General features: G+C 47.6%; 4 protein-coding genes and 2 long non-coding RNA genes across 7 annotated transcripts; 4 read left to right on the forward strand and 2 right to left on the reverse strand.

The window, feature by feature from the left end:
- Positions 1–1,014: 1,014 nt before the first annotated feature.
- Positions 1,015–93,303, forward strand: SIK3 (SIK family kinase 3). Of its 2 annotated transcripts, XM_083713930.1 has the most exons (25): positions 1,015–1,166; positions 55,122–55,238; positions 57,601–57,664; positions 66,585–66,746; positions 67,058–67,182; positions 67,498–67,621; positions 72,311–72,429; positions 72,679–72,789; positions 72,882–73,025; positions 73,599–73,676; positions 73,775–73,884; positions 74,178–74,331; positions 74,671–74,826; positions 75,575–75,645; positions 78,582–78,719; positions 82,150–82,300; positions 82,948–83,073; positions 84,144–84,229; positions 84,866–84,975; positions 85,243–85,567; positions 86,040–86,884; positions 89,626–89,789; positions 89,971–90,106; positions 90,530–90,705; positions 91,344–93,303. In XM_083713930.1, the coding sequence occupies exons 2-24, from the start codon at positions 55,197–55,199 to the stop codon at positions 90,685–90,687; spliced, it is 3,699 nt and encodes a 1,232-aa protein (XP_083570056.1). In that variant the 5' UTR covers positions 1,015–1,166; positions 55,122–55,196; the 3' UTR covers positions 90,688–90,705; positions 91,344–93,303. The 2 variants fall into 2 exon arrangements, with proteins under 2 accessions (XP_083570056.1, XP_083570057.1); XM_083713931.1 differs by lacking the exon at positions 78,582–78,719.
- LOC310832421 lies at positions 62,882–72,300 on the reverse strand. The gene is made up of 3 exons (XR_014558286.1): positions 70,187–72,300; positions 68,302–69,356; positions 62,882–67,994 (listed from the first exon to the last, which is right to left on the reverse strand). It is a non-coding gene; the product is annotated as an uncharacterized lncRNA (long non-coding RNA).
- Positions 86,900–88,447, forward strand: LOC310832426. The gene is made up of 2 exons (XR_014558291.1): positions 86,900–87,622; positions 87,684–88,447. It is a non-coding gene; the product is annotated as an uncharacterized lncRNA (long non-coding RNA).
- A 3,306-nt stretch (positions 93,304–96,609) lies between the features above and the next one.
- APOA1 (apolipoprotein A1) lies at positions 96,610–100,128 on the forward strand. Its single transcript, XM_083714129.1, has 4 exons — positions 96,610–96,803; positions 97,600–97,667; positions 97,915–98,071; positions 99,141–100,128. The coding sequence occupies exons 2-4, from the start codon at positions 97,625–97,627 to the stop codon at positions 99,772–99,774; spliced, it is 834 nt and encodes a 277-aa protein (XP_083570255.1). The 5' UTR covers positions 96,610–96,803; positions 97,600–97,624; the 3' UTR covers positions 99,775–100,128.
- A 991-nt stretch (positions 100,129–101,119) lies between these two features.
- APOC3 (apolipoprotein C3) lies at positions 101,120–107,748 on the reverse strand. The gene is made up of 4 exons (XM_083714183.1): positions 107,709–107,748; positions 104,089–104,164; positions 102,973–103,096; positions 101,120–101,770 (listed from the first exon to the last, which is right to left on the reverse strand). Exons 2-4 carry the CDS (start codon positions 104,144–104,146, stop codon positions 101,671–101,673), a joined length of 282 nt encoding a protein of 93 aa, XP_083570309.1. The 5' UTR covers positions 104,147–104,164; positions 107,709–107,748; the 3' UTR covers positions 101,120–101,670.
- A 7,628-nt stretch (positions 107,749–115,376) lies between these two features.
- Positions 115,377–119,052, forward strand: APOA4 (apolipoprotein A4). The gene is made up of 4 exons (XM_083715339.1): positions 115,377–115,491; positions 116,089–116,183; positions 117,143–117,269; positions 117,789–119,052. The coding sequence occupies exons 2-4, from the start codon at positions 116,135–116,137 to the stop codon at positions 118,744–118,746; spliced, it is 1,134 nt and encodes a 377-aa protein (XP_083571465.1). The 5' UTR covers positions 115,377–115,491; positions 116,089–116,134; the 3' UTR covers positions 118,747–119,052.
- Positions 119,053–122,947: the final 3,895 nt, after the last annotated feature.

Here is a 122,947-nt window from a genome sequence, read left to right on the forward strand (position 1 = left end):
TTATGGTGCTGGAGGAGACTCTTGAGAGTCCCATGGACTGCAAGAAGATCAAACCTCTCCATTCTGAAGGAAATCAGCCCTGAGTGCTCACTGGAAGGTCAGATCCTGAGGCTTAGGCTCCAATACTTTGGCCACCTCATGAGAAGAGAAGACTCCCTGGAAAAGGCCCTGATGTTGGGAAAGATGGAGGGCACAAGGAGAAGGGGACGACAGAGAACGAGATGGTTGGATAGTGTTCTCAAAGCTACTAACATGAGTTTGACCAAACTGCGGGAGGCAGTGGAAGACAGGAGGGCCTGGCGTGCTCTGGTCCACGGGGTCACGAAGAGTCGGACACGACTAAACAACAACAGCAACAACAAAAATAATCCCCAAGAGAAAGGCCAACCCACCCAAGTTTCTGATGCCAAGAGACCCCGGCTGGCTAGGAGGACTTCAGCCTTGGGCGACAGCCTCCCAGCCTCCCTCGGCAGCCGGCGCTCCTCTTCCTCATGTGGCGGTGCAGCCGCCCGGCTCTGCAAACGAACCGCGGGTCGCACGTGCGAAAGGCGGCGCGTCGTGTCGGGCGGCCCTCGTGCAAGCGAAGGCAAAGGCTCCTGGTCGGGCCCTGCTCTGGAGCGCGCGGGGACGAGACCACTTCATTGGTGGTCTCCCACACGGCTTGACCTGCAGCTGCCGCCGGAATTGCAACGAACGGGCAGTTTGTCCCTTCGCGCTCCCCGTAGCCGTCGCGCGCGCCGGCCGCCTGCCGTGCGCGCTGACGTCCCTCTCGCGTCAGAAGCCGCCGCGGCTGGACCCGCGCGCGGCTCCTCCTCCTCCACCACCTCCTCCTCCGCCGGTTGCCATGGCGGCGGCTGGGGCCCCGCCCCCGTGCGGATGAGCTCACGCGGTGCCGCAGCCCCGGGAGGAGGGGGGAGGGGCGGCTGCTCCCTCACAACAAGATGGCGGCGGCGGCTGCAGCGTCCGGTGGCGGCGGCGGCGGTGGAAGCGCCGGGGGCCCCCCGCTCCCGGCGCCCGGGACCCGCCTGCCTCCCCCGGCCCCGCCGCCCTCCGCGGCCCGCCCGCCGGGCCCCGCGCGCATCGGCTACTACGAAATCGAGCGCACCATCGGCAAGGGCAACTTCGCCGTCGTCAAGCTGGCCACGCACCTCGTCACTCGCGTCAAGGTGAGGCGGGCGCGACTCTGAGGGGCCTCGGACCCGCTGCTCCGTCGCCCGGTCGCCTGACAGCTCCGCTCCCCGAGGCTGGAGCGCGCCGCCCCCGAGGCCTTGCGGTGGGGGGTCGCGTCTGCTTCGTGCCCGGCAGCGACAAAGCGAGAGGGGAGACCAGACCAGACCGCCACCCCGGCACCGGCCACCCCGGCTCCTCTCCTTTCCCCTCCTCTTTTGCTGGGAATGCCGGCGGGAGCCTTCCGAGCCCCGCCACGCCGAGAATGTGCGTGGCGCGGCTCTGGGCATCCCCGGAGGCGTTGCAACGAGCTCCTTGGGCTTGCAGGAGACTGGCTTGGGAAGGTGGTCTTGCTCCTTTCCTCTTCGCTGTGAGGGATGCTGTTGCCGCCTCCCCGTCCAGTATTTGGTCCCCACAACCAGGCTGCCCTGCTTGTGCTCCCGCTTTCCGCGCTCCCGGAGAGGGGAGGCTTCTCCCGAGAGTGCCACTTTTCCCTGCCAGAGCAAACCTGGTCGTTTCTTTTGCCTGCTGACTCGTTGAAGTACCTGTGGTCCAGGCAGGCGCTGCTGCTGGGTTGCTGTGGACCAGCCACATGTGGCTAGGGATGCAGGCACCCTGGGTGCCTCCATGCAAAGTAGCCACGGTGGTAACTTTGAGAGCACCTTGCTTTCCGGCACTGATAAGGTTCATCAAAAAGCCGGGCACGGTCTTGCTGTCAGTTTGCACTGGGCCTCTGTTGATCTCCGACTAATAAAGAAAATTCCCCTCCTTTCTCTCTCTCTCTCTCTCTCTCTCTCTCTCTCTCTCTCTCTCTCTGTGTGTGTGTGTGTGCGCCTGTCTGTGGAAAGGAGGTCTTTAGGAGATGGTTCAGAAACTTCAGTTAGATTTTTGTTTCATTTAAATTTTGCTTAAACAGCAGAACCTTTTAAGGCTACTCATGACCTGTTTTTATTCAGTGAAGGAGGATTGGAATGCTTCTCTGCTGTTGAAAAGAGCAAGGGCAATGAGCGTTGCCTTTTGTGAGGCCTGGCACCTGTTAGCAGAGCTTAGTGCCTTTTTCTTTAGTCAATTTCTTTCATATGCTTTGGTGCATTAGCTGGCAATGCGTACCTGTGCTAGCTGCTTACGTTTGCCATGTTGGATGATGGCTTCATAGTGGCAGGGTCCCTTTCCATCAATTGGGATCTGATTTGGCATTTTTTCTGTCCAAGGTGTGATATTCTGAAACTGACCAGATTATTTCATTCATCATTTGATAAGAATCTAAACCAAAGCTGGTCACTTTCCAAGGATACTTCTGCTTGGGGCAGGACAGAATTTCCTGTCTGATCTGGTGGCAGCAGCCTTGGAATCTTACACCTTCTCTTAAAGCATGAAGCCTGACTACTGGCAGCAGTAGTCTCAAGATTTTTGCCCTGTAAGCATCTTCTGAGATGGCAATTATCATTCTGCATGTGGAAAGGAGTAGTCTGGCTTGTGATGGTTGATCCCGGGTGACTGATGGAAGGAGGGTGTCACCAGCTGCTCTGATGGTACTTTTGAATTCTGGGTCTGAGAGGAGAAAGCAACTTGATGAGATCAATAGTGGGAGAAAAGGGATTTTGGGTTGTTGGGGGGGGGGGTTTGGTTTCCTGCCATGTAATCTATTCCTTAATCACCAGTTACTGCTGCTAAGAGTGATCCTTGTGATTTTATTTTTTTTGCACATATGTAACTTCTAATTGAATTGTTAAATGGCATTGAAACTCAAGGACTACAATCTTTGACTCTATCTTTTACTTTCCCCTTTATGTACGTACATATATATCTGCCAACTGAGGACTACAGTTTATTCATTTGTTAAAGTGGACTCTTGTCCATGAAATAATAAATAAATAAATAAATAAATAAATAAATAAATAAATTTTATACCCCGCCCATCTGGCTGGGCTTCCCCAGCCACTCTGGGCAGCTTCCAACCAAATTAAAATACAGTAATACATCAAACATTAAAAGCTTCCCTAAAAAGGGCTGCCTTCAGAAACTTGCCATAACGAATTAGTTGGTCTTCAACATGCTACATTGAACCAAACACAGGTACTACTTGTATCCTCTGATCATGAAGCTGAATTTTGGGTTGTCATCTTAGCTGCTGGGCCTTTTAGATTGATGATGTGCTAAGCAGCTGTTTGTTCATCAAATGTTGCTGAATGCAGCTTGACAGCCAGTCTGACTAACCAACATATACAGTGGTACCTTGGGATAAGAACTTAATTTGTTCTGGAGGTCCGTTCTTAACCTGAAACTGTTCTTAACCTGAGTTACCAGGCCTCCCGCTGCTGCCGCGACACCATTTCTGTTCTCATCCTGAAGCAAAGTTCTTAACCCGAGGTTCTATTTCTGGGTTAGCGGAGTCTGTAACCTGAAGCGTCTGTAACCCGAGGTACCACTGTACATTATGAGAAATTCTCCTATTGTTGGAATAAGTCAGGTGAGAATAAGTCAGTGCTCCTGCTTTTTGCCTGCTCCCATCTACTGTTAATCTGGTGCCAGGGGCAGCAATGCAGAAATCTGCAGAAATCTGGAATAAAATCTTCATCTCTGTCTGCAGGCTAGTCCAGCAGAGCTTCTAGGTCAGCTCTGTTACTTGTGCTGATATTTTGTTTCTATATAGTGTAGAAAGCAGACAGGAAACAGTGGTCCTATGATGGTGAGTTTCTGATCTATGTAAGAAGCCCTTGGGTCCATCTAGGGCTGTGGTGTGCAACATCTGAGCTGGCACAGTGTTGCTGGTGCTATCGTTCAGTTTGTTGCAGAGCTTAATTGCTGCTTTCTCCATACCTGTGGCTTTCCAGTTGTTGTTGGACTACAACTCCCATCACCCCTGACCATGACTCATGCTGGCTGGGGTGATGGGAGTGGAGTCCAACAACAGCATATGGGTGCATGCACTCCAGGTAGTTTCCCAGGTAGAGCTATCCTCCACTGTTAAATTCATATTTAAAAAGCCTGACTCAACCAGGATTACTGACAGTGGTTGATGTTAAAGTCTATGAAAATATCAGGGTAAAAGCTGTGTTAATGAATAACAGAGGCTTAGTATGGGAACTGAAGTTTGAAGAACCTGCTTCTATGAGAGTTTTCCCTGCATATCTTATGATCTGGAGCCCATTCTGAATACAAAAACTTATTGACTGAGGAGCTCCTGGATTGCTAATCCAAGGGCACCTTCCACTTGCAGAAGGTACCAGCACCCAGAAGAGGGTTCTTGCTGGAAAGTGCGTGAGGCAGGAGGAAGTAACTTCTATTTCCCCAAGCCCCCAGAATCACTTCCCATGCTGTTCTGGAATCCCCTGGAGCAGCTTTTTAGGGGACTGTAAGAGAAAGGGGGAATTGATGAAAATTGCCACTCCAACCCCTTCTTATAATGTGAGCACCAAGTAGAGCTCTCTGTTCATTATGAGAATGGATTCAGCTCATTGCATCTGACACAAGAAATCTCAATTTAAAATAAATCTTACTTTCCTCCACCTTGTTTTGTTCAGAATGGGTCTTAGTTGCACAAAGACTTTTTCGTAGCTTCTTGGATCAAGAGACTGACTAGCATATATCTGAAATGCTTCTTGAACCTGTTGATTCACTTCTGCCAGTGGGTGGAGAAGAACTGCTGTTCCTTGGAAGTCAAGTCTCTGATCAGTTTGAGCAACTTGCATTCTGAGAATATTTAGCCTGACCCGAGTTTGTAATTCAATCAAGAGTTCAAAGTGAATTCTTGAAGGCCAAATATCTGACCTGTACTCTCAAAACATGTGTGGGTGGGTGGGGGCAGGTGAGAGAAGAAATGCAGACTTTGAAGAAGGGGCAGAGGATCCTTGTGCCTCTCAAAACCTTTTCATCTAAAGGTTCCTCAAGTTCATTTTGTTGTCTCCAGCAAGCAGAGTACATGACCAGCAGATGTCTGCTTATGCGGGGTTTCTCCAGTCCTTGTGTTTTTCTGTGGTCTCAATTGGAGGCAGTCACCGTAGTGATTCAGAGATGGCTGGCTGCAAACAGGCTTAGAAACAAATAGGTGATTGTTTACAAAGTCCACCAGAAAGCCTGAAGTGTTGAGCAAGGCACTAATACTGAAGTGGGAAAGTGTTGTGGGGAAATCCCCCCCCCATGCCCACCCCACCCGCCTGCATTCAAAAGCAGGCCAGTGTTTCTTAGTTAACAGGAATTCTGTCTGGGGCTTGACTTAAGTAGACTTTGGTTGGGACAGACAGATCCATGGAAAACTGGAGCCCTGGGGCAATATCCAAAGGTTTCACAGAGTTTTTGTGATAGTAATTGAAACATTGGGGGGAGGATGGATCTGACTGCAGGAGAGGTTACCCATCTATTTCCCCCCTGTCTGCTTATGGTGAAGCTGCAGAATCCAAGAGTCCTGTTTGTTAAGAGCTCTTGGAGAATGGAACTCCCAGTAAAATTGGCAAAGCCACAAGCATTGAAAAATATGGAACATGCTTCTGTTTTACAACTCTGAGGATCATTTTGGAAGGGCAAATAGGTGAGAGGAGCTGTTGTATTAGACCAATAACATTTCAAGGTTCACAGAACATGTCATTGTTTTTTAGATTCTGGGAGACTCAGTGTGGCTTGCTTCATACAAGTCTTAAGTTCTTGCTTGTTACAGCGGTAACTTTATTGCCTACTTGCCTTTCTTTATGGAAGATCCCTTGCTTCTCAGTAGAGACTTCTAGCTTTCCCAGTAGCCTTTCTCCAGTCTCCTTGTCTGTCAGAAATTCTTTTGAGCTTAGCGCTGGCAAGATTCCTTCTAAGCAGAAGGCCACAAACACTGTTGAAATGGACCCTTTCACTTAAAAGCGCAGATGGTCCATTTATTTACTGCGTTCTTGCTAACCTTGAAAATATGTTTGCTGAAATTCACTGTGATGGAACATTGTGGTAAGAGAGCATTGTTCACTTGAAAAATGCAGGCTATTTGGTTTCAGAGACAATGTTTAGATGCTGCTATCTGGGAAATAAACTTTGATGCATGCATGCGAAGCTAGGTTTAGAGGAGCTGATTTTAAATCCTGTTAACTTTTAGTGTATGGCAAGGATGCTGCTGTCAGCTAGACAGGAACCGACTTGCTTCTCTGGGGGTATTAACAGGACACCTGCAGGATATCTTACTGTGTTCCTCCCTCTCTGTTTCCTGTGTCCTTTCACCTCATTTCTCTTGCATTCTGATGTTGCACAAGGAGGAGGGAAAATGCTCTATGACCTCTCTACCAGGCTGTTGTGTACAAATCCTTCTAGTGGCCTTGTTGAGATACAGAGTAGAATTTGCTGCACTGTCAACCCAGTGGTGTCATTGCAGGCAGAGGGAGTTTGAAATTGCCCCATTACTGGGCAGTGCCATGTGTGTGGTGTCCGTTACTCAACTGTGGCGAGGCTTGGGCCCTAATCCGCTAATTTATTCTGGATGTAGTTTTGTTGGTGATCTTCTGATTCTCTCTCACAACATTATGCTGTGTACCTGTATTTGCGTACAATATAGTATTTTGTACAGAAACCTGATGTGCATCAATAGCGCATTGCATTTGGCAAATATGCAAGTGCTCGCTCAGTAATGCTGCAATCCCTCCATCTTGTGTCCTCAGGAGGGCCAGGTAGGCTTTGTCTGAGATGCATACTCACAGTCTCCATAGTTAGTTCTTGGTTTCCTGCCTTTTCCTTCTGGAAGCTCAACTTGCAAGGGCTGATTACCTTGTCATATGCTGGGGACAATCCTGACAAGTCTAAGGTGAAGCTGTTACTGATAGTGTAGCCTTTTCCTCACATATCACTCATGCCTGAGAACATGGGTAGGCAAACTAAGGCCCCCGGGGGCCAGATCTGGCTCAATCGCCTTCTAAATCTGGCCCGCAGATGGTCCAGGAATCAGTATGTTTTTACATGAGTAGAATGTGTCCTTTTATTTAAAATGCATCTCTGGGTTGTTTGTGGGGCCTGCCTGGTGTTTTTACATAAGCAGAATGTGTGCTTTTATTTAAAATGCATCTCTAGGTCATTTGTGGGGCATAGGAATTCGTTCATCCCCTCCAATATAGTCCGGCCCCCAAGGTATGAAGGACCGGCCCCCTGCTGAAAAAGTTTGCTGACCCCTGCCTGAGAAGTTGATTGTTTGTTGTCTAACTCCTCAGTCAATTTTAATTTAAGCTGCACTATAATCTGAAAGCAACTTAACTTGCCAAGTTGCCAGAGTTACCACCTCAATATTGGTATCTGCACTTGATTTCCCAGGCTGCTCTAGTTTACCCCCCAGTTTACCAATATTTTAACTAGGAAAGTGAAATTGCTTTTTTTGCTGACATTTCACATTTGGTGGCTTCTGGCAAATGTGGCTTCCTGGTTGACCTAACTTCTGAGTCTGAGGTGTAGGATGTTGAACAGCAACCACGATTCTGTTTGTTGAAATCCTCTGTAATCAGATCAGCAGAATGCATCATCATCATCATCATCATCATCATCAAGCGAAGCCCTACTACTAGCTGAGGTGGGGAAAAGCTTCTGTTCTTTGGGGAATCTGTAGGACTTCTTATATGGCATGTTTGGAAGGGCTAGTTGTTGAGAGCATTTGTGATTTGTTACTTGCCTGAATGCAGAAGAAGAAAAGGGTCATGTTCAGGGCTGTTCTCCTTCCCTGTCCAACTCTTCTGCTGTTCCTCATGCACATACCTCCCTCTGCCACACAAAGCAATGTATGTATACTAGGAGACTGCTGTCTTCTGATCATGGCATAGTGGTAGCTTGATGTGGCCTTCTTTTCTGGTTCAGATCTTTACTCACAGTGCACAGGGACTATGATTCCCCTTCCTCTCTATCAATTGAATCTTGTGAAATATGTCTGACATCTATTGGAAAGACACCTTTTCTAGAAGTACTCCTGGGGCTTGTGGTTTCTCAAAGAATCCTGATATGTTTGCTGTTGAATGAAGAAGGATGTGGAAAAGAGGCAGAGAACTGTTGCCAGCATATTCACTCTGTGATTCCCTTGACGCTCCTTAGAAGCAGAAGAACGCATTAATCGCCAACATGTATTTAACTGTGCTATCTGACTCTAAACAACTCTTAACTTCTAAAAGTATTTTAGTGTAGTCAGCAAAAGGACCACTATAAAATGTTCATCACCTCCAGCTCAGTTCTGTTGACAGGTGACATTTGTGTGTCTCAAAACACCTCCTTTTGTGAGGGCTGTAAAAACTGGAAAGTGTGTAGGTGTGTCAGGGGAGGGGGGATTAAGGTCTAGCTCTTGCCTAAAGGTAAAAGGTAAAGGTACCCCTGCCCGTACGGGCCAGTCTTGACAGACTCTGGGGTTGTGCGCCCATCTCACTTAAGAGGCCAGGGGCCAGCGCTGTCCGGAGACACTTCCGGGTCACGTGGCCAGCGTGACATCGCTGCTCTGGCGAGCCAGAGCCGCACACGGAAACGCCGTTTACCTTCCCGCTGGTAAGCGGTCCCTATTTATCTACTTGCACCCGGAGGTGCTTTCGAACTGCTAGGTTGGCAGGCGCTGGGACCGAGCAGCGGGAGCGCACCCCGCCGCAGGGATTCAAACCGCCGACCTTTCGATCGGCGATCGGCAAGTCCTAGGCACTGAGGCTTTAACCCACAGCGCCACCTGCTCTTGCCTAACCCTCCCCAAAGAAAAGAGCTCCACATGATCAAATCTGAGGAAACAAGACCAGAACTTTGGTGTTCTCTCAACCTCTTATCAGGTGGTGCTGGAGAGCTCTCTGCAATATTGAGATTTAAGGTAGATCAAAATCTTGTTCAGCATTTATTTCCATGGTTAGATAATGCCAAAAACGCGTTATGAAGAGTTCACTTGTTTGCTTCGTAAACAAACAGCACTTGCTCATCCCTCCCTCTCTTGTTGGTTGTACTGCAGCTTGTTTTCCAGTGACTGTCTGCTGGGGTGGGAGAAAGGCCAGAAAGAGGATCAAAGTTGGCTGACCGACTTTGGGACTAGTGTGTCCTGTGCTGCACCCCTTTTGGAAGGGAAATTGGTAATTGGCATACTGCAGGCACATGACTCCCTATGTCTGGTGGTAGGCACTGATGATTCCAGAGATCTACATGCAGTGGCTGTACACCATCCACAAGAGACAAAATTTCTGAAGTGCCCTGGATTTTGAGTCATTGTTGGAAAAGACTGGAAATTGCTCTAAGAAACAAATTGAATTAGTGACTTGTGGTCACGTTCATGTTGGGTGGGGACAAGAGAAGTGCATGTGTGCCCTTAAATGCCCTTTGCTTTCAAGATCTGTATTAACTGGTGAAGCTTTGCTCGAATCCATATTCTGTGGGTCACTTGGTTTTTTTAAAAGATCATATCTAAAGATCACTTTGAATCTATAGGTAATATAATTCCACATTTGCAAATTGGACTTCCAGGCTTCTGGAGCCCTGTTTGCTATTTATTCATATTGAAATACTAAATAAAATCAATATTACAAATAATAATAAAAAGAATCATAAAATTCAAAACAAATTCAGAACTCCAGTTACATAAAATGCCAGTGAATGGGACAAAAAAAAAAAAGGAAGTCCTGTCAAAACAAGCAAGTATTTTAAGGCCTTCTGAAAAGCCTGAAGTGTAGCCACCTGCCACAGCTCTATAGAGAAAGGCTTGGAGAAGCCCCAAGCATCAGTGGTACCCTCTTTTCAGTATGTATTGGGGACTTCTGCGTGGAGATGAGTCACTTGTTCTAAAAATGACTAATGACTGCGAATCATTCTGAAACAACTCTCTTTTGGTGTGTGTGTGTGTGTTAGGTAACGGAGGCTGCTGGGCTACAGAAAATCTCTCTATGCAACCAATAATATTTCTTCTACTGACGACTCTTGGGCCACTCTTAACAGGCTGTAGCTCATCCTTTTATTAGTGCTCCAGATGTGATATGAATTACCTGCTTCTGGAGATCACAGAGCATGAAAGTGTTCTCTGCTCCCACCACTGCTCTTCGGCATTTCAATCTGTCTGATCTTGTTTGGCCTAGGGGCACTGCATGGTATTATTATTATTATTAATAATAATTAAATTTGTATACTGCCCTCTACCCACAGGTCTCAGGGCGGTTCTCAATATAAAATCACAATATAAAAACACAAAACATAATAAAAACAAGAACAACCCAATAATCCCTCTCCTCCCCAACACATTTTAAAAGGGCATTGGATGTCAATAGCCAAAGGCCTGGTTAAGGAAGAACACTTTTTTATTCTAAATCTTTAAAAGTTTCTTTGGTATGTCTCTCTCAATATTTATTAAAATATTTGTATGGCATCTTATTCCTAGGAACAGCATTCAGGGTGGCCACTGACACGTTACTGTAGCAAAGCTGAAACAACTGCAAAAGTGAAAGCAGAGCTAAAGCTTTAGATGAAACAAGTTACACTGTTTCTGTATTTCTATATATAAATAAAATGTTTTCCAAGCCCTTCTTTGCTTTGTGTGTCCCCTCTCTCCCATGATGTCTGTAAATTGGCCCTGTCTGAAGAGATAGGCATGTTCTCTTTGCTTCTGAATCAATTCTATTATCAGTTTTGTCACATTATTTTACTGTCTCTTGAAAATGTCTGAAAGCTATACATGTTATGTATCGGTCTTGTTGGGCATGCAAAAGAAGGAGAGTGCTAACTGTGGAAACTTGCCCCCCCCCCAACTGGAATGGTATTGTGTGATTTTTATTTGGTCTCAGTAAAAAAACCATTTAGGACATTTTAATCTACATTTTGAGTGCCACATAACTCTTTTGCTTAATGTTAAAACATAAGAGTTTGGGGGGGGGGTTAAAATAGTTTGTTAATAGAGGGCAAGAGCATGGTGGGTGCTCTTATCTGCAGCAGAGGGTATCTTCGGATCCTTCTTGCAAAATGTCTGGGTTAGCTTGTGCCAATGTTACACTGAAGCAAAGAACACATAGTAGCAGTTCCCACTCTCTTTTTGCATGTATTATGGTAAATAAATGACAGCTACTCAAGTCTGTCCACACACATCCAAGAAAGTGTGTTTTTTTAAACTCTTGTCTTTTGAGTGGTTTTGTCAGGTTGGCCAAGCAAGTTCCTAGGGTGCTTGTTAATTCCCATGTGGGAATTAAAATATTGCAGTGTTTTTAACTGGGTCTTCCTGTTCACAGTTCAGCTCCAGTCAGGCCCTCTTCCAGGATACTCCATTCCATTCCATTTCATGCCACCTCCCAGCCTTGGAGCTGGGAAGGCATGGGGATGGATTTGCTGCTACAACAATGCCTGAAAGTTAGGGAGAAGGCTAATAGCATACCATGCTTTCCAGAAAGCAATGGCACAGTTTCCACGACAGAATGGGAAACAATTCACAGGATTGTTATAGGGATAACACAGATAATTGGTGTTCAATCTGCTTTGAACAGTCTCTTTTCTTTAAAAAAAAAATACAGTGAATGTTGATAGGAAAGGCAGGAACTTGATGAACAGTACCTTGTTGCCTGTTTGCCATACATCAAAATCTCCCTTTAGAATCTGGGGTTGAACAGTGCTTGTGTTTTATGTGATTGAGCCTGCAGTAGCAAACTGGACGAGAATCTGACATAGTGACCTTTCTCTGCTTTGGAAGTGCTTGGTTGTCAGTTTTGGTTAACTGTGAAATTCCAACCTGACATTGCAGAAGGCAAGGTAGTGTCTCCTGAGCTGGTATGTAGTTAATTGTCAGCCAACGCAGGGCTGGACATTCACACACCTCATATGTCAACTGTTTTGCTTATCTGAATGTTGCTATGAAAGAAGTTTGTAGAGGAGAGACTAATAAGCTTGGGAGGGGAAAATCTCTGTTGAGGTTATAAACTGATTAAAACCGGACTCCAAGATTATGAAGAGTGGTTAAAGAAATGTGGATTGCATCTTTCCCAGCTGTGAGGCAACATAGATATGCTGGAGTGATGGTAAGATCTACTTAAATTGCTAAATTGTCTTGGCCAGTGAGTTGGAATAGTCCTCATAATGACAACTGTGTACACAGAGTACCACTCCAATTTTTATTTAAAAAATCCTACCCAGAAAATCTCTGTCTTTCAAGCATCTAGAGAAGACAAACCAGTAGAGCCAGCACAATAATGCAGAGTTTGTAAATATACCCTGCCAAAATTGGTACCTCCAGCACTCGTGCACTAAAGCAGGCAAGTTGCTTGTTCATTGCTGTTTCTAGTGTCGTATTTGCCTCGGGAGAGGCTGGCTAGGCTTGGCCCTGCAGCAGCCTAAGCTTAATAGAAGAATGGAAGATTAAGAGACTTTCAGAAATGTAACTAATTTGTGTGTCCTTTTTTGAGAGAGAGAATGAAGCTACCAAAGTTAAGACAAATGTAGGATTCCCAACATTGTGCTCATGAAGTTAGTAGTGTTTAATTCAATGCTTATCCAATCTCAGCAAACTCTGCTGTTATCCCATCACTTCCACATCTAGACCTCAAGATTCAGATAGTTAAGCCCCCGTTTCCTGATTTGACTCTGACTTCCAAATGTGGACTCTCCCGGCCCCCATGAATTTGGTAACATGCTCTGAGCGGATTGTGTGTAGTTCTCCTCCCAGAATGACTACTAAAACCAAAGAATATATTTTAGCATGACAGGAGGAACATAGGGAACTGCCTTTATTGTTGTTTAGTCGTTTAGTCGTGTCCGACTCTTCGTGACCCCATGGACCAGAGAACGCCAGGCACCTCTGTCCTCCACTGCCTCCCGCAGTTTGGTCAAACAGGGAACTGCCTTACACAGAGTCAAACTATTGGTCCATCTAGCTCAGTATTGTCTACATTGACTGGCAGCTACTCTCCAGGGTTACCGACTATGATCTTTCTCAGCCCTACCTGGAGATTGAACCTAGGACCCTTTGCATGCAAAGCAGATGCTCTGTCCCTGAGCTATGGCCCTTCCCAGTAGCTGTCTTCTGGGTGTCATTGTGCTGGACTTGTGTGTCTAGCCTTTGGCCATTCACAACTATTACTGAGGCTTCTCTCTTGATGAGGGCATCTTGCATTGAAGTCCAGGCTATCGCAGCTCATTTTGACATGGTAAAAGGCAGCTTCATGCTTTCCTTTGTAAGAGGAAAGCATCTGTATGTAACTTCTGGGCAGTAGATTTTTATACTTGGCAGACAGACACCACCACTCTTTGATTTCTTCTCTTTTAATAATTTTTGTTAGTACTCCTAATTAACATCTACTCTGAAGTCCTGTTGAATTCAATGGGGCCTGCTCCCAGGGAAGTGGGAATAAGATTGTAGCCTTGGTATCTCAAGCTGTTCCAGTTAATTGCAGTCATTTAGTATTTAAATCCCAGATTAAAACTGGCCCTGGTTCACTGATGATGTGAACATCATGCCAAAACTTGGCACTCTTGAAGGATCTGCCAGCAAGTAAACCACAGAGGTCCTGGTATTTTGCTCCCTGCACCAGCATTGATGGATGATATTTCAGCAGTCGGTTTTCTTTCCATTCTGCATCATTTTGCCTTTCAGGGTAACTGCCGTGGATTTCTTTTCATAATAAAAGCACTGGCAGCTTAAGGTGATGACACTGCCTGTCAGTGGCTGCATTGACGTAGGTTTACCCAAGGAATGTATGGTGTGCATATGTTGAGATTTTGGATATGCTTTCTAAGGAGACTCTTGTTTTTCAGAGTGGAAAATGGATTGTGCAGTTATCTAGATCTTACTTGCTTAGTGCCAGTCTACAGAGTCATTTGCTCTACTGTCAGTATACCTTTTTAAACTTGCATCTCCTACGCCAGGCATAGGAATCCTGTGACACTTCAGATGTTGCTGGACTCTAGCTTCCATTGTCCCTGACCGTTAGCTATGTCTGTTAGGGAAAATGAGAGTTGGAGTCCAATAATGACTGGAGAGCCACAGTTTCCTTATTCCTGTCCTGCACTATTCACATCTCTCAGCCTTGTTTATGAAGTCATCTAGGGTTGCATCCAGTGTTAATTATACTTAGAGTTGGTTCTTTGAAATTAATAAACATGACTAAAAATATGGCATTCTAACAGTGAGAGGTTACTTGTGTAAGATCTCTTTTTTGCACTGAAACAAGTTAAATGTGATGGCACCAGGGAATGCTAATTCCTTTACCTGCACATTCTCCCCAACTGTGTTACTCCTAGTGTGGGTTGGTACAGCTTTGGAGACTGCAGCCACAATAAAAAATAGCTGACAAGCCGTGGCTTTGGGTTGGGAAGAGTGCAAGCTAAAGTTTTGAGTACTCCTTTCTGCCCTCCCCTATGCATTCTAAAATATTCACTTGGGGTACCTCTGATTGTCAACATTTTCTAGGAGGAATTCAAGGAATACTGTGAAATGTAGGTTTATTAAAGTGGATTAAAGTGCTCAATAAATCCAGGCCTTTTGTGGTTAGGAAAGTGGAGGAATGAATTGAAAAATGTGGAGTGAACTGATGGGAAGGTGTATAAGCACCTTGCAAACAAACTGGGGTGAGAGAAGAATGAACTTCCTGAAGACAAATAAGAAGGAATACACAATGAAGACCAGATTGAATCTAACCTTTGTAAACTTTGTGGCAGCAAACCTGGATGGATGCTCAATTAATAGGTCATTTGGAGAAGCTCTTAGTGGCATCTTGCATCATGTTGCCCCAGCCTGCTGCCGCTGAGTTTGGCTTGAGTTGAAGTGATTTTGCATAAGAGAGGTTGTCTCCTTCCATTCCTCAATACCTGTTCACCAAAGCTTTTTTCAATATGTAAATATGTATTTTTGTAGCCTTTGAATTTTTTCTGAATCTGCTAAACAGACTAAAACAGACCAAAGGACCCCCTAACTGGTTGGCAGCCCTAAGAGTGTCCTTAGAGTGAGATGAAGGTATAGAAAGATGGCAGGTCACAGAGCAGGGGAGAGTCTTGCCCATCCAGAACAAATGCCAACGAGGCAGGAAATCTGTGGGGAAAGCAAAGTAAATGTGTTGCAGCTTTTGCCATGGCAACAAACATACCCTGTTCCTGTCAGGGAGAGAAGAGAAAAACAAAGCAGGTCAGCCGCACGGAGGCCGAGGCAGGAGAATGACTCTGCCATAGCTTTGAAACTGTACTGGCAACCAGGGACCTTCACCCCCTTCTCCAAGAACAGAGTTGCTTCTGCTGGCTTAAGAACAGTGAAAAAGCAATAGGGGTCAGGGGGCGGTGGGCTAACTAAGAGTCCAGAGAGAGATCAGAGCTGCAGGGTGTGAATGCTTAGGAGACTGTCCTGTCCTAATAAATGTAGCGCAAGTGCTGCCGCCAAATTGCCAGTCGGTGCTCATGAACTTTCCATAACCTCCGAGTGGCACTTGTCTGGGCTCTGGAAACTGAAGCTGCAGCTGTATTTCACGTTGTCATTTGTGCAATACAGATCACAGAACTGAAGAGGCATTGCTTAAGTGTTAAGAATCTGAAAACTTCCCTTGGCTTCTGGAGTGCTTCAGATACCACCGTTGTGTGTGCGTGTGCGCATGTGTGCTCATATATTTATATATTTGTGTGGAACTACAACTGCTGCAAACGTTAGTGGGAAGTTCAGCTGTCTTGGTGCTGCATCTGTGCTGACCCGTAGATGGTTGTCTGCATTTGCACACCCTGCAGTTGGTGGCAAAACTACAAAGACGTTGGTCCGAAGGCAGCTTGTAGCTCTCGGAACATGCTCAAAAAGCCTTTGCCTACTCACATTGCAGAATTTTGCTTGTCTACATTTCCTAAAGCGTATTTCTCATCTACCCAGGTCTGATGCAGATGCCTCACGGTGGTGCTTGATGCTGTATAGAGGCATCATTTTTGACATACAAGCTCGCTTGAGGGCCAAGCAAGCTACACCAATGGGTTGCAGTTTAGAAAGGGAGCAGCTCTGTCAATGTTTAGGACAAAGGTGGGATCTGATATGGCAGTGGGTGCACTGCTTGTCACGGGCTGCGACTGCTTCCCAGGCTTGTGGAACAAAAGTGGAGCGTGCTGGAACAGATCCACAGGGAGGCTTCCCGGAAGCTTAGATAGGCTTATGGTCTGAAATGGATACTGTTGTAGTTCAGGAATAACAACCAGTGCCTGGGATTAAGAGGCCCAGGAGAGCTGCTCAGAGCTGAGGAACAAAGCAAAGTGAGTGTTCATCTATTCCCACCCCCCTTATTAAAGACTCCGTTCTGCTTCATGTAAAGAGAGATGCGCTTTACAGTACATTGTAGTTGTTCGTCTGTACGCTCTGCCCCAAGACTGACCTTGAAAACAAAGCTAAAGGGTATACTAGCCCACTTGCCTTCATGTAGAGGGGTGTGTGTGTGGGGGGGTCTTCATGAAACTAGAACTAATATTTTTAACTCTTCTGTGATGAGAACTGCTTCCAAGCAAGTGACTAAAAGGCCTAGCTTGCAGTCCTAGCATCCTGGATAGGTGGATTCACAGCTGTTTGGACAACCATGCTCTGCTCTAAATGCTCAGCAGTGGTTCCTCATCCTACCAGAGGGAGGTTTTGAGTGGAATGCTGCAGACATCTGCTGTGGTCTTGATTCTCTTCCAACATTTTTATCAGTGACTTTGATGAAGGTATGGAAGAAATCTTCTGAGTCTTTCTGTTTTGTGGATGACACAAAATGGGGAGGGACTGCTATAGCTAAGGCCTCTGAAGAGGGGAATAACATTTAGAATTACCTTGATAGAACAGAAAACAGAGCTGAACATGAAACTCAACAGAGAAAAATGCCATGTTCTGCATTTAGGCAGAAAGAAAAATAAAATGCACAGGTTAAAACATGGGGGTTACTTACCATGTTAAAAGGATTTTGGGATTGTAGTTGAACATGAGCCATCACTGTGCTATGGCTGCAGAAAAGGCTACCATGATTTATAGGCTGCATTAATGAAACCATAATTTCCAAGTCACAGGAAGTAACAGTTCTACTTTATTATGCTCTAATTCAACTTCTTCTAGAGAACTGTGTTTTATGTATGGGCCACTCTTTCAGAAAGTTATAGGCAAATTGTGATGCACTCACAGGAGGATGATGAAGATGGCTGTGCCCAAATTATTATGCAGTCAAATGATTTTGTACATTGGCTGGTCAAAATGGATGGCATAAGTCTGTATTTTTTGTTATTTTATTACCCCCTTATTCATTGACATTTTATGGAATTTTATTGATTGTGAACTGAACCATCAGATAGGAATAGTGGAAGCTGCCTTATATTGAGATAGACAATTGTTCTCTGCTCTCTCCCCCCCCCTCCCGGGTAGGTGTAGATGTAAGGGACTGAAGTTGTTGGAGAACATGTTACAGTTGAACGTTTAGGGAAGCCTCTTGCTGATGAAAGCAGTTGGAACAGTGGAAATAATGACCACAGGGCAGGCTCTGGAGGTTTTCAAGCAGAGGTTTGGCTGCCATCAGTTGGAGATACTCTAGCATTGGGTATTCTGCATTGGGGGCAAAGATTCCTGCTCAGCCTATAACCCTTTCCCTTGCAAACCTCAAATGGAATGTTTGACAGCTTCCCTTAAAAGCACTAGTCTTGTGCCAGGCTCCCACTTTGGCTAAAGAGCATGGAAAATCAGCTCTGTTTCTAATGGGGCCTGTTGTGGCTTGTTTGCAGCTGGGGTCCGCTCCACTGACCAAAAAACCTTGCTCGTGTGCAATGGCAGCATGCTATAGCTCCTGTAGGGCTTCTGGCTGCCTCCATCCCTCTTGGTAGTGGTTGGCTGCTCTCCTTCTATTCTGGGGTATGGTTCGAGCTCTCTCCTTCCCTGTGTGATCAAATCCTCCTTTCTTAGCAACAGTAACCACTGCTCCATTCAGGGGAATTGGAAACCCAGTCAATAAAAAAATATCACCATGTCTTCAGCTGCCCAAACTTCCCTTTTCCTTCTCCTACAGTGGTTGCTCACATAGTGCTAAGTGTGTTTCTTCACTTCAGCTCTCCCTGCATGGTTCTTCTCCCCCCCCCCCCCCATTTGGGTGATTTATTGCCTCTCCAGGAAGTCCTCTTCTTCTCCTTTTATTTCCTTGAATGTTGTTGAGACAGACATCTCCAGTCCACTGACCACCCCTAAAATGATGACCTACTTGTGCCCGAGTGACATTTTGGTAATCTACAGAGAGAAAGGAAAATATGGTGGAGGAGGCCTGCAGCAATGGAGCCCTTGTTGTCTGTATTAGCAGCTGAGGATAAACCGGGGTGGGGGCAGGGGAGAAGCCTGGCTTGCCTTGTTTGGGCTGTTCTCCTGCTTTATGTTTGCTTTACAGGTCATGGTGCAAGTTCAGCTGAATGACTCTTGGGCAGCATACAGGGAGACAAACTCACCCCACTTCTGTACTTGCTTGTCTCATTTTAACAGCTAAACTGGATGCAAATGTGTATCCACAGCAACACACCCAGAAGAGTTTCCTCAGACTTTGTGGGTGTGGTTCTCTTCCCACGCTGCCCCTAGGGATGTGTGGGCAAGGGCTTTGGAATGCCACTCTTTCCTATTGCCCTCTTCAACCACTAAAATGTGAATTTCTGTCACAGTGAGGCCGTGCAATTCCTTATACTCTCCAGCACATTAGTGCTGTAGATTTGTGCAATTGCTCAAACAATAAACACGAACATGAGAAAAATACTGTTCATTTCAAATACTTATCCATTTTAAGTTTTTTGTGTAAACAATAACGAACAATAATGAAATAAAAAAGACAGCACTGACCATCTCCTATTCAGAGTATTCTAAATTGAAGGGCTGAGCTCACATTTGTATTCTCACTAATGAAAAATACCCCATTCTGTCCTCGTTGCTTTAACTTAGGGGCTGGTGGAAAACATAATCACAATTGTGTTTGCCTAGGCAAGCCTTTTGCATGGGGCGGGGGCAGAGCAAAGAGAGCACAAGCAACAGTCAGGGTATGGGGGAAGAAGATGGATCTGTCCACCTGCGTTATCACGATGGCTGAGCTGGAAATCTGTTTCGAGGTTCGTTGTTAGCCTTCTTTTGTGGTCTGAGACCCACTTACAACCCTCATCCTTCTGCAATAAGTGTTTCACTTTGACTGTTATTTATTGCTTCTCAGCGCTCCCCCCCCCCATTTTTCACTTTCACTTAAAGAAAAGGGACAATAACAATGGGGGATGTGGATATCCCTGACCCACTGGTGTGTCTTGGCCCAGTAGCTGAAGACCAACACCTTTGATCTTTGTACATTTTTTGACTTGGGGAGAATACATAAAATGATGGGTAAATTTGCTCCAATAAAGAGAAGAACAACACCATGAATAACACAGATACAGACTCTAGTGGCACCCACACAACTTCCTTGGAGGGCTATAAGTCTCAATGGAGTTGATCCCACCAATTAAAGTGTTAATGCCTGATTTAAGCAGTGTGCTAGTTAATTGGAGAAAGTCACCGGCCCTGAAGAAATGGCTTTTCTTGTATTCCACAAAGATACTCTGTCTTGAGCAAAGAGCTCAGAGCAAATACTCCCCCCACGACTGCTCCCGCTCCCAGTTGGGGGAAAACTCCATAGATATAATGTGACTTTGCATGCTGAAGGGTCCAAGTTCACCCCTAGCATCTTCATTTGAAAGCACTCGCAAGTAACAGGGCTGCAAAGATTGCCTGAGACCTTGGAGAGTTCTTGCCACTCAGACAAAACTGGGCTGAATGAACCAATCATCTGACTTGGTAGAAGGTAGCATTATGTGTTTGTCTGGTATGTTCAAGGCCTTGTGAAAGAGTGCTGATGGCAGTGCTGATACTGTGAGCTATGTTGACAAACATGGCTGAAGAACACAAGCTGCCAGATAGAATGAAATGTCTAAAGCATAACATCCCAGAGCAGCCTGGCAATGAAGCTCTCCCATTTCTGACAAGTGCTGCTGATTGAGAGTGCTGCTACTGCAGAAACTGTTCAGGTCACCCAGAAGGATGACCTGCACTGGGAGAAGAACAGGGGAGTGCAATGGGGGAATATGTGTAAATGCCTTCTATACCAAATGGTATAGAAATGTTACAGAAAAATGCTTCTAATTCTCTTGGGTCTCTCAGGTCACTTACAGTACCTCTAACCATGGTATACTTATAGGGACTCATTGTTAAAACCGTGTTTATGGAAGACAATCTTACTCGGCTACGAGTGATCGCCAAAGAAGAAGAAGAACTTATAGGGAGGCCCACTGAGTTGGAGAGTCAGGGGTTTAGTGCTTCTACTTCTAAAGGAGCCCAATTCTAGAAGGTGGTGGTGGTGGGGACTTCTGCTCAATCCCATGACATCTATGACATTGGGTCCCACAGAGCTCCATCTTTTCCCCTGGGCTTCTCACCATCTACATGAAACTGGGGGATGAATTTTGGCTTTTGGCGCCATCAGTCTGCAGATGTCACTCAAAACAACTGAAGGGCCATCTTAGAAGATGGGATGGAGTGCTTGGTTTATCTGTCCAGAGACGTGGCATTCAGCATCTTGTGGGAGGGTTAGCTGTCCTGCCAAAGTAATCGGTTTGGAGTCTGGGTGCTTCCCATCCACCTCTTTCAGTAGAGGCCCAAGACTCTCATTGACACGAGAGTGTCTTTCACGAACTTAAGGATTGTATGCTGGCTGTAACCCCTCTCAGAAAGAAAGAGAGAGAATTGCTACACTTATCCGTGCTCTGGTAACTTCCATGTTAAAAAGGTAAAGATAAAGGGAACCCTGACCATTAGGTCCAGTCGTGACCGACTCTGGGGTTGCGGCGCTCATCTCGCTTTATTGGCGTACAGCTTCCGGGTCATGTGGCCAGCATGACTAAGCCGCTTCTAGTGAACCAGAGCAGCGCACAGAAATGCCGTTTACCTTCCCGCCGGAGTGGTACCTATTTATCTACTTGCACTTTAACGTGCTTTTGAACTGCTAGGTTGGCAGGAGCAGGGACCGAGCAACGGGAGCTCACCTTGTCGCAGGGATTCGAACCGCCAACCTTCTGATCGGCAAGTCCTAGGCTCTGTGGTTTAACCCACAGCGCCACCCGTGTCCCAACTTCCATGTTAGACTGCTGCAATGTGTTGTATGTGGGGCTGCCCTTTGAAGACGTTAATTCAGAACCTAGTTGATAGGCTATGAATCGGGGATGCATCTTGCCAGTGCTTCAAGACTTCCACGGGCTTCTGGTCTATTAACGAGCACAATTCAAAGTGCTCATGTTCGCTTTAAAGCCTTGTGTGGCTTGGGACTTGGGTACTTGTGGAAACCTCTCCTCTCACATCAGCCAGGGAAAGCACAAAGATATCTCTCAGAAGGCTGCCTTCCTCAGCTGATGTGAGGTACATTGCTCCGAGAAAAGGCATTTCTACTTTTATGGTGTTACTTTTTCTCTCTTGACTCACCTAGCACCTTCACTGCTCTCTCCTAGACAACAGGCAAATGCCTTTTTGATTTTATTGGTATTGAACACTCTGAGCTTCTCCTGCCCCCCAATTTTGCTGTGACTGGTCCTAGCACTGCTTTACTCTGTTCTTGGTGTGTTTTGTGTGTGTGTGTTGTAGAAAATTGCCCTGGGAAAGGTGAAACGTGTTAAATAAATAAAGCCTGTTTTCTTGGTATTCAGGAGGGGAACTATATCTTTCTGACTCTGAAGTCTGCACTTGAGGTACTCTAGGACACAAAACCTCAGGCTTGCGGGAGTGAGTCACACTTCATAGAGGCGCTGGAGCCAGATGGTCTAGTTGAAACAAGTGATATGGGGTGGGGGGAAGAGACACATCCAAACTATTATTTGCTTTCATTAACACAACTAAGGGGTGTGCACATGCACACCTATTCGATAAGTACTGTTTTACCTTGGGAGCTGTGTGTGATGGTTTGGGTTTGAAATTAAATCAGGAGTACTCTGCTGTTTAGAGAAACTTTCCACAACAGTTCCTTGTATTCAGTAGTTTAATTTAGCAATCTAGTACTTTGGGGAACATAAAAGCTGTGCAAGGATTGCCATCATGTTAGACAAGTGAGGTTATGCCTGGAGTTTGTGGTACTATTATTATTATTATTATTATTATTATTATTATTATTATGCTCTACCCATCTGGCTGGGTTTCCCCAGCCACTCTGGGCAGCTCCCAACAAAATATTTAAAACACAATAAAACATCACACATTAAAAACTTTCCTAGCCATTTGTACTCTTGGAAATCCTACTTTTATTCTAGTTTGACCTACAAATGTATTTAGAGCCCTGCTATTAATCACAAAGCTACTTTACAGACTGTATCTAGTTGAGCAGGTTAAGACTTTGGAACATCAAATGCTAGCTAATTAAGTTAACTAGAATAAGCTGTGTGGTGGCAAAGCCGTGCTGACTGGGATCTGGGAGAGCAGGCTTCAAATCTGCCTGAAGCTCACTGGGTGACCTTGGGCCAGTCACTGCCCAACCTACCTCATAGGGTTGTTGTGAGGATTAAATGAGGGCAGAGAAACCATGTATAACACCTTGAGTTCATTAGATGAAAAGGTGGGACACAAATGCAGTAAATTAATATGAATAAATACATTAAATAGGAATCCATGGATATTCCTTTTCATGAGGAAAAAAATATTACTCTAAACAGAAAACGGCATTTTAAAGAGCCATCAGACATGTTGATTCTGCTGTGAGTTCCAAATGTTTTGACTTGGGATGTAGGTAAAGAACACCTCACCTGAACTCTATGGCATGTCGGGAGCTATCATCTTAAAGCCTGTAAGCATTTCTAGGAAGCACTTGGAAGCTGACAGGTGAGATGGATAAATGTTAAATTTTATGCTGTTGTATAAATTTTTGTTGGCATCCGTCTGTCTTGACTTTTGAGAGACAATGGGAAGTGCTTCTGGGAGTGAAGTCAAACCACTGGAGAATCACAGCGCCTGTTGTGGCTGCAGAGACTGGTAACTGGTAACTGCTGCCTCTTGCATTGTTTTTAGCTGCGATAGCAGCACCAAAATGACCCCTTGGGGCGCAAGTCTGGGCAGTGTGTATGGAGGTCCTGGGCTGCCCAGACAACAAGACTCCACTTTCGGGAAATACATTTGGTAGCAGCTTGGCTTCAGGAGTTGCTGGAAGGAGCCATCCAACCATCTTAGGGACTCTGCTCCTTAGCCTTTTCTTCTCCCAAAGATGTCCCACAAAGCAGCAAGTATGAATTTTTCTTCGGGGTTTACTCCCAAAGCCCTTCTCACAAATTAGCAAGGCAGCAGAGGTTTAGGACCAGATTTTTCCTTCTCCTAGATGAGCTACCATCCCAGGTAGACAAGCCCCATCTGCCCCTCGTTTCACTCTACAGCACATGCAGTAACTGCTTCCTTGACTGTTGGACCCACTATTGGTCTTGTTCACTCAATCCGCCAGTCTGTTTCTGCATGCAGGGGAAGTCCCTAACGCATGGAGGATCTGAGACTCATTGGCTACCCTCACTCGGTTTAGCTGGCCCATTGAAGCTGTTTCCCCAGAAGTGGCTGCTGTTGCATGCTGACAGCTTCTAGAAGAACTGAGTGCATGATGGGGTCCAAAGGTGGACCGACTTCCCCAGGAGCATGGTATGCCACCCACCAGAGGTACTGCCATTCCCTTAACACTCCACACACCCCTGTATAAAATAGAAACTCAGTAAGCATTTGTGTTATGTTTTGTATATATTTTGACATAGTGTTGTCAACTGGTAAACAAAGAAAGCATTTGCAACTATTTGCTATATCCTCCATGCCCACTTTGGTAAAAATGTATGTAAATAATGTTTTATGCGTGCTTACATTTTGCTACATCTCTTTGTATGTTGTGCATGTCAAGTGATTTGCTGTGTGCTTTTAATCCTTTCTCAACACTAACCCAAGTTTTAAAGGATCTGTAACTGCATCTGGCATTTTCTTCCTCATCTTATTTTCTCTTTGCCTCAGTTGTTTCTCCTACCTACTGTTGCCTAAGGCGCAACTACAGGCGACACTGACTGGATCACCCAATATTCTTAAAAGTTTAATAACTGCAGTGGTTTGGATTGGGACTGGGGAAGGGAGATTAATGCGCAGTAAGGAAACAGTGTCACTGATTGGTCTGTATTCCAAGCACATTTCAAAATATCATCTTTTTCCAAGAGTGAGGGGATATTTTATTCCTAAAACATAAGAAATACTTTTTAAAAATCCTACCCCTATGGCAAATTTTGAGCAGTTTTTACTGTGTTTCCTAAAGGGGGGAAAAAGGACTCACATAGGTTTGGAATAAAGAACAGTCTGTCTATCTGCTTGTGTTAACTGTCTCTATCTCTGCAATCCCAACTCATACTCCTCCCCATCACCACCCCTGTTATTTAAGCAGAAGGATATGAGTAGGAACTCCTCTGTTATATTATTTTGGATAAGCTTCTTGTGGGCAGAAGCCAGCCTGTTTTGCAGTTGTAGTTTGGTAAGGTGCCATATATCCTGTTGACTTCTTCTTTTTTTGAGGGGGATGTACCCTGATAGAGCTAAACACTTTCTAAATTGGCAGCAACGGCTGCTAGTGCTGATGGCTGTATTACCTCTAGAAGCAGAAGCAATATGCTTCTGATAATGCCAGTTGCTGGGGATCACAGATAAGGAGAGTGCTGTTGCATTCCTGTCTCTGCTTGTGGTCTTCACATAGGCATCCCAAGGTGAACAGAATACTGTTTATAGATAGGCCTTTGGTGTGATCCAGCAGTGCTTTTCCTATGTTACATTTTCAGTAAGACTCAAGCTGTCACTTTTTCGAGAGTTGCCTCTAAATTGGCCAGACCTCTGTGATCTAACTTACCCCTGCTCTGTCAGCTGATGATAGTTCTACCCTTTGGAGAATTATGCCTTGACTCTCAGTGGTAGCTCTGTGATGTATCCGGCCTGCTCTCCAAATCAATATAGGCTGGAGCTCCTCTCTATTCACCCATAAGAATGCACTGAAACATTGGGAGACCTTCCCTCTTACAGCTCTTTACTACTTCGATTGGAAGTATGATAGGAAGCCTGGGGTGCTGAGAGTCATTATTCCTTGCACAGTAATCTTGACTGTTTGTGCTGGTGATTGCCCACTGCTGGCTTTACCATCCAAACTCAATGGACAGTAAGTCTGATTATTTTACACTCTGCTAAATAGATTGAGATGAAAGGCATATTACCAGAAATGCAGCACACGGAAGGATGGATAGATAGAAAGGAGCTGGCAAGTTGAGGGCTGCTGTAGCAGCTCTTCTACTTTCTTGGAACTTCCTTGTAATGTGTGAAGATTCTTACCGTGGGCATAGGCATGTTTGTCCATTCTTCTCCAGATAGGTGAACTCTTGAGTGGCTCAACCTTGGACTCTTTGTCTCCTTTCTTCAGGTGTGTGTGTGTGTGTGTGTGTGTGCACCTGTAGCTGCCATTTGCATCGTTGCCAGATGTTCTGACTGCAACTAGCTCTTGCCTGTTCAGGGCACGCTCTTGTGAGTGAAAGTGTGCAAGCTGTGGGGGGGGGGCACTCCTTTTATACTGTGAGGCAGGGAAAACAAGCCCTTGACTTCTTCATGAGTCAGTTGAATCATTGCCCAAAGTTGCAGGGTGGGTAACAAAGTTAACACCTGGTGTTTAATTCTACTGCAGAGGAGGCCATGAGAAGGAAAATTTCATATTCACAAATACACATTCTTAATGCTTTGGAGCAGTAAGCTTTGAGACTAAGGAGTTTCCTTTTGCTTCATCATGAGGTTGCCAAATCACTGCTGCTGCCTTGACAGCAGTCAAACTGAGATTTTTTTTTTTACATAGGATATGTTTGTTCCTAAGCTCTCACTGTGTGAATATAGGTACACTCTTTAAATCTGAGCAGCTCTCATCTTGGAGTGAGCTTGATGACAAAAGCTGCAGAGATGGCAAAACCAATGGAAGCAACACATTTCCATCTGGAAGGGACCTGAATGGCAGAGTTTTGGGCATCTATAACTCACATGTTTGCAACAGGCCAGGATGATGTGGGTGAAGTAGCTCAGCTCTGATCTGTTGCATCTTCCCTCAGCCTGTTGTTTGGTAACTATAATCAATGAGAGCTGCTAATACTACTTAGCTTAATTTTTCCACCTCTTCAGTGGAGTGTAGCTGGAGCAATGATGAGTAATAGAGTTTTTTTGTGTGTGTTCTTAAGAAATGCTGCTCTAACCTTTTTAAGCTTGGATGGGTAGATTGAGCATTTTAATCTCTAGATTTTTCCATTGCATTGGAGTGATGGAGCATTCTTCTCAAGTGAATCACTCTTAACACATAGAGCTTTTTTTTTTTTTTTGTAAACTGAAGTCTCTGTAGGAAAGTGACTTTTTACTGTGAATCTTGGTAGCTGTTTACGTCTCTTGGCTGCCTTTTTGGCATTGAGGACAAACCTGAGTGTTTTACTGGTCTCTCTCTCTCTCTCTCTCTCTCTCTCTCTCTCTGTCCTCATGCTATCTGAGTGCCCTTTATCATCCTGAACATTCCAGTGCTGAGATGTGATTCTCCCACACCCGCCTCCCCCAATTCCTTTCCTGCAGGCCTGAATAATTTTGCAAACTTTTGGTCACATAGAGACAGACAGACAGGCCTCCCTTAGACAGACAAAGCCAAGGGTTCTCAAATGAGAGGAGGACAGAAATGGGCATGAAACTGTGGCTGATACAGGGTTACTATAGAAACTGTTCTTAATAGCGTCCTGCTACTATTTTGTGGCTTGCTCCAGTGGCCTTGGTGTCTTCTGCAAGACCAATGAGGCAAGAACGTACGCACCCCTTTACAACCAAAAAGAATGGTGCAGTCTCTTTTTCTTTAACCTTGGGACTTTGTTCAGTTCTTCAGGTGCCTCAGCATTTGGCAGCTTGGCACTGAGTGGCACTGCCAACTGGTCTCTGGTATTCTCTGCCAAGCGCAGCACAGGAAGCACTGCTAAGCCTGTGTACAGTCCTGAAAATAAGTGTTCAGTAAACATATGGTTGAAAGGGAGACTCATGGAGCAGAAGAGCTGAAAATGCAGGGGTATCTAGCGCTCTTTTTGCCAGGCCTGGAAGTGTTTTGTGAGCCAAGGACCCTAATGCCTGGGAAGGCATACTCTTCCAGTTCTGGCTTTGGGTGCCTGTTTGCCAGTAATGCAACTTGATGCAGAAAACTGCCTTCTCCTTGACAATGTTTGTCCAGATATTTACCCTTCTTTCCACAGTCTGATCTAATCGTTGTATCATAAACCCCTTCATAACTGTGTGATGTTGGGTGTACTAAGCCTTCCGTTTTCAGGAGGTGTAAAGCAGAAGGAAAATAATAATGCTTTCCCCCCTTCTGCTTATTCATAACTGGTATGAAACATCTATCTGTGGGCTTGCAACAGCTGGCCCTGCTTTCCGTGACATCAGAGGACTTGATTCCTCTTCAAGCTTCTTTTGTTGGCTTTGGCGCTCTTACGTCACAAAAGGGTGGGGCAGCCAACGGCCATGCAGCTGAACTTGAAGCATGTTAGGGATCCCTTAAAACCAAAATCCCAATTTCAAGGAGTAACCTTTGCTCTCATTGTAGAAGATAACACACCTTGGTGCAAATCAGCTGTTAGTTTTTGGAGGCCTTTGGTGGCAAAGCCTGTTAGCCATGGGTAGATGCTGCTGCCTATGGTTGTGATTATGTTCATTTTGCTGCTTTCCGTAAAAAGCAGTTTAGAAAAAGTAACTTCGATTAAAGCCAGTGTGTGCTTCCCTCATTCCTATCCCTGTTTCCTCCTTGCTTTCTCATAGGAGGGACTCTAGCTCAGTGGTAGAGACATGCTGCTTTGCATGCAGAAAGTTTCAAGTGCAGAATCTCTCCATATTCAGTCTTGGTTAACTTGGCTTGAAAGGCTATTTCTTTGCCTAAGAGCAATGGAGAGAGTTTCTTTGTCAGTCAGTAATATTTGGCCAGAGCAGGGGTAGGGGATCTGTGCCCCTCCAGATGTTGCCATGTTACAACTCCCACCATCTCTGTCCCTTGACTGTGCTGGCAGGCTACTGGGGCTACTGGGAGAGCCACCCCTGGGCTGGTTACCAAGCTTATGCTGGCAATTAAGCAAATACATGTAATAAGAGATCTCTGATTTTAAATGTTTTCATGGCTTTTGTTATGTAAATGTATATTTGTTGTAAACTGCTATCATGTTGTTTCATGAACAGCTGTGTACAAATACTTTTAACAAACAAATATATGTAAGGCCTACTTCCCACCAAGAAACATTCTCTTCCAGCACTCCTGATGCTGGGTCCTGGCAACTGCTGACACACATGCTATGTCTGCTTTCAAATCCATGGACCAGCTATCATGAAAATGCATAAGCGTCTTCTCACTGAAGCTATTTTCTGCTTTAGGGAAATAATGCTGGGGGCTTACTGTGCAACTGAACTTCAGCCACAACACAAGGAATCTACTCTTGGTTTCTTCCCTGGCATTTGGGGCGGCTTCTGAAATTGCTGCTGCTTCTATAAATTCTTAATGCTAGTCAGGGAAGTGGTTGGACACTGTCTACCTCTGCTAGTTGCAAAGGGTCAGCTGAGTATCTTCAGCACAGGTTAGGCTGACCAGTTTTCAAGAAGTTTGTTTGCTGAACGTGTCTGAGCCCTGTGATCTTTGATTGGCTGCGAATTTGGCTCTTATTTCCTGGTGTTTGGCTCTTATTTCCATGCCTGTGCATTGGGAACATATTCTTTGGAATAAGGAATGGTTGTACAAAGCTTGCTTTAAAACCCCTAATGTCCAAGAAGTTCTTCTGGGTTTTCTTGTGAGGTGAGAAAGGAAAGTGGGGCAGAGGGGAAAAGATGGCTTCAGTACTGTGAAACAGTGAGAAGTGAGACATGGAATACAAACAAGAATTTGGGCTGGGTGAGAAGTGGCCTTGCAAAAAAAATTCTGCATCCTATTTGTGGGGGATGAAATGGGGTGGCGGGGGAAGGAGCCATTGAATTCTCCAACAACTGCGGATGGCTGAAAAAAAATCCTCAAATTTATATTCCAGTAAATGTTGGCTCTGTTCATGCTGAAATAAAACTGTCTTCTTTGGTTCATACTAGTGTCTGAAGGAACCGGTGGACTCAGAGGAGAGCTGGAAGGAGGAAGGGGCCGAGTTCACACTTTTCTTCAGCAATCTTAAAATAATAAATATTAAAATATAAAATATCAAAATGGGTCCCACACATGCACCAATTACTTCCCAGGCAGAGGCTGGAACTGGACATTTCACCAAGTATTCTCCAAGGGCCCCTGAAATTCTCCCAACAGTTTGCAGGGAGCCCACAGAAATCTTCTGTTGAAAATTATTCAGCCCAACCCTAAGCACCATACTTTCCAAGGTAAGCCACCTCCTTAGAATGAGGGAGGCCTTTTGAAGTCTGCTCACTCTTTGAAAAAACAACCTACCTGCCCCCATAGTTTAACCTCTATGCAAATTCTCTCTACTCCACCTCTCTACCTCAATTTCCTGTCATGTATTACCATCCCTGAAGCTCCCAGGCTTGTGATATGCATGAGTATGAATAATGGCACCCAAAGCCCACAAAGGGGGCTGAGTTTTCAGTGGCGTTTTTTCTATTCACAAAAATAGATACAGCTGAACTGCTTGTGCTTAATCCTACTGTTGTCATCAGCTGGTTGTGGCTTGGAGCTTGTGAAAGGAGGGTCAAGCACTGAACATCCTGTGTGTGTGAATCAGAGAGTGCTCTGGACCAGGACTGTGGGAAGGTGACTTTCTACAGTGACGGCAGCACGGGAGTTTCTGCTGACGGATGGCAAGGCAGCATTTAGCTTCCACTGACAGATCTGGCTTGTGTATTGTGAAATGGGATCTCCTGCAAAGTGAGCAGCCAAGAAGCTTCTCTACCTGACTCAACGTTTATTGTGGTTGGGTGGGGGCAGATGAGCTCAGCTGGGTATCCTGGGGACATTACCCACCCACCTACTAGGGGAGGTAGCAGCAGCATGAAGGAACTCACTGTCGCAACTGCCCTCTGTGTCAAAGAAGAAAGCACTAACAATGCCAAAGCCAAGAGGCAAAGGCCTCAGCTACACTTCCCATGTTTAAAATTATTAAACGACATCCCAAGTGATAAAGCTGTGTTTGGTCTTATTCAGCTGGGGTTGGTTAAATGGAATCTTGAGGTGGCTAAAAATTTAGGGCTGACTGCTAGTGACCATCGTGTCGTAGCAAGTGATTGGTAATGCTATTATAATCTTCCGGACCAGGAGGGGCAAAGTTCAGGTCCTCTTTGCAAGACATCTCTGGTGGTGGGGCTTCTTAATGTGCAGCTTCCACTGCTATAAACACTGCCTGTCACTGCTGTCGACATCCTGGTAATGGTTCCCTCTGGAGAACAAGGTCACAGCAAAGGATTCCAGCGAATGAGCAGGGAAGAACAGAAATGTGGTCTGAAATTCCTTCTGGCTGGCTCATCCTGCACTCTTGATGTGCAGGGGAGGGACATTTGCGTCACTGTGCCTTGCATAAGGACATGGGGCTGCAGCTCTGGCAGTTGTGACAGTCTTGGAAGGCTGCTGCTAATTGGCTGTTTGTGTGCCCAGTGGAGAGAGGCACAGCAGTGTTTTAAGCTAGTTTGGCAGAGCTATAGAAAGCTCTTGTTTTTCTGAGCCTGTTATCATCTTCTGAGAGCTGGAGCTTTAGGAGCATCTGCCCCTTCTATCTGCTTCAGTGTTTGATGCAAAATGCATATGCATCTCCTTCAGTGATGCTAAACATTTGCTGCCCTGACGGCATAGAAGTAAAATGTTTCTGTCGGTGGGGGACAAATGTGTTTTGCCTTAGTTGTTGAATTCTCCCATCAGTAGCAAGTCTTCTCCTCTGTCCAGAGGCAAATGCTCGTTTTCTGTTCATTCCCTTATGTTACAACAGAATGTGGTCCCTTTGGAACCATTTTGGGTTCAGAGAGCATCGACCATTAACCTACTTTGTCTTTATTAAATGAAACAAAAACCAGAATAGACCCAGCAGTGGCTCCTCATCCCAGTGTGTGGTTATTAGCCTTCCTTAGCCTAGTGCCTCCAGATGTTTTGGACTACATTTCCCATCATCCCCAGCCAGCGGAGGCTAGGGCTGATGGGAGATGTAGTCCAAACATCTGGAGGGCACCAGGCTGGGGAAGGTTGTTCTAAGGACAACAGTCTGCTCAACCGTAGTGTTCCCTCAGCACCCTTCTCCATCTTAAGAGTACAGGAATCGTTTTGCCTTAACACACACCACCTGCCCCAATAAAGGTTTTAACAATTTAAGACAGTAGTAACTGGTCTCATGGCAAGGCCATCTGTTTTTGGAATAATTGCAGCTCAGTCCAGAATGTTTATAGTTGGGAAATTAGGTTTTTTTCCTGAATCAAGGAAGAAAAACCTAAAGGGTTAGGCGGTAAAATGCAATCTTAAAAATAAATTCTGAGTTGATACTTCACAATCCCCCTGTTGTTGATAGAACAGGATAACTTGATGAGACACAATACCTTTTTGATCACGGTACTCTCATTACCAACACGCAGAGCTGTCTTGAAGTTTCTTGGACTCTGAGCCCAAAGACCAATATGGTAACGAGAACAAGAAGTAGGACAGGGGAAACAATTTGGGCATGTATTGGTCAAAGATCTAAGGGGGAACACATACCACTTGGGTCACAGTATCAACCCCAGCACTGTAGGTTGCTTTCAGGTGTCTCTTTACACACATGCAATTGGAGGGCAGGAATCTATCTGTGGTTAGAAACAGATTTTACAAAACTCCTGAGAATGGGTGAGGATATATAACAGGCAACACAGTGGTTCATTATTAAGTATAAGATGGGAACTGTTTACTTCCAGGAGGGATTGAATTGGCTAAGGCAGAACTAATGGTGATTAAAAATTCATTTTCTCACAGCTATTTCTGTGCTGCTTATTTTTTAAAAAATGTATTTATTACATTTATATACCACCTTTTTTCTTCCAAAGGGTGGTGGGGTACATGGTTCTCCTTCCCATTTCATCCTCACAACAACTCTGTGAGGTAGTTTAGGCTCAGTGATTGGTCCAAGGTCACCCAGCGAGCTTCATAGCTGAGTGGGGATTCGAACCCTGGAAGACAGGTGAAGGAAACAGAGGCATGACCGAACAAAAGAATAACTGAGATGGATTTTCTATAGATAACAGGAGCACATTGCAAGCATGATCATATGCATCTTTGTACTCTCATTGAATGTAACCTGGTCAGCTTTCATGTTAAAGAACAAATTCACTCATTCATTTATGAATTCTATTATCACAGAACTGTAGAGTTGGAAGGGACCCTGAGGGTCATCTACTCCAACCCTTTGCAATTCAGGAATTTCAGCTAGATCATACGTGGCAGATGGCCATCTAAGCTCTGCTTAAAAACCTCCAAGGAAGGTGGAGATTTGGAAGAAGAAAGACTACGGCAGAAGCTATTGTTTGTTTGTAAAAGGGGCACCTGCACCTGAAGAGGAGATCTATAGCCTTGGAGGTTTCAGCTGCAGTGTGATAGTCCAGGGATGCCCCTGCCTCATTCCAGTGTGTGGAATTCTTCATATTGCAAAAAGCTATAAGATGCAGAGCTCCATTGCTGCCCGTCTCCTCCCAGTCGAACCTCTTTAGTGAGTGTGGAAGCCTTTCCTGTCAGGCTTCCACACTTGCTATTTCTCCTGCCTTCCAGACTGACCAGTACTCCCATCTTAGAGGAAACCAATTTGGGTCTCTAACATGGATGCCAATTAAGAGTAGTTTTAAGTTCTCTTTTCTCTTGACTTCCTTAAGTTGCCCACGTGCTGCATTTGAACATTGTGTGCTTCTCGCTCCAAGATTTTGGCCATGCTGATGATATGTTATAGATAGCCAGTGTAGGGCCGTGGATCAACTGTTGCACTTGAATCTTGGGTTCAAATCTCTGCTCAGCTATGTAGCTTTTTGAGCAAATCCTGATCCTACAGGGTCCTGGGTCCTTAGAGAAAAAGCAAAACAGAAGCACGTAAAATACGGTAATACCTGACTGAGAGAATGGCTTTATCCTTTGAAACTCATAGGATTGCTTGTGGATTGATGGCATCTTGGATATGCATTCAGTAAGTCCTGCTAGCTGGTATCTGTCAACAAATGCTTGGACATTTTTTGTACCCAGCTTCCAAGCCTTATCTGCAAATTTGATCAGCATTATATTATGTAGTATATGCCAAAGGAGGTGTATTTTAAGATTTATTTCCGGTATTTATAAACTGCTTTTGCCATAGATGGTCACAAAGCAGTTCTTACAACAATTATCTCGGTGACAGGGCAGGAATATAAGGAATCAAGCAACCCTTAAGACTGCATTGATGGCTTAACTGTAGCTTTAATAGCTCATATGAGAGTATGAGTAGTAAGGAAGTGTAAAGAGGGAGATGAGAATTTTGGTGCACAGCCATTCATACAGGTAGACCACTCCTGTGACCTGCTAAAATGTGCTCATAAGGGGCTGACTGTAACAGCCTTCTTGGGTTTCTCCAAGGCAGGGGTGCCCAAACTTTTCTCAAAGAGGGCCAGATTTGATGAAGTGAACATGAGTGAGAGCCGCCCAAAGTTTTTAGGATTGAAGTTGTTGAGCTTTTTTACAATTTTACCCCAGGACATATACTTTGGACATGCCTACTCTAAGGAGATCATTCCTTCCATCCTGTGATTATGTGTGTGATGTAGACACCTCAGTGAATGAGAAAACAAATGAGCCTCTTTGCTGATTTTAGACTTCTTAGAAATTGTATGATTGATCCAAGAGGGTTGTAAAACGGTTGTCTGGTATGCTATTATGATCTGAGTTAGCGCAGTTTGTATGAAGCCCCTGAAATGGCTTCTTTCTTGGGAATGTTGTCTTCGGTCTCTCAGCAGCTTGAGCAAAACTTCCATTCTAAACACATTAGTTGCTGCAAGTGAAATGTGGAATATGGGAACTCTCCGTCTTTCTTAGCCTATCCTTTCTCAGGCCCCAAGTATACTTCTTTGCCACCAGTTCACCTCACCGCTATTTACTAAACAGCCTCCTCCTACGTGCATCTGTAAATGGGAGAGCGCAAGTCATCCTGCCCCTTTGCAAATCCCAGCCAGCTCCTGTGGAAACTGTGACCTAAGAGCTGCAAGTGTCTCTAACAGACCAGGTGTCGGCTTTCTGAGTAAGATCGTGGCTATAATGCAAGGCTAGCAGCCCTTGTGATTAAGTAGCAAATGTCACGCTAGTGCAGATAGGATAACATTCCACGGCTGCTCAGCACTAACCCAGGAATTAGCTGGTGATAGCATTTCAAGAATTTTCTGGTCGTTCTTGGAGAAACAAAGGCTGTCGCTTGGATAGCGTCCTAGTCCATTAATGGCAAGACCAGGAGTGTTTTAATATTTTCCTTCTTTGATTGCATTTATCTGCTAAATTATTTAATTTTTGCCCATTTGGAGAAAATGTGTTTATGTGGTACTCTGACCCAAATTTGTATAGAATGGGGATGTCAGCTAGAAGTCGTTGACTGACAACACAACCTTTTTGCTTGGCTTGGAAACTGCCTCAGTATCCCATTGCTAGGCACTGCGAGGCCAAAGCAGCTGGTGGTTCATTTCCATGGGCTGAAATGGGAATTTAACACAGCCCCCCAAATGAGAAAACTTAACTTGGCCTCTGAATCTATACATTGTTTCAGCTTTGGCTGCCTTGGAGATTTTTGAAATGTTTGATCAGGAGAGGTTGTGAGTGTCTCTTTGGGTAAGTGTTTTGGAAGAGATTGGGGGCAGGGGGTAGCCCTGTTCTTGTGATAAAGTGCCTGGAGGCTCATTTTTGTTCCACTGGAATGCCATCTTGTTTGAACATAGGGTTAGATCTCAGAAATATCCCCAAAAGAGAGAAATGAGAAGGCATTGGAAAGTGGTGAAAATGTTATCCCCCCCTTTAGATATCTTGCTAAGTTTTTGTAAGGGTTCTTCTATGCTCTACTACTGGTATAAAGAGTGGCTATTGGAAGTCTGTGTGGTGCTTTCGGCCACTGATTTGCAGTTGTAGAACTGAAATGCTGGAAACTACCACAGTTTGCAAGAGCCCAAATGGTTCTTTTACTTTACTGTGGTTCCCATAGAAACTGCTGGGTGATGGCAGCAAATAGCATAGAAGATGCTTGTCAAGAAAATCTTCTAGCTTCCTCTCAATTTCTCACATCAACTAATCCAGAGATTAGCCCTGCAGATGTTGTTGGACTTCATCTCTCATCAGATGCAGCCATGTTTAGCTACTCTTGCTGTCATTCTTTCCTCAAAGGGTCATATTTAAGTGATAGAGCTTTACATGGAAAAGGTCCCAGACTCAGTCCCTGGTGTCTCCAGGTGGGACTGGGAAAGAAACACTGCCTAAAACCTTGGAGCTGCTGCTAATGAGTGTACCTTTCTCTCTTATTAGTTCACTCTCACAGGTATTTTATAGGTGACTACATTGTTCTACTGTGTCCACTTCTTCCTATCTGGCAATGTTAGCATGGCCTCTTCCTCTTGTGAATTCTGTAGGGGGGAAGCAGATAAAAACTGGGCAAATAAATTAATATAAACCCCAGGTCTTTAGAGGGCTGAGCTCTTTCATTTTAGATAGGTGGAGGAGCAGTTTTTCAGACCACCTTGTGGAATTGGCCCTCAAGGAATGACTGGAGATGCCAAAGTGCGGTGCCCCAACTACAGTTCAGTTATGTGCTGTAAAAGGATCCTATGGTAAAGCTACTCAGAGGTATGAGAATTAATAGAGATGTACTCCTCTTGCCTATCTCCTGGTGCAGGTCACCCACCAGGGCAGGGGTAGCCAACATAGTGTCCTCCACATGTTGTAGCCCAAATCCTATCATCCCTGAGCATTAGCCAACAACATCTAGAGGGCACTAAATTGGCTTTTCCTATCCTAAGGTGACCAAGACAGTTTCAGTCCTGAAACCAGCTCAGAAGCTAGACTGGAAATGATAGCAGATAATCAGCCTCATCCAAGAAAGTTCAGAATTGGGCCATCACCACCACATGCTCAGGCACCTTGCTTGAGTATAGCACATTCAAAACTGGTCCAGTGAAGGCTTCCACAGAAGGGATTGCACAGTACTGGGACCACACTTCCCCTCAGGCATTATTAAGTGCCTTGATATCTATATAAAGGGTGTTAATGACTTCTTCTTTTTTTTATTGATCAGTTTCCACATAACAAATTATCAAACCATGTAATCACATACATTATCTCCCCCCCAAGGGCTTCCCTCAGCTCCTCTCCCTGATTTCTCTTCACATATTTTCTCTGCATGTTATAAAATTGTACATATCCTTACATATCTATCCATCATGTTATCAACCAATAAAATTGTGTATGTTTATTCAAAACCTGCCAAGGAGTCCAATTCATTTTGTTGTCTTTTTAAATAGTTTGTAAAAAGTTCCCATTCCTCCTTGAAGTCACAGTTGTCCTTGTTTCGCAATTTGTAAGTCAATTTGGCAAGTTCTGCATAGTTCATCAATTTCTCTTGCTACTGTTCTTTCGTAACGACATTTTTAATGAATAAATAATCTTGAGCTAGATGGTCCAGCTTGGTATAAGCCTGCTTTTTGTGTTCTTCTACATACATTAGAAAACCAATTTGGGGTTGCTAACTTCCAAGGGGCAGCCTTTCTAAGAGAATTTCCACCCAAGCCAACCCTTGTCAACTCCTCTTGGTTGTGATGATTGTTTTGTGTTTTGTGCATGTGGCTGCTGAGCAAGGAATGATTGGGCCACGCTCATAAGTCTTGTTACAATTTCATTTTGAGAGTCCACTTCCTTGCTGCAGAGAAGTTTGCCCTCCTGGTTTTGCTTCTCATCTCCTACTCCTGGCTGCCATGTGTGAAAGGTGATGTGTGTACACACTAGTTTTTGTAAAGACTCTTACAAGTCTTTACACTAAAAGTATATACAGCAGCCTTACATATATTTCTATACCTGTGTGTGTGCACACCAGTCTTGTAAAGAAACATGTCTAGGCCCATGTGTGTCTTATTCCATTGCCGTATCAAAACTACCTACCGGCAACCTAAAGTGAAGTGGCAATTTGACAGAGATGCCTCTGCCTGTCACTTTGGATCATCTTTTGTCTGCTGTTGCATAAGGCAACTGAGAGGGTGAGGTCTTCTTGCCCTGAGCTTAGCTGTTGTGGACTGTTACAGCATGTTAAATCCTGCATGTGCTGGGGCCCACTGGCCTCCACTTTGAACATGGGGAGGAGGAGACTTCAGTGTAACAGCTCAGCCAGAAGCTGCTGCTAACAATTTGCTCAGCTTCTCTGGCTGGAGTTGTGTAAAAGGAGCTGTTGGACGTAATGACAGATTCCTCTGGAAGCTGCTGCCAGTTGGGTGCATGAGCCAAGCCATCCCACGCATCATCTCCTCCTGGAGGCCATGTGGTATAACTGGTGCTGTGCTTTGGGAGGTGCTGAGCAACCCTCGGGCCTGTGGCTCTAAGAGCAGCACGCCCTGGGCTGTGCGCCAGCTTGCTTGACTTGATGGCAGGAGCCTTAGTTAAAATACTTAGCTTTGGGCACTCTAGGGGTGAGCAGGAAGAGGAAATGAGGAGGTGTCCAAGAGTGAAAGCTGCTGTTGCTCTTGCTTTGTGATTGTCCAAGTTATTGTCGGCTGCCTTCCTCAGAAGCTGGCACTTGGAGAGCCTTCTTGGTGACACAATGCTCTTTCGAGTGTGATGCTAGTTTCTGTGCATAGTCTGACCCATATGGTGGAAGCACAGGGAACCCATTTGCAGAAAAGTATTTATTATAAGTTGGGGAGTGATAAACACTTTTGGCTAATAGCATTGATGGTGATGCATCTCTCCTGTTCATGCAGCCAGACAGGCCTTTCTTTTAACTCTTCCTCACCAAGTCACCTCCTGTGAACTCTCTTGAGACAGTTCCAGAGCTAGGCACGAATGCTGCTCCGGTTTTCCCAGCACCTCTGTCCAGCTGCTTTGGGTGATTTTCAACCCCCACCCCTCATTCCTCATTCTATGTTTCAGCAGAATGATTTCTCAGAGCTTGTCAGTCAGCAGGCTTATTGGCAGTTCCTGGCATGCAGTGTTCTCAAGGCAAAAACTGCTGTGACAACATGTGATTCTCCCAAGCTGCTAAACAACTCTGCCTGACGTTCCAGCTTCTCTCTTATGTCGTGCCAGTGCGTAGCAGCTGTACTGGGCTCCAGTGCCTCTGGCAGCAGTGCAAAGCCTGGTAATCTAAGAAACACGTTCATTAAGGGACAGGTTATCTCGTGAGCAGGTCCCATAGCTGGCAGAGGGAATGTCTTGGCCAGGGTAGCAGCAGTGTTTGGCACGGATGTTGCTACCGCTGCTGGCTGCTGGTTCTGGGTGAAGTAGCAGGGGCTACTCTGTGATTTCATGGGCTGCACGCCTCCATTTTATGAGAACACATCACTTTTAATATGGTATTTTATCGCTAAATGTTTGGCAGCCTGACACAGTTGGACAGAGACTGCCTTTGGTTTTATTCTTGACTCCTTGGCAGTTGTGCAATGAAATCACTTTGTGTTCGTGAAGCACTTTCACTGCAAGTGGTTGAAAATGTTTATGTGGACGTGTAGCAGCTCTCTTTCTCTTGTAACAATCCTGTAACAGGCTCTGCTTCCAATACCAAGAAGAAGACAACCACTACTGCTGCCAGTGTACCCGCAGCTGCACAGCCATTTTTTTATGTTCCAAAGGGGTTCTTTAGCGGTTCCTCTACAACTTGCTCAATAGACTCCCCATGCTGCCATCTCCTTCTTGTCTTTTAAATGGGTCCATTTCACTTGTTTTTGCTGTGCTTCCAAGTAATTTAGCTGCAACAAGTTCACTGATGTGGCTACGTATGCCTATCTGAGATTTGAGTCAACAAAAATCTAGCCAAACAAAAATACTTTTGTATTAAAAGGAGATGTGGGGGGTTGTTCCAGCTTTATCGCGTAGCTGGTTTCTGAAAACTGATACCAGTTTCTAGGAACTGGACATACAGTTCCACCCTTCCATTTGGGCATCTCTTAGTTCCACACACACAATATGCCACAGGAAGGAAATCTTACCAATCCTTCAGCTCTGCCATTCTCTGCCAGAGAATGCACATCCAACCCAGGGCTGTATCATTGCACGGCTGGCTGTATGGACTTAAATGTTACCAATACACCCAGCTGAGCTCCCTTAATTAGCACCCATGTTAGCTCTTTGATCCAAACTCTTGCTTGTGAAAAGCGTCTTTTGCTCCCGGAGAAATGGCTTTTCCCTTTCCTCTTTGGTTTCCAGGCAACCTGGCCTTTTGCAAGATCACAGCACCCCGATGACGTCTGTGCTGCCCTCCCCCCTCATTCTTTCTCTTTCTCCCCCTCGGAGGTTCAGAGCTGAACACATGTGAGCTGTTTTTCCTCTTCCGTCCCACGTGCTATGGTACATGTGTGGGAAAAGGCAGCTTGGAGGACGGAACAGCTCCGCTTGGATCATCTGCTTTGTGCCAGGCCTTTCTGAATTTGTGTTTCCTTGATTAAAATGGTTGCCTCATGAACTCACTTCACATTGAGCTTTATGCTGCTCTTCCTGGAGGACCGAGGATGTGCTGCTGGCAATCTTTCCCCAGAGCATCCTGTACAGTCATGGTGGCTAGCAGGGGTGGTTTTGGCATAGATGGAAGCAGACTTTCTGAAGAGGTGACATGAAGGAAGTCCCTTCCAGGAATAAGTGGGTGTGGGATCTAAGCTAGCCCCCAAGACAGCAAGGCTCTGACCTGGCCAGGAGCCTGGTTGGAAACTCTGTGCGAAGGCAAGGTCACAGGGAGCCAAGGTTAAAAGGAGCAAGGACAGGGATGATCCAGAAATAAGCAGGGCAGAGATCTGGGGTTGAAGAAGCAAGAATTTCCTGGTAATGTAAGCCTCTTGTTGAGTCCCCAGAATATGTGTGGGGTTTTGCAAGTAACACAGACTGTGTGGAAATGCACAGTTGTGGCCATGTGCAACTTGTGGTTGACCCCTGTGCTGAAAACTCATACCATTCTGCCAGGCCAAGTCAGATATTCCCAGGCAGAATAGCAGAGAGCTCACTTCAATATATTTATCCTTTTTTCTCCCTGCTTTTCAATGTGCCCCTGCCCCCAACAAGCCCCTGACATAAACTAAGGTTTTTTTCTTTGGCACACAACTGATTTCCTGGCATTCAAGGCCAAGGCAAACATCTTGGGGATAGGTTATCTGCAACTTTCCTCAAACAATTAGGATAAAAGTGCAGAATTCTGGTCAAGAGCCAGGTTTGGGGTTCCTAAATGTATATCACCTTTGTCTTCCAGTTTAGAGCTTCCTTTCTTGGAGACAAAAGAGAAAACCTTGGATCAGGAGACCAGCTAGAGATTCCACTCCAGTCTCTCCAAAATTGTATTTATTTCATTCATTTGGTTAAAGTACTCTTACTCTACACTTCCCTGCAAAATGGTTCTCAGAGTGGTTACAAAAATCAGATGCAATACAGTCCCTGCCCACAGTCTACAGCAGAGCTTTCCAAACTGTGTGTCGCGACACATTAGTGTGTCGGTTGCAGTGTGTAGGTGTGTTGCGCGAACACTTTCCCGTGCTCCTCCCAGGGCTGGAAAGGGGTCAGTTTAACATAGAGTTTGCTAGTAAAACTGAGTTACTGTGTCACAAAATGATGTTTGTCTAAAAAATGTGTCACCAACATGAAAAGCTTGGAAAGCTCTGGTCTACAGTCTGAAAGACATGGCACATAAGGGAAAAGAGATGGGGAGGGAAAAGGCATGTTTGGGCACCAGTTCTGCAATGGAATAGTTCAGGCAGTCTGATGGAAAGATGGCTGCTGATTGACAGGTGGTAGAAAGCCAGAGGCAGCTTGTCTCCCAGCACAGGCGATGGCTTACTTCCAGATGGCGTATGGTACAACCTATTTCTTATAAGGTTCACACAAACGATTGAACCAATCTAAAGTGCAGTAATAAGAATGTGTAATTTATCCTTTGGGAGGTGGTGGTGGCAGGTCACATCAGGGGATTTCTGCGGGGAATGCTGCGACTAAGCTGCTGTGAGTCGCTGCTGTCCCACTGGTGCTCCTGGTACTCCTCTGCTGACCTTTCCTAGCATGCCATTGGTTCCCCAGGCAAACTGGCCACCTCTGCAAAGCTACAGATTGGAACAAAGTCTCTTAGGGTTGGCGTGCCAGACATCTGGCAGATCCTGTCAAGTGACTGCCTAATATTTGATGGCAGCCAAATATTGTCAACTATTCTCTGAATCCAAGAATGCCACACTTTTGCTAGTGGCTTGCTTGTTAATTTCCTGGTGATGTCATTTGTTAGCCAGGGCAGGAGTGAGAGCTGTTTGGCTCTTGAGTTGGCAGAAGTCAGTGCCAAGCGTCGTAGCACAGGAAAGCTTTTCCTGCTGGCCGCCTGGTAAAGATAAACACAAGGAGTCAGCAGTAGTGAAAGGGTAAACTGCAGTTTTCTTAAAAATTGTAGGGCAGCCTTCCCCAACCTGATGTTTTGGACTACAACTCACATCATTCCTGATCATTGGCAATTGTGACTGGGACTAAGAACATTTGAAGAGCCCTAGAGCTTGAACAGACTTAAAGGGGATCATCTAGTCCATCTTCCTGTTCTCACAATGGCCAGCCAGATGCTCTAGTGGGAAGTCTGCAAACAGGATCTGAGTGCAACAGCAGCATTCTCACCACTGATGAGTCGTAGCAGTTACTATTCAGAAGCATACTTGGCAGTGGAGTGGAGGTAGAACATAGTCATTATGGCTGCAGTGTTCAAATTTTGCCAGGCACATTTGTGACCAAGTGAAGATGCCTGGGTTCCAGGATGGCGCTTGACGTCTCCACCATCTGGAGGTGCAGGCTTGGGGATCCTTGGACCTCGACTGTTTTCACACACTAGCAATACATCCTGTAGAATTCTATCCGTTATATTTTATCTGCACAATCAGAATGAATCTCAGGAACCAAAAAGTCATATTGAAAAATAAAACTTTTGAGCCATCTGGCCTCAAAATGGCAACTGTAACCCTGGTTTAAGGAGCCATTTGGTGCCTAGCTTATATATCTGAGTTTCTAATACTATATGGCTAGTAGCTGTTCATATCCCTATCCTCCACGGTAGCTGAGTTTAACAACATCTGGAGGGCACTTTGTTGGGAAAGGCTGCCGTTGGGTGATCAAAGCCAAAGAGAAGAAGAATGTTTCAGTGAGTCATTCACTTTTATAGAAAACTTTCCTAACACTGGTGAAAGTTGGAATATAAATTGATATTTTTAAAATAAAAAACAAGGTTAACTTTTGTAGTGAAACAATGAAATTAACTAATCTGTTGTAAGTAGTATAGGCATCAAATAATTTTATTATTAAATTATTATTGCTGTACTAATCCCATATGCAACTCCCCTCTATTTTATCTGTCCTTGTATCAAGGTTTGTGTTAGATTTGATTGTGGTTTTATTGCATATTTAGTGTTTGTTGATGTTATGGATGATGTCATGGCCACTGGCCAGAACAGTAAAAGTATGATTTGATGTCATTTTGTTGTGCTAATGAAGTGATTTAAAAATATTTAGCCTGTTTAATTTGTATCTCTCACCTTCGCATAAATTGCTAACAGAGCAGTAAGAAGCAGAACGAGTGTAATTTATTTATAAAATAAGGCATAAAACTAATTCAGTAAATTAAAACAATGAAGTAAAACTTCAGCTGCTTATTCAGATAGGAAAACTGGAAAACTCATCTACTCTAACCTAAGATCCCAACAGTAGCAATTCTTAAAAGCTGGGAAAAACAGAAATAGTTTCCCCTGTTACCTAAATGTTTGATAATGATGGTGTCAGGTAGACCTCTGAGAAGGACATTCCAAATGTGAGGAGACACCACAGAAAAGGTTCTCTCGCAACCATTCAGGAAAAAATTCTCTTGCTCCAGTCACCACTCCATAAAAGTCCTCAGATTACTCTGTCAGTGGATGGGCTGATTGACATGGGGAATGGTGATCAAACAAATATCTGGGTCCTAAGCCATATAAGATTTTAAACTTTAAATGCAAGCACTTTGAATTGAGCTCAGAAACTGACTGGCAGCCAGTGGAGTTGTTTCAATACATGATCCCTTTGCCCAATCCCTGTTAGCTATTCTGTCCACAGTGTTCTATACTAGCTGTAGTTTCTGAACTGTCTTCAAAGGTAAAGCCATGTAAAGCGCATTGCAGTATTCCAGCGTTGAAGCTAGTAGGGCATGGATAACTGACTAGGCTACTTCTACAGAAGAAGGGGCTGCAGTCCGACCCCCATTGATAAAAGACCCCTTGTGACACGGAGGTTGCTTGAGCCAGAAGAGTGAGAGATTAATAGCACTCCCAGATACTTTAAACCATTCAAATGCCCAACCCCATGAGTGCTTAAGGGCCTATATTCCAAACATGAATGTGTCTTTGGGGCCTGGGTGTTAGGAACTGCTAAATAGCAGATACTTGACATTTTGGATTCAGGTCCAAGGGAGCAGGTGGTGCTGTGGTCTAAACCACTGAGCCTCTTGGGCTTACCGATCAGAAGGTCAGCAGTTTGAATCTGTGTGATAGGGTGAGCTCCTGTTGCTCTGACCCTGCTCCTGCCAACCTAGCAGTTTGAAAGCATACCAGTGTGAGTAGATAAATAGGTGCTGCTGCGGCGGGAAGGTAAATGGCGTTTCCGTGTGCTCTGACTTGCGGCAGGAGAGTAAATGGCATTTCCATGCACTGTGGCACTTGTCACGGTGTCTCGTTGCACCAGAAGTGGTTTAGTCATGCTGGTCAGTGTTAGAAACTGAATTATGAAAGCTAGGAGCTAAGTGGCACCTTAAACCTAGGTTATGGGCGCAACCACGGAATGTTTAGGCACGCTTTTTTTATAACAAGAACACAAAGCTGAAAATTAATGAACTGCAGCTAAAATATTTTGTTAATTTTTCACATGGTCTAGTCCTTTCCCTTCCCTCCCCCCTAATATTCTTATGAGGATCTCTTCTCTAGTCTTCAGATAGTAGGTGGAAGCGGGGAGGCAAAAAAGGGTCCTCCTTTCCTTCCACTCCCCAATTTTAATCTGAATTTTTAGGTACAGTACCGTGCCCCGAGTTCAGAAACTGCTCACGTTAATGAAATTCCCTGTCACAAAATGCGCCTAGAACAATGGGAGTTTTGAACACTGATGCTGGCCACATGACCAGAAAAGCTGTCTGTAGACAAATGCTGGCTCCCTAGGCCTGAAGCGAGATGAACGGCACACCCTGTAGTCAAGTTTGACTGGACTTAACCATCCAGGGGTCCTTTTCCTTTACCTTGACCTACCTTTATCCCCATGAGCACTGATGTTTAGCTGTGTCAGAATGCACTCTCTTCTCTTTCCCTCCAGTCCCATAGTTTAGGTGGATTGCTGCCTTTTATCCATATTAGTTCTCATAGCAATTGCTATGTACTGAAGTGAGGGATGTGTAGAGAACTTTTCTTGGGTGGTTGCCTCTGGACCTTGACAGGGTGACTAGAATGAGGAAATGCAGGGGTTCATCTCAAAGAAGCAATCATTGGAAGATGTGCACATTTGGCTTTCCTGTTTCCTGCTTTGTGATGCAGAAACCTTGATTGCATTCTGAGGATCCTCTTCAATGACAGTGAAGTTCTTGGGAAAGGTTTGGGTGGGGAGAGCCTCCCCAGAGACTTCTTCTGGTTAGAGCTGTGAGTTCTTGAAGCTCCTCTGTGCTGGATGGGAATGCTTACCTCTGAACCTTTTCTGTTCTGTGCTCTCCCCAGTGAGCTCTGCCTGGTGCCATCATTAATCCCCTCCTTGCTGAATGTCAGACACATGACTGAGATTTTTCTTGTTCTAGCAGACATTTTAAAGTAGTGTTTGGTTTTATGATAAATTTTTATTGTTTTATTGTCCCATTTTCTGTGAATAGTTTTTATGTACACTGTTTAGAAATGTGAATAATTAAGCAGTATATGTCTTAAGTAAAATAAAAATAAACATCTTTTTGGCACCAGGGAAAAACTTCTTTCTTCTCCCAAGTATTTGATGGATCATGATGATTTTGTTGCTGTTTTATTGACTCTTTTGTGTGGAAATTAGTGTGGGTTTTGTTATAATGTTTTGCTGTTTTTCTGATGTTTATGTTCTGATTTATCTTTTTAAAGTTTTTAAAGTCACTTTGATATGCTTTACATAGCAAGCAACTAATAAATTGAATAAATCAAAAATAATTACTGGCAGAATGCAGCCAACTTAGTATGTGTGCGATGCACCAGGTCACTGAAGTGAACTTGTCTTGTCAATTACCAGCAAATCTGGGTTCTGCTATTCAGCAACAGGTGACAGTTTTTCTCCAGAATTAAATTACTTCAGGTAGGGTTGCCACACGTCCAAGAAAACCTGGACATGCCCTCTTTTGGGAGGGCAATATCCAGGTGGATTTTTACATTTTAAAGGAAATGTCTGGTGGGGGGGGGCATAGGGCTGCTCTGAACACTGTGGCCACTGCCAGTCTGAGCCAGCCCGCGCCTGTGCACCTCTTTCCCTGGCTCAGGCTGGCAGCGGCTTGGGCTATCTTCTTTTTTGCTCTTCAAGATATGGCAATCCTACTTCAGGACTAGTATAATCAGAAGTTTGAGGGAAGGGAGGAATGCTTGTGTTGCCTGGAAGGTCAACTTGGTATCTCTTCTCCCAGAGCAAGGAGAGAAAATAAAACTGAACTACAGTGTCTGTTAGGGACGCGGGTGGCGCTGTGGATTAAACCACAGAGCCTAGGGCTTGCCAATCAGAAGGTCGGCTGTTTGAATCCCCGCGACGGGGTGAGCTCCCATTGCTCGGTCCCTGCTCCTGTCAACCTAACAGTTCGAAAGCACGAAGTACAAGTAGATAAACAGGTACCGCTCAGGTGGGAAGGTAAACGGCTTTTCCGTGTGCTGCTCTGGTTCACCAGAAGCGGCTTAGTCAGGCTGGCCACATGACCCAGAAGCTGTACGCCAGCTCCCTCGGCCAGTAAAGCGAGATGAGTCGCGACTGGACCTAATGGTCAGGGGTCCTTTTACCTTTACAATGTCTGTTAAACCTCATACTACTTTGGCCGTTGTAGACTGTGTGGTGACTCCTACAGCTAGCTTTGGGGCCTCTCTCTACAACCGCTTGGCATTGTCAATATTGCCACCTGTACCACCAGCCACCCACAGTGACCTGTTCACAGATAGTGGTGTATGTGCAGGAAAGGGAGGTGGTCTAGGATAGCACTTTTCTCTGCTCCAGTTTGCACTAGGTAGCTTTTGCTCGTTGCTAAAGGCAGACGAGAACATTGGCAGCCTGGGGGTGACTGGTACAAGAGGATAAGTATGCAAATACCCCATTGTGCTGTGTTTGGAAAGCATTGCCGCTTAACAATTATTTGGTAATAAACTCCATGGCAGAGAGATTTGGGTGTGTAAGGGTCAAATGCAAGCAAGCCCCAGGGCTTTACTGAGACTGCCTTGACACGGTGGACAGCTTTTCCCTGTACCTGGAAATTGCAGGCTTACAGGAAGTCTGACAGTGTGAGCTGGGGCAGGCATAGGAAATAACAGCTTTGCAGTTGGTACCTTTTATCCAGAAAGACTCTGAGACTGTGCCTCTCACCCTCTTTGTCACTAAATGCACCCAAACCCCACAGGGGAGAGCACCAAGGTTTTGGATGGGCTGCCTTCTCAGGAGGTTTACATTTGCCACTACTTAAAATGCAAGCTCCCCCTCTAGTCAGTGTTGGGCTCTTTCTGCACCACCACCCCTGACAATGAGGAGTAGAACAGAGCTCTAAACTCTTAATTGCCCTCAAAAGAATCCTATTTGTGGAACTGGTACAGAGTTGGGATACGTCATTCCTTTTGAGAATTGAAAAGAACCCCAGTGCTTTTACAGGAGAGCTTCCACTAGAGCTTGCAAACAGAAGCAGATGGCAAGGCCATGGCAGGGAGGCATGGTGACTGAGAGAGCAAGGGCACAGTGGTGATGCCACCTTGCCTGACTTGAATGTGCACAAGGACCTTGGCACGTGGTCTCAGGCAGGGCGTAATGACAGCATGCTTGGAAGCCGTGTGCTGCGGTGTGATTCTGAGAGCTGCCCAATGCTGATGGAGGGTTTGTTATATAAGGTCACCAACAAAAGCGTCTAAGTTCAGAGCCTTGTCTCCAGCTGAGATTTATGTGCGTCTGCCAATAAAAATGGGCTCCAGATGTGAGTAAACGGCTCAGAGCTCTTTGAATGGCTGCATTTTCCTCACTTGATCTGGATTTAATTTGAGGCTGCAGAGCAGCAAAAGTGAAACTTCCAGTAGTCGCTTAATACTATGGCAGAAAGGCAAAAGGCAGCAGCAAGAGGCTTACCCCGGTGGTGGTAAAATAAAACAAGCCACAAGACTCTCCCCCTCACAGTAAGGTTGCCGAAATTATTTGCCCTAAAACTCTCTTTAGCTTCCCCACCCCCAAAAGCTGCTGGGCCCTGCCACTCCCCACCCCAAATGTGTGGCAATTTTGTGTCCTGATATTCTTGGCCTGGGGAGTGCTTGATTTGGATTTAATGTGTTGGTTGTTCATCAGAGATGGCAGTCTTGACTTTTTATGCTCTAGCTTCCTCTGTGACTGTGACAGGCAAGCTGTGGCCCCGGGGTAATTTTGTAAGGCATTTTGGGCTTGGAGAAGAGTGTTCTGGGGCCAGAGAACTGGCTTCCCATGGCAGTCTGGTTTTCTGAGACAATGGGTGATTATTATGGTGTTGATGTCCACTACTGCCACCTATTGGCTGCTTGCACACACAATGGGATGGAAATACTGCTTCTAGAACCCTGAAAGACCAAGCCTTTACTGGCTTTCACAGGACAGCTTAAGGGGGAGCAAATTTCATGGAAGGCCTGATAACTTGCAGCACTCAAAATAATAGATCCCTTTACTTTTAAAGACATTGTAATTCTCTCCCTTTGATTCAAAATCCCCACAGTGGTTTACAGTAATGAACAAAAGCAGGATAAAGTAATGAAAGGCGGTGTTCAACAAGTCTCACCAAAGGGTGTAGGGAATACAGAGGTTCAACGTGAAAAACAAAAAGGTCTTTGCCTGCTGCCTAATGACTGCCTCATAAAAGGCAGATGATATTCACATCCCAATAATTAGGCATTTGTAACTCCTGGGCCCAGACTTTCACCCCATTCTGGTAGGTTAAAAAAAAGGCAAGGATGGCAAGGATCAAGCAAGCATATTATAAGCAGTACTCCTACAAGCATTTTGTCTATGTCTACAGGCCAAAGAAACTGAAATACATGCCTTAATACTAGATTTTACTCTGGACCCATCCACAAACTGTGGTGCTGAACTTGTGGAGTCCAGGTTGAATGGTTGCTGTTGGGCATCTTTTTCAGAATTGCAGTTGCTGTTTTAATGGGCTTCTATGGGCCTTTTGTGACCCTTGGGTGGCACTTGATTGAGCAGACACAGGGCATGGAAGTTCATCTGCATTGGCATTTCGGTCCCCTCTACTCCTCATTTACCTCATCAGTTCCCAGCTGATAGGGAGAGAAAAACCTGTGTCTGGGCAAGTTGTTATACAGTTGTCTGTGGTGCGAGAACTGTGAGCTTTCTGGGGAGAGAAGGGGGTGCTTCTGTGGAAAAGATGGAGCAAAGAATCAATGGGGCAGGTAAGTTCATAATGTGCCAAAGGGCTGTCTCCTTCCAACCTGGAGTCCTTTGTGCAGCTGACCTACTTCTGTTTGTATGGCTGCTGCTGTCATAGTCTCTGCATGTGTTAGACAGTGGGATCTCTTGTCCAGTCCTGCTTGGGTTTCATGTTGCTTGAGCAGGAAATATCAGTAAAGCTGCCCGAGAGCATTGCGGTTTCTTCTGCTGTTCCTTGCTGCCCATCTGGGATGGGCTTGTTGGCTTCAAGGCCAGGTGACATGGAGGGCTTTTACTTTCTCATTTGGAAACATCATCGAAGTGGAAGTGCCGGGGGGGGGGGACTACTAAATTCTGCCACCCCTTTGTATTGGCATGGATTTGGTTTTCGTTCTAGCAGGTAAATACAAGTTTCAAGGAATCCTGTCTGGATGTTACTCCCACTTGAAATTGATAAACAGGATGTTTTCATTGATTCCTCATTGTGCCAAGTGGGTGTTGCCTTCCGTGTAAAGAGATTGATGTTGCCTCTAGTGTGCTGTATTTTCCCCCCCTCGTACGCTTAACTCACCTCTGTTTTCCAGGGGTGCAGCAATAAAACTGCTTGCACATTTGCAAAGCTAAGCAGGGTCCAGTATGGTTTCAAATCAGATGGGGAACTGTGTGTTGAGATTCCTGCATTGCAGAGAATTGGACTAGATGACCCTTGGGGTCCTCTCCAAATCTCCAATTCTATTATTCTGACACTTTAGCTTGCTAAATAGCGGCAATCCAGAAGCAGAGTCAATCAGGTTTTTCCTTGAGCAGTGCAGGCTGTTAATCTAACAAATATTTCTGGATATAGTTTCTTCCTTGTGTCTGTCAGGCAGTGCAGTTCCATGGCCTTTTTTTGCCGTACAACATTGGAACACAAGCCTACAAGGTTGTAAGTGCATTGTAGAGTAGATAAGAGCAGTCCCCCCTTTTCTTTCTTAGAGGGACAGTGGCAGTGTTAGAAACTGGGATAGATGGGCACCAAAACAGAATGTCTAGTCGCCTCGGGGGGGTGGGTTCGCAACACTTTTTATTATTTTGATAAACATGAATTAATACGCAATTCACATAAGTGACACATTGTTAATATCACATTTTTAGCAGAATTATTAATACATGTTTAATTTGGTGTTTACAATAAAAATATTGGTACCATTCTTCAGTTTTCAAAAACTCTACTCTTTATTGTTAAACTCCTTAACATGCTTTCTGTCCTTAACATATACTTCAAGACATCAAAGCATATACATTTCAGTAATCCTTGAGTACCAGCCAGGTGCAAAAAATGGCACCCAGACTTTTTGAGGTGCTCGCAAATGGGGGATCTTTAGGTACAAAATGCACCTGGCGCCCTGCTAATTTTGAACCCTGGACAGTAATATTCAGTTACAGAACCTTGAGCAATTTGGGAGCAAGCAGCACTATTCCACAAGTCAGTGAGGAGTGATCCTGTGCCTCTTGTGACATTTGGCTGGGCTGTTCTCTCTTCAATGAGCCCCAAACCGGCACATGTCTGTAGCTTTCTTCTGCCTTTCAGACTGTATATGTTACAAACATGGGGAGTAGCAGAGCTATAGGGATGAGCGTTCTCACTCTGCAACTGTCACTGTTTAAGCAATCCTTCATGAGTTGGAGGGCACTTTCTGAAGTGAGGAGTCTGTTGGACTCATGTTGGTGGCCCCCCCATTTTAGAACCCTGATTTTTCCAGGGTTCTAGAATGCGCAGGGCACCTCCGTAAGCAGAGGAAGGCTCCCTGTTTTGCAAGGTCACCCTCCATGAATTGGGAGGCAAATGGAATAGTAATGGTAAGCTCACATTCTCATCCCAACAACTCCCTCTGTATGTTTACTGCATACACAGTCTCAATGCCTGTTTTATTTGTGACATGGGACTACTCTTGTGTATCACACTCCTGCAGGCATTATCCTTTCTCAGTGCAATATAGGAAGGTTTCATGTGCGCGTTTAGCACCGTGGAAGCTGCAAGCCCTCACTGGAGGAGCTGCTTCCAGGAAATTGGCACTTGCACATCTCTTTTGGAAGTGAATGTGCTTTCAAGGGGAGAGGATTATTTTCATTAAAATTGTGTGGAGCCAGGGTCTGTTCTACCCAGCGTTCTTTGTCCAAGTTGTCCTGGAATGGGAATGGCTGGCTGGCTTTCTAATTAGGAGACCTTTCCTGCCTAGCAAAGTTTCCAGTGACTATTAACAGGAGGTCTGCAGAATGCTGGCTGCTGGTCTGAGCCAGAGGCATTTGCACCCCGTGGAATAAGCAGACAATACTGGAGTTAGTCTACAGCCAGCAATTTTCTATGCTGGAGCAGCCTAAAGAATCCCTGGCTTGCTTTGCAAGTGCTTCAGAGTCTCTGTTCCAACCTTCTGGGTGAAATGGCACGGTGGTGGAAAAGATGTAGCGTCCCACTCCAGGGTGTCGGCACTGTGGCGTTACTGAAGGCAGACAAGCCCCATAGTTACACGCCATCCTGACCTACTTTGGGAAATTGTAGGTCAAAAGCCAAGGCATTTTAGCTTCTCTGACTTTTTGTTCCATAACGATAGAGGATCTTGGAACTTGGGAGCAATGCAAGATCAGCCAGAGCCAGCAGTCATGCAGTCCACAATATCAGGTACATTGGAGCACTTGTTTCTGGCTCAGATGAAATTGTTTGCTCTTGGAAGACAGCAGTGCTCTTAAACACCCCGAATCCCTTTCTACCACAATGTCGTAATAATTCAAAACCAGAGTGGTGCAGATGCAGGAGATGAAACAGGTAGTGTACCTAGACAAGTGTGTGAGAAGTTCCACCAGGGCTGCTCCTCACAGCTCTTTGGCTGTTACTCATAGCATCTTTTCAACATAAGCAGTAGACCTCTCTTTGTCTCTTGCTTCAGCAAACTTGAGAATTGCAAGATGAGGAGCAGGGGCCTGAGAGGTGGCACACTGGCAGTTGGAGGGTAGGGACAAGCCTCTTTTGGCCTGGATTTTAGCCCCCTTCTCCCTCTAATCCAGGGGTAGGCAACCTAAGGCCCAGGGACTGAATCCGGCCCAATCGCCTTCTCAATCCGGCCCACGAATGGCCTGGGAATCAGCGTGTTTTTTCATGAGTAGAATGTGTGCTTTTATTGAAAATTCATCTCTGGGTTATTTGTGGGGCATAAGAATTCATTCATCCCCCCCCCCCCAAAAAAAAATAGTCTGGCCCACCACATGGTCTGAGGGACAGTGGACCGGCCCAATGCTGAAAAAGGTTGCTGACCCCTGCTCTAATCTATGGGTAGGCAAACTAAAGCCCAGGGACTAGATCTGGCCCAATCGCCTTCTAAATCCGGCCCTCAGACGGTCCGGGAATCAGTGTGTATTTACATGAGTAGAATGTGTCCTTTTATTTAAAATGCATCTCTGGGTTATTTGTGGGGCATAGGAATTTGTTCATTTTCCCCCTTCAAAATATAGTCTGGCCCCCCACAAGGTCTGAGGGACAGTGGACCGGCCCCCTGCTGAAAGAGTTTGCTGACCCCTGTCTCACCCCTGCAGAGGGGAGAGCACCACCAGCTGGGCTCCCATAAATTCATTGCTGAGCAATGCAGAGGAATGTTCAACTATAAAACAGCACCACTTATGAATTAGCATTACTTGCACTTGCTGCCAGTGGAGCTTTGAACTCTGTTTCAGAATTATGCCCTTAACTTCTCCCCAGCAGTGTGTTGGGTAGTTCTCCCAACCTTGCTTCTCAAGCATTGGTTTCTCAAATTGCGAGGTTGAAGTTTGGACAGAAAGAAAGGGGAAGGCAGCTTGGATTTTGAAGCACTTCTAATTGGTGGCAGCATGAGTGCTGGGAGCTGGCATAGTTCCTGCAGATGCTACACGCTTTGTTAACGTCGCATAATGGGATTGTTAATTTCCCTGGGCTTTTGTTTTGGAGTTTCACTACTGAAGGGATTCTGTTTATAGATTAGTTTGACACTTAATTGTGGCCACAGTCTAGTGGGCTGAGCAGAATCTGGGTCAACCTGTGCATGAACTTGAGGCATCTTTGGAGTATATGGGGCTGACTACCCTGAGCTTACTCAGCTGAAGTTGGTGGAGACTGTACACCCCATTGGTCAACATCCCCAGCCAAAACCTTGAATTGAGAAGCTCCTTCGGGGTTGAGTTGATAACACCTATGGCTTCCACTGAAAGTAAATGGGTAATACCGATTGAGGTATCAGGAGCCTCAGAGGGAGGTTTGCCAATGGGTATACACTTCATAATTATCCAGGAAAACTCACTTGGTTAATGTTCAGATGAGCTGGGGGTTACATTAAGGCATATTTTAATCCCTTTCTTCCCCAGTAACAGACTCAGGGGAAGCACACCAAGTTCTCTGACAAATCTTGCTGTTGAGGCTGCAGCATCCTGCTGATCTGTCCCACTGAATTTATAATGGGAGCAGTCATTTGGGTTGGAAGTTGTCTGAATTCTGGAGGTGTCACCCAAAGGCAGCTCTCTTAGCTTGCTCTTAGAGCTCCAGCAGCTTTTAACATGGCAGACCTTTGACGTGGTCTCTTTGCCAATGCTTACTGTACACACATGGCTGGTGCTGGTGGAGAAATTAGCTCTTTTTGATCAGCCTACCAATATTCTATACCACATGTTGGAACATATCCACAGCTACATGTGCTTTGGACAAAGTAGGCCAGCTGGCTGGAAGGTAAGGGGTCTTTGCTCACCTGAAAAGAGCACTGAAAAGGGAAAGAGGAGGAGAGAGATGCATCAGTGACCTATGATTCTGCATTTCAGGGAAGGGTGGGGTAGTGGTGAAGATTTGACTGGAAAAACATTTCGCTGGCTGAGCCGCAAGACAAGAGAGCTGCTGTGCTCAGTCTACTTCCCTACCCGTGAAAAGGCTTTGCTACGACATTTGTGCCAGGAAGGCAACAGTGACTTGGGTTTCACGTGGAATTGGACATCTCCATGGGGATGGGTAAACAGGCAGCTTCAAACACTGTGGAGCATGCCTCAGTGAGGACATTTGTCAGTGTGGAATGAGACACTTGCTGTTCCAGGCAGAGCACTAGAGGAAGCAGTAATGAATGGGCTGGGTAGAGGACAGCAGCAGATTCCTCTAGGCAGGTGTCACTGACTAGCACTAACCACTAGTAAGCAGGCAATAGTCCTGTGTGCACTGTTTGCATGTATGCTGGCACAATTTGAGTGTATAGAAGACATTCCATGCTATGAAAAATAAGTGAACGTAACATGAATAGAGTGGCCTAGATCTAGGAAATCTTGAATTTATCAGGGCCTAGACAGGATTCCCTTTGATTACATATGTCATACTAATAAAATGGAAATATACATGTTGGGCTGCTAGCAATCTGGACTCTGTTTTCTAACTATTCCACACTGTGATGGTGATGCTTTAATATTCAAAGGACGCTGAATTGGAGTTCTTTCTCTCTTTTTAAAAACTGCTTTGGAGATCTGGTGCTTTAGGCTTGCTTGTGCGGGTATCGCACTAAAGGGCTACAACCAGGAGACTAGTCCTGGTTAGAATTATCCATGTATCCTGGAATTTAAGATGTTAAAAAATGGGTGCTAGGTGACCTGCGTTTTTACAACTGGAAAGTGGCCCCATGAGATGCAACTAATTTCTGGTCTACATCTCTAGTAAATGGAATGTTTTGGATGTTTATACTTTAAAACGATCTACTCCTCTGGGGAGAGAGAAGCTTTACTGGGATTGCTTATGTTTCTCTACATTTGTAGTAAACTTCAAAGTGCTTGGAACTGTCTGTAAAACCTGTTTCCTTTTCACCTCTGCACATAAGGGGCAAGGCTGCTTGATGTGAGATGTTGCAGACATTCTGTGGAACAACTTTCTTGACCCAATAAATAGGACATAGGTGTGTGTGGTGGTGGAGAGGAGTGCCATAGTGTAATGTAGAGCATGTGGGAATGTTACAGGTTCAACCTTTGGCACTTGCATCTTAGGTGCCGAGACTAGGAAAGACCTGGGCAGCAGAAATGGAGGGTGATGGGCTAGATGGTCCAGTAGCCTGACTTGGTATTAGGCGGTTTCATGCAAATCCCCAATAGTGACTGTGCCTTGATTGGTGCGATATCATCTTTCTTGTGAACAGTTTGGAAACTGACACTTTTGCTATAAGAGGGAATGATGTTTCTGAATTCCACTTGACCAGTATGAGGTTGTGTTTTCTAATGGCCTGTCTTGCTGGTCCCTTTCAGGTTGCCATAAAGATAATTGATAAGACTCAGCTGGACGAAGAGAACCTCAAGAAGATCTTCAGAGAAGTTCAGATCATGAAGATGCTTTGCCACCCACACATCATCAGATTGTATCAGGTATGAATGCTGTGTATTGGTGTCCACTCTGAGGATTCACGTGTTAGTGTCCTTGAGGTTTGGGAGTAAAGACCATGGGTGGGACTAGGGTGGGACATGGGAAACCTCCAAATTCAGCTGTTCAACAGGCATTAACAGAGGTAGGCAGCTTTTGCAGTGACTGCTGCTGGAATGAGGCCTCTTAGCTTCTTGAGAGAAGCAGCTTTCTGTCAACTGAATGCACATTATAATGCCAAAGATGAACCATTCCAGAATCTACACAACCATCTTTCTGCACCGCCAAGGCCTGTCAGCAGGCTATTCATATCCGCTGTTTCTCAAGCAGTAGAATTTTTGCATGTAATTCTTTCATGTGGCTTTTAACTGAAAAGTGACTGAAACAAAAGACAGCACAGGCTGCCTGATGACCTCCAATTTTGACATGGGATGTCCAGTTTCTAGACTGTTAAGAGCAGGGTCCAGGTGTGTCCCTCTTGGCTCCCACCCACCAAATTGTTTTGAGACACATTGAAAAACCACTCTGTCCATAAGAAATGCCCCCCCCCCCCGGTCTATGGAAGTGGGGTGATCTGGAGGCAATTTCTTGAGCCTCAGCAGTTCCTCCAAACCCCTCAAAAGCAAAAAGGACTGCTTATAGTCACAGTTCAGTGCCCAAATTTTATTTTCTACTAGAAATGTCCCTTCCTTCCTTCCTTCCTGCCTGCCTGCCTGCAATTTACAAGCAAAAGGCTGAAAGATACAAGGCTAAAGCCCTTATCCACTCTGCTCATTGAAGGTGGTGGTGGCGGGGGGGCGGTGGTGGCGGGGGGCGGGGCGAGGGCTCAGATCTCTAGGCTGGCTAATGTTCAGGCTCCATAATTCACTACATGGGTCCATTTGGGCAGGGACCCCTTTGAGTATGAAGGGGTGCTGTCAGAAAGACTGGCCTGGTACTCCTGTCATGGGGTGAAAATTCCATGGGACATACTCATTTGACCTCATCCATGCACACACTGCCCCCTGTTACAAGCTTTTTAAACTTTTACACTTCTGTTTTGCTCTGAGTCTACAAAAGAGTGTCTCCCACTGTGCTAGTGTGACATTTAAAGGGCACTTCAGTGAAACCATCCCTTTTGCTCCCCTACCCCCTGTCCTATTCACTGTGTCCTATTGAGTAATGAGAACCTTAGCAGTTTGCTCTGGGAAAACCTGCTTACTGTGCTCTGTGTTGCCATTGTTACTTGCAGCAAGAATCTGTTTAGCCCCAGTTCTGCACCTCACTTCTTCTTCATCATCTTCATTGGTACCAGTGCAGATACAGTATTTGGGGAACTGCAATGGGAAAACAAGGCAGAGAACCATTACCGTTCTCTTGCCTTGATTTTTTTGCTTCCAACCTTCCAGCCCACTTCTCTCCACAATTCACTGTGCCCTGCATGGTGAGGATATGGAGTCCCTGAACCTTGGCCTTCAGGGAACTTGTGGCTGACCAGCCTCTTTTCCAAGAGTTTCCCTGCTACATCTCCAGCGGTCTGAATGAGATGGTAGACAGTGGCTTTGTTAGCCTATCTACATCATTTACCCAAGGAACCAAGGTTATTTGGCACAACAAGAAGGTTTTAATTGGGTGCATATTTTGCCTGAGACCTGTCAGATATCTCGTCTGGATTAAACAGAATGGAAGGGCCTCCAGAGTGAACAGCCAAGCTAGTTACCTCTGCTGTTGAGATGCTTGAATTGCTTGTGGGATGTTATTTGCCCTTGCAAAGAGACACTGCTGCCTTTGCTGACAAGTCTGTAGCTACTTGAGTGTTTTAAGTTATGAGGTCAACGATGGAGCTTAGCTCCACCTCTGAAAATGCTTTAGAGCATCACACCTGAATGCTTTTGAGAAAGCAGGGTCTATGGGCTGGTCCTTTTTGCTGGCTGAAACATCCATCAGGTCATTCAGATTAAATGCCTTTATATAATTTGAATTAAAATAACAGACCCATCCTTATAGGCTTCAGTTACCATATTTGCAAGTTGTTGTTAAGAGGCATTAATTACCCAAAGGCATTCTTAGCATGGCTTGTGGAAGTACCTTTAGAGTAATATTGGGCCCTCAGAATGGGAAGTGCAGGCTTTTTCAGCTTGGAAAAGGCATCTTGAAAACTCACTTCCAGCATTTTAGCCTGAAATTTAGCCTGTCTTGCTTGCTTGATGTTTGGGTCCTTAACAGACCTTGTGCACTTGAGTGCAGCCGCTGGGTGGGTGCTTCTAATTTGTTGAGTGTGGCTCAGTGTATTTAAGATGCAAGTCACAAAAAGTAAGGTCCAGTTAGCGCCAGCTTCCTTTTGTCCTAGGCAATCTCCTTATCTGTCAGTTTTCTGTCCTTGTGCAGGTTATGGAGACAGAGAGAATGATTTATCTGGTGACAGAATATGCGAGCGGAGGGGAAATATTTGGTAAGTACATTTATTGCATTCTTTAATCAGATAATGTACTTAGTCAACTACAGTAAACTTAAAATAGCTGCCCCTCCTCTCCGCTTTCAGCTGAGTGATGCCCTTCAGGTCTTGGAACTTTCCATTGATCAACGTATTTGGCGGGAGGACTTGCAAGCTGCAGTGAACTGGCTTTGTTGCCTTCCTTGTGAGGAATAACATTTAAAAAATGAGGGTTCCTTTCATAACTAGAGGCCTGAAATGTGCAACCTTGGGAAAAGTTTTGCCAGCTTAAAATTCATTTTCAAAACTGGTGGGTGCATTTGAGCAGAGCAAAGCTGTTCTGAGTTGGCTTCTCCTGTGGGAAAGATGGAGCTAATGATCCACTGCAGCTTCTGTGAAAATTAAAAGGGGGGTTAGGTTGATAAACAGTCACTAGTAAATGGTCCCAATGCATTTCTGGCTGGAAAATTGCATTTTCCAGTGCATAAAACTCAATAACATCTTGGGCAGGCTTGCTAAATCTCCAAAGCTCTCTAGTTAATCTCAAGTGTACCTTCTGTGGCTTTCTATTGTGGATTCTGGCTAGCAGCATGCATACATAAACACACATGCACAATACATCCACATTCTCAGGGCTTTCGTGCAACCTGAAAACACTTTGCTCCCCTTATGGTTTGCGGGTGACGTGTTTTACAAAAATGGTTTGGGTGAATTCTCATTCTACAAATCTCAGCTCTCTCCCATGACTCAGTAACAAGGGTAGGGAAGCTGTGGTCCTCCAGATGTTGAGTTTCAACTCCTGCCAGCCTCAGCCATCATGACAAGTGCCTTAGGGAAGGTCACAGTGAGGTTCTCCATCCCTGCTCTGCAGAATTAACCTCTGTGGGGCAGAGGAGGCAGCATCTGATTTCCAGTGGGGCAGAGCCAGCCATTTCACATTCTCCAGCTGGTTAAGGGTTTTTTGTTATTTTTAAAACTGTTGATGGTATATGATATGTCAGTGAAAAATGCACAGCTGAGGACTGTTGCTCTGCATTTTTCAAGAGTAGCTACTTAGGACTGTTCAGAATGCTCTGGACAAGCACTTTTCAGTCGGAAGAGAAAGACGGACCACCTGTCTAAGTATGCCACTGCAGAACAGGACCATTCTTTTGCACTCAGACCATACACACACACACACACGTCTGACAGAGATTAGCCCCTGCAAAGCAGACCGCAGAGAGCAAGAGCACCTTCAAAGATGGCTCAAGCAAGCGGGCCAAGTCACAAGCGTAGAGTGGAAGTCATCATTTTAAAGGAAGCCATAGGCACTTCCGGTGAAGGTTTTAGTTTTTATTTCTTTTACTTGGTGATATTTTGTTCTTTTATGTAAACTGCTTTGGGGGCCCTTGCTAGAAATGGAAAGTGGTATGAAATGTTTTATAATGACATAACTGAAGAAACACTGCTGCATATGGAGCAACTGCTTTCAGCATTTTTAAAGACAGAGTAATGTAAAGAGTTTGCCCATGGAAAGCTGACTTTATAGCTGGCCAGACCACTTGCCCACCTAGCACAGCGTTGTCTGTGGGGACTGACATCAGCTGTCTGACAAGAAGGAGGGGGTCAGGGAGAACTGTTTCAATCAATAATCAAGAACATTTTGACGAGATCTTGCCTTTTGGACTCTCCATGGAAGACCGCATGGCCTGTGGTTGCCTTGTTCTCCCTTTTGGTTGGGAGATGAGCTGTCCAGTGGAGGGAACACAGAAGCATGAGCTCTCTGCTGGATACACCTGGGGAGGTTTGACTGGTCAGAAGCAAATTGTCTTCAGTATCTCTCCTTTTCAGGGAGCTCCAGCTTCTGTCCCTTGCATATCTAGCCTGAGCCGAGCAGCCTTCCCTCCAGCAAGCCGCCCTGTGTGAGTTTGATCAGGCTTCTTCTGATGGTTACTAAAATAACCTTGTTACGTGCAGAGTGGATGGAAATCTCCCCATTGCTTTTGGAAGCCCTTCATGCTGCAGTAAATTCAGCTCGTTTGGAGCAGCTGATTTGCTGCACGCCATCCAACCCCCGTGGCCTTGCTTGCTAGCTGAGAGCTGGCAAGCCTAATTGTGGAACCCGCTTCTGTCATCTGGCCTGTGCATCTTGTTTACCTCCATCATTCCCCAGCTGTCTTCAGCCGCCACTCAAGATCTACTTTAGCCCTAAACCCCTCATCTGCTGGGAGAGTGAAACCAGAACTTCCTCTGTGTTTCCTAGTGAAAAGCTTCTCAGGAGCTCCAGAGAGGAGGAGGAGGAGAGAGATTTGTTGAAGGAAGCAGAGGCCCAGTGTTTCTCTCCCTTCTTGATAACTTCCACCCCAAGAGGAGTCTCTTCTAGCTGCTGGCTTGTTTCTGCGCTGAAACAAGACAGTTTCAGGCAGCTCCCTTAGCTGGCCACATGGCTTCCATTCAGGGTCTCTTTCTCTGTATGGGTGACTTGTTCCATTGGAGTCACTGGCTGCACTGTGAGCAGCTCCCAGAGCGGCTTCCCTGACTGCAGCTGTGTTAATAACGCCCTGTCGCTTGTTTACACTGCAGCTACTGTAAAAAGGAACCTGACATTTAGGGGGAGGGGGAGGAGACTGCTTAATTTATCCAATGTTTAAAGTGACTTTTTAATTTCCGTTGGTAATCTGGCCAAAGCTTGCGGGTAAGGAGCTGGAGCACTTGCAGCCCTGACGTGATCCAGAGCGCTGAGCTATCCTTTCCGCCGCCAGCCCAAGCAGATCATTGTCACTGTTGGCTTCAGAGCGGCCTGCGCGTTGCCTGGAAAAACAGCAGCAGGAGCTCTGCTGAGCAGAGCTGCTTCCAGGCAGTTGAACGCTGCTGGGCCTTTGTGGTGTAATGGCAAGGGGTTTTCGATTCCTCCTTCCCTTCTTGGCTGGGCCACCCATATCGCGTCATAGTGGGACTTGCAACCTGCCCCTTAGGTAAAACATAGGTGCAAATGTCAGTCTTCTTTTCGAAGGGGATGGCTAGTGGCGATGGATGGTGTTGCTCTACCTTTTGCTCTGACAATCTTCAGCAATTTCAGAGGCCTTCAGAAGGAGGGGCTGGGTGGGCATGAAGCATATGTTACAGCTGTAAATCCTACATAAAGAGTGCGGGTAGGATGCAGTAATTTTCATTACATGGGAACAATAACTGCAGGAGATTGGGGAGCATGTTTAGGACTCTCTAGAGTGGAGCTGCTTATTGGGCAGACATGATCCATACCATGCGTCTATCGATCCTAGCAGTGTAAGCAAATTTCTCATATGGTCCATCAAAGTTCCCCTAATTGAATTAGGCCAGAGGTAGGAAGCCACAGGCTCAGGGGTCAAGCGCAGCCCTCCAGGCATCTGTATCTGCGCACCCCACCCCCACCCTTGTGCCTGGCTGGAATGTGTCTCTGAAGTGCAATGATGTCCCTTGCTTGCCTGAATGTGTGTGGTGCAGATGTGTGGGGTGAGGGCAGAGACCTGTGGCTTGTGCACAACTGGGATGTTGCCTACTGCACATGTGTAGTCACATCCATTGCTTGGCCCACTTTGTGCCTTTGGACCCACCCACTACTGCTTTGTGGCCCTGGGAGAGTTGAGCAAATCATGTAGTCCGGATGTGCTGCTGGGATGACTTTCTAAGGGTGTTAGTAGAGCAGCTGGCTGCCACTTTAGCTCTAGGTAAGCAGAGTTGATACTGAGTAACCCCAACCAAGAGGAGAACCGATAGCTGCTCTGGGTACGCCATTCATACCTGATATTGGGAGCTTTCACTCAGCTCCCTTTTTTCACTCAGCTCCCGAGATATATTGTCTCCAAATGACCTGGTACCAATGACCTGGTGTCTGGCAAAGAGCTTTTAGAGAGAACTCATTTATTTGTCATTAACCTAGGGAAGTGTTTACTTTAGAAAAACAAAACAGAACACCAGTTCAGGTCCAAGAAAATAGACACAAATCTCTGTGCTTTTGCAGCAAGGTTGATCCCTGGCCATTCTTAGAAAGCTTTGATCCATTTGCAGGAAGGCTTTGTTGCTAAACATGTGCTTTTTTCCTGGAGCAATCAAATGGCTCTTCATAACATTGTTAATTGTAATAAAGAGTACTTCTGTTGCTCCTGTCAGTGGAACAAAGGCATGTAGACTTTATCCCAGCTGGTAACTACAATGGTGGCTGGGACTCCTGGAGAGATAAAGTCTGCAGCCTGATCTCCTAATGGGATCCAGGCCTCTTTGGTGGACAAGAGAGTTGGGATGGAAAGGGAGCCATTGCCTGGTCTTGCTGGAGAGGTGGATCAAAGTTGGAAGGTACTGAATGGTTTAGAATGGGATCTGAGCTGCTTCTGACTACATCAAGCAAATCCTTCTGTTTTTTCCCAACTGGTGAGTAACAGAGGAAGAGAGGGAGATTTGCTCTCACGAAGGACCTGCTCTACTGTTCACATGGAGCACATGCACCTGAGATGATAGCTCTCAGCTGAGAACAGCAAGATATGCCCACCCCCATCACCATTTGGGTGCCTGCCAAGGGCTGAGATTCATCCAAAAACATTGACCTAGTTCAGCCTTGTGCTTTAGGAACTGTTAAATTGCAGCGGGGAAGCCAGTGTGTGGTATTGGGAACGACACCACAGATGCATCCAAGAAACCATTTCTTCAGAAGGAGCCTGCTGCTTTGGCCTCAAAGGGGAAGGTTGGGCAGTTTCAACCTGCTTCCCTTCATAAACTGTATTAATTATAGAGCGAAAGATGAAAGTCTGCTTTAGAGAATCAAAATTAAGCTAAAGTTTTCCCATTAGGTGGTTGTTTTGGCCAAAAGTGCCCACTAATTAAAATACCCGGGCACAAGCAATTCACAGTAAATACTAATTACACAAACACATCAAAAGCCTTCTGCCTCTCCAGATAAAGAGCAATTTCTTTCTTTTGATGTTGCATTTCTAATATATTTTGATGGGGCTTTCAGCCGGCAAGCTTCTTTTCCTTCCCTGATTAAATTTCATTTATAATAAAAGATACCAGGTGCAGGCAGTGAAGTGGGTGTGTGGTAAAGTTGCAGAGGATGCCTATACACACTTACTAGGAAGTAAGCCCAACTCAGTGGGACTTGCTTCTAAGTCAGCATGCATAGGATTGTGCTACTGTTCTTCTTAAGGAGCAGCTGAGGAGGTAGAGTCTTGGGTTTGGATGCAGGAGTGAACATTGCAGCTTCTCCTGAAGCCTCCCTAGTGTCAAGGAGGGAGTCAGGAACAGCTCAGCAATAACTCACAAGGTGCCAATGAAGTTAACTCTTTATTCAAAGAAACAAAACACAAACACATTCTAAAACACAAACCCTCCTGGCCTCTCTGAGTGCACACATACATATGCCCCTTTCTTTTTTTTAGCACATACCAGGCAAATATTTCTTTAAGCTGAGGTGTGAAATTTTACTGCCCAGGTAGAAATGCAGAAGAGAGAGGGAGCCCACCTTCCTTTATGGGTTGAAAGATGGCTTGTGGGCCTATCAGCTGCAAAAATGCTGCCAAATTTGTGCAAGATTTAGAGCAAAGAGCAGCCTGTTGGATAATTCTGTATTTCACAATCTGTAGATGCAAGCTACCTCTGACATTAATCACTAGAAGGCAGAAAGGCCTATGATACAAAGCTGGTTACAAGAGAAGATGGCAAAAAGGCACCAGCTTTTGTCTCAGAGACAGAGGAGGTGAAATGTTTGTAACCTTCCTCCAGGAGATTACGAACATGGTTTGGCTCTTGCCTCTGGAGCCCAGTAACTATTTACTGAGTAAATTATTCTTTTATGAATACTCAAGAAGCAGTCCAAATGAACTGTGAAGGGAGGAAAGGAGGAAGCAAGCATGAGGGAGTTGCTTTTGATCCCACCTGGGAATGTAAGAAGGGCTTGTGGCCTTGACTCTTAAGCTCTCTGGGCCAGAAGTGAGGTCCTTGAGATATAGCTTGAATCCATCAGGCGCAGCATGGCCAGCACTTGGAGATGATGGAGCTGCAGTCCAGCAGTATTTGGAGGGCCACCGTTTCTTTCTCCCCACCACTGACAGAAATCATATTGCTACTTTTACTTCTTCATAGCAGGAACACTCTTAGCAGAGTGAGGCCTGGGGAATAAGGTATCAATTCCCTGTCTATAAATTGACTTCACTGTTCTGTGGGATAACTAGCCTCATATAACCCACATGCTTAGGTCTAATTAGTGCATGAAGGGGTTAATGCCATAGAATAAACTGTCCTGCTAGGCTTAGCTAGGTCACTCCCCTGCAGCTTGGGAGGAAGGTAGTCAAGAGTATTATTGTACCTCAGTTAACCATAGAAGCTCAACATGTGAGGAGGTCTGAACTGATTGCTGCAGTTCAGACTGCATGGCTCGTCTAACCAGCCTCCCTTGAGTTCCTTTACCCATAATTTAGGAACTTTTTCACCCCTATAACTAAGCCACATTTGCTGCCTGTGCAACTTTTCTGATTGCTGTCTGGAAGAACACATGAAGCTAACATTTGGAAAGTTTGTAAGGAAACTATTTTTAACTTACCAAACATGTGGCCTTTTCCTGTGCTAGGAGAAGTGAGGAACTTTGGAAGGAACTTGGAAGGATATATTTTAAAGGTCTAACACTCACTATTTCCATGCTTTGCGTTGCTGCATATTTGCTATTTTGAATCTCTGCTGGGGTTCTCTCACTAAAGCGTATCTGTCCCAAACCTAGAACTTGACATCCAGGGAATTTTCCTTTTATGCTTACATTTTTCTCCTGCACCAACATATTCTGCCTGTATTACAGATAGGAAATTGTGCTTCAGAAGCTATGGAAACTCTAGGTTCAAATCTCTGTCAGACAGACAGACAGGCAGACAGATCTACTTTAAAAGGTGTTTATGTAGCCAAATCTTGGGAGGAAGAGTGGCATATACATATAGCAAATTAAAGACAATACTTCCCATAGCAAAATGCAATAATGGTTCCATGCTTTATAATTGAAAACTGTTGTTCCTCTCTACCAGAAGCAATAATAGAGCGCAGCCACACTTTCACTTTCACACTTTCACCATAGTTTGATTTTATTGTGCTCTGATTAATTTGTCTGGACCCGGGAACTTTTCTCATTTTTCTGTCGCTGTGCCTTGCAAAAACCTGGTCTTACCCCTTAAACTAATGCTCATTTAAGCAAAATCTCTCTTATAAATGATATTCTGCATGTCTGATAAGATCCAGTTCAGCGGGTAAGATTGGTCTTTCGGAAGACACAGCTGCAGAACAACAAGGAAAGCTTTCGGACCTGTGGGGATTCATTGACACACCATATGATCAAAATATGGGTCAAGCAAAATTGTGAATGAGCCCATACTCTCCCTGGTGCATCCTCTCTCCTTTCCTCAAATGATGCAGGCCTGAGATGGGGCCTTCTGCCTAGACACATGATTGGCTCACCTAGCTCAGTATTGCCTGCACTGACTGGCAGTGACACCAGGAGTTCAGGCAGGAGTCTTCCCCAGCCTAACCCAGAGATGCCGGGATTTGAATCTGTGACCTTCTGCATGCAAAGCAGATGCTCTACTCACTGTCCAATGGCCCTCTCATTGAATTCCCAAATGGTTAGCAAACAGGCTCTCTATCTTGACCCAACCATTCCCCTCCCTCCACATTAATGTGTAGGAATTTATAATCTCCCCCTGCTTTTTTCTTTCTGCCAGCTACTTCTTGTTGTTCAAGCTGGGCAGGCATCATGTGATCTACCAGTCCCACCAAAGAGCTGCGGCCTATTTATCCGTGGCCGCCTTCTGCAGGAGTTTCTTTTGTGAAATTTTCTAAATAACCCATTGACAACTGGAGGTTGCACAGTGTTCACAGTTTTCAGAAGCAGCAAACAGCTAAAAACAACCTTTGGGCCAGTTTCCTGCTTGCCTCTTTATTAAAAGAGCTATTGTCAGGGTGAGAAGGCTGGAGCCAACAGCTACTGTCACAGGAAACTGCCCTGCTCTGGCTGCTGCCATCGTCCCAGAGGCTTCTCCCTTGCTGGCACTGGGGTTTTGTCTGAACTAAAAGGGGCTCCATATACCACCCCCCCACCCCTGCTCTGGGGGCTAAATCAAAATCAAATAAAATCTCATCTTCACAAAGGAAACTTGGCAGAACTTTGCCTTCCCTTCAGAGCCTCAGCCTTTTCCTTTTTTCAGGATCCATCATATCGTACACACATGCTCCCTTGCACACTATTTTTTCCTGCACCCCTTCAAAGGTAGAGGTCAGCTGTTCCAGGGACTTCTCTTTCACTTGCATCTCCTCTGGTTTCTTGCATATGGAATGTGAATCTCGTAGGCCTCTTTCCCCCTCTGGGGCAAATTTGCCCCAGTCCCTGTAATTCTTCGTGGGAAGGTGACCCCTGAATATTCCCTGTTACTCACTCACAGTGCTCAGCATAATTGCAACAGCCTTCATCTACAGCTGACATCTTTTATCAATCATGGTTGCTAAAATACAATTGTGTGTCATTGGAACATTATACTTGCCCAGAGCGGCATTTTTGCTCTGGCATGGAGACTCACCAGAAGCTGAGTCTTAGCATCTTGCAGAAGTATTCTAAGGCATTTAATTAGGGCTGGTGATTGGGGTACCTACCACCATCCTTGGGTATAGGGCAGTCTTTGAATCCGACTGATTGTGTCCAAATATGAAAGGAGCTCTCCTGCTGCAGACCTAGAGAGGTTAGCTTCTGTGAGCTGGGGCATGTCTTGACACTTTTCCTGGCAGTTGTGCCACCACCTCCTTGTGATGTTTTCCCAGCAACAGATGAGCCAGATAGATCCATTCTGGGCAGTGCAGGCCTTACAAGTCCTGCAGTAAACCAAAGTAAGTCTATACTGATCCAATAACAATGGTTATGCTTTCTCTCTCTTCTCCCTCCCCACCTCGTCTCCTTCAGATCACCTCGTGGCCCATGGACGAATGGCTGAAAAAGAAGCCCGGAAGAAGTTTAAGCAGATAGTGGCAGCTGTCCATTTCTGCCACTGTCGTAACATCGTCCACAGAGATCTGAAAGCAGAGAATTTGCTTCTGGATGCAAATCTGAACATCAAAATAGCAGGTCGGCCATTTTAAAAGATGGAAGCATAGACTACCCAAGCAAAGCAGCCCAGGTCAAATCCTGGCAACTTGAGGTTTCTGACAAGTGACAGATCTTGCTGCTTCTGCTCCTGGCCACCAAAGATGGTGTTCCACTGCCCTGCCAGACTTTTAGGGCTTAGTTATTCATGATTCTGCACCTCCACTTGGGGCCAGCCTTCCCTGCTGCTGTTGCACTGCTGAGCTGATCCAAAAGAAATGATTAGAAACCTTTATAGAAAACCTATGATATTGGGTGGTCTCTGAATTGCTTCCCTCTTGTTTCTCTTCCAGATTTTGGATTCAGTAATATCTTCACACCCGGTCAGCTGCTGAAGACCTGGTGCGGAAGTCCCCCCTATGCTGCCCCTGAACTCTTTGAAGGGAAGGAGTATGATGGGCCAAAGGTGGACATTTGGGTAAACCATCAAGAACCATTCTGCACCGCCAGCATTTCTCTTTGCAAGTGGAGGGGGAGGGGAACGCTGCTTCTGGAGCACACTGAAGCAGCCCTTTTGTCACTATATGCATTTGATCAGTGAACCAACTTTTGTCATTGTTCATGTGCAATAATTTTAAACTTTTTAAAAGATATAAGTGGGACCTTTTTAGAAAGGGGCTCCTCTGATCGGGGGCCCTTTTCTTAAATAGATTTTCCTTACCAGGGCACTTGTTTACTTCATGCTGCTGTTGCCCCAAATGACACCTAACGTTTGTGCCCTCTTCTCTTGCAGAGCCTTGGGGTGGTGCTCTACGTGCTGGTCTGCGGGGCCCTGCCTTTTGATGGGAGTACGCTGCAGAACCTGCGGGCGAGGGTCCTGAGCGGGAAGTTTCGCATTCCATTTTTCATGTCCACAGGTAAAGGCTCTGTGGGGAGATGTCCCCTCCCCCCCTCCTCCTCCTCAGCAAAGTCAGCAGCTATAGGTACTGGCTGACACCAGGGGTTCAGTTTCACACTGGCAACTTCTTGAATTTGAGGTTGCCTCGCTTGGGACAGCCATGCCTGGCGCTCTGATCTCTTTGAAATAAAGAGCTGCAACAAAATCCCTTGTAGACCGAGTAACTGCATTTCACTGCCCAGCTGTTGAGGACGCCAGGTGATTGCAAAATTATCAACTGCAGAGGATGTCAGAGAATTTGGATGCTAGGTGGTCTGGGCCAACACGCTAGACAGGAGTTGTAGGTTGGGTTCTTTTGCCCTCTCTTTTCCTTCTATGTGATTTGAGCAGTACTTACAGTGGTGCCTCGCAAGACGAAATTAATGCGTTCCGCGAGTCTCTTCGTCTTGCGTTTTTTTCGTCTTGCGAAGCACGGCTATTAGCGGCTTAGCGGCTATTAATGGCTTAGCGGCTTAGCGGCTATTAACGGCTTAGCGGCTTTAAGAAAAAGGAAACAAACTCGCAAGAACTCGCAAGATGTTTCGTCTTGCGAAGCAAGCCCATAGGGAAATTCGTCTTGCGGAACGACTAAAAAAATGGAAAACTCTTTCGTCTCGCGTGTTTTTCGTCTTGCGAGGCATTCGTCTTGCGAGGTACCACTGTATATGGGAGCTGAACCTGCCTCCTCATTGAAAGCTAAATTCATGGCTATGTTAAAACTGGATTTTCAGTTTCTGGTGTACTTCTTTTTCTGCGGGTCAGAGAGAAACTGCTTCAGCTGGAAAGCTGAGTTGCTGAGGTTCTCTCTCCCCAGCCACCTGCTACAGTGCCCTTTCCAGTGTGCTGCAGGCAGACATTAGTAATTTGAGAGAGGTCTCAAAACCCACCCGCCGGCCCAAAATTCTGCTCCTGGAGCTGTTGGCGAAGAGGAAGATGGAACCCTACTTTTATGCTGGCTGTATCAAGCAGGGAAAGCCTGAGCCATTTTGAGACCTTGGGAAGAGATGGATGAGGGCTGTCTAGAGAAGACTCCCAGACAGCTTGCTTGTGCTTTGAATCAGTCATGAGAGACCTTCAGCTGGACCTTCCTGCTCACAGTGCAGCAAGCCCACCCAGTGAACCTGTGTCCTTCATCTTCCTGTGAGCAAAGGGCTGTTTTCTGACTGTCCACATTTAACTGGAGGAAAATTAATTTCCAGCCTTCTGCAGCACTGTCTAGATAAATGACTGCTGGCTTCCTGTTGGCATTGTTAATTGGAACTCATTGTGGCTTAATGACTAGTGATGCAGTGTGAGGCTTTTATCAGTTAGGCAGCAAGAAACCCAGTTGATAGCTGAAGCCCCAAGCAGAAAAGTGTACCAAGGGGTGGGACATCGTAAGTGTACCCGTCGTATGTGTGGTTTGGTTGAGACTGCCCATCTGTTGTTCAAAGGGCTTGAATTGAGAGATCTCTCTTTAGCAGCTAATTTTGCAAAGTCTCTTGTTTCACACACAAATGGTTACTAGAACAACTCTCTCTCTCTCTCTCTCTCTCTCTCTCTCTCTCTCTCACACACACACACACACACAGAGAGAGAGAGAGAGAGAGAGAGAGAGAGAGAGCGAGCGTGCAAAGTGCTTGTGTGTCCTGTCTTTGTGGCTGGTGAATCCAACTTATCTTGGGTGTCCTGAGACCCCTCCCCACGTAGCTTTCCCTAGTAGCACTACCTAAGACCTCCAAAGCACAGGTGGTACATGACACCAGTCAAGCTCGCAAAAATATACCATTTGCCTGATAATAAATGTTGGAAATGTAAAGAGACTGAAGGTACATTCTTTCACCTTTGGTGGACGTGCCCAAGGATTAAGGCTTTCTGGGAGATGATCTATAATGAAATGAAAAAGGTATTTAAATATACCTTCCTGAAAAAACCAGAGGCCTTTCTCCTGGGCATGGTCGGCCAATTGGTGTTAAAGAAGGATAGGAATTTTTTTATGTATGCTACAACAGCAGCAAGAATACTTAGTGCAAAGTATTGGAAGACACAAGAGCTACCCACCCGGGTAGAATGGCAGATGAAAGTGATGGACTATATGGAACTGGCGGGAATGACTCGCAGAATCCGAGACCAGGGAGAAGAGTCGGTAGAAGATTGGAAGAAATTTAAAGACTACTTACAGAAACACTGTAAAATTAAGGAATGTTAGAAGGATGCGGGAATGAAGTTATGTGGTTTTAGCAGTAATGTTATAAAGGAGTATTTAAAGATGGATTATTAATAGGTAAGAATGTAAAGTCACAATATATTAAGATAAATTAGTAAGATAAAAGTAAAAATGGAAAGGATTTGCTGAAATAACTGATTGAACTAGAATACAAAAAAGGGAGGTGTGAGGAGGTGAGGGAAACAAGTAAATGGAAGATAAGATATGGAAAAGTTGGTTTGTTTTTAATTGTTTTTATTTTATTGTATTTTGTATTTTTGTTTCTTCTTTCTTTTTTCTTTTCTGATTTTTGTAACTTTTTTGAAATTTTAATAAATATTATTTAAAAATAAAAAAGACCTCCAAAGCACTCCAGGACTAGCAGCTGCTGCAACAGTGGCCCAGCCAGTTCAAATGCGAGAGCCATATTAGTTTGATGATGACCAAACAAACAAACAAAACTGTTTCCAGTGAGCAGATGCATCAGAGACTGAACAGTGTGCCTTCTTTCTGTTTCCTTCATTTCCCTTCTCATGGCACTGAAGCCCCTGACTAGAGTGTTTGTCTGCACTTTTATTGGAGGCACGGGGGGATGTCCCTTTCTAACTCCCATTGACTGACCAGGTCTAACCTCTTTGGAGTATATTGATACACCAAAACTCTCTTTCAGAACTACAGTTCTTGCTGCCAAAGATGTGGCATGGCTGTCTCTGGCCTATGGAAGAGAATGATTGGCTGCAGCTAAGGTGTGGAGTGTGGGGCCAAGGTGGGGAAGAGAGATCAGTGAGGGGCAAGTGCAGGAGAGAGACCCCTGAAATGTAGCTGTGTTGTGGAAGGCAAAGCCCACCTTTAAAAATTGAGCACTTGCATTACAAATGGGTTGCACAGATATGACTGTCTCTCTCAGAATTGAATGGAAGAAAGGCAAGAGCTTTGGGCCTGCTGCTCTTTGGGCACGCATCCAGTTTGGGCAGTCTCTGTCTCCCTGCTATGAGTTCCTCCTTAGGAGAGCTGGAATGCGGTTACTGCCTGCACAGTTCCGGTTGAAACGTCTCAATAATCCAACCCTGTTTTGTTCCATAAGCCTTTTCTCATATAGTGTTGGCCTCCCCCAACCTTAGTGAAGGAGCTGGTATGAAGCTTGGGGGTACTTGTGGGTCCATTGTTGTAGCTTGAGGCTCAGGTGGTGCAGAGTGCCTTCTATCAGCTTCGGTTGGTAGCCCAACTGCACCCCTATCTGGACAGGGATAGTCTAACATCTGTCATCCATGCTACGATAACCTCTAGGTTAGATTACTGCAATATGTTATACATGGGGCTGCCTCTGAAGACGTTTTGGAAACTTGAGCTGGTGCAGAATTCAGAAGCCAGGTTGCTTACTGGAGCATACTGTATAACCCCCATTCTGGCCTGACTGCACTGGCTGCCAATTAGTTTCCGGGCCCTATTCAAAATGATGGTTTTGACCTATAAAGCCTTAAGCGGCTCAGGACCGCAATACATCAAGGATCGCCTCGTCCCATATGAACCAACCTATGGTCATCATCAGAGGCCCTTCTTTGTGTGCCTCCTCAGTGAGAGGCTTGGAGGGTGGCAATGGGCCTTTTCTGTGGTGACTCCCCACTTGTGGAATGCTTTCCCCAGAGAGGATTGCCTGGCACCTTCACTATGTATCTTTCCGTTCCAGGCAAAAACATTCCTCTTCTTCTAGGCCTTTGGCTAATTAAACAATCTATGGCCTTTTAAACTATGTGTGGGGCAAGTATTGTTATTGTTTGTTATTATGATATGTGGTTTTGTGGTTTTATATTGTAAACTAGCCTGTGATCTTCAGATGAATGGCAATAATGATGATGATGTATTTTATCTGTACATCAGTTTAGCAAAGCCCAACATTCTTCTTTGGTTTCTTGTGGGAAGCCTAGTCACCACTAAGCAAAAAAAGTAAATGTGTGACTTAATGCTAGATTTCTGCTAATGGGATACTCTAACCTAGGGATCAGGAATATCTGTGGAGGCCCTTCAGATGTTGTTGTGGAGTTCCCATCACCTCTGACCATTGGCCAATCTGACTGGGACTGGTGGAATTGTGGGGTGGGGAGTCCAGCAACATCTATAGGGCCCCCACAGGCTTCACACCTGTGTGTTTAAAAAGTAACTTTGCTTTTTGGAGTCTTGTGGCAGTCAGTAGAAGCCACACTTGGTTTCTCCAGTGGTCAGATCCTAATGAGCCTGGTGGTGTGTGTTCTGCAGCTGTTACAATAAGGGAGTAAGATGTAGAGACCTTGTGGGAGGTGGGGTTGCATTGTGTGCAGCCAAGCCTTGCGGGGTGGTAGGAGCTTAACGGGGGTTTCCTGATATTTACATGCGTCCTGGGGATGTTCAGAAGTGGAATGGCTCCCCTCCATGTGCTGAGGCGGGTGTGGCTGGTGATGGCTCCCTCTCTCGCCAGTTCCTCAGCAGCCTCTTGCTGTTGTCTTGCAGAGTGTGAGCACTTAATCCGCCACATGCTGGTGCTGGAACCGAGCAGGCGGCTCTCCATGGAGCAGATCTGCAAACACAAGTGGATGAAGCTTGGGGAGGTGGATACGGAGTTCGACACGGTGAGCCAGCACAACTCTTCTTCCTTGGTGGCTCTCCATCCAGGCAGCTTACTTGCCTCCTTTGTCTTTGTTTCCCCAAGGAGTTCAGCATTTCTCAGCTCTTCCTTGCCCTAGGAGGTTGCTTGGGAGATAGAATTGAGATGCATTTTCCCAGCCAGTCTGTGACCAGCTAGCCCCAAACCTTTAACAGCTCTTGTGCTTTTCCTTGTTGTGAAAGCTACAGCCATTGAAATGCTCTGTTCTTTCCAGTTAATAGCCGAATGTCAGCACTTGAAGGTTGAGAGACAGATGGAACCATTGAATGAAGATGTGCTGCTTGCCATGGCCGAGATGGGGCTGGACAAGGAGCGCACCCTCCAGGTACTGGCTGTCTCCAGGCATTCTGGGGTAGAAGTAGAGCGGTTTGCCTTTGGTATGAGGCTGATCATTTTGTTGTTTCCTTCCTTTCCCAGTCATTAAGGACAGATGCTTACGATCACTACAGTGCAATCTACAGTCTGCTCTGTGACCGTCTGAAGAGGCATAAGAACTTGCGCATTGCCACCCTGCCCAGCCTCCCACGGACCATGGCATTCCCAGCACAAGCCAGCATCCAGGTTAGTCTTCTGTGAGGTGCAGCTCTGTTGCTTTCAGATTAACTTACACAATGGGGCAGTTCCAGAGGGTGCCTGGCTAGCAGCTTTCACTGTGCAAAACTAGCCTTCATGCAGGGACGATTGCTATTTCTCTGGAAATGACAAACTCTTGTCTGTGTAGGCAGATGGCCTTTTAAAAATATTTCGGGGTTCGATACTTTGAGAAGGTGACTGACAGGGCTGCCTTCAGCATCCCCACAGGTGCTCACTCAGCCTTTCTCTGCCACCTTGGGCAGCTACTTCTGTTGCTGGGCAACAGGAGGGTCCCACAGTAGATTATTTTAATTTCTCACCCATAATATGTCAAGGCCTGCAATATAAGTATAGCAATTTAAAATACAATATTAAAAACAGCTTAAAACAAATCATAGTAATAAGAATTGGGTGTGTCCTGGAAATATATATAACAGGTATCAAAGGCCAGGGTAAATATCTGCCTCTGGTGGTGGCGGCTGAGCAAGAGGAATGGGGCTGGGCTTTCCATGGGCTTTCTGCATTTGGTGTTCACAGTTTGGTTTTGTGTCTGCTTTGCAGGCAGAGCAGGCGGGCAACCCAGTGAGCATCAGTGTCCCACAAGTGCAGCTCATCAACCCCGAGAACCAAATAGTGGAGGTAAGTTGTTTTTCTCTTCCAGGATCTCCCCTTGCTAGTCACAGATGCTTCTGCATTTCTCCCCACAAACCACCTTACGGCATGTGTTTCTGCCCTAGACTGATGGAGCAATGACTCTGGATAGCGACGAAGGCGAAGAGCCGTCCCCTGAAGCTCTGGTCCGCTACCTCTCTATGAGGAGGCACACGGTGGGAGTGGCTGATCCTCGGTGAGTTTTGCCGCCTGCTGCTTTTTACAAACAACCCCAGAGCCATCAAAGGGCGCTGCAAATTTCCCTCCGGTATTGCAGCCCTCTGTCCTAAGAGGGACCTGGCTCCTGTCTCAACTTAGTAGCAGGTGTCACCTCTGTAGTGACATATTATCTGACAAGTTTGGCCTGGAAAATGTTGGCCTCCCTTCTGCTGCTCCTAAGTGGTGGGAAACAAACCAGCAGCCCAGAATGTGAGCAGAGAAGCAGGGTTGCCTGGACCGTCTCCTGAGTTATTGTGCATGTGTTTGCAGCACGGAGGTGATGGAGGATCTCCAGAAGCTGCTACCATGTTTCCCGCGCATCGCACCTCAGGCCCCCTTCCTGCAGGTGGCTCCCAACATGAACATGGCAGCCAACATGCTTCCGATGCAACACCTGCAACCAACTGGTCAGTTAGAGTACAAGGTATGGCAAAGGAAACACTTTGGGAACTCTGAGCATCAGTCCACATTCCTGTGAGATTACCAGCTACCATGGCGTCATGAGCCTGTTGAATTGGACCTAAAACCAAATTAAGAAAACACCCACCTTCCCTCTCACCCACCCACCCAGCTAGCTGTATGACATGGAGACCCAAGTCATCACTGTCCTGTCTGCCAATCTAAGGGGATGACGTCTCCACTGCTATTTCAGTGCCTGCTTTTTTGTGATCATGGTTCTCCCATGCCCATCAGACCCTGCTGTTTCTCCTGACTCTTGAGGTATGCAGCCAGGGTTTGGTAGAGATGCAGAATTTTCTTGCAGGAGCAGTCCTTGCTGCAGCCCCCAACTTTGCAATTGCTGAACGGAATGGGACCCCTTGGACGGAGGGCGTCAGATGGAGGAGCCAATATCCAGTTGCACGCACAACAGCTCTTGAAGCGTCCCCGGGGCCCTTCTCCACTTGTTACAATGACACCAGTAAGTAACTGAAAGATGACTGGGGTGGGGTGGGTGTGTTCTGGCACAGCACTGTGCCCACTTTTCACAGTATTTCACAGCTCCATGGATGTGGACCAAGTGATTGCATTCTGCTTCTTCTGGGATTACTCATGGCAGGTAAAAGTGGTGGCCCTGCCACATGCAGAGTGCCTCTCTCAGCTGGCCCTTCACCCTTGCTAGTGTAGCATGCATCTTCTGGAGCTCAGTTTTTCTCCCTAGTTTTCCTACTGGCCCTTTCCCCACCTGAGACTGCCTGGCTTGCTCTATGTCCATGGGTTTTTTGGGGGTGGGGTGGACAGGATCAAGTGCATATGACGAGATGGTGTTTCTCAGATCCATGGCCTAACTCCCTATTCCTTCTGAAGGAGTCCTCTTTTTAAAAACAAAAAACAAACCCTATAAAACCTGTTTAGGAAATGAGGCCAAGGCAGACTTTTTATTGAGACATTCATTGACACAAACTAAGCAGCCCTGCCAAGCATGTCCCTCTTGAGTCCTTTGGACTTAAGGGGCATCAGGATGTGTCTCGCTTGGGGAAGAGCTCAGCCTCTTTTTCTTAGTTCAGAATCTTTATTGGGGTATCTTTATCTTCTGTGAAAGCAATGAACTTCAGGTGGGGCTGGCTCTGGAGTGGGAGTGTGGGGGGAATGGTGCCAAGTGTGGAGTACCTGGGTGTGTAAAAACCTTTCTGCAGAGCCAAGCCCCCTTCCCTTTCTTGTCCTTCCAGGCAGTGCCCGCCGTGACCCCTGTGGATGAGGAGAGCTCAGATGGAGAGCCAGATCAAGAAGCTGTGCAGAGGTAACACTCCTCCTGCTGCTGCTGGTGGTGGTGTTGCTGTCTTCGGAGGCACCCTCTGGTGCCTGGCAGTTGCTTTAGCCATAGCTAGGCAGCAGGTTGGCTTGTGGTTTCTGCTTTGCCTCTGCTTCTCTGGGAACTGGTGTTTCATGTGGAGTCTGCTGCAGCTTTGACCTGCTCCCTCCCCTGGTCTTCCCACTAACCTCCCTGGGTAGGTGGATGTTCTAGTATTTGGGGCCTCAGATGTTAGTATAGCTCTTGGAAGAAGATGCCTACAGTTGACGCCCTGACTACATCTGATCTCGCTGATGGGGGTCCAAAATGGTCAACTACAATGCTGCTGCTGAAGCCGTTTGCTTTAGCATGCTTCTTTTGATGCTCCTTATAGCCTGTGTCCCAAGGAAAGTCTTGCAGGCTGCCTTGGTAGCAGCTGTGAACAGCATCTACCAAGTAGCTTGCTATGTAAACAGCAGCCTTCCTGATTTCCAGGCAACTACCTTTGCTTGTAAAGAGCTCAGAGTTTGCCTGGAAAAGATGCCTCCTTGAAGACTGGGGTATCCTTTCCCCTTTAGTGACAGAAGAAGGCAGACAGAAACTGGGTATAAAGGTTGGTTGGTGAGGCAGTTGAGGCTTTTTTAAAGGAATGAAATATCCATGGAGGATATTCTATCAGGGATAGCTGTGGTTCCTTATTCCATGTATCTGGGGGAGGCTTTCTAGTGGTTCCTCTTTCTCCTCTTCAAAGCTCTTGGGAATGTAGCGTCCTCTCCATTCCTAGTGTCCATTCTCCAGCACCCTCTTTGGTGAACAGCAGTCATTGTATGATGGGGCAGAGCTGTGGTATGTAAATCAGATGAGACTGCCTTTGTGGCATGAAATCTGACTCTGTGTGATATCCTTTATAATGGCTCATGGAACTTATTTTTGCTGAGTTGATACAGTAGTTCCTCTAGCCTGGAGTAGTCTAGCTTACAATGCATCTAGAGCCCAGCTTATTGGTTCATGGAGGTCTTTGCCTCTGTTCCCTTAACTGGAGACTCTGGTCACTGGACTAGGATTCTTTTCATGTCTGCCTGAATCTGTTTTTAAACCAAGACCACTGCAGCTCAGTATTTGCCAACTTTGACCAGTCATGGCTTTCCGGGATCTTGGGCAGAAAAGTCTCCTTCCCATGATCTGTTTCTCAAGAAATGGAATAGGAGATGCTGTACATGGAACTTGGAGCTCCTCCATGGCAGACAGGTGCTTTGCCTGTGAACTATGTCCCCTCCCCATTGCCTTTGGGCTAGGACAGATGTCAGTCTTGCTGGGCAGGTTAATGGAGTCAACATACTTGAGTCAAATCCCCTCATGTATTGGGATGAGACTACGTGGCTAGAGAATATGGTGTTGCCTGCCTTCCCACTTAGCGTGGGCTGTCACACCATGCCACGGGCTGCCACGTCTCAAGAGTCAACATCCTTCCTGCAGGGGTGGGTGTAAATATTGACCTTCATAGAACGGTGTTAGCTTCTCTGCTTGCAGAACCTTGGAGGGGACCCATGGGCTGGCCTCTCGCCTCCTGCCCTGGGTTTGTTTGAGGTATCTGACCTTGAATTGCAGCTCGTTGTTCTCTCTCCCTCCATAACTGCTTGATGTAGTTAAGGGAAAGATTGGTCTCTGGGATATAGAAATGAAACACTGTTAGCAAGTGGCAGATTTAGAGCTCTTCAGGAAATGACCTGATCTCCACCTGAGATGCTGGCTTGTTCCCACAGCACTAACTCTTCTCCATCCTCTTAACTCTGCTTTCCTCCTGTGTGGTGGTGGTGGCAAATAACTTTAATTGCTGCTCCTCTTTGGTCACAACATAATTGGCATCAAAATATCTGAAGTTTGTACAAGTATACTATAGCCAAAGCTCACCGACTTCCCTGAAGAAAGTTCCTCACTTGCCTTTTAAGCTGGCTTTGATAAATGGATTCAACACTCTCAGCAATGAAATTAGGAGAGAACTCAGGAAGCCATGTTGTAGGTTACTCATCCGAGAGCCCTGTAAGAGCTGGTCCCTAGCACAGATCCAGGAATTGTGGGGGTGGCACCCCCCAACTTTCCCTTCCCTGGAGGCAAGTGAGCCTTTCAAAGGCCCAGGATGCCCTTATGTCTAACTTTTGCTGAAACATGGCAGCTTTTGCATACATGACCTGAACAGTTCCCTTTGTGTTGGACATCCCCTTATTCTCTCCTCTTCTTGCCCAGGTGCACCTGGAAGTGCCCAAGAACAGAGTCTAGGTGGCGCTCTTGATGCTTCCTTCTAGCATTGCTTAGACCAAGTGCTGAAATGGTTGGATGGCCAGAGGGCCCCTGCTCCTTTAAGAGTGGCACAAACGAAACCCTTGTCACCCTTGTCACAGCCATCATTTAGCCCACCTCGCCATGTTCAGAAAGGCTGCACCAGTGGAAATTCTCCCCTCTGGGTAACTCTTAAAGGCTGAGGGGACTTGCCCCATGTGCAGTATTCCTGGTGTGTGAGGCCTTGACTTCTGCTTGGGAGTCCTGTGTCAGAATGAGCTGCCTGTTTCTCCAGGAAGCCCGTTAGCTTCATTGGCCCAGTGCCAGCATCAAGATAGCACCTTCCCCCACAGTCTCCTTTTCCGGCAAAAAGGGAGCCCTCCTCCTTACACCTGCTGCAACCTTCTGAGCCTGCTCTTAACCTCCACCAATGCTTTGCTTGGGTTTTCTGTAGGCTGGCATTTCTGCTTTCTCCAGAGTTTCCCTGGGCCCCAAAAGGGCAGTCTTTCTCCCATTCCCATTAAAGAAACTCTTTTGAGAAAGCTGGGTGGTGGGTGCCTCCACTGCCTCGCTGTCCCCTCTCTCCACCCCCTTCGCTCCCTCTTTGGAGCATTCCAGGCACAGCCCTCACCCCTCCCTCTCACCAAATGTGCTCCTGCTTGTTGCAGATACTTGGCCAATAGGTCAAAAAGGCACACACTGGCAATGACCAACCCCACTGCGGAAATCCCGCCCGACTTGCAGAGGCAGCTAGGACAGCAGCCCTTCCGCTCCCGGGCATCACACCTGGCACCCGACCAGCACCGGTGAGTAGGTGGCACCGGCCGCTTGGGCAGTTCTGCACCAGGGAACCTGTCCTGGGCAGAATGGCACCCCCTAGCAGAAAAAAAGAAAAAGGCTTTTTTTGATCAGGCACTTGAAGGGGCTTTCCAGGCCCTCTACATGCAGGAGAGGATTAGACAGGAGGCAGCTGTCGCTCAGGCCTGGGCATGGCATAGCAAGGGTGGGGCGCTTTGTTACTCTGCTGGGGAGCAGGAAACCTCTGTAAGAAAGGATGTGTCACAGCTGTTTCTGTCTGACCAATTGGCTTGGCTGGAAGAACAACCCAAAACTCCACTTGACCCCATTTGTTGGAGGGGTGAATCAGCAGTGGAAGTTAGTTGAGAGAGTGTCGGCAGCTCCTCCTCCTGCCCCCCCCCCCCGGACAAAGCTCTCAACTTGACTCTCTTTCAAATCATATGAACAGCGACCACGTACATAGTTGCAAGATTGTTACCCTTGGTGGACGGGTTCACACAGCATCGTTTGAGTGACCTGAGGCTGTTGGAATAGTCTGATAGAGGTATGGGCTGCTACCTCACCATAGCAGCCCTTAGAGGAGAATCTTTGAACCTTGTTTGTGTCAACAGCTCTGTCATGGGATTGGCACCACCAGAACTGTATGTGTTTGCCTGCAATGTTTCCTCGCTAAAATTCCAGGGGAGGGGGGTGGCTCTGTGGCAGAGGAACAAGTGCGACCTTTGACTGTTGCGAAATGGGCTCTACATGATATCACACACACACACACACACACACACACACACACCCTGGACTCCTGTTGCAAGTCTGTCCACATATGAGCCATAGCCCTTCATCCCCTCCCACCCTGCTGTCCTCCTGTCCCTTTAGTCCTAGGTGTGAGCTGCCGCCGCCAAGCCCCTTCCCTGACCCACCTTGCTGCAGCTTGCAAGCCTGTTTTGTAATTGTCGTCAGGATAGCTTCTGAGCCGAGCAGGGACATCGCCAGCTGGAACAGTTGAACTCTGAGCTGGCTGAGGCCATGCTGGCGCCACGCTGGAACCTGAGGAAAGCAAAGATAAGCTGTGCTGGCCCAGGGTAACTCCTGGTTAAGCTCTGCTGCAGGACAGGAGCACAGTCCTGTGTGACTCTGACAGGGACATCATGGGGCTGAGTAAACAGAATTCTTTGGCGGAGGCAGCTCTGAGCCCAGCATCTCCCTCCACCCCGCCTCTCAATGTGTTTCCCAGGTGCCCAGTTCCTCCTGCTGGCTCAAGGAAGACCACTGCAGGTCTCTCTCCTGGCACACCTGCCCTTCTCCAGAACTTACACCAGGGAAGGTGGGAAAGAGATAAGAGCTCTTTCTGCAGCTCTCTTGGCTCCAGGTGACTTCAAGGCCTGAGTAGCTAATCACTATAGATTTTGGTGTTGGCACATAAACAGGCTCTTCTTTAATCCACCAATGATTCAGTGTCAAAGCCCCTTTCCAGCCACCCACGACTGGCACAGCATTGCAAGGAAATGGTTGCTGTTTCCCTTGAAGTTCATTTAACTGGTTGGCGGTGGCGTCAGAAGTGGGTTTCCTAGGCAGGGCACATGGGTGAGAATGAAATGCAACCAGCTCTGGAGATGCTGAGAGTCACTTCACTCTGGAACATGGCCAGTGGAAAATCCTTTGTTTCAGCAAGGCTGCATCTTGTCGGATGCCTACCAGAGCCATGATTTATATAGGCTGGGCTGAGCAGCCTGAGCCCTGCTGCTCCTTGGGAACCACCTCCTCTGCTGGAACATAGTTGGAAACGGCACTGCAGAGCCCATCTCTGCTGTCCACCTTCCTGGGCTGCCACCCCAAGACATTTTGCTTGGATCCAACGTTGTGGTTGGGAGTGGAGAGGTGGGACTTGTTTGGCGCTGCTTAATTCCTAACGAGACCATGTGACCTGCACTGAGCTATTTGGAGGAAAGGTGGGATGTAAATAAGTCAGGGAGGGGGTTGTATACTCTGTTCATGCTCACCCTACATTCTACAGTAAGCCATTCCTGTCAATCTCTTGCTTACATATAAAGAAGGGCAAGCCTAGCAGGGCTTTGCAGCAGGGAAGGCAGAGGCTGTGGACCTGCAAACCCATTTCCTTCTAAATTTCTTTAGCGCGGGGCATCTGTGAGCATTGCAGCTAGAACCTGGGCCAGATGTGCTTATTGGGGAAGAAAGGATTCTACTGAAGCCAGGCTCCCTCTGAGGTGGAGTCCTTTGCTGTCCTTTGACCTTTGGCTGGCACTGCCCTCCCAGCCATCATATTTTCATGTAATATACTGTCAGCAAAAGGGCAAGAGTGATAAGAAGGGGAGAGAGACAAGTGGCAGGCAGCATGCCGGTTGAGAGGATCTTCGAGCCTGCAGTGTTTAGGGGACTCTGGGTCTTCTCACTGCTTAGTCATCACAGGCTGCCTTTCCCGAGTCTGTTGATACTGTGAACCAGCTGGGTAACCAGAATGATCAAGGGAGAGGAGCAACACCCCTATGAGGAAAAGTTACAGCATCTGGGGCATTTTAGTTGAGAGAAAAGGGGAGCACACGAAAGAGGTGAAGAAGGTGAGGCACAGTGTGGAGAAGGCGAACAGAGAGAGGTTTTTTCCTCTCTCTCGAAATACTAGGACTCTATGATATTCATTAAAGCTGAATGTTGGAAGAGAAGACTCAGGAGAGATGAAAGAAAGAACTTCTTCACACAGCACATAGTTAAGTTATAGAATTGACTCCTGCAGGAAGCAGTGATGGCTACCAACTTGGATGGCTTTAAAATAGGATTAGACAAATTCATGGAGGAGGGGGATACTGTCAATGGCTACCAGCCACAATGGTTATCTTCTGCATCCAGCTGGAAATCACAGCAGGGGAGAGGATCCTGGGCTTGGGTCCTACTTGTGGGTTCCCCACAGGCATCCGGTGGCCACCTTGAGGACAGGATGCTGGACTAGATGGCTCACAGGCCTGTTCTTCTAGCAGGCTTTTCTTATGTTCTTATTTGGCTGGGACAGTTTTAGTAGTTAGCCGAGGCCTCCCCGGCTGGGACACAATCCCCTGCTCTTGGCACTCTCTGGTGCTATGATTCAGCAGCTTGCCAGTGACTCCCTTTTATTTGTGGAGGATAATGCAGGTCCTCCAGCGTTTAATGCCAGGGAGCGAAAGTCTGAGGCCCTGGGAGCTGGAAGGTTTGCTGGGTGTCCCACATGACTTGAGAACTGTTGGGTGCTGGAGCAGAGCCACTCGTTCCTGCTTCTAGGGTTGAAGGCGCCCCAGGACACCACACTTCCATTCTCTTTTGCGCAGAGAGCAAGTTGGCAAGTTCCTTTGCCCAAACTGTGAGGGGTGGGGGCAGAACATGGCCAGGCTGCTGGGAACATGGCTTTGCTTAAACTGGTGCCTCTAATCCCACCTTTCTGTCTCCATGCATGCACAGCTATGTCTATAAAGACTCCAACACTCTGCACCTCCCCACGGAGCGCTTCTCTCCGGTCCGCCGTTTCTCAGATGGGGCTGCCAGCATCCAGGCATTCAAGGCCCAGCTGGAGAAGATGGGCAACCACAGCAGCATCAAGCAGCTGCAGCAGGTACTGATAGGGGAGAGCAAGGGCGGAAACCAAGCCAGGCAAGAAAGGGAGCAGCATGGGCCAGCAATCCAGGCTCCTGGCAGAACTGAGCTCTGCAGCTCCCAGGAAAAGCTTCCTTCCTTGTTCAACCTCCAGCCACTTTTCACCTAGCATCCCACCATTGTTCATTGCATCCTCCCTGTAACTTGCTCTTAGGCCAGGTTGAATAATAGCTTTGTCTCCTGCTCTGCGACAAACGTAAAGCAGGAAGCCTTGGAGTCCTCGCAGCACTAGAGCAGCTCCCAGTGTCTTGTAGAAAAAGATGTGATGGTGAATAAGATGCTCCCCAGGACCTGCCCTTGAGATTGTTGTGGTGGGGAGGGAACACTCCAGTCCCAAGAGGACTTTCTCTTGTCCTGCATCCAGCTGGCCCCATCTGGGGCTTTTGCCCCCTCTGGCTACTTTGCTGCTGTTGCCAGCAGTGCCTGAAGGAGCAAGTGCTATGTGGTCTCTCCTCCTGCTGCCACTGAAGCAATGAGTGGGGCTCATCTGAAAACCAGAGGGAGCCACAGTGGTAAGGCTGCCTGTGAGCCTCCCCTTCTTGCCGTGCCCCCTCTGGCTTTCTTTAGCCAAGAAGCACCAAAAGGTCACTTGGTGCATTGTTTCAGGAGTGTGAGCAGCTCCAGAAGATGTATGGGGGCCACATGGACGAGAGGACCCTGGAGAAGACGCAGCAGCAGCACATCTTGTACCAGCAGGAACAGCATCAGCAGATCCTTCATCAGCAGATCCAGGTACTGGCACTTCCAAGGAGCATCAGGAGGAGGGCATAAGTGACTAGGATGTCTCTGCTCTGGACTGTGCCATGCTAGCCCAGCCCCCTTTAGGACATGGCTCCAGCCCAGTGTTTCCCAAACTTGGGTCCCCAGCTGTTGTTGGACTACAACTCCCATCATCCCTAGATAGCAGGACCAATGGACAGGGATGATGGGAACTGTAGTCCAAAAACCCCTGGAGACCCAAGTTTGGGAAACTGCTCTAACCCAATGCAGAAGGTTCAGTTCCCAGCAGCATCTCCAGGTTGGGTTGGGAGCGATTCCTGTTGGAAACAGGCGCTGCCAGTCAGTGTATAAAAGAGACTCAGCTAGGTGGACCAAAGGTCTGATTCAGTAGGAGTCTGCTTCCTGTGCCTCCCCCCACTAGATCCCATGAGCATGTCTGTGTCAAGTGAAAACTGTCTTGTTAGCTCAAGCGCTTCCACTGTGGTTCATTGGGGTGGGGGAGAGACAGAGAGAGAGAGAGTTGTCTAGTGCTGAAATGCTCCTCCCTGTTGGTCAGTATCAGGAACACAGGAAGCTGCCTTACAGCAATTCAAAATATTGGTCCATCTAGCAGAGTATTATCTACACTGGCTGGTAGAGGCTTGCCAGGGTTTCAGGAAGGATCTTTACCAGCTTTAGCTGGAGATGCTGTGCTGCCAGAGATTGAACCAACTCTTCCCCCATTTGGCCCTCTTTCTTTAGACAGGGCAACCTGGAGCATTGTAGTTCCTTCCCAGGTAGTTCTTCTGCCCTTTCAGCTCTCCACCTCCCCCCCTCCAGTCAGCAACAGCATGCTCCAGAGCCAGTAAGTGCCAGCAGCATCTCTCTCCGTTCCTGAGCTTCAGCTGCCAGCCCTTTGGGCCAATGTCCGACAGGTTGCTTTCTCTGAGGCAGCCAGGAAGAGAGTTGCTTGAATGCCTTGGCATAGCTTGGCTCCATGGGGCTGCTTTGCCCCCATTTTGCAGAGTGCTCTCAGAGTGTTCTGCGGATGCCACTGCTCACCAGCACTCTTCTTTGTTCCCTCTTTCCTGTGTGGTGCGCAGGATTGTGTCCGCCCTCCTCAGCCTTCTCCGCCACTCCAAGCTCCTGGAGAAAGCCAGCCTGCTTTGCTCACTCACCAGCTTCAGAGGTAAGGAACAGCTCCTGCACTTGGTAGCCCTCAAGCCTTCTTCCATGCCTTGCAGGAAAGTGTTGGCACCTTCTTGCTCAAAGGGACCCAGTCTCAGCTTGATCAGCCTAGGTGCTTTGGCCTGCTGTAGTTGCATTTGTGAAGCTGAGAGGCAAAAAAGGTGAGGTGCTTAAGTTTAGATGGAAGACTCAGAAAAGTGTGTGTTTTTTTTAGGCAGACAGGGGCCTTCTCAGCTGGGAGGTTGTCTTATTGCATTCGTTTCAGGAAAAGGCTGTAGTCCCTGCAAGGATTGCCTCATAGAGAAGGCTGGGGAATGGCAGGGCTGCTGGCATTGGCCAAGTGAGGAAGCCCCCTTCCCAGCTGCCTCCAATTTCAGTCCCTTACCCCACCCTTCTTCCACTTCATGCTATAGGTAAGCTTTGGCCAAGGCAGTGGTGGTGTGTTTTGCCCAGGCCTGCTCTTGCCTTCTCACTTTCTGTCAACGTAATCCAGTGTATTGCGCAATACAGCCTGGGTCCTGATATGCCATAAAAACGTACAGATTGCCTGGCTCGCCCTAACGATGACGGCATTAGGCCTGTGCTGGCGATTTTCTGTGGTGACATAAACATACCTGACGTGCTTGTGTGTGTGTAGGTTACGGATCCAGCCCTCCAGCCCACCTCCAAACCATCCCAGCAACCATCTCTTCAGGCAAACGGACAGCAGCCCCCCTCCAGTCAGCAGCAGCATGCTCCAGAGTCACAGTAAGTGCCAACAGCATCTCTCTCCTGCCGAGCTGCATTTTGGTTTTGTCCCCATCCCGGCCGGGGGTTGCTTGCTCCAGCTAGCTGGGAGAGTCCCAGGTTAGGCAGTCTGCCACCTTCACCATTAGAACTCACTTGAGGGATGAATGAGCAATCACAGTTGTTTCCTGAAATGGTGGACAAAGAACCCCTCCCCACTGCCTACACAGACAGTAGCCATTGTGAATCCCAGCCAAGGCAGTTAATGGAAAGGCTTCCATTTCGCAGGTGCAGCCTCGCCGTCGCAGTTCCAAGGGATGCCCTCTCACAGCGCCATCTTCCAGCAGTCGGGCAGTTGCTCACCTCCCCCCAATGTGGCCCTCTCCTGCATGGGCATGCCGCAGCAAGTGCAGGGGCAACCGGTAGCCATCCAAGTGCAGGAGCCAGGAGATGGGATGGGCGGCAGCCTCTTGCAGGCTGGGCGGGGCATGCCCACCCCCGCCAGTGCCAATCAGCTGCAGATGCACCATCGTGCCAGCCTGATGGCCTCCCTGACTTACGGGCACAGGCCCCTCTCCAAGCAGCTCAGTGCGGACAACGCAGAATCGCACAGGTATGGCTATGGCAACAATGGGGTAGTCTTGGGGTGTTATGTGTGCCAATTCACAATTGGTCTGGCTAGCAGCTACGCAGTGTGTGAGATTCCCAAGTGGTGTGCTTCCTGGACCAGAGTGCTTCTCTCCCAGGCTAGGCCTGGTCCGTTTGTGGGGTCTGCAGGTGGTGACCCTGCAGAAAGGGTTTTGAGAAAGGGTTGGGTAGATGGGCAGAGGGGCAGCTGAGCAATGATTATTAGCCGAGCTCTCTCTGAATGGAACTTTTTCTCTTTCCTGAGGCTGGATGATGTGGGATGTGGAAGTAATGAGGTCATCTCTTCTTTCTGGGCCAACTGGCTGGCTGCTGCTGAAGACCAGCCCAAATCGTCCTTATGGGCTGCAAAGCACTTGAGGCACAGTTCCCTAGAGTGTCTCCTGTGCTCCTAAAGAGCTTCCTTCCTTCCTTCTCTCTCTGTCTCTCAATCCGCACAGGTATCCGTCAACTGGCTACGACCAGGTGCACTTGCACCCCCACCTGTTTCCGGAGCAGGCCCGTGTCCCTCCAAGCAGCTACAGCCCTGCTACAGCAGTGGGCTTCCCTCCGCAGGTGGAGCAGTTCCCCAGCTTCTCCCAGAGCGCTCAGCAGCAGCAGCACTACGCCACGTCAGCCCTGCAGCAGGCGCTGCTGTCCCCCACCCCGTCAGACTACAGCCGGCACCAGCAAGTCCCACACATCCTGCAGGGTCTGCTCTCACCCCGGCACTCGCTCACGGGCCACACGGACCTGCGGTTGCCCCAGGCTGAGGTGGCACAGCTCATCAAGCGGCGGCAGCAGCAGCAGCAGGAATTCCAGGAGCTGATCCGGCACATGAGCCAAGGGGAGAGCGGACATGTGGCTACCAGCGTGGCCCAGAAACTGTCAGAGCGCCAGGCTCTGTCTTTGCCTTATCAGAACACTGACACGTACCACCACCCTCACCATCACCACCACCACCACCACCACACCAGTCCCCAGCACCTCTTGAAAGTGAGGGCGCACGAATGTATCCAGCAGGCGCCAGCCTCGGTGCCAGCCCATGGGTACGCCCACCAGCCCACCTTGGTCCACTCGGAGAGCATGGAGGAGGAAGTGGACTGCGTGTGTGAAGGGGAACGGGACAGCTTCCCAGGCAATAAGACCAAAGCTTGCCACGAGGCTCCACTGCTCTTAAGTGCCGGTGGTCCTGGGGACCCAGACGCTTTGTTTGGGACTGCCAAGCAGGAGCAGGAATTGGGGGCGCACCATTACAGGCACCAGCCAGCCGCCACCTTCAGTCGGAATAAGGTGCCCGGTAGAGGTAAGGCCAGCCCTGCCCAGGGGCACAGAACAGGGCACCATTGGGTGGCCGGTTGGGTGGGGCTGACCTGGATGGGCAGGGGGCAGAAAGAGGCGAGAAACTCTGAGGAATAGGACCTGGGATGCTGAGCAGGCCGCCTTCACATGCTGCTCTGCAAGTGGCACCTGTCTTGATGGAGGATGGGCAGGTGGGAGGAGAGCAGGGCAGGCTCCCAGGACTTACGGGCATGGACAGGGTGGTGGTTGGAGGGGGGAAAGGGGCTTATTCTCACTGGACATCACTAATTTATGGAATCAGCTGCCACAGGGTGTCATGATGGCCTGTGGCTTTCAAAGGGGGTTAGACAATTCCATGGAGCCTGCAGAAGAGGAAATGCCAACAAAGGGAAACCTCAAGCTTGGAGCCTGCCTGCCTCCTGATACCATCTTCTGAGGAGTAGCAGCAGCAGGGGGCTGTTGCCTTCTTACATTCCTTGTGAGATCATTAAGAGGCACCGGGACCAGAAGAGTCATTGCCCTTGTCCAGCTGATCTCTTCTGATCATCTAGGGCCCTCCCGCTTGCTGCTTGAGTTAATGGCAGTTCAGTGGATTGGCTCTAGGAGAGGCAGGCTCAAGGCCCAGCTGAGCTGGGAACTCACATGGATTCTGGGGTGAGCCACCATCCTCTCTTGGTCTTAATCATTCCCATCTGTGAAATGGGAGGGCAAGCAAGGTAAATACCACAGAGCCATTTTCCAAGTTGGTATGGAAGGATTGGCCTTGTGTGAATGGTGGTGCCTTGCCCCCCTCCCCACCCCAGTTCAGGGGATTAAGAGTGCAGGCTGGTCGGCATTCAGGCAGCAAGCAAACGCTTCCGGAAGTGTTTGTGGCACAGGGTTGGTATGGGGGTGAATTTGCTCAGGAGGAGAAGGAGCTTCTTGGTGCTCTCAGCGCATGGGACAGTGGCCCAAGGGAAGGAAAGCAAGCAAGCAAGCAAGCAAGCAAGCAAGCAAGCAAGCAAGCAAGCAAGCCAGGCTTCGCACTTGCCTCCTCAGCCAAACTAAGAGCTCCTGTGTGCTGCCTTCCACCTGCGTTCATGAGAGCACCCTGATCAGGACCATATTTCTCTTATTTGCTTTCTCCTGCTGTGGCCAAATATGGCCTGCTGCTCATTTTGGTGGTGGCAATGGGATGCTCCTTCAAGATCTAGCAGATGTCAGGGGCAGGCAGCTGGTCATTGGAGGTCCTCCATTTGGAGGAGCAGCAGGAAGGAGGGTAGAGGCCTCTCTGGTGGCAGAGGCAGCCATATTTCCCCTCTCCTGCCTGAAGCATTCTCTGTTTGTTTTTCCAGGAAAGTTAAACTGACTCCAGCTTTGCGGCTACATATAGAAAGAGTGGTGTGATAGACGGGAATCCTGGGTACTATTTGGGGTTGTGAAATCCTGGCTAATTATTTATTTAAAGTCCTTTTTTATCCTCTCTCAAGCTGAAAAGGCTGCCAGAGCAGCTTACAGATTTTTATTTACTTATTTATTTTTAAAAACCCACAGCTACTGCCCCTTGCATTCTAAAAGGCACAACACACACACACACACACACACACACACACACACACACACACACACACACACACAGGAATAGGGATAGAGGAGGGGGAAAGTATGCTTAAGCACCAGTTCTGAAAGTTTAAGAGTCCTTTAAAACAACAAGCTGGGCTGAAAACAGTCGGCGGGGGGGGGGGGGGGAGCCCAAAAGAGCGTTTCCCCTCCTGTCCCTGTTTTCCATGCAAAATCCTAGTTCTGACAAAAAGGCCACCTCCATGCCTCCTATTCTTTGGCCAGAGCCAGGGCTTGTTGCACCTTAGGCCCGAGGAAAGAGCTTTGGGGGAGACACAGGTTGAGGGCGTTGTGCTGTGTAGATGCCTCCCATCTGTCTACAGCGCTGCCTGCTAGTAGCCCTTTCTGTGCCCTGTGGGTGGTGGCTCCTGAAGTGATAAAGGACAGCCTTTACACCCTGCAAGAACAACAGTTTTGTCAGCAGTTGATCTTTGTCCTGGCCCCTTTGGAATGAGGAGCACCGGCCTTCGGAATCGTTCCACTGCATGTCTCCGCTGTGTGGAATGGGGGAAGGTGGGCCCATGCCAGGAAGCGGGCTGTGCCTTGTGGGCCTGAGCTAGGCACTTTCTGCCTGTTGGGGAAGGATCTCCTGTACAGGCTCCACTGCAGGGAACAGGAGCTGCTTGTGGGTCTTTGCACAACTGTGTGTCCAGCAGCAGGTGTCCCACACATGAGAGAGGGAAGGCTGGCTTTTTTTTGTTTTGGGGTGCTGTGTAGAGCCCACTAAGGAGCTGCACTTGGCTCTCAGCTCCTCCCATATCCAGGGGCATCTCCACAGGCTGTGCCGCAGAGAGTCTACGCAAAACGTGGTTTCGTACCAGGAAGTGGCTCTCCTGCTGCTGCTGTTGCTGAGAATCAAAGAGGAGGGTGTGTGTGTTGTGATTGGCAGGTTGGCCCTGAGCCGGTTGTGCTCTGTCGCAGGGCCATTGTGAGGATAAAAGTGGGGTAATTCCCGTGAATGTCTTGATGGAAAGAGTGTGCAGTGAATGAGAAAAAGGAATGAAAAGGGGTTTCTCTCTCCTTGTACATACGGCCTGAGCCAGAAGGATTTTAGGGTACTTGTGGCTGGGAAATGGGTGCCTTTGAAGGGACATAATGCTCTTTCCCCTCCCTCCTCTTTTGTCTTTCTCTCTCTTTCCCACAAAGACTCCATGGCCACAGGTTGCATGGAAAGAAGCTCTCCTGGTCACGTGGAGATGCCAGATGCAGATGGGCCAGAGGGTTATCCCACAAGGCCGATTCCTGGTGTGCATCACAGATCCCGGCCTTTGCAGAGACACCACACCATTCAAAACAGTGACGATGCCTATGTATGTTGGGGAGAGGGGTGTTGGTGGGGATGGGGGCCCCCTGTGTCAAGGTGACACACCTGTCCTATGGTGTGGTGGAGGTGAAGGCCCTGGTCCCACCTCCTCTGGCCAGCCTCTTCCTTCTCATTCTTTAGCAGTGCCCCTTGCAGGTCTCTGAGCCTTTCCTTTCTGCTCCCTGCAGGTGCAACTGGACACTTTGCCGGGCATGAGCCTAATGGCAGGGAAGGCGCTCAGCTCTGCCCGCATGTCTGACGCTGTGCTCAGCCAGTCTTCCCTCATGGGCAGCCAGCCGCTCCATGATGGGGAGAGTGAAGAAGGTGAGTGCTTGGAGCCTCCAGCGCTGCCAGGTGGTGCCTCTTTGCATGTCCAGCCAAAGGCATCTGACTTAGGGCTGGGCAGAGTGACCTGCTGCTTGGCCTGTCCCAGGAAAGCGAGACGGGGACAGTTCTGGATTTGAGAGGTGGGGAGCATCTGTGAGTGCTCTGTGTCTGTGGGCCTGGAGTGGGAACGGGCACATTAACAACACCACCCTTCTCACACTAGGCACCAGGTTGAACATCTAGATGGGACAGCGGGATCCTTTGTTAAGCTTTCTGCATAAAGCTGCAGTCCTCTCTGCCTGGGGCCTGGGACATGCTGCACTTGGCATGCTCTGTGGCTCCTAAATCTTGGAGCCAAACACACACTTCCAGGCCTTGCCTGAACTGCCACTTCAGCTTCCCTTGTCTTTGGTTTTGCAGACTGTGGAGAGAACTTGGAAGGTCAAGAGCACCTGAACCTAGCAGATGGCAACCAGCATCTAAACACCTCTTGTTACTCTTCCACGTGTATTACTGACGTCCTGCTGAGTTACAAGCACCCAGAGGTGCCCTTTGGGATGGAGCAGGCTGGGGTCTAGAGAGTCAGGCAGGCTACAGTAAGTAGCATTTGAGTCCAAACTTGTGCCAGGCACTGGGGAGATGCATGGGCCCCTTCCATGAAAGAAAGGGGATTGGGGGGTGGGAAGTACCCTCCTTTTTAATGTTGCCCTACCCACTACCTGGACCTGCACTACACAGTGCTCACTGGGGAAGCAAGCGCCACATCTGAAGTTTCTGCAGGGGTGGGCCTATCTGTTTGCTGCTGCTGCTGGAGCTGAGCAGAGCTCTCTCTGGACCAGCCGCAAGTCTCGGGACCTTGCAAACAGAAGAGCCAGGCATGAGGAAATACTGTGTCTGCGTCCCTGGGGCATTCAAGGTTGAGTGTCGCACTCCTGGCTCAGAGGTCAAGAGGCTTAGTAGGCTCAGAGTTCGAAAGGTGCACTTCTCACTGCTGCCCTTGGGAAGCGGCAGAGCTCTGGGCTCTCTCTGGCACCCCAGTGAGCTGTTCCTACTCCTGAAGCCATTGCCAAGAGGGCCTTGCTAGGCCAGCCAGTTTTACGCCTGGCGGTGGGAGTGTGGAGCAGCGTGGGGCACAAGAAAGCCTTAGTGAGGCTCATCTGTGTAGCCGTGTAGGCAAGTGTCTAGTATTCCTGCCACCCACTCCCCTCTCTTTGTCTCTCTCATTTTCCGGCAGGGGTATGTACAGCTTTGAAACAAAAAGGTCCATTTCAAACCAACAGTATCTCGCAGCGTTTCGCCAAATGGCCGTCCCGTTTCTCCTTGACGGAAATCTTGTGGCGGCTCCTCCTCCTCCTCAACCTCCTCGTTGGTTCAACAGTGTGCTTGTTCCTTTCGGATGTTCATTATTGCCATATTTGCCTGTGACGCCAGCCATTCTGGAAGGACCAGAGCACCCCCCACCCTCGCACAGAAGCTGGAGGTGGCAGCCAGCCTTGCCTGGAAAACCTGATGGCAGAAGGGGAGAGGAGCTCTGCCCACCCGCAAGCAATAAGCAGCTGTTTTGGACGGTGCCTCTTCATGATCTGCCTTTGCAGTGGCCCCTCCAGGCCAGGGGGCTGGTGGGGGTGGCGGGGGCTGTGCTTGCGGAGGGGCCGAGAGCCAAGCCTCCACGTCTGCCTTCCATGCATCGCTTGCCTCCCACCCCTTGGCCATTTGCCCCCCCTCCCCCCCACCGCAGTGGTGCAATATTGCTTTTGTGTGTGTCTCCTCTGTCAGCCTTTCTGTTTTAAATTTTGTCACTCTGTCCTTTCTTCCGTTTCTCTTTTTTTTTGTACATCTCCCCCCCCCCATTTAATTCCGTGTGCTACTACTTCTTTCCCCCCCCCCCCTTTTCCCCTTTGTTTCGAGAAAACCTGGTTCTTGTTTTTAACTTGCTTTCCCTTCAGATCATGTAGGAATTTGTTTTGGTAAATGTTTTATTATTGTTGTTGTTATTATTATTAATAATAAATTAATTGTTAATAAAAGGCAGGATGCATTTTGCCCCTCCCCTTCTACCCCGCCCCATGTTGCTGCTTGCCCCTCCCCCATCTTCCTCCCAGTATTGGCTTTTCTCCAGTGTGGCAGCGGTGGTGCCCCTGGCGCGTCTCTCCCTCTCTCTCAGCCCTTGGGGAACTTGTTTTCTGTGACTGGTCCAGGGTCTGGGGCACCTCCAGCGGCTGGGCCTCCGGGGAGTCTCTCGTGTCATCTTTTCTGCCTTTGGAACTTTTGACAAAGCTGCAACAGAGAATCCCTATTACTGACTCTTTTTGGAAGAATTTTTTTAAAAGGATTAAATATATATATAAATATATATATCAATGCAGCCCTCCTGAATTTGCACAGAAGAAGTGTGAGACCAGCATGGCTGAGGTTCTTTTGCTATCGTCATCATCACCATCATCATCCTCCTGTTCCTCGTTCTCACCTTTCCAGCAGCATCTGGATACCAAGATGTGCAAGCGATGGTGGGGGGAAGCCTCTTCCTGCTCCTCCTCCTCCTCCTCCTCCTCCTCCTCCTCCTCCTCGAGGCTGGATTGTGGCCGAGGTTCCACTGAGGCGGGGGACTCGCTTACCAGGGAAGAAGAATGGGCCACGGAGGGGCAGGAGGAATTTGAGGGCTGCTCACTGCTCCCTCCTGCCACTGGGAGGGAGGGGCCAAAAGGCACCGAAAGCCTCCTCTGGCCTAGCTTTGGACTCTTGCTTTGGTTTTTCCTTCTGTTTACATGATCCTGAGAGATGACAGCAGCATCAGCCGCCCTCCAAGCAAACCGCCGTGCAGGGACTGGCCTGGCTATGCTGTTTTGCAGTATCACACTTTTTGTTTTGTTTTGTTTTTTTTGTTCTTGCGGGGGGGATTCTTTTGTTTTTAATCATTGCTTTGTATTGTAGTAATCAATACTCGCAGTATATGTTGAATGTATCATATACTTTGCTATTATTTCTGTTTTGGGGGAAATGTCCAAAGTATTTTTTCTCATTTATGTTGGACTAAAAACAAGAACCCACACAAACAAACTCCCCAGATTTTCAGCAAAATCTTAGTTCAGTTTTTTTCCGTTTGTTTGTTCGTTTTCAGTGGGTCATTTTGCAACTAGTAACTTAGTTGGACGTGGGATCATGACAAATAAACCCATGATTATGATTGGCTCTCAGCAGCTCTGGTCTGGCTTTTCTCTTGCTGTTGTGTCCAGGGTTGGGGAGTAAAAAAAAGGTAAAGGTAAAGGTACCCCTGCCTGTACGGGCCAGTCATGTCCGACTCTAGGGTTGTGCGCTCATCTCACTCTAGAGGCTGGGAGCCAGCGCTGTCCACAGACACTTCCGGGTCATGTGGCCAGTGTGACGAAGCTGCTCTGGCGAGCCAGCACCAGCGCAGCACACGGAAACGCCGTTTACCTTCCCGCTATAAAGTGGTACCTATTTATCTACTTGCACTTTGACATGCTTTCGTACTGCTAGGTGGGCAGGAGCTGGGACCGAAAGACGGGAGCTCACCCCGCCATGGGGATTCGAACCGCCGACCATACGATCGGCAAGTCCTAGGCACTGAGGTTTTACCCACAGCGCCACCCGCGTCCCTAGGGTTGGGGAGTGGTGGTGCCTTAAGCTGGGATTGTCCCTGAACAAGTGGCAGTGATGGCTCTGGAGACCCTCCTTAGGCAGAGGACCCTTGCGTTCTGACCATGTGCTGCATTGGTAGCAGCGCAAGCCCATGTTTGGGTCCTTGCATACTTCAGGATCAGGGCGGGAGGGAAGGGACTCAGTGACAGAGCATCTTCTTTGCAAGCAAAAGATCCCAGGTTGAATTTTCTAGCATTTCCCAAACCTGTATCATCGCAGGGCCCCACCTGCCTCCTCCATTGCATCCCATCACCAGGGTTAATATCAAAAGGCCCTCCTGCTGCACACTGCTCATGACCTAGAGGAAGGGGGCATAGAATGCTCCTTGGTGTGTATCTGCTTAGCATCTCCCTTTGAGGAGGTGCCATAATGTGAGCATTTTTGTCTGAAAATGGCATGCCAAGGAGTGATTAGCTAAGGTCGGGTCCTGTTGACAGTTTTAGTCTGGTGGCATCCAATGGCAATTTGTGCTCCCAGAGGAGATCTTTGATTCCACCAGAGAAGTTGTTTGTCCTTTAAAGCCAAGCTGGCTGATACAAGAGCAGCCTTTTTGTCATTTTGATAGCCCTGGGCTTGGATTCCAAGCAGAGCCTCCACAACCTCAGTCACATTTCTTTGGGTGATGGGCTTGCAAGAGAATGGGTTGGTGTCACCACTGCTTCGTTCTCCTACCCCAGTGAGTCCTGCTAATTCATTCCCAGGGTGGGAGGCTAAGAATGGAGCACAGTGCCCAAATGGGTTTACTTGGATTTCTCTTCCAAAAAGTCTGGATTGGGGGTTCCTTGTCCCTTGTCTGAGACATTGTAGAGCTTCTGCCAGCCAGTGCTGACTATATGGAGCTGGCTGGACCTTAAGGGGCTGACTTAGTAGAAGGCAGCTTCCTATGCTCTGCAGGTGATGGAACTACAGCTGCAGTCCTCAGTAAGGCTGTTCTGATGTGTATGGGCTTCAACTAAAAGGCTGGCAGAATTTTCCTTGCTGTTATCTCCTGTGCCCCCAGCCTCAAAGGTGCCATAGATATCAAAACTCTTGATGGAATGGCAGTAAAGGGACACATGCAAAATGGTGCTAGCAGATAGGGATTATTAGTCTTTATGGTGCCCTTAGACTTGGCTTTTGCTCCAACAGACTAAGACATGTATGGAAACAGAGTCAGGATGTGTTTCTCATCTTCTGGAGAGTAACTCACCCTCCCTCTGCAGAAGGTTTCCTGGCACTGTGAATTCTAAGATGTGTGGCAGCCCCACTTTTGTGGAGGTTTCATGTAATCAGGCTCCGCCCTCCCATGGCAGAGAAAGCCATGCCCAGAATTTCATGCATTCAGTTGCACCACACAGTCACCAGCCTTCCTATCTGATGTAAAATCCAGCACTCTCAGGGAGAGGCTGAGGTTTATTGGATGCATGTATCGCTTCACACGGAATAAAGTCCTGAAGTGATCTGCAACTAAGTAAAACATAACAGTGATACAATCACGTCAGCATATTAAAAACCAGCACAATACTGTATCATTGGTGCTGCCTCAATGCCCAAGAAAACAAAAGGATGGCAAGGTTGGCACCAGGTGGGCCTCCCTTGGGGGAGAGCATTCCATTAAGTTGGGAAGGCAATTTTCAGGCCTTTCCAACCTTGAACAATGAGATGGAATCTCAGAAGTCGTGGGATGGGTCCATAACTCTGGCAGATCACTTGCTCTGCCCACAGTAGGTCAATCTCTGGTATCAAGTTTGAAAAATGATCAGAAAGACCCTTGCCTGCCTAAGATCCTAGAAAGCCCCAATCAGAGGACACCAGCCTCCTCAGTGTTTTGGACAGTGATTCCCATCATCCCCCTTGACCTTCCTGCCTGTGGCTGATGGGAGTTGTAGTTCGACAACTTCTGGAACACGTCAGGTTGGGGAAGGCTGGAGTAGACCGTATCACGCCATGACAAAGTCTCATCTGGTATAAGGCAGTTTCCTGTGTTAAGGAGACGCCTGTGTTAAGGAGACTGTGTTAAGGTCAGAGGGTGGGGCAAAGATAATCCACATTATCTCCCCGGGGCCAGCAATCCAAGAATGAAGTAGGCAGAATGAGCAAATGCATCCAAATGCTTGAGTCTGCACAATGCGTTCAAATTGCAGTTACTCTCTTAGTGGAGTCAGGAGGTTTTCTTGGTGTAGATAGAGCCTCAGACATCTTTGGAACAACCCTCTACGGCTGTGGTGGTTCTTCCCATAGAGCTGCTTTCCCTAACCTGGCTCTGTCCAGATGTTTTGCACTCCAAAGAAAAATAATCAGGCACTTGCTGGAAGCAAGAGCCCTTCTCCCCGATAACTGCCCATTTGCTGTGAGCAAAACCCTTTTTCTTCCTCTTGTGTATGGGGAAGCGTTCCAGTGTGTGAACCCCCACCATCACTTGCAGCCAGGCCCAAGTCAGCCACTTTCCCTGATGTTTGTCCTTGTCAAGAGAGGTGAGGTTTCGCCTGGGAAAGTGGGGGGCTAGGATAGAAAGCAGCTTAAGGTAGGTACAACTTTCCTCGCACGCTGGCCCCCCAGCAAAGGAGAACAACCCCAGTTATTGGCCTGTTGTTAAAGGCTTGCCTGGCCCATGCTGGGAGGCTTCAGGTCACAGGGTTGTTCTCCTGAAGTTATTGCTAAAGGCACCGAGGACAGAGTCCTCAAACCACTTGGGAACAACAACAGGAGCCTTGCAAATCTCCTTCCTTGGCGGCTGCCCAGCTGAGCGGAGGGGTCCGTGGGGTTCCTGTTCTGCCCACAAGTGCAAATCTGGGTCAGAGAGCTGGCCCCAGGCCCAGCTTCTGTGTTTGTTCCGGAGTCCCTTGCCAGGCCCCTGTTGCTCCTTGATCGTGCGCGTTCCCCCTGGGGATGTGTGTTTGATCCTTGAACTCTAAGCGCCACATAGTCACGACTTGGGAGTGAATTCCCCATTTACAGCTTTGACTTATCTTCGGCAATAAACAAGCACCTCTGGTATAAATAGCCACCGCCGAGAAGGATCGGTCACACGAAGCAGCAGACGCTGAAAGGACTGGTAAGAATCTGGGCCTCTCCTGGTACTATGGCTTGCTTCTCTCTCTTTTTCTCTCTTTCTCTCTCCTTCTTCTCTCTCCCTCTCTCAAAGCTCTTTGAAAAGACTTTGCTTCCCCTGCAGAGAAGTTGCCTCTCCATTTCTTTCTTGATCAGCCTTTGCCAACTCCCCAGTTCCCACCCGATGTTTTGGACCACAGATCCCATCAGCACCAGCTAGCACAGCAGCCCGAGCACATCAGCAGGGCACCACCAGGTTGGCAAAGGCTGACTTGGTTGTTCTGCCTGGGGCTTCCTCTTGGATATATCAATGGATACCTTGGGGTGTATACCTTTGGAAGGGAAGCTCATTGGACTCTTCCAATGAGCAGGTGCCCCAGCCTGGGAAGCATCTCTGGGCATCTTGCTGCTGCTGGGCTAGGTGGATGTAGCAGATCTTGTGCGCAGCAATTCTTGCTTAAGGGCCGAAAGAGCTGCCCTGTGGGGTCATGCCAAGGGGAGCCCACCTCACCTCGAATCCGGCTGCTTCTCAAAATGGCCAGCCAGGTGCTTCCAGGGAATCCCACAAGCAAGACATTATGGTAACTAATGTGTTGCTTGCTAACTGGCAAGATCCACTGGATCAGGTCTTCCCATTGGCTCTTCTGACTAATAGCTCATCTTTAGCAGACCTCTTTTTCTCCTCACTTCCAATTTCTCTCTTTCTTGGTCTTGGGAGAGAAAAGCTCAAGAAATCCTTTTGTTGTTGTTTTTCTACATCTTTGTGGATTCTTCTGGCCTGACGTGATCCCCTTCTGCAGTCTCCAGGTTGGAAAGCATTGCAAGATGAGAGCCATCACAGTGACCCTGGCCCTGGTGTTCCTCACAGGTGAGTGACCCTGTGCTCACGGGCAGGGAATGGCAGCTCTCCCTGAGGCAGGTCAACTCCTGCCCAAGAACCTTGGGGGGATGAGCTCTGAAGGACATGCTCCGATCTCCGCTAATCTCTGCTTGCGCATGGAGGGAGGAGTAGCTGTAGAGGAGGGCCGAACTGGGGGAGACCTGGCTCGCTTCTGACTGCCCCTTTCTAAACACTCTGCCCTTAGGCTCTAACCATTATTGCATTGCTTCTGCAGGAACCCAGGCCCGCCACTTCTGGCAGCAAGATGAGCCCCAACAAACCCCCTTGGAGCGTGTGCAGGACGCTCTCACCGTTTACGTAGAAACCATCAGGACCGGTCTCCGTGAAGCCATCACTCAGCTGGATAACTCTGAATGGGGCAAGGAAGTAGAGTGAGTAGCAAATTAGGGGCAAGCAGGGAATAGACTGGCAGGCTGTAGGCTTTTGGGGTGGCCAAAGCTCCTTCCCCTTTATCTCCTCAGGAGATGATGCTTGTGCCTCAGGAGGGCTTTCCATCTGTGCAGTGAGGGAGGGGGGCAGGGAGGAGTGGCTGGCTGGCTTTGTGGATACCTGTGGAGGCCTTTCCAAACCCATGTCCCCCAGATCTCCATTCACCCTCATGGAACTGTGGTGCAGCACCGACCTCCGACCTCCCCCCCCCAGCTAAAAGCCAGATTATGGGGGGGGGGTGCCTTACATCCACTCTGATCTCAGGGGCCTTCCCTGGGAGGGACAGCCCCACAAAATCTAGAGGGGCTGGATTACGTGACCCGCCTCACCCCACCCCACCCCGGCTGGGCTACTGAACAGCATCACAAATTCATAGCCGAAGGAGGAGCCTCAAATATACTTTTTAAGGCAACTGCTAAATAGACATGCCTTGTATGAACCCTATAAACAGATTTTTTAAAAATGAAATTAGACAATCGAGGTGTGTATGTGACAGGGTGGGGGGGGGGGAGGAATCCTTTTATAAAGGCTGAGTAGATGCCATATTTTTATCGACGCAGCCTTGGCTCATGTTGGCTGCTGCTGCTCCTGCTGCTATTGGGCAAGGAGGCAGTTTTGGCAGGTCTCTGTGTTGGGTTCAGACAGCAAAGAGGCTCCTCTTTTGCTGTGATGAGCTTCTCCCAAGAGAGCATCCCCACTCCAAAGGCAAGACCAAGCTCTGGCAGTCGAAGGCATTCCAACATGTTGGAAAGAGCAAAAGACACTAAAACAAAGTGGCCTCCCCAACACTGATGGCCAGAGCAGAGGGTGGCTTCCTCGCTTCTGCTCCACATTGTATAAAGAGGTAGCAGAGACCCTGACCTTCCTTAGCAGAACAGGAGGTCGAAACTGGCTGGTGCTTCTCGAGGACAGAGGTGCTTCCTCCTTCTTCTGGGCTGGAGCAAGAGGTCTAGGCACCAACTCTGCCCTCCCTTCACCCACTAACTCGGTCTCCCCATCCTCTCTCTGTAGCCTAAGCCTGGTTCCGAAATTGGACAAGGCGCACCAGATATTAGCTGAGTTGCACAAAGAAATAGCCCCTGAGATGGAAGAACTGAAGCAAGAGCTGAAAGTGCACTGGGACAAGGGGGTCGAGGAGCTGAAGAAGCACTTGGAAAGCGTGAATGCCAATATCCAGCCCTACTTTGATGAATTCAGCAAGAAGCTCCACCAGGAAATAGATGCTCTCCGGGCCAAGGCAGAGCCCATTGAGCAGGAGGTGAAGCAGATTGTGCGCCAGAACCTGGAGACAATTCAGGAGAAGGTGAGGCCAGTGGCCGAGGAAGCGCGGGACAAGCTGCGGGACCACGTGGACGAGCTGCGTGCAAAGGTGGCCCCCCATGCTGAAGAGATGCGCCAGAGGCTGAGCCAGAAGCTGCAGGAGCTCCGGGAGCAGGGCGCCCCCAAGTTGAGAGAGTTTCAGGCCGAGGCCCAGAAGCACTTCACTGCCCTGCGAGAGAAGATCGGACCCATGGTGGAGAAGGTGCGTGAGCAACTGCCCACGAGCGTGGAAAGCTTCAAGACCTACGTGGAGGGCCTCATCGCCAGTGTGCAAAAGGCCGTGGAGGACGAGGTGAAGAAGGGGCAGCAACAGCAGGCCGCCTAGAGAGAAGCATGTCAGCCCCTCTCCTTCCAGGATCCTGCCTGGACCTTTGGGTCTCCCCCTTCCCTCTGATCAGGGTTCCTCTCAATAAGCACTGCCTCCCCACTTCGGTATTTATCGCTGACCTTTCCCACCCCACATTTTGGCACCACAACCCTGGGTGGGTTAATGGGGTGTGAGCAGGGAAAGGAGGGGTTGCAACTCCTCCCCACGCCCTTAAGACCCCAGCTGGAAGACCTCAGGCTGGAGTGGAAGAAAACCTAGCTTCTCTCCCCCTCTTCTCCCCGCCGCCATCCCCACCTGCTCAGTCCAGTGCCTCTCTCCTTCTCTTTTGCCAAATAAAAAGCAACTTTAAGAGATATGGCTATTGTGTGGTGGATGTCTGCTGCCATGAAGGGGGCTGGGAGCCGTAGGGCATGACTGGGGGGGGGGTCAGAAGGGGGAGGGCAGTGAGAGGTGGGTAGGAACTGAAGCGTTGGCATTTGGGGTGGGGGTGGGGATTCCTTTTGCAGGTTTTGCCAGTCCAAAGGTCTCGTTTCCTCCTGGCTAGTTCTGTGGGTATCTCCCCACCATGCCCAACGCCTTAGTGGGGGAGGGAGGCCTAGATTAAGAGAGGGTGGGTCCTGAAGGAGGGAGAGGAGGCTGCTTCAGGTGCCAGATGTTTTGGGGTTAAAAGATAGAGGGAGTTGTCTGCAGGCAAGGACAGCTGCCTCAAAGAGGTTCAGGCCATATACACCCCTGGATGAATTTGCTAGGGATGCAGCAATGCCCCATGCAACAGGACAGCTGCCCAGTGCCCCTGCAATCTCTTGGCAAGGCCAAGTGGAAGAAGGCTGCCGCCACTGTGTGAGACAGATTTTTGGTTTATTCCCTGTTTATTCCCAGCTCTTGGAATCAAAAATATATTGGGACTGGGAAGAACTAGAGAGAGTTTGGGAAGGGGGGCAGAGCCAGGGAAGAAATCCCTGCCGTTTGAGGGCAAAGAGATCGGCCTTACTTCTCTCTCTCTCTCTCTCTCTCTCTCTCTCTCTGTGTGTGTAGAGCCCACCACAAAAATGTACACTCAACTCAGCAGTTTAAAAAACAAAACAGGGCAGCTAAATCTGAAAGTGAACACGTGCCTAGCCAATTATTGTCTTGGCCATTTGGCCTCCTGGTGGCAGTGGCTGCTATGCCAACTGCTCTTTGTCCTTAGGTAGCGCTCCTGTGGGTTGTGCTGGCAGATGGAGCCAGGAGGAGCTGCAGGAGACCCCCTGGCTAGGTGAAGTTGCCTCTCTCCCTGCTTGCTTGCCTGCCACCACCAAACCTAGGTCACCACAAACACATCAAGATTCTCTCTTTTCCCCCTTCCTCAGATTCAGGCCAAATTCATCCCAACTGGCAACAGGAGGGAAGGGATTAAGCAGGTGCCCTGAAAGGGTGAAGTTTTGATTTTGGAGATTGAGTTTTAACTGGAAAGGGTCTTTACCCAGGATGCCTCCCCCTGCCCACTTACATAGTTGCTCAAGGAAGGGGATCCCACCCACATCTGGAAATGTGATTGTTTTGCTCTTGGGTGGTTCTGGTGGGAAACCACTGAAAGCCTCCCAAAAAGTCTTTTTGAAAGTGTCTCTCTTGCTCCATCAAGACCTCTGCCCAGTTTGCTTTGTTGGTTCACAGCAAGAAACTCAACCATGCAAAGGGTTTGCAAGATTTAATGGGGGAAAGTGCCACACTTAATGAACATTGAGATGTCTGAGGGAAGGAGGGAATGAAGGAGTGACTAGGCAGGGGAGGGAAAAGGAGAAAGAGTGGCAAATGTTGAAATCCTTGCCCATCACTGAGGACAACTTTAGCACCGTGACGCTGTACTGGGAAGGGCGAGAGATCCTCCTGGAATTGTGTGGAATCAAAATTCCATCATGCTGCAGGTGCCGGCGTCTTCAAAAATGTGGCAATCTTCTCCTTTACACGGCCAAAGTATTGAACTGCATTTGCCCAGCCGTTAGTGATCCATTCCCTAAAAGGCAGTAGGGGTGGATTGAAGGAAAAGGAGCATTTAATTGCTGTGGATCCATCCCTAAAGGGTCACTTAGTGCAGTGTGGCAAATGAGAGCTTTTCTTGGTTTCAGAAATTCCCCAACCCCTTTAGGAAAGTAGGAATTCCAAGCCCCCTGAAAGCCTGGCTATTGCCATAGTTCTACTACACCCACTGTGTGTTGCAAGAACCTTCCATGTCTGCGGGCCCAGAAGTAGCCACCTCTGCCCCACATGTTGTGATAGGCACCAATAGCACCTTTGGGGTCTCAGCAAGAGGCTGCTGTCCCAGGGGAGACAGTGGGTGGAAACAAATAATAATAAGAAGAGTTTGGATTTGATATCCCACTTTATCACTACCCGAAGGAGTCTCAAAGCGGCTAACATTCTCCTTTCCCTTCCTCCCCCACAACAAACACTCTATGAGGTGAGTGAGGCTGAGAGACTTCAGAGAAGTGTGACTAGCCCAAGGTCACCCAGCAGCTGCATGTGGAGGAGCGGAGACGCGAACCCGGTTCCCCAGATTACGACTCTATCGCTCTTAACCACTACACCACACTGGCTCTCAAGGCTTTCCTTATGCCAAGGAGGGGATTCTAGGAATGGGGGCAAGTTCAGGAGATAATCCTGTTTGCTGATACGTGCAGCCCCACATGGCATGCATCAAGGGTGCCACCTGACCCTCAGGATCGTGGGTGCCCACCGCCATAACACAGATGTGCAATGACACACGCACAGGCCTGCATGTAGTGTGTGTGACGTCACACGTTGGATTTTTGGAAGGGGGCTCCTTCAAAACCACAATGCAACATTGTGCATCATGTGCGTAATGTCACACACGCTATGTGCAGTTTTGTGCATGTGACATCGCATGTCATCGTTGTAGTGGCCAGCAGCTCTGCCTCCGAATTCAAGCCCCAACCTCGGAAGCAGGTGACTCACTGGCTGGCTTTAAAGGGCGGAGCTGAACTGCTTCTCTCTTGGCTGGCTGGTTGGCTGTCACTGATTTTGCTCATTGACTTTATGGCTCTGCTCATTATATTATTGTGGATGCCTAAGCACCCATGGCCCCCTGGAGTTGGCTCCTATGGCAAGCATCCACCCCCCACCCCCATCCCGGTCCCTCCTTCCCTTCTGCTCTGTCCCAACCTTTCCCCTTCCTTGAGCTTGGAATGCCTCCCCCACCTGGCCTGCTGGGCTGCCTCTGACTCTCGGAGGGTGGTGAAGCGCTCCTGGGTCTTTTGAATGGCTTGCTGGGCAAAGACTTGCACTTTGGCCACCAAACTCTCCTTTGGGGCGTCTTGAGCCTCTGCAAGACAAAAAAGAAAAGGGAGCGGGATATGGAGCAAACAAGCACTTTCCCGCTCCCCTCCCTACACATACACTTCCCCCTCTATTTGGGGGGAGAGGAGGACAGAATCTCAGCTGCCTTGTTGGTTGAGTTCCCATACCAAAGAAATAGGGGTGGGGACCACATGGGTTGTGTGAATGATCTGTCCTTCCAGGTGCATCCTATCCCCACCAGGTGTGCCTTTGCCTCCAGCTTCAGCCAAGGAGTGATGCTCATGTAAGCTAGAGAGCCCATGACACGCAGACCCTCCAAGTGTCCCTATTTTCCAGGGTAAAGGTAAAGGGACCCCTGACCATTAGGTCCAGTCGTGGCCGACTCTGGGGTTGCAGCGCTCATCTCACTTTATTGGCTGAGGGAACCGGCGTTTGTCTGCAGACAGCTTCTGGGTCATGTGGCCAGCATGACTAAGCCACTTCTGGCGAACCAGAGCAGCACACGGAAACGCCATTTACCTTTCCACCAGAGTGGTACCTATTTATCTACTTGCACTTTGACATGCTTTCGAATTGCTAAGTTGGCAGGAGCAGGGACTGAGCAACGGGAGCTCACCCCGTTGCGGGGATTCGATCCGCCGACCTTCTGATTGGCAAGTCCTAGACTCTGTGGTTTAACCCACAGTGCCACCCACACCCCATTTTCCAGGGACAGTCCTGGATTTACAGAAGCTGTCCTGGTTTCTCATTAGATCCCTGAATGCCCTGCATTTCCTTAGGACGTCCCCTATCTTCATCGGAGAAATGTTGGATGGGATGGTAGGATATCTCTAGTTTCATGGCAGAATTGTTGCAGGGCATTCAGTTGGTGGCCCCAAGGGGAGGGATCCCCCTTCCTCTTCCCACCAGGAGCCAAGTAGCTGGCTGGATTTCAGTTGTTCCCCTCGCACCCTCTTCCACACAGGCAGGCATGTGTGAGAGCAATACAGTTCTGGCACTGGGGTGGGGGTTTCTTACGTGCAAACGCAGCAAGCAGCGCCAGAAGGACAAAGAGCAGTGGAAGGAGCCTTCTCATTCTGTTGCTTGGCTGGACCTGTGATGGGAAGGAAAGGCAGGTCAGATCACCATTGGCCACTGAAGGCCCAGAAGGCACCATCCCCAGTAGTCTGGGGCTGAAGCGACGCCTGCGCTAGACTAGTGCCGGAGCCGTCATTCAGCTGTGCAGAACGGGGTGTTGAGAAGGAAGGGCTGCTGTAGCCCAGGGATAGAACATCGGTTCTGATGCAGTTTTGTATCAGCTTTGCATGCTGAAGGTCACAGGTTTGGTCCCTGCTTTCCAGCGACTCTATATAGGTTTGGGAGAGGCCCCACCTGACAAGACACTAGAGAACGTCTTGCTGCCAAGCCATGCGGATCATAGAATTGTAAGGTTGGTCTGTGTTGGAAATGTAAGGTATCAGAGAGATCCTTATATCATGTATGGTAGGGATGTGATAAAATAAAAAATTTGGGGGGAAATATACATGAGGAACTGAAAAAAAATGTTTAAAACAATTGGTAAGAAGCCGGAAACATTCCTTTTAGGAATTATAACAAATGACATCCCCAAAGATGTGAAGAGAATCTTTTTATATGCAACAGCTGCCGCAATGTTATTGACTGCAAAAAATTGGAAATCAGAAATACCAACATTGAAAGATTGGCAATATAATTTTTTTTAAATGATTGAATTAGCAAAAATGACGGCAACAATTAGAATGCAATCTAATCAAAATCTCAAACAGGAATGGAAATGTGTAGAATACATGACCAAAAGATGCTCCAACAAGAACTTACTGATGTGTATGGACTGATTTCCCAAAGTCAAGTTAAGTTAAGCTAAGCAGATATATAAGATTGAATGTTTAATTATTAAGATACAAAATTACAATCTCAATAATAAAGTTACAAAATAATAACAAGGAAGTCACACACGGGTGGAGGGAAGACACGGGGGGAAGAAATAAGAAATGGATAAATGTTGTTACATTATGAAATGTGAAAATGTGAGTTTACGAATATAATGTATATGTATCAATATGTAAAGATTTCATATATGTATTGCAACATTAATAATAAATAAATTAAGTGCAAAGAGAGAGAGAGCGAGAGAGCGAAAGAATCGTAAGGTTGGAAGGGACCCGAGGATCATCTAGTCCAACCCCCTGCAATGCAGGAATCTCAACTAAAGCAGCCATGACAGATAGCCACCCAACTTAAAAACCTCCAAGGAAGGAGAGTCCACAAAGATAGTGAGGCAGATGGACAGACGTCTGACTTGGGATAAGACAGCTAGCTTCCTGTGTTCCTAGATTTTGGCAAGTCCTGGGATTTGGCAAGCCCCCGTAGAGTTCAATGGCACACCCAACTCTGCTACCAGGAGGGTGGGCACTCAGTGGCAGAGCTCCCACCTGCCGTGCATGCAGGGGGTCCCAAGTTCCACCCCCACAAGGTCTCTGGTGGCTGGGCTTGGAAAGGGACTTTGCTTTACCTAACCCGGGACAGCACCTGCCAGTCAGATTTGCCAAGGCTGGGGCCAAATATGCCACATATCTGCCTCGGGATAAGGTGCCCTGTTGTGCCCATTAGGTGACCCAAGCCGGTACCTTGGACCCAGTTCAATTCCAGACCAGTTTGGGCAGGGTGTGGCCAGCTCAGCTGACTTGGCTTCCATAGGATATGCTGTTCCATAGATTGCAGCAGTTGCTCCTTGAAATTTCCACCAGCTATTTTTAAAAAGAAGAAAAGGATCCTAGACTATCTCCCTTGCCCCTTCTCTGTGCCTGTCTTCCTAGATGTGATGTCACTGTTTGTGGGGAGCAGTGGCAGACTGACATTATGGGAGCCCTGAAGCGTGAAATGTCATGGGGGGGGGGGTGTTCCTTTGCAACCAGCAACAAAGTCTAGGTAAACACTGTTACCTTTTTCCTTTTTTCCAAATAATCTTTATTAGTTTTTCAATTAGATACTCCACATACACATATTGTACTACATTTTACATTTATACTTGCTCTTCAGAGCTGACTTCCCTCCTTCCTTCTTCTGGTTTTTTATATCACATATAATTTTATCGCATTATTTTCTTCCATTTTGTCTATTGTTATTCATTTTCCATATTTGTCCATAGTATATCCACAAACAAATAAGTCCTCATGTTTATACAATTCTTCTTGTCTGTCTGTCACCTTTTTCAGTGGGGTTGTTCCACCACACCTTTACATTCGTGCTACTGACTCTCAAACTTTGGGGTTGTTGAAATATATATACAACAAAAAAGAATCAATTTGACTTAGTTCAATGCAACTGAAACTGAGTCTACTAGATGCAATTTTTTTAAAGCAATGTGTACTAAAGGTGCTTCTGGGGCCCCTCTGGGATTAAGGAACCTAAGGCTTAAGATTCATTAGTTTCATAGTACATCTGCCCCTGGTGGGGAGGGAAAAGCCCTCTGCACATCCTCAGAGTCACACTTCCTATTTCATCCTGGGAACATATCTAGGCTCAGACTGGTTTAGATTGAAGTAAAAATTGAGGTTCAGCTTTTGCTGCCCAACTCCCCATGGGACCCTGTGTCTCCTAAGTCCATGATCGGTCAGAGAAGAATGGATGGAGGCAGCATCCAGTGGAAAGCAAGGCAGATATTTATTTTTTTCTTTTGCAACAGAGTTCTCTCCCCTCCTTCCCAGCAGGGAGAGAGACCCTGAACAAAAGTGTGCAGGAACCTTAAAGACTTTTGACATTGCCCAACCCCCCTTAAACAAAGACCGCCCCCAAATCATCATACATACATCATAGGAGGCAGTCTACAGCAGAAATCCTGTCTGCCAGGATACCTGATAATGGTTGCTGATTGCATTACCTGGGCAGTCTGGCCATTCTTTTGTGATGGTGAATACTTTCGTTCCTGAATCCAGGTCACAGGCTCACCCTATTCATACACAAATATACCCTCCTAGCAGTTCGAAAGCACGCCAGTGCAAGTAGATAAATAGGTACCCCTGCGGCGGGAGGGTAAACGACATTTCCATGCGCTCTGGTTTCCAACACGGTGTTCCATTGCACCAGAAGCAGTTTAGTCATGCTGGCCACATGGCTCAGAAACCTGTCTGTGGGCAATCGCTGGTTCCCTCGGCCTGAAAGCGAGATGAGTGCTGCAACCCCATAGTCGCCTTTGACTGGACTTAACTGTCCAGGGGTCCTTTACCTTTACACCCTTAAAACAGGATTTGTGAGTGAAAAGATAATGGGAAGGCTTTCCCCATTTACCTCCCTAAATGCAGAGGAATATTTGAGGTCATTGGGAGAGTCAAAATGGCTTCAGGATTGCTCTCCTGTACTATTTCAGACACATTTAGATACGTGCGCATTTATTGTATATTTATTGTAGATTTGAGACCTTAGAATTCTTAATAACAAGATTAAGCCCTAGCTCCCCTGTTGGCAAAAGGTAGGGGTGAGCAGTTCCTCCTTCGGGGAATATGCCTTTTTAAATGCACAAATTGGCCTGGAAGAAGTCAGGTGCTCCAAAGCAGTTTGTGACTGAACAGACTCCCTTCCTGTCCCCTTTGCTCCACCCAGCAAGTCTCTCCCACTCTTACCTGTTCCTTCTTCTCAGGAGGTGCTGTCTGGCGCCTGCCTGGGCAGCTTCTCATTTATAAACCCCCAGGCTGTAGGGGCTATTGGACTAAAGGTCAACCAGGAGACCTGAGGGGAGGGGAACCATCTCTGGCTGACTCCCCCCTCCTCCTGTCGCCATGTTTGCTCAGCTGAAGCCTGTGCTGGAGGTGGAGAAATCCCGTCTCTGCTACCAAGGTTCCTGCATTGCTTTGAGGGCAGCCCCTGCCTGGCCCTCTCTGACTTTGGCACTGGTCTTCCTTATGGGCTAGCAGATGGCTCTTCTTCCCAGGGATCAGTGGCGTAGCGTGGGGGGTACAGGGGGGGCCGGCCGTACCGGGCGCAACATCTGGGGGTTAGGGTTAGGGGGTGCAAATCCACAGGTTAGGGTTAGGGGGCGCAAATCCACGGGTTAGGGAGCACAAATTACTTGCCTTGCCCCGGGTGCTGACAACCCACGCTACGCCACTGCCAGGGATAGCACTCTAGCCTTATCCTTTGCCCATGTATGGCAGGTACTTGTCCCCTTTGTTGAAGAAAGATACTCCCGTCTCTTTGTTGCGTAACAGTCAGGAAGAAACTGTGTGCCCAGGTTGGCGCTCTGCTGAGTCTGGCACTGGTGACTTTCCTTTTTGCTTTTCACCAGTATTCTCCTTGAGGAAGAGTTCGGTGCGGCTCAAAAGCTTGCACATTGCATTGGCTCATTGTTGACCTTGAATAAAATGGTGCGCCGCAACCACCACCCTGCTCATTGTTTTGGGGAGCAGGAATTGATGCCTCTCTTGCTCTAGCAATGTTTGTACATATCCTTGCCTATTTGGGGCACATGCAAAGCTCATTCCAAGCTGCCTGTCAACACCGGCAGTGTTTGCAGTTCGGAATACTGCCTTGTCAACAAGATTGCAGGAGGCAAAAACACCCTGGCTTCAGCTTGCTCTGCAGATGTCCCACAAACCTTTTGTCTTAACATTTGTTTAGAAAGAAGATAAGAAGAGCCTGTTGCTGGATCAGGCCAGCGGCTTGACTAGTGGAGCATCCTGTTCTCACAGGGCCAACCAGATGCCTGTGAGAAACTCACAAAGCAGGATTCAACCAGAAAAGCACTTTCCATTTCTGTGGTTTCCAGCAACTGGTATTCAGAAGTACTGCTGTCTCCGTCTGTGGAGGTGAAACATAGCCATTGTGGGTTGTAGCAATTGATAACCTCCTTTATGAATTTGTCTAATCCTCTTTTAATGTACAGTGGTACCTCGGGTTAAGTACTTAATTCGTTCCAGAGGTCCGTTCTTAACCTGAAACTGTTCTTAACCTGAAGCACCACTTTAGCTAATGGGGCCTCCTGCTGCCGCCGTGCCGCCGTTGTGCGATGTATGTTCTCAACCTGAAGCAAAGTTCTTAACCTGAAGCACTATTTCTGGGTTAGCGGAGTCTGTAACCTGAAGTGTATGTAACCTGAAGCGTATGTAACCTGAGGTACCACTGTATTTTAATATTCTGTTGGAAGCCGTCCAGAGAGTCTTGGGAAACCCAGCCAGATGGGTGGGGTATAAATAATAATTTATTATTATTATTACTATTATTATTATTATTATTATGCCATCCAAGTTGGTGGCCATCATTGCTTCCTGTGGCAGAGAGTTCCACAGTTCTTCATGAAGCACTTCCTTTTCTCTGCCCTGAATCTTCCAGCATTCGGCTATGTCAGCTGTCCATGAGTTCTAGTGGTGTGAGAGATGGAGAAGAACTTTTCTTCTTCCACTTTCTCTACTTTCTCCTATGTTGCATCTTACTCCCCTTTTTTCTAAACTAAGGAATCTGAAACACTGCAACCATCCTTCACTGGGCAGTCACTCCATCCCTTTGATCATTTTGCTCTCCCCTTTTCCAAACCTTTTCCTACTCTAAAATATTCTTTTTGAGGTGAGGCAACCAGAACTGCAATCAACATCCCAAATGTGGTCACCCATAGATTTGTAGAGCTGCATTATATCAGCAATTTTATGTTCAATTTCTTCCTAATGATCCCTAGCATTGAATTTGTGTGTGTTTTTTTACAGCTGCCACACACTGGGTCAACATCTTTATCAAGCCATCTACTATAACCCCCCAAGATCTTCTTCCTGGCCAGTCACCACTAGTGCATATATGTGCATTTGCCCCACAAACATATATGTGAAAGTAAGATTTTTTTTGCTGCAACAAAAAAGCTTAGGGAAGCTTTTAATGTTTGATGTATTATAGTATTTTAATATTTTTTGGGAAGCCGCCCAGAGTGGCTGGGGAAGCCCAGCCAGATGGATGGGGTATAAATAACTAATTATTACATGCATCACTCTACACTTGTTTACATTGAATTCCATTTGCCATTTCACCCGGTTTGGAGAGATCCTTTAGGAGCTCTTCACAGTCTCTTTTTCTTTTAACAACCCTGAACAATTTAGTATCATCAGCAAACTTGGCCACCTCACTACTCACCCCTAACTGCAGATCGTTTGTCAACCAGCTGTGTCAGCCAAATCACCTCTACTTATATACTTCTTGGCACTTTCTAAGAATTCTAATAGATTCATGAGACAGGACTTGTCCTTGCAGAAGCCATGCTGTCTCTGCATCAGTAAGGCTTCTCCTTCTATGTGCTTGGTTTTTTTTTTAATTGTTAACATTTTGAAGAAATAAAGTGAAATTGGGTCTTTGGGTCCAATTCCTGTCTGGGGGAACTTGCGCTGCACAATGGAGCTCAGGACAGCTTTGCCAGCTTCCTGCTCGAGTCTGGACTGTCTGTTGGCCTGGATCTGAGATACTTGCCCACTGTGTGCCTATTGTAGACAGTGGTGAGCTAAATGGAAGCTTCCTATGTTCTTAAGTGACCTATCCAGGCAATGCAGTGGTTCTTTCATCTATCTATTTATCTCTGACCCCCTGTTCCTGCCCCATCACCTTCCAGCTCCCGGAAGGTAACTGTCTGAACCAGGGAGCCTTCAGAATGGGAAAGAGCTCAAACCTGTCCAACAGTTTGTTGTCCCTCCTTCGTAATGCCTGAAGTGGGTTTCAGTCTCCTAGTGTTCCACGCCTTTCGACTTTTTGGGCCATTCTCCCACCTCCAGTATTTATCTGATTTTTTGTACTACTGCTTACCCCGGACTTAACCTATATCTGCCAGTCCTTCTGTCTCTTGTGACTGCATGGTGCAATTTTGGCAAAGAATAGAAGCGCAGGAAGACTTGAATCAGTATAGATGGTTTTCTTGCAGGTTAAATGGACTCTTGTTGCTGCTTTGGGTGCACTGTCTTTTCCTGGAGCCTATGGCTTGGCTCGCTTGCCAGAGCCGCCTCTTTGTCCTGTAGGCAGTTCTTACCTCCTTGTGATTTGCTGTGGTCTGGATTATGGAGGGTGGTGGGTGGTTGCCTGAGCTCACCAGCAGGGGGCTGAGCTGGCCAGCCTTTTTCTCCTTCCAAACATTCTGTTAGAGGCCTCCATAGTACTCGTGTATGAGGGATGCACTGGAATGAGTGACGGCCATTGGTAAGAATGGGCATCCGGGAAACCTTGAACCATCTGGTATTACACAACGGAACGGCCTTAAGGAATGAATGAGCTCATCTTTGGACCTCCTGCCTGTTGCCATCCCTGGTTGAGCTCTGCCCCTCCATCCTGCACATCAAATCTGCCTCACCTTGGACTGTGACCTCAAGATAACACATTGCAGACAGGCCAGAGAGCAGTGCCATAAAGTGGTTTCTTCTAAACCAAGAGAGATGCCTGGAAGCCCGAAACCCTTATCCTGCCAGTTGTGGGTTGGCTGTTTTTGCTTGGTGGGGAGGGAGAGGCACTCTGCACACGCTCAGAGGCACAGTCCAGTCTCATATTGCTGAGCTCTGCATTCTGTCTCCAACAGAGATGGTGCTCTAATGACTCCCTTGGCGAGGGGGAGTGAAGAGAGAGCTCAGCTTCAGTCAGCAAGAAGCTGAACTGACTGATGTGTGATGTGCAAGACCGAGACATTGCCCACTGCCTTTGCTAAGCCTGGAAATGGCCAAGGGTTACACAGCAGAAATGCAATGCAAGGGAGTTTGGCCCCTTCCTTGCCTCACAAGCAGACGCTCAAGAAGGAGTCCAAACCCAAGGGGGTTGCTGAGATGGAAGGGGACAGGCTGCAGGACCTCTCAAGCTCTCGGGGTGTCAAATGTGGGGTGACAATGGCCACATCCAGACCATTCATTAAAAGCACCATAATACCACTTTAAAAAGCCATGGCTTCCCCCAAAGAATTATGGGAGGTGTAGTTTGTTGAGGGTACTGAGAGTTGTAAAGAGACCTGTTTCTCTCCCAGAACTACAATTCCCAGAGTTCCCTGGGAAGGGAGACTGGCTGCTAAACCACTCTGGGAATGGTAGTCATGGGAAGGAAAAAGGGGTCCCCTCACAGCTCTCAGCACCCTTCACAAACTACAGCTCCCATAATGCTTTGGGAGAAGCTACATTTAAAGTGATATCATGCTGTTTTAAATATGTGGTGACCAACTGTCTTGAGAGTGTGATTTCCTGGTTAATGTGAGCCCAGGAAGGCTCCCTTCTGTTTTTGTACAGCTCTGGCTGAAGGGCGAGCAGCATTTTTGCTTCCTGCTGCGACTTATGCATTAACCAAAAAAAAAAAAAAAAAAAAGGAGAATGAAATACCAGAGATTTGGAGAGACATCAAAGTAACTACTGCCATACACATGTATTTGTAAATGTGTGTTTGTAGAATGGAGAAGAATTTGGTTCAGTCCATGTTTAAAGGATGCGGGTGGCGCTGTGGGTAGCCTCAGCGCCTAGGGCTTGCCGATCGAAAGGTCGGCGTTTCGAATCCCCGCGGTGGGGTGCGCTCCTGTTGCTCGATCCCAGCGCCTGCCAACCTAGCAGTTCGAAAGCACCCTCAGGTGCAAGTAGATAAATAGGGACCGCTTTCTAGCGGGAAGGTAAACGGCGTTTCCGTGTGCAGCTCTGGCTCGCCAGAGCAGCGATGTCACACTGGCCACGTGACCCGGAAGTGTCTTCGGACAGCGCTGGCCCCTGGCCTCTTGAGTGAGATGGGCGCACAACCCCAGAGTCTGGCAAGACTGGCCCGTACAGGCAGGGGTACCTTTACCTTTACCTTTTACCTAATTTGTGCCGTCACAAACGATCAGCAAACCACAATTTAACCTTCCTTTGAAATTCACGCTCCTTTGAATTTTGCAGCGTGGTTCTCCAGCCAAGTAACGGGTACAAAAATGAATGATGGAAGGAAGTGTGCCTAAAAATGCATAGGTTTATGCAGATAGCAGACAATGGTGCATTGCATCAGGGGAAAATTCTTACAAACACATGTCTAATTTAGGGGGAAATCATGCTATCATAGAAGAGTGTGTTTGTGTGTGTGTGTGTGTGAGAGAGAGAGAGAGAAAGAGAGAGAGAGAGAGAGAGAGAGAGAGAGAGAGAGAGAGAGAGAGAGACTGGCAAGTTGTTGTTGCTTCTTTCTCCCAGAAGTCCTTGGTGCTATCAGTTTGTACCCAGAAAACATAGCCGACCTTCCCTGTCACCTGTTACATTCCATGTTAAGACTCTTACAAACTCCACATCTTTGGGCTTTTCATCGTCCCAGTGTTTTCATCTCCGTGCCCCTCCCCTCCTTCGTTTTGTTTACTATCCAGAAAACCAACCACCTAAGTGGGAAAGCAGCACTCAAGTGAGGGCTGAGGGTGAGTGGGAGATAGGGGAAACTCCAGGCGCCTCCAATAACAAACAAGAGCAAACAAACTGTTTGGATTAGCAGTTCTTATCAAGCACATAAGACATTATGTCCCCAAGAAACTTTGTTTAACATCCAGTGGGGGTCCAGGGTGGGGGGATTTGGCCATTTTCTTACTCTGGGGATAAACAATTTTGTTGTTAAACAGAGAATGGCAGCATGCTACAGGGCCTCTTGGGTAGTGGCTTCCAAACCTGGGAATTCTCTGCCCTTGATATACACCTTGCTAACATTAGGATTTTTCAGAAAACAAAGTTATATCTTTCCCCTCGGGCTTGGTTTTTTTTGGGTGGGGTGGGGTGGGTGGTGGTGGGGGTACAAAAAGTGAATTTCCTTGGAAACTAAACATAGCTTTTTCTCCACCTCTGAAAATTACTACACAGAAGGCGAGCTAGCCTACCCAGTCCTTGGGTAGCTTTGGGTTCAAGTGTGCCTCCTCCTAAGCCCTGCTCCTAAGCCAGTATGTGCGAGAAATGTTTATGGAAGGGGTGAGAGAGAATTATTTATTGAATTTCTATATAGCCCTATACCCGGAGGTCTCAGGGCGGTTCACAGAACAAAATCAAAATATAAAACCACAATATATATACAGTGGTACCTCCGGTTAAGAACTTAATTTGTTCTGGAGGTCCGTTCTTAACCTGAAACTGTTCTTAACCTGAGGTAACAATTTAGCTAATGGGGCTTCCTGCCGCTGCCGCACGATTTCTGTTCTCATCCTGAGGCAAAGTTCTTGACCCGAGGTACTATTTCAGGATTAGTGGAGTCTGTAAGCTGAAGCGTCTGTAACCTGAGGTACCACTGTACATATAATTGAGGGGGGGGGGAAAATGTCAATAACACTCCTCCCCCAAAAGAGCCACATTTTAAAAGGGCATAGGATGTCAATCAAATCAACAAACTAAACGTACTCTACTTATGCCCAGAGACTATGTTTTCTTGCTGTTGCCTCAGAGCTGTTCCCTGTAATTGTAAACCAGTTCTGGATCTGTGGCAAGAGTGGATATTCTGCCAATTCATCATAGCGAGCGCTTGAAGAAATCCAGTGTTGCTCAAGTCCACCTTCCAATGCCAGCGTAACTTAGAGCAACTGCTGCAAAGCTGGCTCCAGCTGAATAAATCACTTGGAGCTACAGTAGTACCTCGGGTTAAGTACTTAATTCGTTCTGGAGGTCCGTATTTAACCTGAAACTGTTCTTAACCTGCAGCACCAATTTAGCTAATGGGGCCTCCTGCTGCCGCCACGCCGCCAGAGCACGATTTCTGTTCTCATCCTGAAGCAAAGTACTTAACCCAAGGTAATATTTCTGGGTTAGCGGTAAGGGGTGTAATTAGACTAAAACACTTCGGTCCCTCTCTTCCTTTAAAAAAGAAACTCGGAGGTTGGAGGTGGGAGAGCAGGTTGACGGGGCTGTTTTCTATCCAGGCGCAGACCAGACTGAGATGATGCTTTGAGGGAGGGCAGACACGGGACGGGGAAGCTGCCCACTCAGCCACCCATCATTTTACCCCAATAACACCCCACTCTCCCGGGCCTTCAAGCCACATTCTGTTGGAGTATGCCCACGTCTGGTTTTCAGTCATGCCACACCCCAAAATCCATCGACCCTTTGTCTTTCCTATGTAGTTGCGCTCCATTCCTCCTGACCTCTTCCGCGCGCGCAATTGGAGTTACTAGTCCTCATGAATTCTTTTGTGCGAGCGTGCACTCCAGCGCTCCCCCCCCCCCAAAAAAAGCGTTGTTTTGCCTTTCTGTCAGAGGTTGGCGTGGCTGTTTCTGGTAAGAGCTCTGCTTGCCCAGCAGATAAGACGGGGGGGGGGGGGAGCTCCCTTGCTGCCATCCAGCCCTCGTCCACGTTTGCGCTCCTGCTAAAGTCCAAAAGCTCGAGGATGTGTCAGCAGCCTGCGTGGAAGCAGGAAGAAGCTGCTCGGAGGGCTATAAATTTGGATGGGCAAAGCAGGCTGAGCCACCTTGAGGAGACAGCGCAAGGAGAAGAGGTGAGCTGAGCTGCCTGCAGGGTCCATGCTTGAGCACTGCTCTTCCATTGACCTGGAGGGTGCTGATGCTGGGCTGGGAGCCCTGTTTGGTTCAGGACGACGGAGCAGGGGAGGTTTTGTGGTGCTTTGCTTACTGGGAACTTGAAGGGGGAAGGGCACTGCCTTTGTGATCTCCTTATTCCTATCCTAGTTAGAAGGGGAAACTTCTGGCCAATTTTAATCTGGTGGTTCTCCCCTCTTCTCTCTCTCCCCCACCTCCCACAGCTCAGACTCAGGGCTAAGCAGCGAAGCTTCAGCTGCCTAATTCTGCCTTTGCCGACCAAATGTTCTTGGACTACATCTCCCATCAGTCAATGCAACCCTGGCAAGGTCTAATGGGAGTTGTAGTCCAGCAGCATCTGGAGGGCCCCAGGTTGGTGGTCTAAGTGATGTAGAAAATATGTCTAAGAGCCATGAGAGATGGGGATGCGGAAGGTGGACAGGGCTGAGACAGGAATTTGGAGGGGATGCTGGAACAAGGCTGAGCGTCAGATCAGGGGGCTGTGTTTATGGGAATGCCACTGATTTAGTTTTGACCCTTCTTCTTCTTCTTGGCAGATCTGTTCCTTAAACGGTGGTGTCTGCAACCCCCCAGCCGCAAAAGATGACTCTGAAGGCAGCAGCCTTGATCCTCAGCCTTTTGGCTATCACAGGTAACCCAGAAGGGCTCTGCTGATCCTGTTATCTGCACTCACTCTGGTCCCTATTTCCAACTGTTGAATTCTAAATATTGTTCGGTCTTTGTAGATTCTCACTGACCCATTTCTTGTTGCGTTGGCTTGCCAAGGCATAGCTGGAGAAATGCTATATAGCTCAGATCTCGAATGTACCGAGCGATGGTTGTCTTGCAGCTCAGGTTTAGCAAATCAGTGTGATTAACCTAAAATCTTGTGAGTCGGGCACAGCAGAATGATTCTTTACTAAAGAGCTTTGCCCAGTTGTTACAATCATTATTATTATTCCCTGCCCATCTGGCTGGGTTGCCCCAGCCATTCTGAGTGACTTCCAACACATAAAAACATAACAAAACGTCAAACATTAAAAACTTCCCGATACAGGGTTGCCTACAGATGTCTTCTAAAAATTGTGTAGTTCTTTATCTCCTTGGCATTTGATGGGAAGGCGTTCCAAAGGGAGGGCACCACTGCTGAGAAGGTCCTCTGCCTGGCAATAACATTGTTTGAGAAACCTCAATGAACTTGCCAGGAGAAAAGCAAACCGAGAGACTGGATTTCAGAGTGGGAGGCAGATCAGGCTGAAACAGGGTGTCTGCTAGAAAAGGAAAGGAGTACTGGCAAATCTGCGCAGCGTAGAAAGAAGCATGGGGCTAGCCTTTCTGTGCTGGGCTGGCTACATACATTAAACCTGGCAGACTTGCTGAGATGCCTCATCTGTTTGAAGAAGTCTTGGTCCTACCCAGACTTGATGGATATGTGCATGCATTCTTAAAGGGATGGGTCTGTGTGGTTCTCCCAGTATTTCCAGAAATTATGGGAGTTCAGCTGTGGCTTTGCAGACACGTGGGGCATTGGCAAGTGGCAGAGGAGTTGGGATGGGAGGCTGTGAGTCGGGTCACACACAGCACCAACCTGCTCCCTCCTCATCCTTGCAGGAGCCCAGGCCGAGATCAACGCCGACCAGGTGGCTGACGTCATCTGGAAGTACTTCACCAATATGGGCAACAATGCCAGGGAGACGGTGGAACAAGTCCATCAGTCAGAGATCAGCAAGCAGCTCAAGTGAGTAGCTGTTTCCTCTGGGGCCGGTGGAGGTGAGGAGTGCTCATGATGGCGACTGGGCTTAGGGACTGCTGCATGAATCACTGTCTCAAGCAGCACCAAAAGACATGCCTCTTTGGATGGAGATGTTAGGTGACCAGCTGATTTTGAACATTGGCTCTTGAGGGCCAGGTGTATAGGCCTGGGGGACCATGCATTGAGTTTCCGGGCCTGAGGCTCCTCACCTTTGGTGTAGGGTGCAAGCCCTGAACTGCTGTCCTTCCAGAACTGGCTTAGAAGGGACAGCATCAGCCTGGGAACAAGCCTCAGGTTTGGGACACAAGCACTGGGGGGTGTCCTGGTGAGAAAGTGTCACGGCTGCTGCACTGCGTGGTGCAGCAGTGGAGTTGGATGGGCAACTGTGGCCACTGGGCGCCTGAGGGAAATCCACGCCAGCAGGAACGCTGAAACCCCCAAGTGTTTTGAGAGCCAAGGAGTGCTTGTCTGTCTGCTCACCTCTCTCCTTCTGCTCCTCCACAGCACCCTCTTCCAGGACAACTTCCAAGCCCTCAACACCTACGCTGGGGAGCTGCAGAACAAGCTGGTCCCCTTTGCCACAGACATGCACCTTCGGCTGGCAGAAGATTCCGAGAAGCTGAAGCAGCAAATCCAGGAAGAGATGAAGCAGCTCCGAGCCCGGTTGGCCCCTCATGCCGACGACGTCCATTCAGCAATCAGCAGGAACATTCAAGAGCTGCAAGCCAAGCTGGCTCCTTATGCAGAGGAGCTGAAGACCCAGGTGAATCAGAATGCTGGAGAGCTGCACAGGAAGCTGGAGCCTCTGGCCCAGGAGGTGCAGGCCAAGCTGCAGGAGAACATGGGAAGCCTCCAGACCTCCCTGTCTCCCTACGCCGATGAGCTGCAGAAGCAGGTCAACCAGAAGGTGGAGGACATCAAAGGGAGCCTGACGCCCATTGCTGATGAGCTGAAGGCCAAGGTGGACCAAACCATGGCTGAGCTGCGGAACAGCCTGACTCCCTACACCCAGGACGCCCAAGAGCAGCTGAACCGCCAGCTGGAGGGACTGTCTTTCCAGATGAAGAAGAGCATTGAGGATCTGCGGGCCCAGCTCTTGGAGAGGACCGAGGATCTGCGGCTCAAGCTGAGCCCTCTTGCCCAGGAGCTGAGGGAGAAGCTGCAGGGGGATGCTGCTGACCTGCGTGAATCTCTGACACCCTACGTGAAAGGCTTGAACAAAAAGATTGACCAGCAAATCGAGGAGTTCCGCCAGGTTTTGGGGCCCTATGGAGAGAACTTCAACAGGCTCCTGGTGCAGAAGGTGGAGGAGATGAAGAAGAAGCTGGAGCCTTACGCTGGTGAGACAGAGGATCACTTGAGCTTCCTGGAGAAAGATGTGAGGGACAGGTTCAATTCCTTCTTCGACAGCCTCAACCAGATGGCCAATGAAAAGGCCCTTCTCCCCGCTTTGGAGGAATAGTAGAAGGCCCCCTATATTTCTGACCCCCCAGCCCCAGCGTGTCTTCTGCTTGAAGCCACCACCGAAACACCACTGAAAACAAGACTCCTGGCAAGATTCAGGATGCTTCAGCCCAGAATAAATGGGTGAGGAACTGGCTGTGACCCACTGGAGCCCCCAATGCCCCTGAATGTTTGGGGCAGTGCTGGCAGCCACATTTCTATTACCCTCTCTGTCCCTTGCTGCTAACAATCTCCATGCACTGTTGTGTGCCCAGACACACACTCTCTCTGCTGAAATAAATGAACACCTTAGCAATACCTGCAAGTTGCTCTTTTGTCTCTTAATGCCTGGTCCACCTTGGAAGGGAAGAGGTGGGTGGGATGGAGGAATCTGATCCCAAATGAAAGTGTTTTTGAAGAGGAAAATGGGAATGCCCTTGGCTGAATGGTGGGGATGGAGCTGAGCATCCCCTCACCCAGGGAGACTTTTATTGCAAAAATGGCAAAAAGGATAAATTCACAGGTGTGTGGGTTTTTTGGGGAAAAATTTGTTACACAAATAGGTTGCAACCTGATTGTCACCTGCCCCTCTGGGAATGGCTCCCCACTGCAGCACCATTGATTGAGTGTGATGCCAAGGAATGTTCACAAGCATTCAGTTGTTAGAGGGAAAGGTATCAGCCACTATAGCAATGTCTGACACAGTGCAGGTTCTTTCAGCTGAAATGAAATTTTCACATGGGACTTAGAGAGGGAGAGTCTATGTGCTTTCAGCAGAATAATAATAATAATAATAATAATAATAATAATAATAATAATAATAATTTATTTATACCCCGCCCATCTAGCTGGGTTTCCCTAGCTACTCTGGGTGTCTTCCAACAAAACACTAAAATACAATAACCTATTAAACATTAAAAGCTTCCCTAAAGCGTGCTGCCTTCAGATGTCTTCTAAAAGTTTGGTAGTTATTTTTCTCTTTGACATCTGGTGGGAGGGCATTCCACAGGGCAGGTGCCACTACTGAGAAGGCCCTCTGCCTGGTTCCATATAACTTGGCTTCTCGCAGCGAGGGAACCGCCAGGAGGCCCTCGGTGCTGGACCTCAGAAACTGGAGTGGGGATGGTGCTCCCACCAGCAATGGTTGGAGGGTGGGGAACTGGGGATCAGGAACTGGATTCAGATGGCATCTATCCAAGAGTTTTTAAAGAAATGGGTGGATGGATGGGCAAAAGTATTAAAATGTCCCATGCTACAAGCAACATCTTTCAAGTAGCTCCTTTTGCTGCGATGTGCATTTGAACAGCAGGTTTAAGACTCCTCTCTGTTTTCAAATAAGAATTTTGGCTTGCTAGTAGAAAAGGCAAAATTATCACTAGGTTTGCGTGTCTGCAGTTAACGACTCCATTTTAGCAAAGATTATCTGAGCTGACTTGACAGGAGATGAGAGCAAAGCTTTGATCTAGCAGCATGGAAACCTTTGAGGAACCTTGCAAGGCACATAGCTTTGATCTAGCAAGATTGGGGTTTGCTAATTACAGACCATGGGAAGGACAAAGTGGGGAGATGAAGTTTCAAAGCACAAGGAGCTTTGAGGTGCTTCAGCCTTTAGTGTGACCTCTTGCAAGTTGATGACATCCAGATGTTTGGGACTGCAGTTCCTATCAACCCTCCCTCACCCCCAAGCCAACATGGAGTCTAAAAATTAGGGGGGGGGGCACCAAGTTGTGGAAGGTTGCTTTAGTGAAAGGAGCTGGACCATGCAGAGCACTATAGACTCATATAATTGTACAGTTGCCAGAGACACCAAGGGTCATCTAGCCCAACCCCATACACTGCAGGAATCTCAACTAAAACATACCTGACAGATGATCATTCAACTTTTGCCTAAAACCCACCAATGAATGAGAGCCTATCACCTTCTGAGGTAGTTTGTTCCACGGTCAAACGGCTCTCACCATCAGAAAGTTATTCCTAGTGTTGAGTTTGCAATCTTCTTTCTTGTAAGTTGAATCTGTTGGTTGAAACCACTTTTGGAAAGGTCAGAGGTCATCTTCAGGGAAGAAAATATACCTCCCTTCCAGCACCAGGGAGTGCATTTCTGCCCAGGAAGACATGGGCTAGAGATTGCTGGTGGGGGTGAGTTGCATATGGAGAGGCCTCTCCTTTGGGGAGAATTGGGGGCTGGCTGGGCTGCCCTTTGATACCAGCTTGGGAGCAATGACTGCTTGGAACTTCCCCTGGCCACAAGCTGGTCTTGGCTGGCTCTGCGCACTCTGACCTCTTCTGAATATTCGTACGGAGGTTTTTGCTGGGAATAGCTCTGTGGTCATTGAGGGCCTTGGCCAGGGATGTGTTCTGAATGGCTGAAGATTGGGGGGAGCGCACCCCAAACTCCCTACAGACATGGAAGAGGTGGGGGAGGGTTGCTGTCATTGGATTGTTTTCTCTCAAAGCAGTTCTTTCTCCCCACATGCCTGTCAATTTACAAAATTGGTGCCAGGGCAACTCATGTGAACATTGAATTAGGGCTCACACTCATCTCCCATTTATCTCATGCCCAAGTCAGAGTGGTTTCTCCATTGTCCCACTCCTCTTCCAGGGAAAACCTGTTCTTTAATTTTCAGTGGAACAAACAGCAATCCTGTGCTTTTTGAATGAGTGCTAAAGAGTGCTTTACCTTGGGGACAATAGGACACTGGCACCATCTTGGCAGGGCCGTGGGTGCCCAAGTACCCACAAAATTTTCGGTGAGGGGGCCAGACTTTGATAGTCTGTCACAGCAGACTTTGATAGTCTGTCACAGCAGCGGGTGGGCCCGGCAGAGCCCATTGCAGCCACAGCAGGCCCCACTGGGTCTTTCGGAGGGCACACCGGGGTTCCTCCTAGTGTGTGATGTCATACATGGCGTGCGTGAAGTCACACATGCATGCTAGATGCCCACAATGTTGGGCGGAACCTGGCACACCTGCAAGAGGATGTGTGGATAAGCCCTTTCTTCACTCTGCTTGAGCCTTTTTTGGGGGCTGCTACTTTAGCCCAGCCATTGGTACAAGATGGAGATCTGGTTCTGAGGCTGCTTTCCATGCCTGCTTGAATACACTACAGATTTAAACTGGCTTAAGCAATGTTCCCTCTTCCTGGAGAACCCTGGGGGGAACTGCAGGAGATCTACAGCAATGGTGTCAGGGAAGAAGCCATGGCAGTCTAAAAATGGCATAAAACTGTAGAGTAGGAAAGTCATTTACTCAAAGTAATGTCGGGAGAGAATGGCCTGAAAGATGCATTTTTGTGGTGGTCAGTGGAGAGAGGGTATCAGCTTTGGTTCTCAGCATCACCTTAACCTGCAGTAACTCTGCCCATCCTGCTCAGGGTACCATATTTTTCCATGTATAACACTTCCCCGTGTGTAAGATGACCACCATTTTGGGGACTCCAAATTAAGAAAATGCCCAAAATTGTTAATTTTAGGGGTTGCCTAAAATTGCTCACCCGCCAGACAATCACACGTGCTGCCAAGGATACCAATTGTCTGCCCGCTAGTTGCCAGCAGCCGCAAATCACCCGCCCAATTGCCGCCGCTGCCGCAGCCAATCAACAGCAAGCCTTGCCATAGCCACCAATCACTTGCCCAATCAGCACTGACAATCTCCTGCTCGCGGCTGCAAACAATCGCCCGCCCCCCTTCAGCACTATCCGTGTATAAGACGACCCCAAATTTTTAAGATTATTTTATAATAAAAAGTATTGTCTTATACACAGATAACTACGGTAATTATTATTTAATTTATGCCCTGCTTCATGTTTTGTAAGAAACCTCTTTTCGGTTTACACACATCTCTTGCTAGAAGCCATGCTCACCCCTTCACAATGCTGACACCCTCCTTTGGAAAGAGTTGAGCTTGCTCCTTCAAAGCCATTTCCTGCCTAGTTGGACTGCAAACCACCGAGCCTCACTGGTGGGATAGTTTTACATGAAATGAAGAAACAAAAGATTTGAACAAGGCAGAGCAACACAAACGAAAAAAGCCTCTCCAGCTTCACCTTCCTGCATCTCAACGCTCCCCTGGCCATGGTGGCATTGCCTGGGATGCAGTTAGCCCCCACCCCCCGCAGGGTTCACTCTCTCTGTTTTCCTTTCCTTGAACTCTCACCCAGTTTGGACTAATTGTCCCATGATGCTTTCCCCTGTGCTTGGGCCAGGAGTTGCAGAAGACTGA

This window comes from Podarcis gaigeae, assembly GCF_964106915.1.
Source record: "Podarcis gaigeae genome assembly, chromosome: 15".
Classification (NCBI taxonomy): Eukaryota; Metazoa; Chordata; class Lepidosauria; order Squamata; family Lacertidae; genus Podarcis; species Podarcis gaigeae.

Coding starts and splice junctions, on each gene's coding strand:
- SIK3 (XM_083713930.1), top strand. CDS start 55,197: ATGAAGATGCTTTGCCACCCACACATCATCAGATTGTATCAG. Junction 72,430..72,678: donor TGGATACGGAGTTCGACACG/GTGAGCCAGCAC, acceptor TGTTCTTTCCAG/TTAATAGCCGAATGTCAGCA. Junction 89,790..89,970: donor AAAACAGTGACGATGCCTAT/GTATGTTGGGGA, acceptor TGCTCCCTGCAG/GTGCAACTGGACACTTTGCC.
- APOA1 (XM_083714129.1), top strand. CDS start 97,625: ATGAGAGCCATCACAGTGACCCTGGCCCTGGTGTTCCTCACAG. Junction 97,668..97,914: donor GGCCCTGGTGTTCCTCACAG/GTGAGTGACCCT, acceptor TTGCTTCTGCAG/GAACCCAGGCCCGCCACTTC. Junction 98,072..99,140: donor GAATGGGGCAAGGAAGTAGA/GTGAGTAGCAAA, acceptor CTCTCTCTGTAG/CCTAAGCCTGGTTCCGAAAT.
- APOC3 (XM_083714183.1), bottom strand. CDS start 104,146: ATGAGAAGGCTCCTTCCACTGCTCTTTGTCCTTCTGGCGCTGCTTGCT. Junction 103,097..104,088: donor GCTGCTTGCTGCGTTTGCAC/GTAAGAAACCCC, acceptor TTTGTCTTGCAG/AGGCTCAAGACGCCCCAAAG. Junction 101,771..102,972: donor GAGGCAGCCCAGCAGGCCAG/GTGGGGGAGGCA, acceptor ACTGCCTTTTAG/GGAATGGATCACTAACGGCT.
- APOA4 (XM_083715339.1), top strand. CDS start 116,135: ATGACTCTGAAGGCAGCAGCCTTGATCCTCAGCCTTTTGGCTATCACA. Junction 116,184..117,142: donor CAGCCTTTTGGCTATCACAG/GTAACCCAGAAG, acceptor TCATCCTTGCAG/GAGCCCAGGCCGAGATCAAC. Junction 117,270..117,788: donor GAGATCAGCAAGCAGCTCAA/GTGAGTAGCTGT, acceptor GCTCCTCCACAG/CACCCTCTTCCAGGACAACT.